Source organism: Dermacentor albipictus, chromosome 8, assembly GCF_038994185.2.
Source record: "Dermacentor albipictus isolate Rhodes 1998 colony chromosome 8, USDA_Dalb.pri_finalv2, whole genome shotgun sequence".
Lineage (NCBI taxonomy): Eukaryota > Metazoa > Arthropoda > Arachnida > Ixodida > Ixodidae > Dermacentor > Dermacentor albipictus.
Window position 1 is genome coordinate 94068135 of NC_091828.1, and position 143852 is coordinate 94211986.

Genomic DNA, 143852 nt, shown 5'->3' on the forward strand with positions numbered 1-143852 from the left:
GCTCTCCCAGGGCTCTACTGTGACATGCTTTACTGACACCGAACCTCTTTCGCTGGTACCGCTTCACACCGAATCACCACCTTTGTCTACCACAACTGATTATCACACTGCTGCCGCTGCTTTAACGGCCGCGATAAATCCCGATTTGACCACTGCGCAGAAAGAAGACCTTCTGGCACTCCTGCACAAACACAGAGCCTTATTTGACGTCCACTCCAAGCTTCTGGGGCGCACTTCTGCCGCAGTACATCGCATCGAAACCGAAGGCAGTTCGGTTGTACGCCGCCGCCCGTATCGCGTGTCTTCCGCAGAACGGAAAATCATTGCGGATAACGTTGATGACATGCTCAAAAGAGACATCATTCGGCCATCCTCCAGTTCTTGGTCGTCTCCTGTCGTGCTGGTTCGCAAGAAAGACGGCTCCGTACGATTCTGCGTCGATTATCGAGCCCTTAATAAGATCGCGCGCAAAGACGTATATCCGATGCCAAGAACTGACGATGCCATTGACTCCCTCCAGGGTGCGGAATATTTCTCTAGTCTAGACCTCCGATCCGGATACTGGCAAATCCCCATGCACGAAGCGGACAAGGACAAGACAGCCTTTGCAACGCCAGACGAACTTTACGAGTTCAACGTCATGCCGTTCGGTTTATGTAATGCCCCTGCAACATTTGAACGCATGATCGACACAGTTTTACGTGGCCTTAAGTGGAAGACCTGTCTGTGCTATTTAGATGACATCGTTATTTTTTCTACAACTTTTAGTCAGCACCTTGAGCGCTTGGACGAAGTTTTCACTTGCATTTCCAACGCTGGCCTCCAACTCAACACAAAGAAATGCCATTTTGCCAGAAAGAACATCAAAGTATTGGGCCATCTTATCAGCAAAGATGGCATTCGACCAGATCCCGAAAAGGTTGCTGCCGTGCATCGCTTCCCTCGCCCTGAAAATCAAAAGCAATTAAGAAGTTTCTTAGGCCTGGCATCCTACTTCCGCCGCTTCATCAGTCATTTTGCAGCAATGGCGTCGCCGCTACACAAGTTGCTCACGTCGGGCACTGCTTTCCCTTGGACAGATGAATGCGAACTTTCTTTCCAAGCCCTCAAGCAGGCATTAACCAGCGACCCTGTCCTCTGTCACTTCGATGACAACGCACCAACTTGCTTGCACACCGACGCTAGTGGCCATGGGATCGGTGCTGTACTTTTACAGCGGGATACCACCTCACGAGAGAGAGTTGTTGCCTATGCCAGTCGCGCACTAACACCTGCCGAAATGAATTACTCGATCACAGAACAGGAATGTCTCGCAGTAGTTTGGGCGATCCAAAAATTTCGACCATATCTTTACGGACGCAATTTCACGGTCATAACCGACCACCACGCCTTATGCTGGTTGTCGTCAATCAAAAATTTGTCCGGACGACTTGGTCGCTGGGTGGTACGCTTACAAGAGTACGACTTTGACGTTGTCTACAAGTCTGGGAAAAAGCATCAAGATGCCGACGCTCTCTCTCGCTGCCCGCTGCCATTATTAGCTTCGAGTACACCTCTTCATTGCTCGCCACTTGATGATGAGACTAACGCCCGTATGCAGAAATGCAACTTAAGTTGAAGCCCATGCTTGACTTGATCCGAGTGACGCCTATCGGGAACGCGCCGAAGGAAACGCAGTGAGCGTCTTTGGGCACGTTAACGCCAGGCGTCATCTAAATCAAGTCAAGCATGTGCTTCGACTTAAGTTGCATTTCTGCATACGGGGGTAAGTCGTCACTCCCGTTATTACCGTTATTACCTCTCACGGTTACTGATACGTTATCTTCCAATCGCCTCTCTCACCTCGCCTCGTGTCAACGTTCTGACCCCTACTGCGTCAGCATCATCCAACGCCTGTGCGGAACTACATCTGCACCAAATGCCAGATTACGTCGACAACTGCGACTATTTAAGCTTGACAACGATGTGCTGTACCGCTACATATACAACTCCGACGGACACAGCTGGGTACCTATTCTTCCACGCTCGATGCGCACACAAGTCCTTGAAGCCTTGCACGACGACCCATCTGCTGGCCATTTGGGATTCCACAAAACATACCACCGCGTTAGGAGCCGCTTCTTTTGGCCAGGCATGTCTACCTTTGTGGCCAAGTACGTCGCTTCTTGCGTTCAGTGTCAACGGCGGAAACGACCGACTTCGCCTCCTGCTGGGCTTTTACAGCCCATCCCATGTCCCGAGACACCGTTTGCCATCGTTGGGATAGACCTAGTCGGCCCTTTGCCCATAACGCCAGCGGGTCATCGATGGGTCGTGACAGCTGTTGACCAGCTCACACGTTACGCAGAGACCGCTCCTCTACGCTCTAGTTCAGCTTCCGACGTCGCCACCTTCTTTCTAGATGCCATTGTGCTGCGCCATGGTGCCCCTCGTGTACTGTTAAGCGACCGCGGCAAGACTTTCATGTCAACAATGCTCGCAGAAGTACTCGGAGCTTGTGGCACAGTTCATAAGACGACATCCGCATATCACCCACAAACAAATGGCTTAACCGAGCGATTTCATCGCACACTAATAGATATGATATCGATGTATATCGGGCCAAACCACGACAATTGGGACAAACTTTTACCTTTCGTGACTTTTGCTCACAACACCGCTATCCAACGAACTACGGGATACTCACCTTTCTACCTAGTTTTCGGCCGTTCACCGACATTCACCATCGACGCCGCTTTCTTCAATGCTCCAACTAACACCTCAGACAGTACACCCGAACAGTTCGTTTCGAGACTTGAGGAATGCCGTCAACGTGCTCGTTTCAACACAGAAGTCAGTCAGCTAGATCGCAAGCAACGTTACGACATCTCTCGTCACGACGTCTCCTTTCGTCCCGGAGAGGAAGTGCTTCTTTGGACGCCTATTCGTGCACCCGGTTTGTGCGAGAAGTTTGAATCCCGCTTTCTTGGACCCTATATTATTAACGAACAAACATCCCCCGTGAACTATCGCGTTACTCCCGTACACTTTTCTTCCGACCATCGTTGTCGCGGTTCGGAGATCGTTCACGTTTCGCGCCTAAAACGATTCGTTCGGCGTTCCCCTCCTGGCTAAGTCGCGGCCTGGCTGGCCGCTTGCGCGTGCGGGGAAATTAGTGTGAGCATTATTCATACGCTTCATATTCTCACCTGTACATACTCATCATCACCGTTTTGGGGCCTGGTGGTGGGGCTCTGTCTCGTGAGAATAAAGAAGAGACTGGCTGCCTAAACCTCGTCTCACAATATATATATATATATATATATATATATATATATATATATATATATATATATATATATATATATATATATATATATATATATATATATATATATATATATACAGTGCCCAGGCACCGCGTATTTAACGCGCTAGAGCTGTTTTTCGCACCAGTACCCAGTGCCTCCCAGTACGCCGCGCCTGCCCAGCATCCAGCGCGCGGCACTGGGCCCATAATCCGGCGCTGCACTGAACAGTGGATACTGGGTTTTGCAATAGGCATACCTGCTTATGTGCCAAAGCTCTCAACGTGTAGGCAGTCTTAAATATTACTGGTGAATAAATGACCAACCATTAGTATTTAGACTCTGGTACCCCATTAAATTTGCTGTAGAAACGTACCCACCTACTAGCAGGCACTGGATATCAGACACACCTTCAAGTGCCACTTCATTATGTGCCTTTTCACTGCAGGGATTCGAAAAGTAACCTTCTGTGGGAGTGTAGTGAAAGTTTTTCTCTCACAGGATTGACATAGCTACAATATGGGTAATAATGCAAAACACAGTAAAGGCCCTTACCGTATGGTAAATAACGACATTAATTCCTCTTGCATCCTGCTTCACATAAGCAGTAGTAGATGAAATATCTTTACTTAGTTGTGTAACCTCTTTTATGTTCAGAAACAGCAACCAAAGCAGTGCATTATCCTGAAAATGTGAGCTGGTTTTTTATGACAGTTCTGTGAAAGCAGTGTGGTGCATGAGTTTGAATGGGATCGAATAAAAAGCTTTTCCGCTTTCAGGGCGATTCGTGCAGACGGGAGCAGAGCACCTGGTCATTATATCATTCCGATGACACTGCGATGAACCAACTGTGAGATGCGCTGCGCACGTTGTGTTGTTGCTCCGCAGCTAGCGCGCACGCGAACAGCGAACGCCAAGATCAGCCGGATTCGCTTTGAATTTGACTGGCGATAACTTGTGTCAATCCAGTTCGCTGCAGCGGCGGCGTCGGGAAATACAAAAATTGGCCCGAGCATCTGCTTCTCCGCAATACACGGTTGCTTGACTACCACGTGATGACGCTCTGCCAATAGGGGTGCTAGCGGCGTGATAAAACAGACGCGCAACTCTGCTACCTGCGGTAGCATATACAGTAACTCTAGGTTCCGACGCTACACCCTCATCCTCGCGCTCCCTTCGCTATTGCCTTTTCATTGGCTGCTGCGCTTCGCGCTCGCTTTGCTACGCTCCATTTGCTGCGCTCGGACGAGGTGCGACGCCGCCACGCTCGCCGCAGGAAGGGAGGCCCGAGCTGCGCTTTAAGGAAGGTCAACACCATTCCACCCTGCGAAGGTGGATGACTTGCGGACCTGTGAGAAACGTTCGCAATCACCGCTTTTGGTCGCTCTTAAAGCACTATCGGCCACACACACAACTGAAGCCAAGCGTTTTGTCCGCGAAGTCTCAGCGGAATCGCGCATCTGCACCACTCAAGGATCAGCCTTCTGAACATATCTCTGCCGTTGCGCCGCGTTCGCTTCGCGATCGAGGGGGCTTTTCGCTTGAGCCCTCCGCCCTCGCCGGCGGTCCCGAAGCTGGCCCTCGTGCGCAGCTTGTTCTTCGGCAGTACGCCCTATCACGCGGCCTCCGCTTACCAGCGCACGTAACATACTGCATACTTGATTCAGCAGATGGCTTGTTAGCGACCACCCGTCACACCAAATGATCGATGCGCGCTACAGCCATTGGCGCTCACTCGGCGCAGCCAAACCGAGCAGCTGGCTATAAGTCAGGAGCTGGGGGTAGCTGTCAAAGCCGCATCATGCTCACGCTTTGCCGCATCTCGAGAACGTTACCAATCGCCATCAAATCGTTCTCGAACCACAGTTAATCGCACACCGCACGAATGAATCCGGAATGTCCGTCCAGAAAGACCCTCTAAAATTTCGCATACGCACCCTTGTGCTCATCCAATTTGCTGACGTGGTACCTGCATCGCTTCGCCGCAATCTCCGATTCGCGGCACCCGCCTTCCCGTCGAGCCCGCCGCTTACGGGCAGATCCTCGGGCACTATCTTCGCTGCTACTCGCCGCCCGTTTCCTAGCTTTTATATTCCAAAGCCAAGCCTTACTGGGAGTTTTGAGGCACGGACATCGAAGTAGTAGTAAGGCTGGCGGAATGGGTGGCACCCCCATAGATCCCAACCTGCCTTACTGGTTTGCTCCGCCTCCTCATAGAGGGCGGCGTTATGTAGGATAGTTTAGAGTTACCGTAGTGTTGGGCGGTTTCTTAGCTTTATTCTTGCTACGCCAGGTGTCAGCCCATGCCTTACTGGTTTGCTTTGTCTCCTCATAGAGGGTGCGCCCACATGATATCAACTAAAGCCCCTCAATCTCCCAAAGTAGCGCCATTCACTTCTCTCCTCCTCCGCTCGGCGCGGCCTCGACGGTGGCGCCGCCGGCAGTGGGCCTGCCGTAGCAGACGACGGCTAACACGCTACGGGAGGAAATCCGCGGAAAAGTTCGTTCGAGTCCTGCGGAGCAGTTTTTTCAATCTAGATCTTGCTTTGTCAGTCGGTAACTGGCCTTAAGAATGTCGTGTCGGATTTGCGGAAGAAATAGAGAAAAGCACCATTATTCAAGGCGTATTTAAGGCGTAAAGCGCGCGCACGTTGAAAGTTCGTGTTGCTGAAACACGACACAAGCACGCGGTGTGCTCAGACACGCGAGTAATTACCAGAGTTTCAGGTTTTGACAGCGCGAAAGTATGTGCACGTGGTTTCGTAGGTTAATTTACGTACCTGCAGGATGCTTTTGTTCGGCCGGCGCGTGAGAGATTCCGACTGTCTGCGGTCAGCAATGCCTGGCAGCAGGGCCGTTTCTGTTCCGCGCCTTTTACAGATGTACGTAGCTCATGCACAGGTTGTGGTGGCCATGAGCAACGTTTTCACACATAGGCGGTATAGATAATTTTAACAACTTACCAGCATATGAAATCGTTATTTATTTATTACAGTGCAAATGGTTAGAATTTGATAGAAAAGAAAGAAGGAACTTGATGGGACAACTGGAAAGAGGTTCAGAAAATAATTATCCCCCTCCCTCATTGGCACCAGCAACACTTTTGTTGAAGTGCTAATTTTATCTCTGTATACTACGTGCGTCTGTATTCTTTTACGTTGTAAGTTTTCACAAGGAAGCAGTGTTGCGTTAACTGGAACAGTCAAGGCACACAAGACAGAAGAAAAGTTGATTCTTGGGTTTTACATCCCAACACCACGATCTCATAAGGCACGCCATAATGGGGGCTCTGGATTAATTTTTTTTGCAGCTGGGGTTCTTTAACGCACCCCCAATGCACTGGACACGGGCCCGTTTTGACACGGGCGTCAAAAGAAGAGGTTGGAGGAGCCGTGTCACTTAACAAAGCCGCGCGTTCTTTGCCACTTGCTCGAAGTCAGCCCGCCCGATCTTGTGAATCCACACTTTTCTTCGTTTTGCGTTGCGCCCGGCGGATGGTAAAACAAAAAGCTTTTTGCCGTCACTGGGTCTGTTGTGGCAACCGTAGGCGCAGCAGCACGGCATCGCAATTAAGCACTCGGCCCTAACACATTGTATAAAACTACCGAGCTCCTTCAAACCGCCTGCCGTACTTCGTCGCGGAGGCCCAAGAATGGGGGTCGCAGGCCCAAGATTGGGGGTCGCAGCGCGCTGGAAAGAAAAGATATACAAAAGCGCGGCGCCTGCTCTGCGCCGGAAAGAAAAAAATATACAAAAGCGCGGGGCCCGCTTTCACGTGACACAGATTGGCCAATGGGGGAGCGGAGGAGGCTGGGGCGACAGGAGGAGTGGAGGAGGAAGCGCCTGGGTGAGCGGGGTGGCGGAAAGATCTAAGAATGGCGCTACTTTTGGAAAATTGAGGGGCTTTAATATCAACAGCGGCAGAGCTTGCTGCCCTGCGTGCTGCTGTCAAATACCTCCTGCAAGAGACACCTCAGAAATTCTTGCGACCCTAAGGCAGCACTTCAGGACTTACGAGGATCATAGGACTCATGAGCAGTTGACATATCAAATAAGATCACCATCAAGCTATCGCTAAAGGACATGAAAATATATTTCAGTGGCTATCTGGACGTACCGGCATTGCTGGCGATGACCTCGGCGACGAAGCCACCCGGTCTGCCCATCTGGAAGCCCGACCAGTTCCATTTCCCTTATCCAGAACTGACGCTGCAAGAAAGCTTCATATCATGGCTAAAGCTACAACATACAAATACTGGTCTTCTCCCAACCTCCCAAAGTGCCATCTTCATAGGCTGGATCCATCCTTAAAGCTACAAGTGCCACCAAAAGTGTCCCGCTGAGGAGACAGTATTGTGGCGCCACTGGCTCGGGGTGGCATTTACAAACGACTACTCTTCCCACATTGGAACGGGGGATATGTCCATGTGCGACTCTTGTGGAATCACAGAAACGATTGAACATATCCTATGTATCTGTCCCCAAAACGACATCGAGCATGAAGCTCTCCAGACAGCACTGAACCACCTGGACTCTATACCATTTTCGGTAATGAACATTCTTACACCATGGCCGTGACACAGAAAGTTATGAAAGCGCTGTTGGAATACCTCAATTCGACAGGTTTTGTGAACCATGTGTAGACTCGGTGCGAACATTCACCTGTGCGCGAAAATGTGCTCTTTTCATCCCCATAACCCTTCCCCATTCACCTGTGCGCGAAAATGTGCTCTTTTCATCCCCATAACCCTTCCCCAGTGCAGGGTAGCAAACCAGATGTGCGCCTGATTAACCTCCCTACCTTACATTCGTCTCTCTCTCATAGAGGGTGCAGGAGTTTTGAGGCGTGGACATTGAAAAACAAGCAAGGCTGGAGGAATAGGTGGCCAAGGTAGCAACTCCATGGGTCCCAACCTAGCTCCCTCCACAGCCTGGCATCCCCCTTCCCCTATCTCTAATAAAGTTGTTTCCTCTTCCTCCTCCTGAAAAAGGTATGGGAGGCATATACAGCTCCACTGTAACAATCTGATGCGGCTCACTGGGCATGCCAGACGCTGGCACAAACAGCCCGATTTTCGCAGTTCTGTCGCCGAGATCATTGAGACCGGTCAAAATAAGGTGGTCGTCGGCAAGGAGCCTTTCGGCTACGACAAAACACCTCAATTCAACTCCATGAATGAGAAACATGCGAGCGCAGCACCAAGCTAGTCACACTACCCAAGAAAAAGAGCCGCTGTAAACCTGGATGTTGCAGCCATCGTTATCTGGGCAGTGTTGCCAGCACAAGTAACGGATTCTGGACTTGCCAATAATGGCTGCCATTGCCGGACAGCTAACAAGGGTGTTTGGACCAGTCCACTTCTTCCTGTTACCGAGTGTTTTTCATTGATGCGATTTAATCATTGAATTCTGCGGTTTTACGTGCCAAAACCACAATTCGATTATGAGGCACGCCGTAGTGGGGGGCTTCCGGAAGAAGCCAATAATTGCCTGCTCACGCCGAGCCTTTGGCTATCCTGCTTATTGACATCGTAGCTGTTCGGTCTTCGTAATTTTGGTTAGCTTTGTTAGCCTCGAACCACGCGAAACAAGGTCAGACCACATGTACGCTTGGCAGCATGAGCTTACTCCTGGCCCCTCCTGGCTAAACGCTTTGACAGACATTGATTCGTATTGAGCTATTCACAGCGCTTCAAAATAGCTAATATCTGCCATCCAGCTGGTGTAAGATACCCAGTATGCCCTGAGCCTGGTGCCTGGTGCCAGCTTGCACCAAGTAGCAAGGGCATACTGGAGCAGAGGAGCGAGTGAGCACAATCCAGCCCTGTTGTGCGCAAAGCAAACGCACTACAGTTGCACGTAGCTGCAGTGTGCTATGTAGCACTGATACTGTGGCCGTCATGACGAGCCCGCTCACTAACCACACTTCAGCTCGCCGAGAGAACCGGATTCGGTGCCTTTTAGCCACCAAAATTGGAAAATAGTGGCGTCTATGTGAACATACAAAATCAAATTTGAAGTGTGCACCCCAGTGACATTCAATAGGAGGAGCTATGTGGGCGCACCCTGCTCTACTGTAGCCTACACAGTGCAAGGCATTGAAGGAGTGGGAGCATTGTGAAGGGGATCACAGGCAGTCTTTGATTACAAATAACTCCCCTACTGCTGAACACGAAGTACTTTTCGCAACAATGTACTTCTGAAATAGTCTAACTCAACTACATATGGGTTCCTTAATTTCGATAAAAAGTGTTTCAGGACCCCTTTAACTTAGTCACAACACCGCAAGAGGTCGACAGTTAACCAAAAACCAGAGGGAAAGAAAGCAGCGGAAATATAATAAACCAGACACACACATGTAAACAGTGGCAAGCTGTAATGTGCAGTGTTAAGCTTTACAATAGCATCAGGTGACAAAGAACCATCGACCCTTAGTCCATACAGGAAAGATAAGTTTATTAGCAAGATGCTCTTCACTGTGCAAACATACATAGAAACTTATAATTTCACCTATCAAGCTCTGCAGGAGTGAATGATGTGCACCAGGTAAGACGCCTGCAGGAATAATGCAAAAGCGAAATCTGTCCTATGCACAGGCGAAAATTTTAAAAAAAAACAGCAGAAGCAAGATGTGCCAAGTGGAGGCTTGAATTGCAAGACGCACTGATGAATCAAAAGCTAACTACAGAGCCAAGTGACACCGAGAAGCAAGCCACGCTCCTAGGTAAAAAAAAAAAAGAGGGAGAAAGGTGATGCACACACCATGTTGTTGAGTTAAGAGTGTGTCCTCAAACTTCTAAAAATAATCGAGATCCTGGTCAAAACAGTGATAATCTTGTACTAAAACCTTTTTAGCAGTACCAATGGGAGAATGCTTCTGCAAAATTCTGCAATCACTTCTGCGAGATTCCTTGCAACACTGCGCAAGGAACACCATTGTTGTAGACACTGACTCAGCAGGTGCCGGGTCAAGCTAAGCCTTGAAAACGTGATTGTATCCCTGAAGTTAAACTGAAAATGCCGTTCCGAGTTCAGCAAAAAGCAAGTGTGTAGCACCTTCCAGCCTCCTAGCGATGAGAAAGCTTAATGTATTCATTCCCATTCAGTCGCATAAATAATCAAGTACAGCCACAAAAGCATCTTCACTGCTCACAATAGTCGCAGCTGCACGAGCAAGAGCTACAAAAAACAGACGTGAGGAAGGACACTTTAACAGTAAGTGCTCAATCCAATAGTGCAGCTTGCAAAAATGCATACGGCAACTCGCCAATCAGCTGTGTATTGCAAATGGGCCGAAACCAGAAAGCAGTTGCCGAAACCTTTATTTTATCCCCCTTGACTTGGAAACTAAATTGGACACCCACCGAGAAATATTGAAACATATTTGAGAAAAAAAAAACTAGAAGTTCGGAAAAAGGAGCTAACACTGCACAAGCTAGGCAATCTGTAGTGGCATCACTCAATTCATTGTTCACTACTGCACAACTGCCAGAAGTGTTCAGAAGGTGCCAGTGCTCATGTGCTGCCAAGGAAACCGATTCAGCAAGCTCGCCGGCACCTCTTCAATGAAACAGCCCGGGAGGTGCTGGCTGTACCATTCACTAGGCCTAATTGCTCAGTGGGTGCCACGGAGGAAGGAAACTAAGGAGAGGCCCTACCCCCTCCGCGCGCTAGGAGAAAAGTGTGGCGGAAATGACGTATAGGTTCTCATTTCTTTTGCTGCTTTTTTATTTTTTTTGCTGCATGGCCACGCCTTTTGGGCCACAATGGCGGCGTTGTTCAGATTTTTTGAGCGCTCACACGTGTTGCTCTGGTAGGTTTCCTGCCGTGGCAAAGGCGCCGTGGGGGCGGGTTTGCGTTAGTCACCATGTCTTGTTGCGCTGTGTTACCTGCACTACCTGCACCATGCTCTGCCGGATGTTGCGCGTGCGCGCGCGCTCCGCGCGCGAAACCACGCGCAGCGCGGCGTGGTTTCGCGAACGATGTAAACAAGAGAGGAGGGTGGCACAAAAGGCGGAGCATCGCCATGAGCAACGCCAATTTCCGGCTTCACTTTTGCTTCACAAAGAGTGACGTCAGGGCCTCTCCTTAGTTTCCTTCCTCCGTGGTGGGTGCACATATTCTGCTCATTAGGTGCAGCTTGCATTTCCACTTGGTTTCTAGTGAAGTCTCGACATTTCCTGAACAAGTGATACGACCTGGATTGCATGGCAGCACGCAACACCAGCGACGAAACAAGTGTCGGCGTCAATTCTAATATTTATGACAATTTCACGAGTTCAAGGCAAAAAGTCACCATCCAGGTTCAGGAAACTGGGCTCAATAATGCTCAAATGAAAGCAATGTCAAGAGGAACTGCGAACAATTATTCACTCTATGTAACTGAAATACACGACAGCTGTCGTCAGGCGGTGCATGCGGGAACTGAAGCACAAAGAATAGCCATCCCAAAGCAATCGCCAGTACCATCTATCACATTTCCTACCACCATGCATCACCTACCTGACCTGGGTTTCCAAACTCCCCAGTACCACCACGTTTTCCCCAAATACGGCCGAAACCCATTATACTGAAGTAGATCTAGGCATGAAAATATTCACAAGCATATATTCATTGCACGCTAATATCTGGGAGATATGCATTATGACTACTAATAGTTTTTCATTATAGTGAAGTTAAGTGTGGTTGAATTGGCATCCCCAAATCTAAACACTGCCACTTCTCAAGGCAAAAAGGCAGTTTAAAGAAGGAGGTTAATGGACCAGCCATTAATTAAAATTCTATTCACAAGAAAGAGTGCAATGACCACAAGCTATATTGAAACTTGTTTCACACATTCAAGCCCTCTGATCACATTCACATACTTCCACAATTGGGAGGCTTCCTGGGTTTGGCAGAAAAAATTGCTCGGATTCCATCATTCCTGAAGCCCCACCACCAGCTTCCCTAATAAAGCGAGATCCTGTGAAAAGCAAGGCTCCTTTTTCCTGCTTCCTTTGCCACCTTAAACTTTTTCAGGACTGCCAAGTTACGAGAGAATTCCAGGTTTTTCCTTACTATAGCACACATGCTGCGCTTACGAACAGAGTATGATAGCAAACGCGATCAAAAGCTCAAATTTTGAAAGTCCTTCAACGCAAGAAATACACTGGCACTTTGCAGAACATCCCGCTCATTCATTCGCTTCTCCAAATGTCTAAAGATCGTTACGTGCAAAGGCACAAAATCACAGAAATTGCAGTATTTTCAAACAATCTTTAAAAAGCACTGGACTTTTACAACCAAATCGCCACCAAGACGGCAAACTCAACCTGGTCCAAGTCACACAGATGTGAAACAGAGGCTTGCAGCGATGCCAAGCCTAAGCATCAGCTCTATCAAACACGACAAGACCAATCAACAATCTTCGTAACTATTTTTTTGGTGCAGTCACCAAATTGTGGACAAAAACACTATTTGTAGCGAAAGGCCGCTAAGTCATGCAGACGACTAGCTCAGAATTCTGTCGTTATCGCTTTGATTGTATCTAGATATCTTTGTTACCCTTTCTTTTAAGCTACAGCTTTGACTTACTTCCTGCGGAGACGGATGAAATCGGAATGTGGAACAAACATGAAAACAGCACCCTCGTATCAATCTCAAGATTGTGCTTTGCCTAGAAAAGCTGCTTTGACACACCCAGCAGTGACAAATAAAGGCACATATATCGCCCTTGGGATGAAATACGAAGCTTTGAACTAGACAAATTCTCAGGAAGAATCTCGCCAGAAATATTTTGCTGGGAAAAAAGAAAAAGCCACTAAAAAGTTGCCATTAACGGAGGCAAAGTTGCATTTATGGTGACAGACTCACTAAACTTGGCGACTTTCTCGCCCAGTCACCAACTCTGCAAACCAGAACAAAGTGAACAGGACATGGGATATCACTGTTTCCAGAACATGAAATGCCATTCTGCCTTTAATGCATTTTTCCATCTAGTTCACTCTCCTCAAAAGAAATGTGTTTTCTTGAGCCAGAATGCCGTAAAACCCACAATACGGGTTAAACGACTGCTTTTATCGAATGGCATCCTACCTCTGACACATGCACACTCATTGGCTGAATTCCCTTCTAGCAACGATTGGTACAACAGCGACATACACACAGCTGCAAAAGTTTACGAGACACACAAGTGCCAAGATATGAATTTCTGTTCTGTTGAAGCATGGCACTTCCAATTCAACAGATGAACAAGTCGAAATAAGCTGCTACAGATTTCATCCATGTCAATGTGCCGATGTTTCTTGGGAATTCTTATTTTTCGCATGTCCTGTCCTGGGAAAAAATGTCGCCAACAGTAGCACCAGAAACAATCTGAAAGGGGAAAACCCGAAATGAATGCCGTAAATAGCCGTTTTGTTTTCAATGAAATAAAGCACGAAGACAGGTTCTTCAATCGGAGAGTTCATTAGCATGTCTTTTAGCTATTTGGGGGTCACAACCCTGCAAATTATCACTTGCATACCAATCCAGCGTACCCCCCTTTGCCCCCCCCCCCTCCCCTGACACTGGTGGACACCATGGGTAAATCGCTTGCTTTTAGTAAAAGCCTGCATTCCAGTAATGCCCCGATAGCAATGAGAAGTGCAGCGATTGACAGGACAAGCTCTTGCAATGCAATCTATGCAAATGCTTGCAATTTAGAAACTACTGCCTACCAACTTTCATTTTAGTAGTCTTATTTACATTGATGGCAGCCATTGCTCGAACAGTTCTTTTCTGCAATGATAAAGCACCTCAGCCTCCATTCCCCCCTAAAAAGATAGGCTGGACCTCTTCGTCGATGTGAACAAAGGTGTTTGCAAGACCCCCGCAAACAGAACGCACGTGAAGCACTACAGACAACACCACAATACTGCGTGATGGCCAGTGACACACAATCCTAATGACAGTTGAAAACAATTCAGCACATGGGTGGCAACTACATTCCCCAGTTTTAAAAAAATAATAATGAAAATAAAGGTCTCAAGACTTGGAGCCTGCCAATGGTTCAACCTGCATTTCCAGGTCTCGCAACAGAAACACACACTTCCGACGGCTCTTCGCCCGAGCTGGCCTGCGTAGCAAAGGTAGTCCCGCTCGCGACTAGCATTTTATTTTTACTTTTGCTTGAGAGGAGCACCTCCGTTTCAAACTGCGATGCGCGGCCACACATGCGCACAAACCAGCCTATATGTACAAAAGATGCGTGGGAGATGATGACGAGAGGTCGGGGCCATCATAACCGCTTCAGCGTGCGCCGCTTCTCCTTGGCCAGCTTGACTGCTTTGCTCTGCGGCGAGTTGCCCTTGTGCTTGGCGGGCCGCGCGTGGATCTCCGTCATCATCTTCGCCCTCCTGCAGTAGTCGTCGTACCTGCAACACGTGCGAACACGCATATCATGGAAGCAAACTGTCTTTGTAGTGCAGCAGAACATGAATGACTAAGTGTACTCCCACAGGGAAAGAAAATCACGGTCCCAATCTCATTCTCACAGGTGTCCAAGTACTTTATAGTGAAGGTGTCCAAGCAGGTGTTCAAGCACTTGTATAGTGAAGTAAAGAAACATAGTACTTATTCTATAGTAGTAAACATAGTGCTTATTCTTATTCTAGTACTTGTATAGTGAAGTAAAGAAACATAGAAACATAGTACATAGCAAAGAAACAAACTTCACTTATTCGCATAATGCTCGCACTTCTTTTCGCAGAAAAGTGATTCGAAGTTGGGGGTGTGTCATAAATACAATAGAAAATTTTTCAGAGAGAATGTTATAAGTAATAAACAAACTGTAGTGGCTTCACACTTGGGGTTCTCACATTAGCCATCGTAAGCTCAAATGCAACGTTAGTTCCAAAGGACACTTACCACATGTACAAAATTCTAAAGTGCCCTCGAGTCTAACACGCAACCAATTTTCATGGACTTAAAGGGTCCCTTGAAATACTTTTTGAACAGTCAGGAAATCTGTCCGATCTGTTATAGAGGCTGCAGTGAACGTGCCAGCCAAATGTTACTGCACTACATGCAGCAGACAATTTACGTTATGCCAAACACGGCAAAAACAGCACTCGCTCTCGCTTGTGCAATGTCGTTGCCCGGCGTCGTCACAAGCAGCTCGACCTACCAGCGCTGTTGGCCGATTTTGTGATTGCAATAGCACTCTCAGTTATACATAATTGACAATTTTGAGCTAAATAAACTAAACATCTGCACGTCTGCGATCTAAAAACACAAATATCATTTCATCTTTGCATTGTCGGTCTACGCATGACAACTGTGCAAAGCTGCGCCTGCTGCATGGGGCCTCCACGACAACAGCAGCATGCAGCATGGTGAAGTCTACCATAGCTGTCACAACAAGCCCTTTTGCCATGACAACACTTCTGGCCGGGGCGTTGCCCTCTTGGCTTCTCCACTGCGTAGCGTAGAAGAAAAGAGAAAGCCCGGCATTGGTCCAATAACTCCACTCATAAGTTCAGGATTGGAAAAATTTTTGCAGCACGAGATTTGCAAGGCAACATGTGTTATAGTACAGCCATTCTATGATTAGATAGAAAAATGTTTCAGGGTCCCTTCAAAGTAAAAAAATAGGAGGGCACATGAAATTTGAGCACAAGTTCAACGTGAGGAGCTGCCAAGGCAGTTTAGTAGCAGACACTAGCAGAGACACTGGATTGGATCGTGGTGACAGTGCGAGTGTCAGGACTTGACAGATAGAGCTCAGCTGTCATGCACTATCAGCATCGCCGGATGGTACAAGCAGGTGACCATTGCTGCAGGAATTTTCAAAGGTGTTCAAGGTTACTTGAGGGAAAAAAAAATTGCAATATCTGACTGGCAATGTTTGGGGTGCAAGCATTATGCAAGTAAATACTGTATAAAAAAGTAAAAAAATACACTCATTCATTATATCGGGAACAATATAAATAGCTGCGTCACTGAAACAACAAGACAAAGAAAAAAGGGCACAAGGACTAGGACAATTCATGCCATTCAATAGCTACCCTGAACTCTAGCTCGGTGCACTTGTCCTAAAAGTACCGTCCAGCAGTGCTTGAAAAAATGTCATGGATAGTTGCAGAATGACAGCACACCAAGCTACAGCTATAGAAAAGACGCAGATGTATAACATGCCTCCCAACCTGTGAAGATCAAAATTCCTAAAAAGAATTTTGCAGACACTATAGGGGGGAGGGGAGGGGGGGCAGGAGTATGCATTCTTTCTTCAAGTTTGCTCCGACGACCCACACGTTGTGGAATACACACATACATTTAGATGCAGCACACAAACAGCGGCAAACTTGGAACAGGACAGTGGCAAGCAAGTTACCGTATTTACTCGCATAATGATCGCACTCGCGTAATGATCGCACCCCTAAAATTTGTCGTCAAAATTCGATTTTTTTTTATTTCCAGCGTAATGATCGCACCCCGAACTTGCCGCAGCGATATGTCGTGTGCTAAGTCTAGCGAATAATGATCGCGCTTACCACCTGTCGAATGCTACGCGAACGACTCTTCAGGACAAGCCAAGCGGCCTGCACGCACTAAACATTCTTAAGTAGATGCCTCATTTCATTACTTTCATCACTTTTCGCACTTCCATAACAAAATGAGGTACAACCAAACTTGCCTTTATTATGGGTTGGCTTAATAATGGCTGATGTCAACAAAAACAATAAAGGCGCATTTCGATTCTTTTCATCTGCTTTTGCACTCGTGAGCACGCAACAAATCGCCCGCTGCAATGATAGTAGCCACGTTTACTCTGATACGTTAAAAGTGTACCCTATTCATACGCCGACGCTTGTAACACAGCTAAGATATTCGCCTACCCTTAGCGGAAAGTAGTGAAGACAGATGCCGCAGTTTCCGCAGCATGCCCGTCATGTGTTTCTGTCACTGGCAGCTAAGCACGCCCACCTATTTCTGTCCCCTCAAAGTGGACATGGCTACGTTATTGCCGCAAACTTGCCGATATTAACGATATTATTCATCGCTAATACGGAAGAAACTGTTTCAATGCACGTAATGTACTCACGAGAAGAAAAAAAAAATCGCGTTCGGCGCGTTCGGCTCGCTCCGCTAGCCGCCATTTTTGTTTTGGTGTCCCGCACCCGCAATCTCGCATCCCGCAGCAAACGCGGACGAAAAAAAAAAAATTTTTTTTTTCCCGGGAAATTTAACCCGCGTAATGATCGCACCCCTGAATTTGCTTCAATTTTTCTGACAAAAAAAGTGCGATCATTATGCGAGTAAATACGGTATTTTGTTTTAAGTGACAGTGACTCTTTCAGCGACTTTGCTGTAGCCACTTAGGCTTGCAACTCGTCCAAAGCAGCTGCCCTGCCTGCATATAGCAACTTTTTCTGCAACAAAGGAGGCAGCAAAGGTTCCATTACGCTTTTTTGCACATTTGTTTTTACTAATAATCCGCCACCCCATTCTTCAACACTTCTTCGTAGCACGCGTAAAGTTGTAGAACAAGCCCAAATTGATAAAAATTACGAAAAATTGAGGCGAGTTGGAAGGTATGTATATATTGATTTTTCCTAGTCCTGACAAAGTCACTATAGTGAGGTTCTATTGCATAAGCTAACGCACACATGACAGGCCAGGCAGACATGGCGAATTGGTCCGAGGTGAGAATTAGCTGTGTATCCCGTATAATTCTCACCACTGCCCTCGCGTGCATACAGTCGCCGACCGATTTTCCGGACTCCAAAAATTCGGGCATGCCCGATAATTCGGTCAGCTTTGCGGCACCGCCATTCTCCCTATAGACCACAATGTATAACAACTGCCGAAAGTTCGGACACCATGCAACCTCTCGTCGGATTTTTCGGACACTCCTTGAGCCAACTCGGTCGAGAGCACCATGCACCGACTCTGACCGGTGCATGGTTCGACTTGCTGAACACCATTTTTGTTTTGAACGGAGCTACCTTGCTGCCCCACGAAGTGTCGCTACTGGAAATCCCCGCTCATCATCATCATTTCTGCCTGGTTCAATAGAGTGGCTCTGCAGCAGTTCCGGTTTCAGCTTAGTAAGCCATGTCAAGACAATCCAGCAGCTGATTTGTTTCTTCGCGCACAACTCTGCGAGCAGGCCGTGTTTTTTCGTTTGTGTGACTGGTGTCAGCACGGTGGTGTTTGCTTTGATTGCTGTGTCGAGGTTTCGGTGATCCAACGCAGCGTATGGAAACATCGCGTCAAGTCTCTGATGGCGCCGACAGTGCCCGCGCAGACTGCGCTGCGGAATGCCGGCAAGCGATGCCGGGAGGCCTAAGATTTGTCGCCTTCCGATGTGCTCCCTACCGACGCAGACAATGTTCTGCCGAGACCTGCGCAGTGGTTGCATTGCGATTCCAGACACCGTCTCATTGACAGTTTCACAGGTGGTGACACTGCAGTACTGACATGCGCAGAACTCGACGACGGCAAGATCATTCGTCAGGTTTCTGCTGCACCGCCGGACGATGACCGAGTCGGAAGATGACGCACCATGTGCTACACTGCCGTCGCATGCGGAGCGTGTACAAGCAGTGACTGTGCTTTCAGCCGCCTATAGTGACCATACAACCCTCTCCGAGATTCAGGCTTATCTGATTGCGCATAAACGGAAAAGTAACAGTAACCGTCATTAGGTCTTTGTTTGGTAGCATACTCGTGGATACAATCGCTCTCCGTGCCATCTGTGGCAACAAACACGTGCACGACTATAAAGCTTCAAAGCTTCTCACAGCAATGCCTCCAGACACCATGCGTTGAAAATCAAAAAGCAGACAAGCTTCTGTCTTTCTTTTCCAAATTTCAAGTCAGGGTTTCTGTTCTCACATGAATGCGGACCATACTTCAGCGTATAAGGCACTTCTTACCTGAGAAGTATACAGATCTTTCTTCTTTTTCTTTGGTTTACAAATGTCACTTCATTCTACGACTTTACAAATGTTGCGTCAAACTTACAAAAAACCTAAATTCTGTTTGCAAGCGCTTTGAAAGCTACCAAAAGGCAGGAAAGGTGCCGTCAAGCAAATTTATTTGGGCAAGGTCCCCAAGCAGGCAGGTGAAATCAGCAGCAGGAGCAGAGTTGCTGATAAGGTCACTGATCTGAAAACACTGTCGGCCTTTCCTGCTCCAAGTTTGCTGCTATGTGCTCCGAGTAAAGATAAATCATAGTTAACAAAGCACGTATGTATCCAACAAAATTACTGAAGAGTAAACAACGAACAATAACATTCAATGCTACACACACACACACACACACAGCTCCTCCGGACTAAAGGATGCCCCCACCTCTCCAGCAGCATGCGTCCGGCCTCCTCGTTGAGTGCAGACTCGGGGTTGGGCGCAATGAGCAGGCACTTGATGGTGAGCAGGATCTGCTGCAGGCCCAGGTCGGGCTTCCAGTCCTTCTTGAGCGTGTTGACGCAGATCTCGCCCGACGGAACAGCCACGTTGGGGTGGAAGATGCGAGTGGTGAAGAAGCCCCGGGGAGGGGACGCCGGAAAGTCCTTGGGCAGCACCTGTGCACCACAGGGAAGACATCCCATGGGAAGGTCAAGCGAGTTCAGAGTGACGAACTGGAAGAGAGGAACATGTAGCTCCCTTGCGCTGTGGGATCGAGTGTGCTGGCACAGTAACCTGTGTGTATCTAGCAACCTCCCCACACAACCTGAGCTGTTGCCATTTTTTACTGCGTTTCCATTACCTCAGCAACAGGCCTTGATAACAGGGCAGTTAGCCATTCATACTGAAGCAACTACAGTGGAGAGAACAACAAAGAACAGAATCCCCCCGTTATTCCCCAAACACTCCCCAACAGGGCAGCAACTCCCCTGCTATTCATTCTATATCGTTTTCTGCACTATAGTTGGTTCATTATGTCTGTTACCTTCCCTTTCTTTGTACTGTCACCAACCCCAGAATTCGGTAACGCCCAATTATTTGGACACCTCTGCAGGATGCCACTGCCCCCATATACTCCAAAAATGCTGGACAGCGCACAGCACACCGTCTGATAATTCAGACTCGGCTTGCTCTTTGCATTATAGCACCCACAATACGCATATTAAGAGTGAGTTTAGAATAGGCCTGATAGTAACCTAGCCACTCTAAGAACACTGCACATATTTCTTAAACTAAAGCACTCACTTATTCACAATGCACAACACTGCACATGCTTGCACACGTCCTCACTTTTCTTTTCCTCTGCCAATGTTTTCAATGACGTAAAGAATATTGTTATGAAAAGGTATCTGGTTTGTAAAATTTTCTCTACTAACTACTGTACTTTCTTGTTTTACTTATTTCAGCTATTTCAGTTTTGGGATTTTACAGTATAGAAAAGCAGCTGCCGTAGAAGTGTTTTTCCTTAATAACAATCGGTAGGGACCCTTTAACAAATTTGTTGGGTCCCAAAAGTGTGTACTTTGCAATTGCACATGTTACGAACATTAATCTTTCAAACTTTAAAAACTTTCAACCTCGTGCTGATTTAGCCACCAAATTGACCGAATAGCCCGTCCCTGGCACTGCGCCAGGCTTCAGTGTTTTCACCATCAGTGTTGAATCACGCAAAATATTACAAAAGTTACTGTATCCTCGAAAGTGGTCACTCAAGAATGCCACCCCAGGTCCCAGGCAGGTGTATGTGTGTGCAGCAAAGCACTGATAAGTTCTTATGGCCATTTGTAAAAGCTTCTCCTTTTGGGCGAATCAGATATTTCGGATTCCCGATTATACGGACATTTCATCAGTTGTTCCCGTTGAGTCCAAATTATCAGACAGCAAGTGTGTTAGCCCTAAGAGTCATCCTTCGAAATTTCAAACATTTCAGTACGTCTGAAAGTTTACTTAAAGCTTATGGAAATGATTAGGGCCCCAGCAACTACTCAGCCTAAATAAATGCATCCTTGCATACAGTGCATCTTCCCACTCCAAAAGCCCAGCTTGTTTTGAGAAAATCGAACACGTCAAATGGGCCGAGCACAGTACCAGACGCAGCTTGAAGACGCCTCCTGTGTACGGCGTGCCTTGGGGACCCTCGATGGTGGCCTCGATGTCTGTGACGTCCTCCTCGTTGACAAAGACCCGGATGCCCTCTGGTGGTTGACGAACCAGCTCGCAGAGTTCCCGAGACACCTGCCGCAGCACTTGCGGCGGCAGGTTTTCAACGTTGGAGCTCTGCACGACGCAGGACAGCCCCAGCTCAATATCCTGTCGTTTCTCAACCCTTTCCTCGCTTCTTTCTTGTAGACAAATCAAACTAAAACAATTAACTGAAAAACGTACTATCGTTTTTGCCGTGTCTTCTATGTGTGCACACACACTGTACTTTAGCCTCAATTCTAAACCAACACCCCCAAAACTCGAAAGGTCAGAATTATTTTTTTAATCTTGCCTTGAATGTAAGTGAAATTTTAAAAAAAAATAAAGCGTTCCACTGCAAAAAGAACAAAAGTTTTTATGGATTTCGGCTTTTGACTCAAGCATGTGCAATGTAAGCTCGTCTTCATAGACATCACAGCCCCCTCTGCCACCGATTTCTTTTCACAGTGCATTGCGCTCACTTGCATCAAGCACGTTCTGGGATACGGCACATTTATAAAGCTCGCATTGCCAGCTTGGCTGGAATCCCCCCCCCCCCATCCCATGCCACAGATATGCAATTCACTGCCTGACTAAGCGAAGTAGCCGTGTCGAAGTAGACGGGCGTCTAGACTTGCTGCGAGCACTGCCTCGAATTTTCGCAACCTCCATCACCTTCGCCTGTGTGATCTCTGCCATTGTGGACCTTCCCACTTCTTTCCTTTTGTGTCCTAGTAAAATCAGCACCATCATTTCCCACATAATGGTATCCAGTGGTCAGCAGTCTCTGGTTGTTACAGACAAACTGCATCCTTAAATTCAATCTGCTCTCGATTTAAATATTTTTTTTATGTGTGCTCACATTCCAGTAAATAAAGTATTATACAAATTTGATGAAAGGGATAGTTTGTACCACAGTGCTCGCTATAATACCACCCTTTTTTTTTGCATTTATATGCTGCTATGTTACGATCAATGAACATGCAACTTTTGGTACATGTTGGAAGCATGCATTGAGCTTATGTTCAACCATGCTTCACTCGTGGGCTTCGAAATTCCCTAGCAACGGAGCCAACCACTGACTGTGCAACCAATGATGTGTACTTGCAATTTTCAGACTAACACGACTCTCTCAATAGGGTCCAATAGAATATCAATAGGGTCGTTCCCTTTTGGGTAAAACCTGACAATCCCACATTTTTGCGACCCAAACAAAATTTATGAAAATCTGGTTAGGCCTAATTTCTCCCTGAAGTTTGTCCTTCCGTAAAGGATATTATCAAATGCAGGTGTTACACATCCAACCACTGCTGCCTATCTTTTGTGAGCAAGTGGTCAATATACATCATTATTATAGTCATTGTGTGGATATGGTATTTTAAATCCCGTTTTTTTGCGTAACACACAAGCGAAAACCAGCATATTAAATATATATAATATATTAAGCGCCTGCCGACTTTAAGTGAGCAAACTTTTTACTTGTTCAGCAGCCACATCTGCACGTGTATGATGATGGTACATTGCACCGCATTTCCCACACTTCGCATCCATGCAGATGGCAGTAACGCACTATAAAGTGAAATAACGCAGCACTGACATGGCTCTGCATCCTGAACAGTAGCTATGATGTTGAGAGGATGTTTACCTAAATGTGTTACATTCAAAGGAGGATGGCAGATTAGTCTAGTAATTCTGTTAATTTTGTTGAAAGAACAAATCACAGGAATTGGTAACACAGGACAAGAGGAAAGGGTTTGTTCAAAAAAGAAAAAAAGTCCACCACAGTTCCTGTGAACCAGGTCCACGCACAGTGTACTTTATGTACTTTACTCATTTGTTAAAAAAGTGCAGAGAACAAGGAAGGATCAGCAAACCCATTTCTGTTTGTTGTTTTTCTTAATGAGGTTTCTTTCAAATGCCTTAGTAATGTCTGACAACAAGGGTTTGAGGAAACGGATTCATCACATTATTTGCAAGCAGCTATCCTTGCTATTACACATTCTTGCTAGTGATCTTACTAGTTGAAATAAAACGTATGTGTTCAAAAGGAGACCACTGCTTGTGTTCATTTATTATAAATGTTACTAGAAATATCCCTAGCTTATGGCAGCCAGTCAACTCCCAATCTCCCCCCGGTTGCTGCGACAAACAAAAAAACCCGATTTCTCATGTTTTCCTCTAAAAATATTTCAATATCCATGAAACTCGATAATAAAGAACCCTTTATATAAATAAGGACTAAACCATTCTTTGATTAATCAATGGCTTAAATAAACCTACTCCAGAAAAAGTCATAGTTTCTAGAATAGTTTCGTGACCCATGCAATCTAGAAGTTCTCCATGAAAATGGCAAAAGTTGATGAGACACTAGAGAGAAACAACCAACTTAGACTGATTGGTGCACTTGCAAAAAAAGAAAGAACGTAAAGAACATTAAGTTCACTTAATATGTTGATTATCAGAAGAGAAAATGAAGTCCAAACTTTTTTATTTCCAACCAAGCTTCCGGTGCCAGTAAGTCTATTTGATGTCATGAATTTTATGTAATTCTTGTATTCGGGCAGCTGCGGCAATGAAAAAGTTTGAGGGTGCCAAGTTCTATCTTTGGGTCCTTTAATATATGACGCAGTTGCAGGGAGAAACTGGTTGTGGGCTTCACCCCAAGCCATCCACGGCTTCGTTTGGCATTTGTACCAACAGCACTCGTCATATGCAAAACATAGGTGCACATTTTATTTGCTTTACATCACGCGCGTGATACTAGATCCGTAGAATACGTAGCATCAGTCTGTCTTCTCTCAACTTGCTTTCACAAAAAATTTGAGGTGCCCAACTTCTTTCTCACCCCTTATTCCTTTTCTAAACCAACAAATGACACTGTCTGTCGTGCATTGTTGGCCGAAGAAATTTCTCCGGAAAATTCGTACTCAATACCATAACTCAGCAAGCAAAAAATTTTGTTCTGGTATGTTGCCTGTAGGCAACACTCGTCAATGAAGGGTTAAAGTGCTACCATAGACGCCGAAAAATACTAAAGCTTGGTGGAAAATACTTCAACGAAAATTATTTTCAACAAAGGCTTACATCGCTTAATTTTTAAAAATTGGCTGCAGAGACACTTTGAAAAGGCACGCTGCTCTATATTCATAGCACAAATAATCTGTGTCACAGAAGAACAGAAAAATTCACAATATTTATTTGTAAAATATTTCATGTGAAGACAACCTTTTTACTTGTAACACTCCTGCCAGTAGGTCCAAATGAGCGAGCAGATCTAAAACAACAGGCTCTGAGATTTGCTCGACAACCATATTTGCGATCCGTTGAGATCAGTTCTGCTCTTAATAGCACGCGAACAAAAAATGACAAAATATTTGGCTTCAATGCTAGAATCGTAAGCCACCTCTAGAAATTGTGCATTTTTTCCCATAAAATCTTAAAAGCCAGAGGTATGCATAACAACATGAGAATTTCATACCTTCTTACTTCCTTGAAAGAACATCAATTATGGAATATTTACTGCTCTTTACTGGGCATTAAATACTGGAATGAACTACCATAGGCTTGCTAGACCACACCAACATTCAAGAAAGGTGTCAAATATTTGCTAACCACGTACACTACTAGCCGCAGATGCACTCTTATGAGCATGTATTGAGAGAACACATATTTTACTTTTCAACCGTTCTTTTTTTTTGTATATGCACAAGTTTTTCATGTTAAGCTCACATAATTTATCTTTCCTTGTTTTTTGTTTTCCTTTCTAGAAACTTTAGTTTTTGTTTGTGTCGTATACACACTTGTATTACTCTCACAATTCGTACATTGTAGACATTTATTGTTCCTAATTACTTGCTGAGTTAACCTTGCCTGTTTTGTTGACAATGCTATATTGCCAATAAAGCATTCATTACTACATTGTCAATTACTCATAGGAGGTCCCCCTGACCGTTCAGTAACCCCAGAACCTCATCCTGTACCAGATAAGGTGGAAGCTTGGGCGAGTTGGTGATTCAATATCGACATGATTGCACAGCGCAAAAGACAAGGACTGAAGGAAGCGCCTGTGTTGTGTTCTTCCTTCAGTCCTCGTCTTTTGCACTGTGCAAACATGTCGATCCTGTACTTAAAGCTGAACAAAGAAAATGAAATATGACAGGAAGCATCGTCCCACCACTTTCATGTAACTTCAATGGAGTCTACAAAGCCTCAAAATAAAATTGCATCTCTCTCTGGCACATTTATTTATCACTGTCCCATCGCAATTCGTGACTGAAGAAAATGTCCTGAACACCGTGGTAAGGTTATCAACAATAATGAGTATAAAATCTTACAAAAAAAAAACTTTTTACTCATCCGACTAGACCAGTGAGGCAACAAGTACTGCACTTCTTCAACGAAGTTATGTACAAGATTATTTTTACTATATAAAGTTAAGGAAAGAAGAACACAGGCAAACACAAGCTCTACGCACAAGACATTAACCACATGGTAACAGCGTCTTCCAGACACACACACCCTGGTAATGGACACACAACGACTGTGCTCCATCTTTCTAAATTTTCAAGCATTGCATTTTTTGAATGCAGCGAAGCAATTGACATCTGCGCACATGTGCACTCAGCACGGACTGTTGCATTTGCAACGCAATATCTTCTTGAAAATCATCAATTTACAAAGTCACTCTGCCATAATGTTAAGGCAAATCCATGCACTTTTTAATCATTGCCACAGACACTAGCGCCACAGTTAACCCTAACAATTTTTTTGTAAGGAACTCGTTTAATACCGGTGTCACACGACCACTTCCGATCGCTATCAAGCCCTCTCCGAATCGAAATTTTCGGCCACGATTGACTCCCTCGCGCAGCTTGCGCAAAGAAACCAATCGCAACCGATAAATTCAATCCAGATCGGGCTTGATCGCGATCGGAAGTGCGCCGTGTGACACCCGTATGATTCATCACTATCCAGGCAGGGACCACTTTACAACCAGGACTTCTGCAGCGCTAAATCGCTGTGTCATTCGCCGTCTGTTATCCACGCGCCTGGAACACGCTACAAACAACACAGCGAGTAAGAGAACTCATGATGAAACTTCACGCTCTATTTGAGCATTACCCACACACACTTAACGAAGGGAGCAGCGTTTCAAAGCACCCGCGGCCGGGGCTCTGAGACGTCTGTAGAACAGAGTGGACGTAGATCATGCAAAACACGAACGCCGCAACAATGCTGCCTGTCTCATCGCGTTTTCCGAAGCATTCGTCCGGACGCAGCGAAGCGAACGATGCGGTTCGCTTGGTTGCGTTACGAACGCAGCGCGCCAAGCGCTATCCAACGACTGGTGTCCGTTAAATAGAGCAGATGAATTCGCAACGCTAACGTTTTGAAAGACAGCACGAGAAGCGACTCCTGCGTACTCAATTCAACTGATAACCAGCAGTAAATCAAACGCTACGCGGGCGGAATAGAAGCGCACGAGTCGGCCTGATAACTATACCTGTGGATCGTTCACGAAACGCGTACGGTCTTGCCTGTCGTGAAAATAAGCACCGCAAAATGTAGATATCCTTAAGCAAAAGCCAGCCGATCTTTTTCTTTTTTTTTCGCCATTGTTAATGTAGGCAAACGATGCACGCGAAAACTAAACCAGCAAACGATACCAATCGAGAGGCATATACGAGGAAATGAATGAGTTCCTGCGGGCGCGAAGTGAAGAAAATCCAGCAACGGCACAAGACGTTGCACAGGCGCTTCTCTAACAACGAAGCGTAGGCGTGCGGGAACTGTTGCATTGCGACACTGACGTTCGTGACACCGTCTTGTACTACAAAGTAAACAAACAGTTCAAAACAAAACATCCACGCACGCGAGACTGAACCAACATCAACCAACCGAATTCATGGCTCTCAGTAGGATTCGGAGCTGCGCAAACTGCAGCCGCGGTGCGTCTAACGACGACGTCCGGCTTATTCTTAAAAGCTCGTTACACCAAAACAAACTACAGTGCATTTGCGGTCGATTCTGCAACCTCTAATTCACTCCCGACAGACGGAGAGGCCGCGAATTTGCAACTTTGACACACTGTTTATGTCGCTCATTAAGCCTAATCATAACCACAACACCATTCGCATGGGTCTACTGACTTTTGCGCTCGAATTATTGCACCGCATGAGCTAAGAAGCAGCTTCTACTTACGCTGGACATGGCGAAAAGGTGTCACCAACTCGGGTATCCGCCTATTTGTCGCAGTGGCAATAGGGCCAAGCCACAGGCCAAGCGAGCAGCAACGCTCACAGCGTCGGACGCACCGCCTAGCACGGCTGCTGCGGCGGGGAAAAAAAACGTTGGCTAACCGAAGACACGAAGCCAAGTGGCCCAAGTTTGAATCGGACCAATCGGGGATGCCAGTGAACGCACTCCGGAACCAGGTGCCTCCAAGGGCGCATTGAGCAGGCGAGCGCGCAAATTGAAAACAGAGTTACAGGTGAATGGCCCCGTTTGCAGCTTTTGTAAGGATCCGTTTCATTATTTTCTTATCACGCGTCGCCCCAAGTGACCAATCCTAGCGATAATGGCACCGTGCGAGCCATATCAGAGCCAGTGACGAAAAAATTACCGTGGCTGCAGGGTCGACAACGCAATAGCATGAAGAATGTGTTTGTGTGTGTGTGTGTTCCAGGCAAATTATCGGGAACGAATATGCGCACCGAGGCCTGGCACCGATATGTGCAGCCGTCGCAAGCCGCTTTGGTTCTTGGCTATGAGTAAACTAATTTTAGTACGTGCACGCACGTACTCGAGGCGCGTGAGCGCACATCTGTGCCGCCCACGAGTAACAGGTGTCCAGAGACGCGATATACGAGCAGTGCGTTTGGTTGTAAAACGACCAAAACCGCACAGGAATGCTTGAGCAGTGTTCGCGTCCATGCGCGGCCGTGAAAACAAGGAAGCCAAGTAACTTGGCTCTGCAGCGAAGCTTGCGGAGCCACGGCGGCGTTCTGCCTTCTCCGCTGCTTCATGGCACAAGCATTGCGAGCTCAAACACTTCACTTTTTTATTAGGAGTGTGAAAGTGGGGAAAAAATGTGTGTAAGCCGGTAGCGACGAGGTTAATGGCAGACACGGAAGAGGAGAGCTTAGAAGAGCGTTTATAGTGACCCTGACAGTGGCCTCACGGTGGCCGGTGGTCAGTTGCACTTCGCTCCCCAAATAAGCAGGACGTGTGTCCAGTGAGCTCCTGGGCAACACTTTGCGATCCGGTATCTCAAAAGAGGTGCAACGTCCGCGTATTGCTAGCGCATTTCTGTCGCAGTCGCCATTAAATCGCCACTGAATTTTTCCTTCCTCGTTTTGTGAATAACCCTTCTCAAACTCATGTTAAACTTGTGTTGCCTAATCCGTTCCCCCCCCCCCTTTTTTTTTTGCTGCTTGCTTTTTAGTCCCCCCCCCCCTTCAGTATTTAAGTTTGGGTGCACTTCTGCGGATTACCCCAGTGTGGCGATACCCCTCGTGGGAATTGGCCATGCCCCGAACCAACAACTCTTGCTTGCGTTTCCTTTCTTGAAAACGCTGCGCTCGCTACTTTCCTGTCGAGAATGGTCTGTCATGCTGATAACGCGCATGTCATTTGTGACTTGGAAGGGTAGGAAGTACCGGGCTCGCAGCGTCAAAGAAAGGAAATGCGGACAAGACAGATGACTATTGTTGTGTGGCAAGGTTCGATCGAACGGGTGCAATTTTGTTTAACAGTGCAAGCGTAATATAAAAAAAAATTGCCAGTGGCTTTGCTCGGCTATGCTAGGATATACGTAGCGAAAGCTAAGGCATAGCATGGTTAGCCTTTGTTAATCTTGATTGCAAGTACAGGTTATTCTGGTTGTTTAGCTATGTTGCCGCGTTTAGCCAGTCGTTCGGCGCGCTGTTCGTCTGTTTCCTGGGCGATTCGTTTCCTCTTCATCTCGTTCCGTTGTCGATTCCAGGTCTCTTGCTACTTATAATTGTCGCCGTCCAAACTGCCGCCTCAACTGTGGTTGCGGCGCACGCGAGCTCTCCTTTTCAATCCTCCGACATGTTATCGGGCATGCGACGCAGCTGGCGAAGCGAGCGGAGGCGAGCGCAACGACGAGGAACGCGGTGTGACGTCATACCAAACGGCGGCGGCGCAATACCTGCGACTCGGTGCTACTAGTGGCGCATGCGCAGAGTAGCGACTAGGGAGTGAGCGAGAAATATCCGCGGCGAGGCGCGCGTTGTGACGTCATGTGCCTCCTCGGAGCACCGACCGCCACGGCGAAATCGCAAGTTCGCGGCCAGTAAAGCTTTCGGTCTAAAAATTACAAACGAAGAGAGATCCTTCCTAGAACAGAGGCGACAGCTCCTTGAATGGCTACAGCATACACCGAAGGAAGATGTACTGCCTGCAGGCTTGTCGCATGCATGTCAAGTGCTACTCGTGCACAAGACCCGTACCGGTATTGTGCTTACATAAGGATGTACTTGCATGCTAGCATGCAACTAAGGCAAGAAGAGTCCTTCCGGGCAACATGGCGGAAGAACTACCATCCATATAAACAAACAAGCTGCTCGGCGTGCAAGACGGCAGCTGCACCAATCTTCCTGCATTTTCTATGCATGGGACCGCCCGAAGTATGCAGCCCTCCGACAAAAGCACCGGGTGGCCTTCGAGGAGTGGATCTGACCCTCTGCGGAGGCCAACAGTGCCCCGCGAGTGCCGTTTGCCTTTGATGCGGAATCGAGAATTCTCCGCTTGGTGTAACCATGCGGGGAAGCATTCCTTGGTGGCTGGCCTTGTCCCCACCGATTCCCCAACTCCAGCACCCTTAATGCTACCGAGGGATAACTGCATAGCTTGAGCATGGCATCAGGCGCCCTTCTGGACATTTGCATTATAAGTGAGGGAAGTTGTTCACTGCGTAGTTACTGGCTTTATGTGAATTGCAAATTTTTTTACAATAAGAAGAGGTTGATACTATTAATACATAAAAGTGATGAAACAGAGAAGCGCTAGCTGACGACTGCCAACAGAAGGGGGAACACCGCCTGCCAGCTCTATGGGAACAAGAATTGAGAGTGAACAGGAGAAAGATTGAGACGGTGGGGCACAGTGAGTGCAGAATAAAAAAAACGGGGTGGTAAGCAACACAACAAATGGCATGCATGTGCATTGTACACTTATAGGGCAGAACTTAATGGTGCACAAAGTGGCACAAGAGAGAGCTAAATGTTATTAGGCCATAATCGGGAGTGAAAATGTGTTGGTTCCAAAAACTATAGAAGGTCTCTTTTGTGCTCGACTACATTTGGTTGCCATCGCCAGCGCGAAATATGTCGTCCGTTGTAGCACATGGCAAGCACAGTGAGTGGTAGTCTCTGCAAAGTACAGTGCAATAGGAGGTCAAGAAATGCCACACGACACACTCGTAGAAAAACCCGTAATGTTGAAACTTTTATTTACAAGAAAGGCCTCCAGTCATGGCGGTAGAATAAATGGGACGGAGGCACCAGTGTCATCGTGCACCGCAAAGTCGCGAGGAAAGCCCAACGTTCTGCAGAAGCGCGCTCAAGGCAGTGCTTATACAAGGCTAGGCAGGCACCGGGCGGCTTGCTTTGGGGGTCAAATGCAAAGTAAAAGCTTGTTCGTTGCCATTCAGCATCCCCGCTCTAAATGCCACTTCCACAAGAGCCAACAATGGGGCATCGAGCAGAGGACTACCATGAAATTGCACAGCTCCGCAAACTTGTAGCGGCGACCACTTTCTCTGCAACACCATTTCTCAAGAAGTTCTTGCATACACGCATGTTCACACACAATAATTGTGTACTAGGTTGTAAACACGTAATGCCATCAAAAAGTTGGGACATTTTTTTTAAAAACCCTGCATAGAACACAATTTTTCTTTTAAAAAAATTTTCCATTTCGTCCTAAAAACTGTACAAGAAAAAAAAGAGAAAAGGTTGGAAGCCTCTAAACAGGCATTGTCGATGGAGTCCGAAACAGAAATGGAGTCCGAAACAGAAATGGCACAGCACAAACAAGCCAAGCAAGCAAGTGAAAGTTTGTACGTGTCTACACTTTCCAAGACTTGGGACTGGCAAGGACAATGCATAGCTTTGTCATCCATTTCCTCTGGAGAAGAGTCAAAACCGATGCAGAGAACATGCAAAAAGGCACCAGAGTGCTGCGTGTCCACAACCACATTGGCATTCTCTGTTAATAGCTGCACAGAATTAAAAAAGCCTACAAACAAACAAGAGCTTGTCTGGAACCACAAGGAACCGCGCCAATATGCATTCGAGCGGTAAAAAAAAAATTTTTACCACATCTTGCCTTTGCACGTTATACGGTAAAACACACAATGAAACAGAGCCAAAACGAGTAATAAAGGCATTAATTAAGGTACTAACATTACACTGAAATGTGATAGCCTACTCGTAAACGTCAATTTGCTCTACGCTCACTGAAGCGCTCAACTAACACAAAGCAGTAACAGAGGACTCAATCTGCCCTTATTATACAAGCGTAGTAGTCAAGGTAGGACCTGTTACTTTGATAACCGTTTATAAAAACACTGACACAAAAAGCAAAAATGCAGAGGAAGGGGGGGGGGGGGGGGGAGGCATGATAGTACACTGTTTTACACTTTCAGAAGTACAGGTATGACTTACGGCAGAAACTGCACAAATTAAGCAATCTCAGTAAGGAATGAAATGAGGCATCTCTTGAAGTGTTAATGTGTTTACAATCCTGTCTCTTGAAAGAAAAGAAGAGGAGAAAAGGAATGAAGAAATGCCATCAAGTTTTTACAGAAAGGCACATGGAAATTAGCACGGCAAGGCAGCTTTAAAGTATAGTGCTCGCGGAGTGAAATGCGTCAACTTATGGCTACCTAACGTGCATACTTTCACTTGTAGTGTCTGCAGTTAGTGAGACGTTGGGCCGACTTTGACTCGTACGCTTAATTCAGAGTCTGCATTACCTATGGCATCCAGATTCGAAGCGAGATAACATGGGTACCCCCTCTAATAATTAGTACTTTATATTAGCAAGTGTTTCCCCATCGCGTTTTGTTCCATGGCGCTGTACGTCGCCGCTCGCCCAGATTTCAGGAACAAAGTAGATACATTGAAAGAGGGACTTCATTGCTATGCAAATTGCCAGACGCAGCATCAAGCTCGTGCCGTAGTTTGAACTGTGTATTGAACACTTTAACAGAAATGTGCAGTTTGTTGCTGTACTAACATGGCAAGGAAACTGTCACTACGATGCTGCACAAACTGAAAATCTGACACTTTTTCAATAAAGAACCCCCCCGCCCCAGGAAAACAAAAGAAAACAGATGCAGCAATCGACACAAAGCACCTCAGTTAAGGTTGCTGAAACTTTTAAAGGCCATGAGGTCCTACCTTCAGAACTATACATCCTTTTACAATCTGCTAATGTTTGTGTATAGCGCTGATAACACACTTGGCCCGTCAACAGGTAACAATCGATGCAATGCGCCCCTAATTTCAACCAGATTCATGCAGCAATGACAGGGCGAGCGATTGACCATGGAGTGAGTTAATCTGAAACTTGCTTTAGAACAACTATAGAATTATGAATTCTTCAATCCGGAGCAAACAAAAGCATAGTCCAAGTTGATCCGAAAGAAATTTTTGAATTGATTAGCAAGCAAAGAAGTAACATCAAGCCTAAGCTGCAGCAGCCTCCCCATTTTACCAACCCACATAATGCCAGTAAATTTATTCACGAAGTTCATCATAGTCAAATTTCATATAATTCAAGGTCATAGGCCCTTCAGAAGTGTCGACGTATTACCAGCGCCTGCAACCTGCTCTTTACGATACCCCATTTATGCCTCAACACCGAATGCCAGCACCGCTGGTTGGCTCCACTACTTGTTGCAGCAATGAACAACAGGCAGCTCTATTCCAATACGCATCAATTACCATCACCTATTACTATCCCACTGAGGCATAGGAGGGAGGTATAAGGCTACTAGTGACAGCTGGTGGGGCACTTGTTCAACTAGCTCTTACGGTAATACGAAGTAGTTATCTACTTCCAATGGTTAGGTACAGTCCTTCACGATAACCTCAACGCAACCCTACTTCACTACCCTCCACCAGGAGGCACAGCAGCATACTTCGGTAGGACACGTCAAAAGATCGTGCAGTTCCAAACTGCACAGCTCACTGATGCAGTACACTAACAACAATGCGTGCCCCTTTGGGTCACAACCCTTTGACGACGACACCAGCCACAGCTGGCCAACAAACAAGGCACGCAAAAACAACAGCACGTACTGGATGCAGCCCGCAATTAGTACCCTGCAACCCTTCCTACGTTTTCTGGCCACCTCAAAGTGCAACAGGACAGCGGCGTAGCTTAACAAGATTTAAAAAAAAAATGCTTCTTAGTCTCTTTTTGGCAACATCACCTACAGCGAAAAACGAAAACCCACACTCAACCACCTACAACTAACAGACGGTTAGGTCACACACACAAAACTTACAACTGTCCTCAGGTGACCAAAAGACCACTAGCAGACATGCATGTAATCACACACCCACACATAATCAGTCATGTGATGACGCAACAGCAAAAGCACAACCATGATAAGTGATAAAAGAAAAGAAAGTCTGAAGTCCTCTGGAAGCACTGTTTCATTTGGCATGGTGTCCTCACGTCACGAACGCGAGAAAATTTTTGTGACCAAGTTCACCGACACGGCCACGGAGAGAGGAACAAGAGTTTGATGCATAAATAGAAAAGAACGCCACAGTCCGTAGTCAGTCTCTCAGTTTACAGGTCAGTTCGAAGCAGAGAACTTCTCCTCAAGCCATCAGTTCCTGCTTCTAAAATAATTCCATTGAAATACTAAAACAGCACGTCCTCAACACTCAAGCAAGTTGAATTAAAAGAATAAAAGCATAGATGCCATAGCATTTGAAAATTAGGCTAATTATTTACCAGTTTGGCACTAAGGTAGCATAAATTTACCAAAATTTTGAATAGCTACCTTATAAATAGTGGCCATTTGAAATCTCTAAATATTTAATTTTATGGCAGAATAAGTATGGTTATTGGAGCTTACGTGAAGAAAGCACTTTTTCAAGGCCGCTCAGAATGTCCACCGCTAACCCGACGTGATCAGAAAGGCGTTACCATTTCTGCAACTGCTTCTTTAAATATTAATTATGCTTTCTGGAGGCATTGCTGCTGTAAAAGAGGCATAGGCATTATCCCGAGAGTTTGCAAGTTACTCTGTCACGATGTCTTGCAGTCATCTAACCGAGGATATTTCCTCCTCTGGCTGCGTGCCAACTTATCACTTTGATTTTCTTTAATTACGTCATTTTGTTTTGCCAGCTAGAATTGCCACGTTTGCATAGCTAAAGCAACACGTTTTCTTACATTTGACACACAGAAAAATAACCTGCCTTTCACATATTAATGAAATTTTCTTAAACGCATCTCCGTTATTTGTCCAACAATATTTTGAACATTACTGCTAGACTGCCTAGAATAACTGGCTACTTGAACAGCTGCAGCGGCAATTGTTCTCGGCAACATACCTAGAAGGAGGCTCAGGAGAAAGAACAATGTCAGCTAAAATATGGTACTGCTACACTTTTTCATCGGTTTTCATTCCCTCGACAGAACAGGCTCAATCATTAGCGCAAGAGAAAATGTCAGTCAGACATCTCCTTGCCAAATTTCACGCCCGAATCGGCACCGGCAAACAAACAGCCGCCCAAGAGCAGAAGCCGTCAGAAATCTACAATGTTAACAGGTATATGGTGTCAACCCCCTGCCTCTTGGTTTTGCCTTCCTTTTTTGGCTAACCAACCTTCTGCTTATGGCAAGTTTAATTGCCATTCCAGTCTTGCCACTCACCAAACCTGGCTAACCTTGATAATATTCCCCTTTCCTGTCTTTTCCATAGAGTTTCCAACAAAATAAATTACAGGGAATCCTGGCACCAGTCTTTATGGGAAACCTGCAAGCACAACAGTTTGGCCGGCAGAATGATGATCGGTACACATGGATTTGCCAAAACTTGATCTTTCAGGCCTCGAACAGCTTGGCAACTTTGCAAATTGCTTGTTTTTGAGAAAACACCGCGCTACAAGTGCAACAATCAGCAACGATAATTAGTCTCATTGCCTACTGCATATATAAAACTAAGGTTGCATAAGAATTCAGGCCAATAAAGCTCAGTAAACAGAGCCACTAGGATGGTTTTCTGCTGAAAGCACGAGGATCAGACAAATCCCAGTACAACCATAATTCGCGTGGAAGATGACTGATTGCAACGCCAATTCCCCCTAGTTAGTCTAGAGGAAACTACACTCCCTCACGACGCGGCAGGCACATGTACGACAGAACGCACAAAGAAATTGCAACAGGCTTCACAAGTGCTGAAGCAGTGGCAACTGTGATGGCGGTAGCTTGAAGTGAGCTGGGCGGTACTAGGAGCCAAGTTGTTGAAAAACTTCTACTTCCGTCTCAACACACGCGCACGCACACACACACACACGTAAAACACACCCGCCGAGCACAACGAGAAAAATGAAGTTGCGCCGTCTCAGTGAAGCAGACGGGGTATCATCGTTCGTCAAACGCACTGTCCAATCATATTTCAAAGAAAAAGCAGCTTCACTCAGAGAAGAGCTGTCGGTGGGAGATGGTTAAGCATTCGATGTCTTGAGGGGTTGGTGGGGGTCGCTATTTTGCCCAGTTTGTGAAACATCACAATTATAGCAGAAAATAAATTTTTTAAACGCACACACCTATAATGGGAGGCTTAGTCTTCCTTCTTCCAACAAACTGCCACTTCTAACACTGGACGTCACACAGCAGCTCAGAGGGCATTCGCTCTTCGCACCGGCTTCCCCAGCACAGAAGCTGGTTGCTTTTCGACGACACTAACAACACAAGCACGGCGCACACCAGGCCGATTACCAAAATAAGGGAAGGCACACAGTTTTTTTTTTCATTCACAACGTGTAAGCGACCCTGGTTGTGTCCACTAGAAGGTCAGGGGTGAACACACAGCCGGTGTAGTGGAACCTTGCACAGTAATGGCACCATAATGACGACGATGACCATCACAAGTCAGCACTAAAGAGAGCACGGTGAAACCGTTGGATTGTCACACATTTCACATGGATTTGGCAGCAGCAGCAGTATAACTTGCACAAACAAGGTTGGACGACGCTCTTGAGATCTCGTACAACGTTGTCGGAGGCACGAGGGACCGAGACGATGCGACAACAGTGGCGGCCATCTTTGTTCAGTCAATCGGCTCGACCATGGCGAAGATCTTGCCCTCCCAGAGCGGCAGGACTTCGTTGTCGTCTGAAATCTCCTCAGACACCACGTCGGTTCCAAACTCCTGGCAGGAACGCCGGAAGAAGTACCTGAAGAAGTGAAGGAGGAAAAACAGCCACGAAACGTTGCACTCGTGAAAGAACAACTGTGACAGCTGGCACAGCAAAGCTGCTTAGTGAGAAGTCTGGCATTGCTGTCAATGGGTACCTTGACTACCAAGTTCCCGTAACGTTCGCAACCTGCTAGTGAGTAGTAAGAATCAACTTGGAAAGCGATTACCGTATTTACTTGTGTAAGGCCCTCGCTTTTTTTTTTTTCAGATTCCTTTCTTTTTCGTGGGGTATGGGCCTTACGCGAGGCTGCCCTATGGCTGCCCACCTAAGCCTGAACTGTGCTCAATGCCATGCAGAATAATGCGACCCCTGGTGGTCGAACAGGAACATTCTTTAAGCTATTGTCCTCGTGTGTACCACTGCCCTTGTCATTTGATGGTCTCGCTGAATTCACTGGCTCCCTCTCGAGGCTTGTTGTCATAAGTGCTGTCTGTCCATTACTGTGTTGAGATTTCTGTTCCCCCTTAAAAGCTAAATAACTATGTGACAAACCGGCACACCAAGCGTTTTATGTGCAATTTTCTTTTCACAGCGATACAGAAAAAGCGCAATGCAGCTGAACGACAAGCTGTAGCATAGCCGAAGGCACTTTGGATCTGTGGCAAATGATCTGGCGATGATAATGCCCGTGTCGGCAGAACAATAACTGGTGCCATCTAGTAGCGGCTTGCAGAAAGTAACCAGCATGTGACATGGCCCCCGAGACTGGAACAGGGCACGACGCACCTCATCTTGAATGGCATACCCACGGGTATGCACATGACACACTTTTTCAAATTTTCGTGCTCCCAAGTGGGGGGTACAAACCGCACACAAGTAAATAAGGTATGTCCCTGTGCTTTCTTTGGGTCTGAGAAGGTTAAGCTGCACCATCATGAAAATGCCAAGACATGAGTGATTTGGCTTGCTTCATATGCGGCTTGGCCTAAAACTTGGTCACAACACTAATAAAGACAAGTGTCTGTAGAAAGGAGCTGCCCAAATGTCGCACAAGATTGGGCTGGCCTCCCTGAATAGAGCCGCTGCTGCCATTCCCCACCATGTTTTCCTTCTACAATGCAGTGAAAAAGCATGTGACAATTGGCTGTGGTACGCAACAATTGGGCACATGTTACGAGAGAATTAATGGGCAAACACAATTGCCTGCTGCACTGTCATACCCACCAGCAGCTGTCTTCAACTGTAACACGACCGTCACCTACTCTGGCCGACCGATCGCCGACAACTCTGACCAAATGTCACCGACTTTCATGGCCCGACTCCCGTGCTCACGTCTTCTGGTCACGGTCACTTGCTCACCTGTAGTTTCCCTTCTTGCTGATGAGAGACTTGAACTGGCGAAGCGTGATGTCTCGGCCGGCGAGCTTTGTGCGGTAGGGCACCGTCTCCCCGGAGTAGCAGTAGCCGATCACAGTCATCTCGGTGGAGGGCGAGGATGGGGCCTGGACCTGCACAGGGGCAGGGCACAACCCGCCACCTGGAGCTGCCTGGGGACCGGCCCCAGCGACAAGTCCTTGCTGCCCGCCTGGTGGAGGCCCACGCGCCGTTGTCTTTGGCCACTTTCTGCGAGAAATAAAAAAAAAAGAAAGTGGTATGCAGCAAACAGCAAGACCTGCTGTGAACGCAGAAGTGTCAGCCTTTTCTGTCACAAATTATGACTGAACCTTCTTAAAGCTTCACGTTCCGCACAAAATCCAAGTGAGATACGATCCAATTGCGCCCCACGTGCCGTATGCTTTCGTTTCAAGTGAAAGCGGGCAAGGGTGAATGGAGAAGGATAGTTAGTTAAATGGGGTTTAATGGCGCAAAAGCGGCTGAGGCTATGCTGCGCCAAACACGAGGTGTTTTAAAATACAGTTTATAAAGTCAAAGACTGTGTTAATAATCTATATTTTATGTAAAAATCCAGTGTCGTCTAAAAATTTACGGACGTCACAAAATGGGACTAGTGGATCATCGCCCAAAATTAGAGCAGGGTGTAACGGTATGTGTTGTTCATATAATTTTTTCAAGAGTGCTCGTCTGTGTGTTTCAATCTGCGTACATGTGAGTAATATGTGCATAACTGTTAGTGGCTGTTGACATTCGCATGTTGGTGTGTCTTCTTTCCTAAGTAGGTAATTGTGTGTGATGTGTGTGTGCCCGATGCGTAGTCGGCACAAAACTACTTCGATGAACCGCTCCTGATGATAGCATGACTTCCACTCCCCAACTATGGGTTTCGTGAGATGTAGCTTGTTGTCAGAACAACGGTCCCATTCGCGTTGCCATTTTACCGTTAAGGCTTTTCTAATTGCGCGGATGCTATCTTTGTATGGGAGTGTTGTGTTTGTAATGTCTTCGTGTGCTGCCATCAATGCATATGTATCAGCTGCTTCGTTACCCGGTATCCCAACATGGCTTGGGACCCAGCAGAAACGAATTGACCTCCCGTATTCATTAAAAGCCACCATGTTTAAAATGTCTCCAATCAGGGGTTCACATTCAGATTTCAGATGTAGTGCCTTCAGTGTGCTTAAAGAATCTGTGTATATGACTGCATTTGTGTGTTTATCAGCGATAATTGTTTTCACAACAACCCATATGGCGAAAACTTCGGCCGTGAAAACAGAGGCGTATTGTGGCAATCGAATACTTTTTTCCCAATTTTCCGTTATGACCCCCACACCCACGTGTTCTTTCGTTTTGGAGCCGTCGGTGTAATATTGCACGTTATTTTTATATTTCTCCTGAAGTTCACGGAATTCTTGTGTAATGTGTTCGCGTGGGGTGTCTTTCTTCTTTAAATGTGTCAATGTCCAGTCACATAACGGTTCAAAATCGCACCATGGGGGCAAACGCTGTGGCTTTCTGGCAACCTCGAGGACTTCGCAAGGAATGTCATAATCCCGGACATATTCCTCATATCGCAGGACAAGCGGTTTGATCATGTTCGGTTTATTTGTATAGTGTAGGCGTGAGTTGCATTGTGTGAGGATGTTGTAGCATATGTGTTGTGGTGATGACTGAATTCTTAGTACGTAGGAAAAAGTGAGGAATGCTCTGCGGTGCTGTAAGGAGGGTTCATTACACTCGACGTATAAACTTGGAATAGGTGAAGTTCGGTAGGCACCACTTGCCAGTCGCAGTCCAAGGTTATGTACCGAGTCAAGTTGTTGGATGTAGGACTGTCTGGCTGAGCCGTAAACCACGGAGCCGTAGTCTAAAAGGCTACGCACAAGAGACCGGTAGACACGTAAAAGGCATGTTCGGTCGGAACCCCAGTGCTTATGAGACAGAATTTTAAGGATATTTAGAGCTTTATTTGCTTTAATCTTCAGTGCTTTTATGTGAGTTAGGAAGTTAAGTTTGGTGTCAAAGGTTACTCCTAAAAACTTATGGTCTTGTTTCACCGGCAGTATGGTGTCGTTCAATTTTAGGACTGGATCGCTATGTAGCCCTCGTTTCTGAGAGAACAAAACAGTAACTGTTTTCTGTGTGGAGAAACGGAAACCATTTTTGTTAGCCCATTGTGTAAGTTTATTAATTGTTATCTGGAGCTGCCTCTCACAGGTTAGCAAATTTGAGGCACGGCAAGCCACTTGGAGATCGTCTACGTATAAGGAGTGCATAAGAGACGACGGTATGATCTTATTAACTGTATTCATTTTTACTATAAAAAGTGTCGTGCTGAGAACACAGCCTTGTGGAACACCATTTTCCTGTTTAAAAGTATGAGATAGTACTGAGCCCAGACGTACCTGAAATGTTCTATTACTCATAAAATCAGCTAGGCAGTTCAGCATTTTACCCCGGATGCCGAGGTCAGCCAGGTCTTTTAAAATTCCATATCTCCATGTGGTGTCGTAGGCTTTTTCTAAATCGAAGAAAACTGTTAGACAGTGTTGTTTGTGTAAAAATGCATATCGAATTTCATTTTCTAGACGGACAAGATGGTCAGTGGTTGAACAACCCTTTTTATATCCACACTGATGGGGGTCAATGAGGTTTCTTGATTCTAAAATAAATGAAAGTCTTATGTTGATGATGCTTTCATATGATTTTGCCAAACAGCTCGTGAGGGCAATGGGTCTGTAGCTGCTTGTGGATGTTGGAGATTTACCGGCTTTTAGAAACGGAACTACTATTGCTTTTTTCCACTCCTCGGGCATTATGCCAGATTCCCAGATTAAGTTAAAAAATTTAAGCAGAGCTTCTAGAGATGCCTGAGACAGATGAGCCAGCATGGCGTAGTGAATGCGGTCGTGACCTGGCGCTGTGTTTTTCCCTGCAGAAAGAACTCTGTTTATTTCTTGTTGTGTGAGGGGGGAATTGTATGGTTCATTTGATGCACCAGTTGTGGGCAGCTTCTGTTTTTCAGCAGACTGTTTGTATTGTAAAAATTCCTTTGTATAATTCCCTGAACTGGATACATCACGAAAATGTTCTCCAAGTATATCTGCCTGTTCTTGTATTGTTGTTTGTGTGCCTGGACTTGTAAGTAACGGTATTGTGTAAGATGAGTACTGTCCTATAAATTTCCTCACCTGGTCCCACATTTGTTTCGATGTTACCGTACTATTAATTGAGGAGATGTATCTTTGCCATGATGATTTTTCAGCATGTCTTCGAATGAAACGTGATTTGGCTTTGGCTCGTTTAAAGTTTACCAGGTTGCTATAGGTGGGGTACCTCCGTAGGATTCCCCAGGCCTTATTTTGTTCTTTTTTAGCGTCGGTACACTCCTTCGTCCACCAGGGGTTTAGCTTTTTGTGCACTATGCCCGATGTCAGGGGTATGGCCTTTTCTGCCGCACAGATTATAACCTCGGTGATTTTTTGATTAAGCTCGTCAATACTAAGCCCTGGCGAAAAGACAGTTTCCACTTTCGCGTTTTCCATAAAAACCTGCCAGTCAGCGAGCTGTATTTTCCATCGGCGTGGTCTTGTTACTAATGTTTGTGGTGATGGTAGGAGTTTGATGAGAGCGGGTAAGTGATCGCTACCATATGAGGTGTCGAGAGCTTCCCATTTAAAATCGGTAAAAAGAGAGGGCGAACAAAGAGCTAAATCTAAACAACTAAATGTGCGGGAAGTCGGTGAGAAGTAAGTTGGCGCACCTGAATTTAAAAGGCAGATATCATTGGATAAGATAAAATCTTCAACCAGCTGTCCTCTGGTCAGTTTTGACGCTGCCCCAAAGAGTACAATGAGCATTAAAATCCCCTACTAAAACAAATGGTTCCGGTAATTGTTCTGTTAAATTTTCTAACTGTTTAGTAGTGAAGTGGGTGTGAGGTGGAATATACAGTGAGCAAACGGTGATGGTTTTGTAAGATAGAATGGTGACAGCTACGGCTTCTAAAGGTGTATTTAATTGGACATTTCGGGTAGGAGTGCCGCCCTGCACGACTATAGCCACTCCGCCTGACAAACGGGTGGAACATTCGCGGTCCCTTCGGACAACGGTGAAACCTTTGAGAATTTGACTATTTTTTGGACCGAGATTTGTTTCCTGAAGACATACGGCAACTGGTGAAAAGATGTTGATGATATCTTTGATGTCACCTAGATTGTGCATGAGACCTCTACAATTCCAATGAATAATAAAAGCCATTTTAAAATTGAAAGGTAAGAATTGGCACTATGGAATGAATAAGAGGTGAGATGTTAGGTGACATGGAATTTAAAAGGCTTATACAAATGAGCGATAACCATTAGGTTATCGCTTTCTTATTCTGAGTGGTTATGGGGATCTTGTCCCTCTTACCGCGCTCAAGAGAGCGCTTGTCTTTTGGTGTCAATGACACCGGGGTTTTTGCACCGACCTCCATCGCTCTCTCTGAGGCGCTGGAGGATCGAGAGTTAGGCGCCGAGACACGTGTCTCGGGCCTTGGGGTTCGCTTGATCTTAGGGCCCTGCGGGACTGGTGTCTGCAGGGCGTTTGAAGAGGATGGAGCAGCGTCGGCTGCTTCCACCACGGGGGCGGGAGGGGTCACTGCGGGACCACTGCGCGTGGGCTCGGAGGACTCCTGAAGCCTCTGTGACGCTGCACCCATCTGCGTCACATCGGCGTAACTTCTTCGCGGAAGGTACGACAGCCGCTTTCTGGCTTCATAGAAAGAGATTTTTTCTTTGACTGTTAGAGCAATTACTTCTTTTTCTTTCTTCCAGCAAGGGCAGGACCGCGAATAAGCGGGATGATCTCCCTTGCAGTTGACACAAAGTGGCGAAGAGGTGCAATTGTCAGTTTGGTGATCGTTCGAGCTGCATTTAGCACAAGTCGTTCATCCTCGACATGCATGTGAAGCATGTCCAAACCTTTGGCATTTGAAACATCGTCTGGGGTTCGGAATATATGGTCTAACATTTACCTTTACATAACCTGCATCCAGCGAGGTAGGCATTACACTCGTTCCGAAGGTAAGTATTACATGTTTTGTGGGGATTTCTTGGTCGTTCCTGCGGATGACAATTCTTTGGACCTTGGTAACATTTTGTTCCTGGAAACCTTCCAGCAGTTCTTCGTCGCTTAAGCCAATAAAATCTTCCTCTGATATTACACCCCTGCTTGTATTTAATGTTCTGTGCGGTGAAATTGTCACTGTTGCGTTACCAATACTGGTAAGTTCTGTGAGCTTTTGCGCTTGGTCTTTGTCATTGAGTTCTAGGAGGAGATCCCCGCTAGACATTTTTGAGGCTTTGTATGTAGGTCCGATTTTTTCTTTTAGACACTTGGCCACTAGGAATGGAGAGAGCTTTCTCACTGGTACGTTGTTTTCACTGTGCAGTACATAGAACTTAGGAAATGATGGAGCGTTGCTCCGAAAAGAGAACTGAAACGTTGCTTCGGTGCGGCATCTCTTAAGACGCCGATCATAGAGAATAGAGGCTTGCGCTGCCATGAGAAAAATGTGTATGTTCGGCAACAGCGCCGACCGCCCACCATGGAGCCCAACGAGGGGACGCGGCAGAGCTTGTGTACAAGTCTGTACGACGCCAGTCGTATGCCGTCGCTATAACCAAATATGGTGTACCCAAGGTAGGATAGCCACACAAGGTTAACCCTAGCCGCCGTGGAGAAAGGAAGTAAATGGAAGAGAGAAGAGGACAGGAAAGATCAGAAAGTGAGAGATAAAGACTAAGATTTGGGGAGAAAGAGACAGGAAGAGACGACTGCCGATTTCCCCCGGGTGGGTCAGTCCGGGGGTGCCGTCTACGTGAAGCAGAGGCCAAAGAGGTGTGTTGCCTCCGCCGGGGGGCCTTAAAGGTCCGAACACCCGGCATCGGCTCAACCCCCAGGATCCCCCTTTCCCCGGACACGGCTAAGCCGCGCACAGCTACACGCGGGAGGGTCTAACCCTCGTGTGCTCGGGTCCGTGGTGTCGCAACACACCAAACGCCTGCTGACGCAGACGCCCCTGCGGGGAATGGAGAAGGATGGTGGCTTGATGAGCACAGTCTTCTCGTGGGACCAACGGAAAAGGGGGAAGGTAGTGTGCTTGTAGCAACATGATGAAGCACAGGCAGAGAGGGGAGACAGACAGACACTTACCCGACATTATGGGCACGCAATGTGAGGAACATGGTAAAAAAGGCAAAAGAGCAGAGCTTGACAAAGGCCCACATTCCCTCTGTTAATGGGGGTGGGGGAGCAGTTGTTAACGGGAGGGATAGGAGGGGGGGGGGGGGGGGTTAGGTTGCCACCATCTCCTTTTCTAGCGTGGCTGAGTGCATACGCAGCCCACATGCTTTGTATGCAAGGTACAGTGAAATCTCGATATAACAAACTTCAGGGAACCACGGTGAAGTGTTTCTTGTTCTGAAAGAGTATTATAGCGAAAGCCCCAAAATTTAACGCTCCGCCCATGAGCCCATAAGTTATCGCCATATGAGCTATCCACGAAAACATCGCAGCTGGCTCCTGGCACGCGCTATTGCTATTTTCCATAGATTCTGCCGGCACGCGCTGCCGAAGCACCCTATAATAAGAGTGACGTGCACAAAACAGATGCTGACGCCGAGAAAACCACCGTATAATACGGAATATAGGTCGACCCCCTTACATTGAAGCAAAGAAGTCAACATAAAAATGATAAGGCAAAAAACTTTGTTTATTTAGTGGTGCCGCCAGAGCCGTCACCTGCTCATTCGTCTGAGCTGTCTGAACTCTCGTCCGAAAACGACTGCTTTTCGCTGGCTGCGTCCCACAACATGTCATCCTCGGTGCCGTCCAAGGAGTTGCTAATGCAACGCTTCTTGAATGCCCGCACCACCAAATCGTCCGGCAGCAAGCGCCAAGCCTGCGACACCCATGTGGCCACAGTGGCGAGAGGCGGCCTGCGCAGCCGGCCGGTTGGAGTCGTCGGGTTGTCGCCGGCCATCCACTGATTATATTGTTCACGGACACGGTCTTTAAAGGGCTTGTTGAGCATGACGTCCAGTGGCTGAAGGGTCGAGGTCATGCCTCCCAGAATGACGGCGAGTTCTGTCCTCCCGTCGCGGAGTGCCTGCTTCACACCTGCTGTCAAGTGCCCGCGAAAGGCATCCAAGACGAGCATGCTCGGACACCGCAGGAGTGCGCCGGGTCGCCGATTCCAGACGGTCTTAATCCAATTGAGCATGAGGGCCGCGTCCATATAGCCCTTTTCATTCACGCGAACGACAACATCCCGCGGGAAAACCTCTTTCGGCAGCGTCTTCCTCTCGAATATTATGTACGGAGGCAGCTTTTTGCCGTCAGCAGCACACGCGAGCATCACCGTGTAGCGCGAATGCTCGTTCCCCGTAGGCTTCTTTTGCGCCGCGTTCACACACTGTGGTGGGTGACGGCATGTCGAACCACACCGGCGTTTCATCAGCGTTGCCGATCTGTCCCAACATGTAGCCATGCTGCTGCCGGAGACGGATAACATAACGCTGGAATTCGACCAGCTTGTCCTCGTATGCCTCTGTCAGCTTCTGGCAGATTGATGTGCGCCGTCGAAGTGCAAATCCCTTGCGTCGCATGAAGTGACGAACCCAATAAATGAAGCCCTTGAGTTCTTCCTTGGGCAGTCCGGATTCTCGGGCGATCTCAATAGCTTTGATGCGGATGAGTTCCGCTGTCACTGGCAAAGATCTGGCACGATGCTCGCGGACGAAGTCCGCCACCTTGTCTTCGAGCTCCGGGTGCAACGCGCGGCACCCGCGAAAGGACCGTCTTCCGCGCGTTGCAGGCAGACAGCTTGACTTTCTGTGTTCGGCAGTACCGGACGCTTTTTTCCGACACGCCGAATTGCCGCTGGGCAGACATGTTCCCATGCATTTCAGCATATTCGATTACTTTCTTCTTGAACGCCGTGGTGAACCGACGTCGAATACTCGTACTCATTTTGCGGGTTGTCGGGAAATTTAGCTACGCCAGGAACGATCGCTGCACAAAAGGGAAGATGGCGTCGGTCCAACAGCGTAGGCCGCGTCGGTCACCAAGGAGGCGATAACGATGCGGATGCCGAAAGGTCTGCACTCGTACATGTTGCCAGACGACTATTCATGTTGTGCCAAGGGCCGGTATATAAGTTGTGGGGTGACCTTTTAGTAATATTCTTTTGAAAAAACCTTGACCTATATTCCGCACTATACGGTACATTACGTGCATTGAAACAGTTTCCGCTGTATCAGCAATAAATAATATCGTTAATATCGGCAAGTTTACAGCAATAACGTAGCCATGTCCACTTTGAGGGGACAGAAACAGATGGGTGCGCTTAGCTGAAAGTGACATAGAAACATATGGCAGGCATGCTGTGCAAACTGTGGCATTTGTCTTCACTACTACCTTGATACGGCACATTTCCGCTAAGGGCGGGCGAATATCTTTGCTGTGTTACAAGCGTTGGCGTATGAATAGGGTACACTTCTAACGTATCAGTGTAAACGTGGCTACTATCGTTGCTGATCGCGATTTGTTGCATGCCCACGAGAGCAGAAGAGAAGAATCGAAAGACGCCTTCGTTGTTGTTGCTGACCACAACCATTATAAAGCCTACACATAATAAAGGCAAGTTTGGTTGCAGCTTTCTTTTTGTCATGGAAGTGCGGAAAAGTGATAAAGGGAATGAAAATGGGGCATCTGCTTAAAAATGTTTGGTGCGTGCAGACAGCTTGGTTTGTCTTGAAGAGTCGTTCGCGTAGTACTCGACAGGTGGCAAGTGCGATCACTACACGGGAAATAAACAATACGTATCGAATTTTGACAACAAAATTCAGGGGTGCGATCATTATGCGAGTAAATATGGTACATTAACTGTGCAAATTTTATTTAAATTGTTTCAAAAATAAAGAAGGTTTTTGAAGTGCCTCGTTATAGTGAATACAGCCACAGGCTTCCTTTAATGTACACAATCCCTCCCACATAACTGTGCCATAGAATCTGTGAAAGCCAATTAAGTTGCAACCACGGTATTTCTTCTTTCAATCATGCACAGTTGCGAAGAACATCTTTTAGTTATAAGCAAATCATACGCCAGTGGCTCAGTGCATGCATTACACAACCATGCTAAACAGCGCAAAACAGTCATTATCCGACACTTCTGTTTGGTGCGACATCCTCCTTGACTGAGCTCCAAGCCACGCTGGTGTGAGGAACACTGGACTGCAGCACAAACCAAACTACCCTACAGCGGCAGTACACCATAGCAACCATCGAAGAAAAGTCCAACAAAAGCACAAGAACAGCGAACGGAAAACCAACGATACTGGCTATATCCGTGTCTATGCCTACTCAGCCGACTTCCAGGATAATGATGATGATGACTATGTTGGCTTGCGCTAGGCTTTTGTATCACTTTTACTACCGAAGAAGCATCAACAGAAGGAAGCTTTCATTGTTAAATGTCGCATGGCACAGGATGGCGCAACGGTTCTGCTCTTGGTGCAATTTGGGGCAACTGGTACAAGTGTTCCAGCAGCAAAGCTGTCACCAACAGTCGGAAGCCATTCAACGGTACATATCATTAGGTGACTTCGTTAGAATGTTGGGTTTAAGTGCGAAGTCCGACAGGTCAAACTCACTTGGCTTTTGCTGCCTGCTGGCTTCCACTGTAGTTCACCTCCAGCCTCCGGCGTGCCTCGACAAGCTGCATCATTGTGTCCGGCGGCTGCTGGGTCGGCGGCAGGCCGGACTCCTGGGATCCCCAGCCGGAGCCTGGGACAGAGCCGCAGCCAGGAGCCACGCCGCATGAACGGCTTCGGGACGTGTTGACGGAGTTCTGCTTGGACCGCGACGAGGTGCCCGAGGTGGTGGACTTCTTGTGGCTCCGCGACGAGTCCTTCTCCGGATCCGGGGGTCCCAGTGGGTAGCCGGGAACCTTGTGGTTCAGGATCCAGTTGTTCACCCTGCAACACAACAGATTAAATGAACCTCACATTGCAAACCGTGTGTCACAATCATAACACATGCTGATTTGAAGTGCATTTCGGGTCAGTAAAATGGGCTTTCAAAGCAAGTTTATGAAAGCGATTGCAAACTATATTATATGAGGCTCTCAAAGTGGGCAATTCCTGTGAAAGCGGTAAGGGCTCACAGGTTCACAAATTCAAACACTACAAATGACCCCTTACCCCCCTTATCGCAGTCCTCACTGTGGACTGTGACGAAGCGGTGGTGTGCGAAGAGGTGCTTAAGTCGATCTTTGTGTTTCAAGCTTTTCTCTAGGTGAAAAAAAAATGTCAGCCAAAGCTTCATCAACCTTTACAGTAAGACATGAAGCTCCTTTTTGGGCAGCCAAGTAGATGAGATGGCACGGGCAACTAACCTCTATCAAACCTGGTTGAGCCTCTCTCAATACAGTAGACACACTGTTTTTCTTGCCGATCATGACATGGGTATTGTCCGAACACATAGCCAACAGGTTTCCAATAGGCGAATTTTGAGACTTCATCTCGTCCTGAACCAGATTTGCAATCTCGTGACCCGTCACTTCCCCTTGCATTGTCCCAAGGCAAAGAAGGCGGCTTTCAAATCTACTCGTTTCTTTAACGAAATATGTCACAACAATAGGGTAAAGCTGCCTATCCCTATTGTTACTGCAATCCACAGCGATCAAAAATGCTTGCTGTTTTAGGGCATCCAACAAAGGAGCCTACGTGCTGGCGGCTGTTTCCAGAACAATTGACCCCCGCCCAAGACCACCGCCCGAGTAGCTCAAATGCAACGCCAAACCTCGAGGTCGCCTTCGAGCGAAACTGCCAATTTTTTTTTTCCCTTGCTGCTACAAAATGTTCCACCACGTAAAAATGATGCCACACCAACTCGCACCAGCCGTAGGTTCCAACTCACCGCTCCGTCGCCCCCTGATTCACTGGCGGCTGCTCGCACACGGCGCTGGCCCCACTGTCCACACCGCTGTCTGACGGCTGCGGCCCACTCCGAAAGGTCCTCCTGGAGCCAGCATTCCCGCCAGACGTGGCACAGCCTCCCTGGGCCCTCCTCCGGCTGCCGTGGACGGCGTCGTCGTCGGGCGAATAGTCGCGGACTGCGCCACTGTCGCTGGAGCAGGCGTCCCGTTCCTGCGCGGCGGCGGCGAGAAGACGGGAGACCGATTGGAGAAAACCAACAACAGGAAAGTAAGGAAGAGAAATTTGAATACAACCCATCTATCAACCACTGCCAATGTTAATGGGAGAGCATTGGAACGAAAACCTGCCTGAAGGCTGTTCTGGAATGACTCACTCCTTTACTGCATCTTTCGTTCCATCCAATTTTAAGAAAAACACTGGTGGTACAATGCCTGCGAAGTATGTAGGCGCACTAGTGCAACTCGCGTCGACCCTCTGGCCAGGAGTGCGGCACCCACAAGGAGATGGGTGACAGAGCGCTTGGTTTGAAATTGCAGCTGGTTTTTGCAGCCCATAGCAGCATGACACTTTAAAGACACGATCGTTGGCGTGCATTGCATGCACTAAGCTTGTCAGCTCAAAATGGCCAGACCTGGTGAGGAGGGCCCTTTCTGCGCATGCCAGGCACACGAACCTTCTTGTGCCAGTGCTGGTGTCCCAGGACTGCATACGGTGACGCCATGGCCGGCCCAAAGCGGTGCCTCGGAGAAGGCGCACGTGGGGGTGTGTGCGAGAGGGGCGAGTCGAAGACGCGCGACACGTGCTCGTCCAGGATGCTCTGCGAGCTGACCTCCTCTGGTGGTATGCCCAGCAGACGCTCACAGAAGCCCGGGTTGTTGGCAGCTCCGGGTCCCGAGGTCGCACCGGAGCCAGGAACCGGAGCACCTCCGCCGGACTGCGGCGCAATGTCGAAATGGCTGACGTTAGAAAACCAGAACACCTAATGACATTGGGCTAGTTAGTAAAGACTGGCACTGAAACCATCCAAAGTGTAACAGTAAGCAAAGCTATTTTAGTCCAACGGCAAAACTTTGTTACCACGAACACCGGATTATCGAACTTTTCAGATTAACGAACTTTGCCAAAATCCCCTGCTGACTGCATATAGTTTCTAGGTAAAAGTATTTCATTACTATGAACTTCATTATACCAAAGCTTTCAGAACAATGATCGCTATCCAGTTTCCGTGTCATCTTAACGTCTCAGAACTACAAACTAATACAGTCGCCGACCGATTTTCCGGACTCCGAAAATTCGGACGTGCCCGATTATTCGGTCAGCTTCGCGGCACCGCCGTTCTCCCCATAGACCATAATGTATAACAACTGCCGAAAGTTCGGACACCTTGCAACCTCTCGTCTGATTTTTCGGACACTCCTTGAGCCAACTCGGTCGAGAGCACCATGCACCGACTCTGACTGGTGCATGGTTCGACTTGCTGAACGCCATTTTTGTTTTGAACGGAGCTTCCTTGCTGCCCCACGAAGTGGCGCTACTGGAAATCCCTGCTCATCATCATCGTTTCTGCCTGGTTCGATAGAGTGGCTCTGCAGCAGTTCCGGTTTCAGCTTAGTAAGCCATATCAAGACAATCCAGCAGCTGATTTGTTTCTTCGCGCACGACGCTGCGAGCAGCCGCGTTTTTTCGCGTGTGTGACTGGTGTCGGCACGGGGGTGTTTGCTTTGTGTGCTGTGTCGAGGTTTCGGTGATCCAACGTGGCATACGGAAACATCGCGTCAAGTGTCTAGTGGCGCCGACAGTGCCCGCGCAGACTGCGCTGCGGAATGCCGGCAAGCTGGTGCCGGGAGGCCTAAGATTTGTCGCCTTCCGATGTGCTCCCTACCGACGCGGAAAATGTTCTGCCGAGACTTGCGCAGTGGTTGCATTGCGATTCGGGACACCGTCTCATTGACAGTTTCACAGGTGCTGACACTGCTGTACTGACATGCGCAGAACTCGACGACGGCGAGATCATTCGTCAGGTTTCTGCTGCACCGCCGGACGATGACAGAGTCAAAAGTTGACGCACCATGTGCTACGCTGCCGTCGCATGCGGAGCGTGTACAAGCAGTGACTGTGCTTTCAGCCGCCTATAGTGACCGTACGACCCTCTCCGAGGTTCAGGCTTATCTGATTGCGCGTAAACGGAACAGCGTGCAACGGCGCATTCGCGATTTCTTCAAGCCTACTGCCGAGCCCGAATAAGTGCGTGGAAATAAAGGATTTCACTTTTTTTTTTTCAAAATCTGCTTTATCGGACACCTGTTTATTCGGACATTTCCGCAGTCCCCGTGAGGTCCGAATAAACGGTCGGCGACTGTATTCAGAATTCTAGAGATACATGGATTTCCATGTATCCTTTATGGCAGCTAGAACAGAAAGTTAGCAGACGACAAGGTGCAGAAAGCGGATGCCACGGCACATGGGTTCGGAAAACCCGAGACGGCACTGGAGGAAAGAAACGCTGGGACAGGACTTTTTGTTTAGTTCTTTCTTTTATTGCGGAGGCAACAACACATCAGGTTTTGTACGCATGCTCCGCCCAGACACAAGCAATGCCTAGCAACGAAGGCACATCTCTTCCTCCTTACTGCACACGCCTATTCTTTCTTTGGCGTTTTTTTCAGCGACTGAACCAGGTACGAGCGCGGTGAATTGTAAACCTTCGTGCTTGAGGGATTGCTACACGGTTGCACTTTCCAGTGGGTCATTTACAGGGGCTTGCATTTTGGAATAGTTCAGGTTTCCACATCGAGCCGGTGTCCACGGCAAGGAATGTGAAAAACAAACACACAAACAAACAAACAAAAAGAAGCATTAGGCGACATGGTGCTGGTTATTTGTCAGTGGTTTTCTCTGTGTGAGCGTCTCTTTAGCCACACCACTCTATATACGTTGCTGTAGTGGAATCTGCAAAACATAGCAACAGCGCGGGCGCTGTTGCTATTTGTTGTGCTGTTGCAACAGCGAGGGTTTTCCTGGATAGCTCATAAGGTGACCACTGATAAACTAATGGGTTGATGAGTGAAATGGTTCATTTTGGGGCTTTCGCAACATCAACCTTTCATTACAGTCTACGCTCGTTGCAACGGAGCCGCGTACAACATACTTTAGGATATAACAGACCATTTTTCAACCCTTGTTTACAAGTGTGCCTATTTTATTAATGCAATGATGTTCACTTTTAACAGACTGCGCTGCAATAGACTATCGGCTACAGTGGACGAAATTAGCGTCAATTTTTGTCGAAATCGGGCATATAAAACAGACTTTTGCCATGTCTACATGAGCGGGCAACTGACTTGCGAGGGTCAGCCGACGATCGCAGCTCAAAATCTTGCGCGCAAGGGAGTGAGGAAAGCGGGGTGGAAACGTGCCGCCTCTCGCACGCAAGGCAAGAGGGGGGCTCTACTCTGGTCGCTGTTGTTAACGGCGCTGCCGCATGGGCGCCGTATCTTGAAAGTGATCTGCGATGTGGACAAAGTGCACCCAGTGCCGGTAGCTTCGCATGTCCTGTGTTTTTGACGCTTAATTCGTGTTGAAGTGAAAGACAGCACGAAGGTCAATTCGCTCGCTGCCGCTGCCGCGCTTATCTTAATTTGTTATCGCAATTGATACTTTGCCTTTCGGGCGAGACTGCGACTTTTTTCTTTGTTTTTTTACTCTGGACGTTGGTCACTCACTCTTTGTGATAAAGTTGTTAGATATCACGACGAAAGTTTCGGAAATGAGGCGTCTCGGATATTACGAACTTCGGATAAAACGGACATTTTAGTCAGATTATCAGGGTCCGTTGTAATGAGAGTAGACTGTATAGCGAACAATTTGCGGTGGCACCCTGAAGTTTGTTATACAGAGATTTAAACGTATATGCTGTGCTTGTCTCTGCATCCTTTCCGATCTAGTTGAAGCATTATCATTGCATGGCTGCACCTTGCAATTCCATACCTGGCAATCCGAACATTAAACTTACTTGAATTCTTAATTTTTCCTTTTTACCAAAAGGAAGGAGGCAGCCACACAAAGCTTACTAGAGTAGCTTGACAAGGTGGTTTTTCCCCCAAAATGACAGCAACGGACGGTTGACAGAGCAACAGGACAATACACAGTAAAGGATGCCCGGACGAGCATTTAGTAAAATATACCATGTACTACACAATTAGGCAATTAAAGAAAGACCTAGTCCGCAGCTTTGCAGCACTTTGCAGCACTACTGCAATGCGCCTCCTCCCATGATTTAACGCCAGTAATACATGCACATGATTGATCTTAACTTAAACACGACTAAGCACTGCTCCGTAACTGTTGTCACTTCGTGTCAAAACAAGGGGGCAAACTCATCCTACGTGGTATCAAAACCTGTAGCTCTCCGGTCCACTAGATGCACGAGTCAAAAACAACTTTTGTGATGGTGTAGTACATCTTAGCAACAAGGCAACAACACGGCTGCTGGAAAAAAAGGGTGGGTGGGGGGGAGAGGCCACTGAGCGATGGTCGTCCAAGTCAAGCGATAGGTTCGTCAGTGTAAAACTAATGCTATATCCAGTCGTGCGTGATGCAAACAAGTAATGACACGAAGGCAACAAAATCGAGACAGCGTGGCAACCACGGTACGACTACAGAGATGACGGTGCGACAAGATGGAACGACAGCATGACAACGATGATGATAGCACCATGGCAACATTGGAGTTTCTGCGCATGACATAATTTCAAGCACGTTATAAGCTGCCGTGATGTTACAGAGACACCCAGATACCAACCCCAGAAAGTGTTTAGTGCAGTAAAAAATAAATAAGAACCAGTGGACAATAGAACTGACGTCACAGATCAAAGGCTAGTTCATGACAAAACCTACAGTGGCACATCTCAATGACTGCACCACCTGTGTAGTTCCCGCAGCATGAAGTTGGGTATAGATTTAGAACAGGCTGCCGACAATGAGAGTAACGAAACTTGCGAGAGCAAGCATGCATTTGGTTGCCATCGGCAGCCAGGGCTGTTCACTGTGGTGACTCACCGAGGCAGAGGCCACCCCAGCACCGACCATGGGGGGTCCCCGAGGTGGTGCCGACGGGAAGTCCTCGGCCTGCGCCCGGTGGAAGCGCTCCAGCCTTTCACCGCAGTCCAGCTGCTTCTTCACCACGTGCAGCTTCTCGATGATGGAGGTGGCAAACTTCTCCGGGTTCTTCTCTGCCAGGCTGTACGGGTGCTCCATCTGTGTCCGCTGCAACGTCAACAGGGGGAGAGAAAAATGTAAGTGGAACAGTTTGTACAAGAAAGCCGCTACACCTGGTCAAACCCAGAAACAGAGCTGCTCGGTGGTAAATATCGACGAGGTAATGGCTCATGGTGAAAGCAAGAGAGCCACAATGCAAATTCGCACGCGATCCGCTGATGCTGCATACGGCAGTTCACGACACACGGTATGTATGAACAAGCGAGCGGTACATGGGCTCCACCCAAAACCAGTGCTTGTAATACTTTGCAACATTGCAAAGAAAGTTGAAACAAACGTCCTTGCACAGGCCTTCTGTTTTACACAAACAATGCCAATAGACACATGTCTATGTGAGCATGAAATTTGCCGCAACGCCGTCTGCATTGTTAGGTATGTTGACGGGGCCCGATGGTTGGGAGGTGGTAGGCTTAGCTAGCTGGCTGTTGGACGTGCAGCTGGCCTGGTGTGTGATGCGGCTGCAGCTCGTAACAAAGCAATTCTATTTTTCAGCATAATTAATGTCCGAACATTGTGTTGCGTTTAAATAAATGTGCAAGTAGTTTTCTTGGTGTCGGCTGCGGAGAGCACACATGCTAGGCGAGTGAGGCAAGCCAGCTCGCAGGGATGATCGCAGTGCTGCCTACCTGCGAGAATCCCGTTACATCGTAGCTCTCGATTACGACAACGATTTCGTATTGGGTACTGCGCATCATAATAGGCGCACTTTTCAACATCACCTAATTAGATATTTCTAGGAGTGTGTCAATGTACGAATATATCGAATAACAAAGTGAATGGTAGCTGCATTTAGATGAATTTGACAGAAGCACACTGTATCAACAAATAAGCGTTTTAAACTTTGAAACAAGATGTCGGCCATCACGTGTTTCCAGCGTGATCGCTTCCGGCGCTTGGTTGTTGCCGCCAAATATGGTGTCGCCCATGCAAGTGTAATGTGGTGTTACCTTACGCAATTTTAGTGCAAAGCAATTGCATTTCAGCACATTTTGGAGCCTGCATGCCTTGCACGAGTAGGTAATGCACGGGGTTACATTCCAGCAAATTTCGTTGATGCAGGATTGTAGTACAGCGACCTTTCTTTGTCATGAGGCACGAAATGCATTGACTCCTATGGGCGTTTGCCGGGGATACAAAAATATTTCGGTTGTCACGGTTTTCGACTGTGTCACGAATGTGTTTTCAATCTTGTGCTGCCTCATCTTTGAACAGCTTAAAAGCTTTTTCGAGATAATAATTTGTTTTTCTTTTCATAAAACGTGACACGACATGACACGTGAAATCGCAGAGGGAGCCCAAGTTCTTAAGCTTTACACAGGAAGTTCGGGAGAGTTTCCAAGTGCATCAACTGTAACTCAACGACAGGAACGCCCGTGTTCCCTCTAATAAACTTGAGTTGGGAACCCCACAAAGTATTACGAACAGTTCGAGTCAGAGAAGTCTGCAAAGAATTTGGTGCCAGGCAGGGGCAGGGCCGACCGACTCACCGGGATGATGACGTGCTCGCCCAGCGAGTCCCTGTTGACGTTGGCGTTCTTGCGGACCGACATGCGATGAGTGGCACGCTGAAACAGGCTCTCCTTGGCCGCGGAGGCAGAGCAAGGTGCAGCCGGAGGCACGCTGTCCACTTCGGTGGCCGCGTCGTCTGTGTAGGCGCCCGACGACAGGCTGTGCAGCTCGCTGTCCTGAGCCGAGGGCGGCACGAAGGAGGAGTTGTTGACGTGGTACGGGTGCGGCACGCCCAGGGAAGAGCTGCCTCCTCCGCTTGCCTTGGGTCTGCTGTAATGCGCGCAGTGCAAGAGCCACCGATTAGGCATACGCCAACTCAATTCCCCATCTGGTCTCGAAACAAGTCACGTCTTCGGGTGTCGACAGACAGAACAACAAAAGGACTAAAAAAAAAAAATTAAAAATTTTTTAAAATTGTGCACTGAAACTGACTCGCAGACTTGGGAAATCGGTGCACGTGTAAGATGCGCGCGTGTGTGTGTGTGCCTTGTCATTCCGTCGAGCCGCTAATAAATTTTTTTTATCGAATGCGCCCTTGAGTATGCTCTTTTTTTTCCTGTCACGCGATATGGGGGGGTCAACTTACATTCGAGTCACCTTACAATCGTGTAAATATGGTAACTGCCGCTGCCGCAAAATGCTGTCGCCTGTCACGACAGTGACTGCCTCGTTGGACATCTCTTCGACGTGCAAGGCAGCATTATGTGCACTGAGAAACTCCTCCACCGAAGCATCACCACCCGTTTCATTGTTGGTAGCGACGTTCTCTCAGAGCTCGGCGAAGTCAGCAGCCTCTGCCGTATTGGTTTCGCTATTATGGGGGGGGGGGGGGGGGCGGTTGCCCTGGCGCACAAAGCCTGCCTTTCCGAAACAGTTGCTTAAACTCTTCTTGCATGGATCGGCATGGCCACTAGTTTTGAATTTCACGATCACGGCGCTCCTGGTTTTCAGTCGTCAAGATCGTCGACTGTGCGAGCTCATGTTTCTTTCAAGTCTTCCAAAATTTGCAGCTTCATCTCAAGCGACACAGCCTTGCACTTCGTCAGAGCAATCTTCTACAAACACGACTGTCTGCTGTTTCTGTGCTGCTTCTGAGCTTCCCGAGAGAGCAATTGTATCAAGGATTGGCACCACTTTGCTTTGCACTCCTTTTTCTCTCTCTCTTCTCGGGACCCACGTGCAGCATGATGCGGATGCGAAGCAGCTGGCGCCACCTTTCAGCGTACCGCACCGACTTGCAACGTTCTCCGTGGTTTTCGCAATCGACACGCAGGCGAGACACGCCGCGCGGTAATGTCGGCAGATAGTCAAATCTTGTTAATTCAAACACACTTAACTCGAACTTTCGATTTACTTGAACTGGCGCTATTGTCCAGTCAAAGCTATGTGTATTCGAATAGGTGAAAAGGCCCAGTAACTCGAACACGCAAACATTTGCAACGGTTAATTCGAACACAGTGTGCTCGGACAGTGCTCTCAGCAGCACGATAAATCCTGCGGAGTCACCTCTGATTAGCATTCCTCTGACCCCGCTATAGAGGGAAAGCTTAGGAGAGGCTTCTTAATGTCGTGCGCGAAGAAAAAAAAAAAGAAGCAGTGGTGGAAATTTATGTGCAGGCATGTGCAGGCCCGTATCACCGATTACTTCTGTTCGTGTCGCGGCACCACCAACGTACCCCCATAGAGTCAATGTTTATCTGAAATTTAGGACACAAAAATCCTTCGCCGTCCGACTTTCTGGACTTTTTGCCATGACCACAGGTCCGACACGGCATCAATCAAAGCCACCACCACTGCCATATTGATTTTCGTGCCACCTCGATCCGGCGCTCTCGCATGCACATCCGCTGGCAGCCATAGCCATATCACGGCAATGCTAGGCCTAGCTACTTCGATGTTTGCTCCCAAGCTTCTTGCTGTTTGGTGCCGTGTTTTTCATTGAAAAAATTCGCCACTGTCAGCAATGGCACCAACTCCGCCTTTGTAACCCTCGCCAGTGTCTTCGGAGCACAGAAAGCATGAAGCGTTGCATAATGCTGGTTTCTGAAAGTCACCTTCGCCCCAATACAGCAGTCTTACATGGCGAAGCATACCAAAAGTTCGAAGGGGCAACTGTCACGGGACATGGTATGTTTCCTTTTATTATGCCCGCGTGAACCCAACGCTTTCTACCATAGTACGAGCAACGATGTGCCTAATAACTGACTGCAATTTATAAATACGTGTGGATAAATCTTCTGGAACATCCCACTTATGTGTTAGCTCAAAGCACATGCGCCAGTGCAGTTAATTCTTCCATTCAATTAGCTTCCTTTAATTCAAACTTCTTTGAATTCGAACAAGTTTTCGGGCCCCTTCGAGTTCGAATTATCAAGACTCGACTGCACGAACTCCCGTAGGCAAGCTTTTCACAAACACAAATGTGAAGCTCCGACTGCATGGAGAATGCCGCCCAAAAGGCAAAATTTTGATCACTGTATCCGACATGCAGTCATAAAATGTCTTTATACAGTGGACTCTAAAACGGAACCTCAAGTGACCAGAGAAATTGGTTCCAATTATCAGCAGTTCCATTTACCGAGAGACAAAGCTGAACACAATTCCACGAATACAAAATCATCAAACCATGAGTACGGTGTTCCATTTAAGAGGCAGATCCGTTTAAAGCGATTTTCACTTATTGAGATTCCAATGCATATGGGTCTTATCCTTATAGCCCCATTGCATAAGTCGATACGCTCAAGTCGATGCATTGTTATTACAAATCTATATCGTTACTGCACTGTAATCAAGCCTGTATGAACTCTCGGTCGCCGACTGTAATATGCACAGCATCGGGACTGGCCGAAATTTTCTTTTATGCCAGTTTGCTTGAAATTCAGCGTAACAGGGACTCACACTGCTGACGTGGCGTCCGACGCCATGCGGGCCACCATTCGCGGAATCTGCTCGCCGTACCGGTACAGCTTCCACACGTTCCGCCGGGTCAGCGGGGCAGGGGACGCCTCCATTGCCAGCTCTTCGTCCTCCTTGACGGTGGGCAGGATCTCGAGACCCATGGGCGGCATCACAGGCGGCAGCGAGCCGTCTTCCTCGCCCGACGGTGGCCCCGATTCCGCAGCGACCGCCGCCGCAGCAGCCGCACCAGAGGCATTCGCCGCTGCTGTGCTCGGTTCTTCGCTGCTCCCACCGCAGTGCTGCGTAGTTAAGAAAAGTTCAAGACAAATGAGCACTTCACTTTCTTTTTATTTAACAAGTTCAGTGTGGCGGCGTTTTTTTTTTTTTTTGTAGTTTCGATTCCTGTGCTTCGTGACCCAACTGATATTTCCATGGTGCATCGTGCCCCCACCAGTAAGTCACCAAGGTGGTGCTCTCCAGTGAAACTTCCTCGAGGTGCAGAGAGTTGGCACCCCGACGAGTCGGATCAGAAACAGCAAGGAAAGCTCCGTAGAGCCATAGAGGGGGAACAACTGCCTCGACCCACCGATGGCCAACACCGCAGTCAATGTATTAAAAACAAACGAACAAATAAGTAAATTCCCTTTTCAGATGCTACATGCACAATTGTGCATGCCAAGGTAGTGCATCAAAAGCAAATCATTTTCTGAGATATCTGTGAGCCAAAACAATGATCTGGTTATGAAGCATGCCACAGTGGAGGACTCTGGATTAATTTAGACCGTGTGGGGTTCTTTTAACCTGCACCTAAATCAAAGTACACAAGCGATTTTGCCATTGAAATGCAGACGGGATCGCATTCACGGCCACAAGGTCGGTAGGGCACGGCCATAGCCACACACTGCCGCAGTGGTTTGCGTCAAAAACAACAGCACTGATGTAAATGATGGTATTCAAAAAGTGGAATTCATCTTGAAACTTTCCTCACTGAACCTAAGCGCTGAAAGCTGAATAATGTGTACAAGTGTTTTAGGAAACGAGTTGGAAGGGTAGTTGAGGTGGACTGGGTGCTTTGGCTCTCAAAGTCTGTATCTTGTCATGCAGTGGCGGGGTTCACTTCTTTCGACGTTTTGCATCAGGCATATATTTCAAGTGGCTGGGTAGGTGCTTTCCAAGTATGCTAGACAAAAGATAGTTAAATGTTCTCGTGTCTGATATTCCTGTCAGACAGAGCAGAACGATGAGCATCAGAACTGCTAGCAAGAAGAGCACGGCCAGGTTGTATTTATTATGGACTGTTGTAGAGCTGGCTAGACAAGTTTTGCGCTTTGTCCCGAGTTCGTTATGAAAACAAAGCTTTCCTTGCAAACCCTCCTGGAATTTACTGACTGTGCCTATGGATCTGTTGCTGTATTTCCGGATTTAGCGGCTTGGCTTGGCCTTTCCTGTGGTTTCGGTGCGGTCAATGCAACTACAAGATCAACTAGCCTTCGCTACTTTTGGTTTCCAGGAGATGCCGGTGGCACGGCTGATGACCGCGCCGGCGATGTGTTTGCCTGATTCGAACGAGCACCCAATTATCGCGGGCTTAAAGTAAGAATGTGAATGTGCACCCGATTTTAAAATGCTAACTGTACAATTGCTACTGCAGTTGAAAACCGAGACTTTCTGAAAACCCACCTGTCCGTCGTCTCCCCGAGACGCCGTGCCCTCAGACGGTGTCGCCGCCGCTTCTGCCGTGGCGGTCGCGAGAGCGTGGCACTTCTCAACGCGCTCGACGTAGAGGTCCGACTGGAGGAACTTGGGGTAGGCCGACCGCTGCAGGAACTGCTCAAACTCTCGCTGCGCCTGGTCAAACAGTGACACGTCCACAATGCCCTCCTTGACGTGCTCGGTGATCTTGGCCCGGAGCGGAGGCGACACCTCCACCACGCTGTTGCGGATGTAGTGCCGGTAGATGCTCTTCATGTACTGCGTTCCGCACGGGAGCGGGGGGGGGGGGGGGCAAGGCAAATGCCACAAAGTGAGCCAGGCTATCGCGCAGAGGCAACACTGGCGGGGGGGGGGTTGCCTAAGCGTCTGAGAGGTATTTTTGTGCGTTGTTTCTCTTTGGCCATTCAGTTTGTGTGCAGAAACTAAATACAGTTGCCGAATGACATTTTCGGACAAGGCATTCAAGGGGCCCATTCAGCATTCGTAAAACTGGCCACCGACTCGCTCGGCACGAGCAACTTGTCATGGCACACTCGGGCACGCGTGAAGGCTTAGATTGTCAGAAGGAAGCCAACAACTAAACAGGCACGCGCCGCACTCACCTGCAGCTGGACAGACGGCTCGGGGCAGGACCGGAGGCCGTTGCAGGCAAACCAAAAGTAAAGGCCGAGCCTGTGGGCACCTTCCTGCTCGAGGAACTGCTCGAACAGGCGCAGGCCCTCGAGGTCAACCAGCAGGCTGCGCAGGTCGCTCGCCCACCGCAGCGGGCCCTCGGACTCCGTCGCGGGCGTGGATCCCGACGCCGCTTGGCTGCCGCTGTTTTCCGACAGCGTAGAAAGCGATCCGCAGCTGGAACCATGGGTGACCGAGGAACAGCCCATCTCCCCAGGAAATCCCTGCAAAAGAAAGGGAGCGTGCAGGACGACGTCAGGGTGGAACGGACACATTGCCGCCGGTGTCATTTGCATGCTTTCTCGGGCGTCACGGGTACTAATGCGATGCCTCGGCCACAGTACGCACGCTCACCTTTCCGGGGTCCCATGGCGGCCGCGGCGAGCACTCGCGGTGGTGCCGGCTGTCTGCGCCATCTGCGGGGTGGCGACCTCCGGGGTCGCCATCCTCCATCCTTCCTCAGGCAGGTGCCCCGCTCCGCCGGTGCCCTCCTCCCCGCCACCTCTGGAGAAAGTCCGTCGGCCCCATGGTGCAGACCTGCACCAAGGTGATTGGCATAATGTTGCACTCGTTCCAGCCAACTGGCGGGATTTGACATCCCGATACGAAGCAGAGGCTACGAGAGATCCCATAGCGGAAGACTTCAGATTAACTTATACAACATAATATATGCTATTTCTTACTTACAAGGCAACACGGGTAGTGCGGTCGGAGAAATCTTTCACTCGGCATGTTCCATAACGAACTGGCCCTTTGATATGGAATCTACAGAATATCTTTCTGATATGTTAGAAAATAGCATTTTAAGTTGAAGTTACACGTACTCACACATTGTTTATAAGCCTCGGGCTTCCAGTACGTATTGCTCTGTTTTGATGGGTAATGCAGACGCTGCATGTGGAAACTGTGCAAAGAGTGCAATCATGCAAACATGTTACTCTGGCAATCGTCTCAAGCTTAACAAGTTCAGATACAAGTTTGTTGCAGTGTGAAAGGATGTAGACGAGATACACGGGCGCTATCAGATGTACTCCGTCTTTTACATGGCACTTTCTTCACATACTGCGACTACACCTACAATGCCAACCTTGCGCCGAATTGGGAGCCAAATCACTGGGAGAGGTCTCTGTCTTGCAGTGAACGTAATGCAGGATGATGAGTGTTTTTGTCTTTACTGAACCTTTGAGACAAGGCACAAGTTAGCCAGTGCAGTGCTTCCCAAAGCCACGTGTTAGGAGCAGACATGCTGTCAAACAGATGGCGTTCAGTCTGACAACAGGCCTTTGCAAGTTACCCTAAATATGAAGTGCGAGATGACAGATGAACAAGTTGACTCCATAGTCTGCCCCTCAATTATAGCGTAGTGCTACTATGCTTTTCAGAACCCTTTGGACCACAAAGGGGTTAAGAACAGGGCTGTCATACTCAAGTTATACACAAGGCCCCATAACTTCCAGGACTGCTATAGAGATTTCAGAGCGGAGGGCAGTTCCTGTCTGTTCCTGGAGGGTTTAGCTCTTAAAATACTCGATGTGAATGCAAAATAAATGCTGCTACCAAACTGCTGAACCAACTTTAACCAAGTTTGTAGCACTGCTGTCTCAACCTCCGGCATCTTCAACTGCCTTTTCCCAATCCATGGCACCCGTTTAGCTACTCCGAAAAGCACCATGGTAAGTTGGGTGGGTGATGAGACGCATACATCACATGACCTGCTCAGCTCCACATCATCCTCTTAATCCCAGCTATAACATCAAAATCAAATCAGACCAAACTAGGGAGAAGCAACGCACAAGCGATGAGGGGCACCATTCAGGATTAACCTCAACGACTACTTGGGATTATTTATTTCCAAGCCAAATTTTACCTTTTTTTTTAATGTAATCATAATTTCCCAAATATTTTTTTGTCTGATACGTTGTGAGTAGCTTTCGTTATTGCAATAACAGCAATTCATTTGGTATTTTCTGTTGCCTGTTTCCTCAATTTTTTTTCCATGTTCTTGAGTTGCAGATAGACGTGGCCACAAAAACAGTCCGCATGAAGCTTGACATTTCTTGCAATAAAGTCCAGCGTGCTCATGTTCCTCCATTTTGAGGCATCATTCCTGATGCTGCGAGAAAAAAAAATTGCAGGGAAGTCGGCGGCAAAGTGCTCCCGTCAAGCCACATCCATGCAAGAGAGGCCACTTGAACATGAGGGCACTAGCGTTTTTTGCGTACCGCACCCATCACAATGTGGCCTTTGCATTCGGGAATCAAACCCACAACCAAGTTCTCGGCAGCACAGAGCCACAGGCAATGTGGCGGCAATCAGAATATTGGCTACCTATCTAATCCACACTGCCCTTTTACTGGGCCATTACACTATGCCCATTCCAATGTCTCATGACTCAGTCTCACCAACTCTACGAACGACAAATTCCCCAAGAGGTTTAAGACACTGGTATTGCAAGCGAAATAAGCTTGAAAGCCGTCACTTGTATCCACAGTCCCAGATTAAAGGTGAGGTAGCATATATGCAGACAGTTGAAAACGGTTAGAAAACCAATCAAAGGAGAAAAAAAAAAGTGCTTCTCCTTTTTGCATACTGCCAGAACTGTGTGCCTTATTGTTCAATACCAACGGGACCGAAATTTCTGAGCATGGCTCCTATCTTGACCCACTCAGGAACTAATAACAGAAAACTTTCTTTAGACACATCCAGTGCATCCTCAGAACAAAAACTAGAGAGCAGAATAAATCTTGAAAGTCTATCATCACTTTCTCTTGCGCTGATATATGACTGTTGTACAGAAAATTCTCACTGAAGCGCCCGCCGCTGCTCCTCAATTTCAATTGCCCATGCCAAAACGTACAAGTTGACATGATTCCTAGGTGACCTCACTCTGAGCCAGTGCTGACGTCACATGAGAGGTACCGTAGTCGAAAGGCTATGCTGAACATCTGCTTACCAAACATTTGTTTTCGCTTGTTCTTGTAATAACAAGCACTTCACTAGTTCTGTATAACTGTGGACACAGTAGACGCAGCTCATGATGAATGAGTGCAGATTCAACTAAAATCCTCAACATATCCGAGTCCCTTGACCCTTCACGAAATTGCCTATTTGCAATGCAGCAAAAAAAGCAACAGCAAGAGCAAGTGCTCGCAACAAGCTTTGAAATGCTTTCTTATAAGGCAAGAAGTGAAATCTGGAGGTCATCTGATGCATTGAGAAGAAAGCTAAATCCTAGTGACTGATGGTAGGCGACCTTTAAGCATCCAAACTCTGTCAAACAAACTTGTTTCTCAAACTTTCAAAACAATAGAAATGTCAAGGTTACACTATACTTGCACCCCCTCCTCACTTTTTCCTAGTGAAGATAAAGCTTTACGAGACCTTGGAGACAAACCAGCGGGAAGATGCAGAGTTGCCTTGTTGCACCATGAGCTCCGCTACTCGTTCTATTTTATGCCCACTACAGGACGAAGGCATCTCCCAGAGATCTCCAATTACACCCGTCTTATGCTAGCTGAACGCATCTTATGCCCGTGAATTTCACAGTATGTAGGTCTCTGCCGCCCGTAACTGCACTACCCTTCCCCTTGGCACCCATTCTTTGACTAATAAAGTGGGGTTGTGCGAATAGTGATTTTTGAGACCGAATTGAATAGTGCCAGGAGCTAATCGAATTGAACACTTTTAGAATAGTTTTCGAATAATGTATACTTGTTATCAAAATTAATATATAATGATGTTCGCATTCCAGTTTTCTTAAGGTTAGCAAGTTTATGTCATCACATAGTATGCTGTGATGTGTTCTTTATGAAGAGCACAAATGCAGCAAGCAAGTAGTTTCTTCATATGCACAGGGCTCTTCAGAGAGTGCAAATGATCCCTCTACAGACTGTAAAGCATGGCTACCTAAGTGTCTAGCCTTCTCCACTACACAGGTTCTCAACATTTTATTTCTGTACTAAGCCCGCAGGAGTGAAAATTTAACATACTTTTGCTCCAATTTTGTGTATTTGGGCACTGCTGACGTTTAGAAATATTCAAAAAGAATACGAAAAATATTCACATTTACAAATAGATTCCAAGACCGAATCGAATAGGACACTATTCAATTCATATATTTGCACGCCCCTACTAATAACCCACCACTTATCTCCTTCACATATTGCATGACCCGGACAACTCCATTCCCTCTTGATTTCGACTAAAACATCAGCTACCCCATTCCCTCCCCACACCGCTGTCTATCTGTTAGCATTCATCCCATTGCTCATTGCATTACCAATAGATTCACCTCAAGATTAATTTTATAACATACATTTGCAATATTATCGCTAGCAAAGAACATCAAGGACCACCCACTACAAACAGAGAAGAGTCAAAGGATAGATTTTTTTGTTGGTCACTACTGCACGTGGTGACAGACAATGATAAGAAAGCATAGCGGGAAGGTAATTGCTGTTGAATTGAAACACAGAAATAATCGGGTAATGGGAAATGAAAGTGGATGCGAATATAAGTTGACGCAGGCGAAGCCGGACCCGCATCCTCGAAAGTATAATCACAACACCCGACCCCGAAAAAAAGTTCACACAGCGGCCTGTTTAGACAGGAAACCAACTAGCCCGAACCCAATCAGGAATACAAACAAGCCCGTACCCAAACCCTGCTTAGGCAGGAATCCTGGTTAAGCTTGCGACCTTACCTGACAGCTCGGGTCCGAATGACACAATTTCGATCGAATCGCACCTACTCAAGCCCGTATGCGGACTCGACACACTCTCCCGCACGCGCCCGTCGCACCAATCTGAATAAGGTATTCGACGCGATGACGCAAGCTTCCCTTTCCCAGCGATCGCACCGCCACCAGCCGGCAAAAAAAAGAGGCGCTGCTAAGCGCGCACGTTCGGCCCTACGACACAATGTTACACGCCAGGGCGAAATTTCTTTTCTCTATGAGGGCGATCACTCCAGCAGTACCAAACCCCAGACGACGACGTTGAAGTATACACAACTCAAAAACGCATGAAAGCGAGGGCCGTTTTTCAAAAGGGGTGCGAAACGGTAAACGGAGGCGACGTACTCCGTTTGCGAGATGGAGAAAGGGCATCGCAATAAAGCCCGTTTTGTTCACAATTGTAATTGATTTTCAACTTCGTAAACTGCTAGCGGGTTACGCGGTTTATCGATTATTTTCTTTCACACACCTTTTTTTTTCGCGGCGCGTCAAACCTTCGGCTTGTCACCGTGGCATGGTGAATTACGAGGCTTAATTGCGCGCAATATATTCAGCGTTTACCATTTAAACTTGCTAAAGCTACAATGAGGACGTTAAGCTATTCAAGTCAATGCAGTACACAAAAGGCTGAACGCCTGCAGCTGCAGGATGGCTTCCGAAACAGCTGTTAAATGAGGGCGAACGAAGGTAGGACCTGTTAAACCGTTACCATAAGTTATGACAGCGCCTCGTTATGGACATTTCGCTCGTTAAATTTGCGTCTACAGCGCCAAGAGTCTCCCCGAACCGAGACAGACCACCGTAAACCACAGTACGGCCGAGAAGGAGCGATCACGTTTTATTATTCACCGAAGACCGCGGTACCGCCGCGCCGTCACTACGAAGGCATCATCGGAACCCCCAGCGACGTGTCGTTCGTTACTCAAAATTCGATTTTATCGCGGGATCGCGCCCGCGCAGACGACAAGGACCACCCACGCAGTTTTCCGCGTCGTCTGCTACGCGCGACATGGCCTCGGGCACCTTCTTACCATTTCATCTGCCACACTAAGCGAAATCCGACGAATGGCTTTTGTGCACTGTCAACGCACCGCAACAGCTATTCCAAGGTGCGCACATGTTCCATAAACCGGGTCACCGTTCGGGAATTTTATAACTGCACACTGGGGCAAGAGGAGCGATTGCGATGGCAAATTGGGGGGGATGGGGCGGGGGTAGCAAGAATCGACGAGCGCTGGAATTTTGATCTCGTTACGGAGTGCCCTGGGGACGTGGAGTTCGCGGTTTTTGTCGATGGGCTGCCACGAGCGGGCCGCGGTTTGGGAGTGAAGGACTCTCGAATGTATCGTCCCCGAGGCTCGGAACACTAACCATTGTTAGCCGCGCACTCAATCCGTTTTGAACGAACGCTCCTCAGGCGAGCACGCATTGTTTCGAGTGCTTACGGCTCTCGTTCGATAGAAACCGCTTACACGGCTGTATTAAGCGAAACGACCCTTCAAGCACGGGCTCAAGCTTTTTTTTTTTGTAGACGGGGTTGTTTTGCCCTGTAAAATTTGCGTGTTTCCTTAGTAGTACGCTTGACTGGTTTCACAAAATCGGGCAAGGGTCGCGAGACCGGGATTAAGGCTCCAGCTGCAGAAGGCAGCGTTTTTATCTCCAGCCACTATCAACAACAACAGAAAAAAAGACAGTTTTGCTACAGCGTGCTCGAGGTATTCTTGGCAGACTCAGCGGCGAATCGCGAGGGGTTTAAAAGGAAAAGTAAAAATGAGGAATAAGGTGAGCGGAGGCTGAAAACGTCACAACCGAATGTTGAGCGCGCATTAAGTTTACCGTATGGCGCTTCGGGTGGGATGCAGCAGTTGAAGTCGGTTAAAATTATCTGAATGTAATAGGTAAACTCACGAACAAAACGACAGAGTCGGGCTAAGCACATGCAGATAAGGCAATGAACTACCCCGCAGAAGATCACGTTACTACGGCAAAGTGTAAACAGACGTGCAATGTTGTTTGTTGCATCACGCCAACATTTGCACCACCAGGCACAAAAGTTCAATAACACCCACAATACATAGTCCGCTTGACCACCCACATTCCCCCACTGCTGTACCTCAGGTGCAGATGACGGCCAGATATACGTTTTTTTTTTTGTTTTAAACTGCGCAAACTTCATACACGTGTATCGTTTAGTTAGCAGGGCGATCAAGTGTAGCGCGAATGAAGAAAAAAAAAAAAACTGTGGCAGGAAAGCCAGGACTCCTCCAAGCACGTCGCTGAGGCTAGCACCTTCGCGGGCGAAGCGTCCAACAAAAGCACGAACAAATGCGAGCCCCGCGAAGACCCACAGAAGTTGCCAGCAGCCGTTACGCGACTGTTTACCGAATAAAGCTACGGAAGAAACGGCGAATAGACAACGCAATAGGCCTAGCCGCGGTTCTGAAGTTGTTACAAGCAACACACGGCTCACTCGCTCAAGTGCCGCTGGCCAACTTTTGCTTTCGACTTTTACTTCGAGCAGCGACGCAAGAAAGTTTTCGGCAGCCCAGAGCGTAGGAAACAAAAAGTCCGTACGAACTACTTGCTCGCCTCGAAACTGCAGCGAAAGTTCGCGAGGTGAAAGTGTTTCCATACGCTCCGAGCTTGACACCGTGCAATCCTTCGCTGGAGGAATCTCCACACTCACCGGTGTTCAGTCGCTCGAGCCCTAGACGTCTCGAAAAGAAAAAAAAGAAGTAAAGGTGCCGAAAACGAGGGCTAGGCCTAGAGCTTGCGGACGCCAATGCGGGTACGGTGGGCCGTGACGATCCGAACTCGGTGTGTCCTCGTCGTGGGAAAACACCACCGATGGCCGGGAACACGCGACGACTACGATCACCAAACTTCAACAATAAATTCCGCACTGCGATTTCCGTCCCCCACCATCGCCGCACATGTCCACGGCGGCCATACTCCAACACCGCCAACGTCACGAGAAAAACGCCCAATGGCGACGCTCCGTTGTTAAACGTCACCGTTCCCATCGACCAATGGCAAACTTTTTAGGGAACAAATATCGCCGGTATGTGTGGTTCAAAATTTCTTAATGAGCGGCGTTCGCCCGCGGATTTGTTTTCTCCAGTCTGATGCAACCGAAATTTACTCGATTGCTTGGCCTAAAAGTGCGTAGAATAAAAATAAAAGGTAGGCAATTTGAATTCGAGTGCGCCTGAACTGTCTGCGGCGGTGGTAGTAGGGAATTATGAACACGCCACAAGAATAGGTTCTTTACTTAAACGCGCTACGGGCTTGGGATCTCGCTTCTCAGAACCACGTGTCCAGCATTTTCAAAGAGGCCGACAGCCCGCTAAGTGGCCCCAAACACGCACCACAATCTCGACGTTCCTCGACCCTCCTTTTCATTTCATTATTTATTTTGTAAGTTTGCCGTCGGCCGGCTTGACAAAGAAATCTTTCCTGCTTCAGTAGCACGTGGTTTGGTGGAAGCGTGAAAAAGGGCGCACGTGCTCAACGAGCGTCAAAAATTGAGCAGCCGAGGCAAGAAAGACCTCTGCTGGCTGGCGAATCTGATTACGATTAAAGCCCTGCCCCTACAGCAACGAACTCGCTTGGTGCCGACGAAGGCGCCTAAGCGACCGACCCTCTCCACATTTTTATTCTTTTCTAGTTGGGTTTGTTGACTGCCTGCGGGGAGGGGCGGCTGTGCTTTGAAGATCAAAGGCAAGACGCCGCCACCGCTTCGCACGCCCCGCGGTCCAAAGAGACCAACGTTGCCAACGTGTAGAAATCAAAAATACGAAAAATCGCCACCGCTCTTAGTGACGCCTGGTGGCGACAAATGTTGCTTCTGGCATCGCCTTCGCTACTTCGGCTACTTCAACATATTTATTTTATTTTACGTGAAGCCCTGCCGTAGCGAAGTTTTATGCTCACAGTGCAGCATACTTGAGAAACATCCCACTCAACACTCGAATTCAGTGTTTATCTGGGTGTGAGAAAGTGGGGGTGCGTTAAATTTGCGGCAGTGAAATCTAACGTAAATGACGCCTAAAACGCCATGGCACCAGATTAACGTAAATAACCTACGCCTAGAGTATGTAAATTATTACTGACACATCAGAACGTGCAGTCTCTTTCGAAAACTGCTACTGGTCAGTACTAATCTAGTAGCAGACGACAAGGATGCACTTTTCCGCCCGTTTGTTTATTTTGTCTCTTCTATCGATATGTGATAACAGTTGATAATGCTCCAACGAACTACTAGAGCAGTGCTTAGCTGGTATGGGCAGCAAAGTTCTTTTTTTTTTAACTTGTTATCAACGAGTATGATCCGGTTGTTTGGCTTTGCGTTGGCTCGAACTCGGTGATTTCCGCCACCCGCGTTCGTCCGCACGTAAAGTGCGTAAACGTCATGGCTGTTTCTCGGATTACCGTGGAACTTTTCTACGATGTCATCTCGCCTTACTCCTACCTCGCATTCGAAACCTTACTGCGCTACAGGGCACCGTGGAACCTGGACTTGAAGCTCAAGCCTTTCTTCCTGGGCGGTGTGATGAAGGAGTCGAACAACAGACCGCCGGCACTCGTGCCAAACAAGGCCGCCTACATGGCGGAGGACGTGCGTCGGCTGTCCGACTACTTTGGCGTGCCGATCAAGCCGCCCGACTTCTTCCTCGATTTCATAATGACCAAGTCGACGATCAAGCCGCAACGCTTCCTCGTAGCGCTTGACATGAAGTACCCGCAGCATCTCGAGGAGGCGTCGCGAGGATTTTGGAAGCGATTCTACCAGGACAACAAGGACATTGCCGAGGAAGAGAGCGTCGCGGAGGTCGGTCGCGCCGCGGGCATGGACGACAACGCGCTTAAGGACGCCCTCGCCATGATCAAGGAGGACAAAGTCAAGCAGGTGCTCGTGGAGAACACGAAGCAGGCAGTCGACGGGTACGGCGCGTTCGGCGCGCCCACCATCGTGGCGCACGTCGGGGGCAAGCCCGAGGTGTTTTTCGGCAGCGACAGATTCGAAGTGATGGCTCACGTCATGGGAAAGAAGTGGCTCGGCCCAAAACCTGCCGAAGCAGCCAAGCTGTGATACGCGTGCGCGGGGTTTCAGCACTTTCAGGCAGCGAGGTGGCCACGATGGGCCAGTCGGGCGTTCTGCGCATGCCCGGTGCCTACCGGCAGTGAGCATGCCCACAGGCTTGCCTAGAAACTCGGTGCACGGCCACTTTCGATCGCGATCTTGTTTGATCGGGATCCAGACGATCGCAATCGGGCTTCTTTTCTTGATCGCGATCATAGGCCCACGACACTTAGCCCTGAAAGTTGCAGACGATAAATAGCCTTACCTATACAATGGCAATTGAAATATTTTTATTGAAAAAAGAAGTTTTATATTACAATTTTATACAAGTTTGATATGTGCTTTGGACCTGCTAATGACAACTGGTGTTCTTGAGCTCGCCCAAACTGAATCCGCATTATCGGACCATGTAGCAGCAATCATAGTTGATTGCAATTTAGAAACTCTATCTGGATCTGGTCTGATCGCGATCAAATGGGACTGCAGGACGCCAGTATTAGATGAAAAGTTTTTGGTGATTAATCTGTGAGTTTGCAATTGTAGCTTGAGTATACAACACACAAAGTATACTATATAGTATACTATAAAAGGAATAAGTATAATTATAGTATACTATAAAAGGAATAAACTGAAACTGAGAGCAAGGCTGGATGACACATGGCAATATTGAATTGTATTTTGAGTACCGCCACAAAGTAATACCAGTGATAAACATAGGCCATGTTGCTGTCACTAAGGCTAGCTACCAGGCTTATAGAAATATGTTTTATGGAACTTTTAATAGCACTGAGATAAGGTGATGCAGAAAGAACAGCTTGTTCATGTGTAAACACACCCACAGCATCAGGAATATTATAAAGCAACATTGCAGGCATGTGTGAATCGTGTCTTATATAGGTCAACTTAATATTGCACTACATCGTCAACGAGCGGTAATGTTCGGGAAATACTGCTTACAGACTGCCAACTTTATTGCATTACTCGGCCCTGTGAAACTCGTGTAGTGGTATATCAGTGTGTCTATTTTTTTACCCATGTTGACGTGTATATGAATTTTAATAAAAAAATTTCTGCTCTGCTGAGAAAATTTGCAGTGGCTTGTGCGAGAACACCTCACGCCAAATCTGGCTGCACTGACGATAACGACGGACATATTTCGGCACGTCTGGTGCCAACACATACATGTTTGCAACAACTCTTTTCTACAGCACCTCGGGAAAACATTGCCAGATTACAAGTCATCACCAAATTTAATTGTTGCCTTGGCAAACCATGCCACTAAATGTGGATAACAACAGTAGTCAACTCAGGCAATTAGTTTTTGACCTTTAAAAAAATTATGAGGAAAGGTATCTTAGTTTCAGCAAGCCCAGGTTAAATTGCAAGCATAACTAGCAAACCATTCTATTCCTCGTAACATACTGTTTCATCATAGTACACATTTTTCAAAAGAAGCAACAAACCTTTTTGGTTTTGTACAGTGTAAGAGACTGCCAAAGCTGCACGAGTGAAGGTTTCGAAACGTCTTGAGTTAGTTTCGAATATACAAACCTGAGAGTAAAACTGCAATGTGTTGGCAAAGAAGTAGTAAGGCCAATTAAATATTTTTTAGATGTTACGTCATTGGGAGACCGAACCATTAAACATGCATTAAATTTTATGGAACTCGAAAAAAATTTGCATCAACATGGACAAAGCCAGAACTATGCAGTTAGATGAAGTAATGTCACTGGTGCGTGATTTAGGACTGAAAATTTTGACCAGAAAGAACCTTTATTTCAGTTGGCCACTTTTTTTTCTCAGTCATATGGCTTTTTATTTCAGACATAACGCTTTGCTTGTCTGTGTAAAAGTGCTCGTTTTTATCAAGTTCACTAAGCTCAACCAAATCGCTGAATCTGGATGATAATTCCAATAGCTGTCACCCGAGGCACTTTGTTCTCGATGTTTAAAAACTATTTACTGCGGTACCATTCCAAATCAGCTAGATGGCTGCATTGACAATTTACTCATAAGCCTTTAGTGCAATCCAATAAAGACAAGGATAACCATTGACGATAACCACAGATATCATATTTCGACACGTCTGATGCCAAGACAGGTGAAATCTTGCGACAGTGATTGCCAGAGGACAGACACTGCCCCAGGATGTCGCTTTCATTCGCATTTATTGGATAAGTCAGCGGAAACGCCACCCAATGCTCCAACGACACGATACCATATTTTTGTGCTGTAGCTCTAGGGATTGCGTATACAGTAGGCTTCCATTAATTCGACTCCGGTCAATTCGATCTGGCCGAATATCCTGCCCAGTGCCCATGCATTTCTTTGGGCCCAAGCTTTCATTATTTAGATCCTAAAATTGACCTTCGACGAACATTCGAACTTGACCAGTCAGTATACACAAACCAGACTTCTATGGTGACCCCAACAGCGGTCCCTTGAGTGGTAGCGTCGGTCTAAATGGAATTTATGAGACAGGCAATGCATTGAACACACAAAAATATCTACCGCTGGAAACGCCTATTTTTGACCTGCCTTAGGAATACTTTTGAGCCATAACTGTAGATCACCCCCCACACCATTGTCTGATTACACTATTTACCCGGTTATACCACGCACTTTTTTTTTTATTGAGTTAGAAATTGCCTGCGCAGTGCAATCGGATCAATAAACCACAAAATCGCCTTTGTATGCTTTACTGCATCGAATAATTTGCGGCAAAGCTGACTTTAAGAACAGTGCGACAAAGCAGATTTTTAAGAAACTGGTCGCCACATTCAACACACATTACACCCTTGCACATTTCTCTTGCTAAATAAATGGGTGCGCATCAGATTTATACTTTGTTTAGGAGCTTTAACGTCATTTCTATGGTAGTTTTTCACTTTACACACATAGGAAGCAGGTGCACATTTGATTCGGAGGCATGTTTGAATCTGGACTGCCAAATGAATCAGAGATGTGTGGCTTTTTTTTTTTAGATCTTAATTTGACCAGTTTCGTCGGTCCCGCCAGGGCCAAATTAACGGAAGTCGACAGTACTTCATACATGTTCGTAGCAGGCTGCACTATGAAAGCTATAGGTGGACTTCTCTTGCATCTAGTATTCGTGAACAAAAAATAGTGTCGCATACGAAAGAAATAGAGTTGAACCTAGTAAGGAAGTCGCATTAGCCACGAAAATATTCAGTCTATCCAATATTCATTATAAGCATGTATTTGTTAATTGCTAAGGTAATATCGGCAAGAAAATGTGAAATTCACTTCGTTATATGCAATATTTATATCCAGGTTCATTACATGTATTGAAGTTAAACTGTATGGGTAGTGTGTACTAGAACCTTTTTCCTCAGTGATGCGACTGCGCTGGTCCGCCCAGATTTGCCAGGTCTGCCTAGCATCTGGCGTCTGACCAGATATGTGTGGTTTGTTGCATATGTGCGGTTGAAATGTGCAGTCTGTGGTTTGCTAGACTCGTATAGTTAGCGACGACAACACCGCCACTGTGAACAGCACTTCGCGTGATAAGGTGCAGGATGCATGGGTTGACACCCTGCTCGCACGTTCACTACATTATAGGCATGCATCACGCAAGTCAATGCTACATTAAAGGGCCAGACTACCAATTTTTGTGGTACCCACTTTCCTCAGTGCAAGAGAAAGCATACCAGCAGGGTCATTCAATACTTTTCATTGAGTCATGAAACGTCTCCTAAAGTTTCACATAGGGACAGAAGGTGGCACCAGAGGCGCCGGCGTAAGTAGAAGGTGAGCAATCTGTCGCACCAGATGGTTGAGCTGCGCGATCACGCAGTTCTACTACTAGAGAAGGCACCTGTCCCACATTTACTTCAGCATGTTTGTAGAGTTAACATGCAACAGGTACTTTTGGCAAAATAATTTAATGTGCCATGCATTTGTGATTAAACTATCCACGACATCATTTTACGATTGAACGAAATTAGTTTATTGGTTGAGTCTGTTATCACTGGTTTAGGCTGCTTAGAGTTTAGCTAATGCCGTTGGGTGTTAGTTTGATAATTAGTTTATTAATTTAATGACAATTTAGTAAGCAGTATAAGTTTAGTAAGCAGTTGGTTAGCTTTGTTTGAAATGCAGGTCTTTTTATGCACAATTACATTAAAGTGTGACGTGAATTTGCTCTGTAGTCGGTACCTAACGATGGAGTAGTCCAAGTGCACTATTTGAATTATGTATTAAGACGCTGTTGCAAACGCAATTGAACCTGGAAATGAAACAAGGCGTTGTAGTTTAGGAATTGTTCACGTCTTTTCTGAACACTGTACAGAAGCAGGGCGGCAATTTGCACGAAGCGTCTACAATATTTGCAAGCTGGCACAGGCAGTCGACTTTTGTACAACAGCAAGCGTACACACAGACAGCTGTGGTGTCCGTTCCGTGTCTACTCCAGCCTACCTTCGACTTGTGCCAGCTCTGAGGTACATCCACTGTGGACGGCATATGAAGCTCTCCCGTAGCGTTATGCGGTAGTTTCGCAACCAGATGAAAAGTTTTGAAGGACCATAATAACCGATCAATGTGTCCAACGATGCAGTGGCAGCACAGAAACCTCAGCGAAACATTTAGAACCCTTCATCCAAAGTTGCAATCATGATCATTAAGTCGTATGCTGGAAACGTTGAAAACAATGACGCTCTAGTGCAATAGCGATTGCTCGTCAGTATTGGTGGGAAACGATAGGATATGCCAGTAGTGCTGGCATCCATTCACAGCAGAATTAGTCTATGGCATATTGTATCTCATTTTGCATCACAGAACTCTGGGTAGTCGCTCACACGCGTGCAAAAGCACTCATGTGCACCGCAATGGCCGCCACAGCTTTACCGTTCCACTCGTCACATTAAAGGCAGAGCTGCTGGTTGGCGTGCATTTATTAGCTCATAATATGCACAGCATATAGCTCGAACGCTTATATAATATAAATGCTGAAAATTTAAACAGCAAGTATAGTGCAACATACCAACTTGCATGTATTAATGTGATCGCATCCATCTCTTGTCACTCTTTCACCACCAGTTCATGCCACATACCTTTCTTTGCAACTTTGTGTGCCAATTATATTTCATACTTCCATTGCAAACAGCATACTCATTTTATCACTACAAATCAGTCTTTTCATTTCCACCATCTTGCGACATGTTCTAGGGGGTTATTCGTCTCTCCAGTCTCGTAAATTCGTGCCGCAAAACACGATGCGTTCATTAGGTGGAAGGCATCGCAGATCCAATTCCATTGACAACCAAACATGTAGGGCGACAACTGACTGCAGCCATTGGCGTGCTCACAACCAAAAAGTTGCATGTTGCACACCGGAAGCACGAAGGTGCAAAAATAAGTAATTTGATGTAGTTTCAAGGCCACAAGTTGTACTTGTAATAAATGACGTAGTTATTCTGTAGAAACTTCTGAAGATAAAAAAGAAGCGCTCTGCAAAACTTGCATTCTGCGACTGCACAACCAGCAGATGCCACAGAGTTGCCTGCTAAGCATGAAACGGAGTACATAGAGTGAAAGTATTTAAAATCAAGCTAGAATATAACTTGGTGCCTGATTTCCCTATTGCAATTTTTTTCAAACATCTGCCGGTGCTTGCGTTTCAACATGCATAAGCAGCCAAACAGAATCCCCGACAAGTCTCGCTAGCAAGCAACTTGTATTTCCAAACCAAGCACAGCCGCACCGCTATACAGACGATTCCTGCACAAAGCAGCATCAGGTTCCTCACCCAATTTCCTTGTGTCAAACTCTCATTCCTGATGATTTTCTGTGAGCACACGTGTCAACAGCCACCTGCAACCTCTCAACCTCCAGAACAAGAGAAGGTGATGATTGGATCCAAAATCGGTAAACCATGTTTTATTTGCACCACAATCCATGCCTTGAATCCACGCCAAGGAGAGAAGTGAAGATGGGATCCAATGAGTCACTTTGGCTGCGTAGTCTTCCGCAGGAGTCGGCAACACCCCCGCAGGCAGCTTGAAACCATAACCCAGCACCCACCTTTTTTTTCCCCTCCATTTAAATACAGCCCGCAAGTTTCTCCGCGCCTCGCCTTTTCGTTTTCCTACATTGGCAACCATACGTCACCAGTACATACAACACATGCGAACTATTGAAAAGATAACGAAAACCATGCAAACAGCACTGGTTTCAGCGGGTAGGCGGTCTGCAAGTACTACGGCAGCCACTGTACATTTCCTGGCGTGCTCCGATGCACTGAACGCTGGTTTTGTAAGGAAGAGCTCGAATCATCGCTGGAAATCACTCGTGCGACGTGAAACGATGAAACAAAGCTGCATGACAGAGTTGCCCAAACATAAGCATTCATGGTTACTTTAACCAAGATGAAGTGCATTTGTCTGATCGCAAATGTGCAAAGATCCAACGTCGCAAGGCAATAAAGGAAGCTGGCGGTGGGAGACACATATGCTGTCGATGCTGCTACAATGAAGACGTTCTAGCCGAAGCGTCGCTCTGCGTGCCCTTTCCGATTCGTTCCTGCATAATTATACTTCCGGTAGGCAGTTACCGAACACTGGCATTGACAAGCACGCATGTGCAACTTTGAAACCTGCCTCCTTTCCCCATACTTCAACACGCACTCATCATTAAAGGAAAAAGAAATGTATATAACGAGTAATAACAACAATGATAAATCGTCCACACGCTTGCAAGAAGGGAGACAGAGGAACACTTTTTTTCTTTTTTGCTAAGACTGTACACAAGATGTCGTACGACCACCCCCGACACGACCCTTTATGAGCCACCAACGTCCCTTTCATTCACTCAGTGAGAAGAACAAAAAAAAAAGTGCAAAGTGACTTTCAAGACGCTCGGCTTGGGGCAAGAGACTCAATGAAGCAAGCATTTGAAAGCCTACAAAACAAAGCCACCGCACATCATTGCACATTTTACAGCCAAGGGCGGGGCTTGCAGATGGCGGCGTGAGAGTTCGGCCCTGCTCCACCTTCGCCGGGTCACGAGTCGTCGTGAGTGCTCAGAGACAACAGACTAGTAGTAATAACCGCTTGGGGGAAAAAAGGGGGGGGGGGGGCGAAGAAGAAAAATGACGAGCCTCCCTTGATGCTGCAGTGTCGGTTCTGCGGCATGCACATACAGTTGGTCACAAAAGTTTACAGGACACAGAATTGCCAAAGGAGGAAAAAAAATGAATTACCGCGAAGGCTAGCCATGTAGCCTACAATTCATGGTTCCAGCGAGTAGTATACATAACAGCCTTTACGACCTACGCGATGTTCCATTATATTAGAAGTGCCAGGCCTTAACGAAGCGAAAATTCGCATTTGTCCTGGCACTGCTTTCCCGTAAGCTTTTGTGGCCCAATGTACTTCCTCCAAACACTGGCAGTCTGCCCTCTTGGAAGGGCACTCTCGCCACACTAGTTGGTCTCCACTTTGCAGTCGTTCGCAAGCGGGGTGACAAGGAGTTGCCGCTCCAAGCAGCCATCCGCAAACCCCGTCCGACAAGTTTCCAGTTTTAAAAGGAAGCTGTTTACACAGGGTGGAGAAATAAGAAAACAGAAAAGACTTGAGTCGGGAAGCACAGGGCCGGTGTGAATTTCAGTCCATATGAGACAAAAAGAGCGAGAGAAAAAAAAAAGAACGGGTGAGTTACGACATCAGACGGGAAAAAAGAAAGGAAAACAGTATCAACAGAGGATGTATCCAAGGAACTGCCGAGCACAACCAATGGCTGCCGAAGGGGGTGACTGCAGAAAGTGTCCACGGCAACCAAGTTGTCTGTACGCTCGCTCCTCCTCCTTCAAAGGTGGGAAGGGCGGTTTGCGGCGGCACTTTGGACAGCCGGGAGCCTGGCTTGCTTCTAGGCGGGCAGTTTCAGTGCCTTTCCCTTGATAACTGCAACACAGAGGAAAGAGGTGGAAAACATCTACATGAATGTACAACTGGACACGCTTAAGTCAAATTTGGGGCTTTCAGCGGCTGCACACACATTTGCTGCCAGTACGTTTATCGACGCCGGAGCTAGGTGGGGGAGACGCACGCTTGGGTCTCTCCTACCTAGCTCCGGCGCCGAGAAACGTGGGCACACGTGCAAAAGCGAACAAGACGACGGGCGCGTTCGTAGTGGTCAGTTCTTTGGCGGGTCACGTAAACTCAGTGACATCGGGTGCACTCAAAGGTTATCCACCTCGACTGACAGGAATCTTCAAATCTGGCATTGTGCGATGGAAATCGTTTTATGCTAAGCTACTGGGGGACACAATCGTCCATATGCTGGGCACCATTGTGACCCTCTAGATGCTGTGTGTTAGCCCAAGAGAGAGAAAAAAAAAACAAATAAACAGCGGGGAATTTGGTGACTGCGCTCCTTTAATAGTGTGTACATATTCCACGAAAGTTATTCTGAACGAAAACATCTTGCAACGAATCGTAAGAGCTGAAACAACGAAGTATATAACATGAACTGAATATGGAAATCTGCGTATGTTTAGCACTCTAATGGCAGCTCAGTCATTCGCCTCTATGCTACGGTTCCTCTTGTGTTTCTGCCCCCCCATTAACAATACAATTAAGAGGAAGCTTTAGCTCGGGGGCTCCTATCTAAATACACGGTAAAGGAAAAACAGTTTTTCTCGGCAACCACTGCACCAAATTCGATAAGGTTTGCTACATTTAATAGAAAGACGTTAGAATCTGGTGACTGTTTCTTGCAAATTTTTTTATTTAGGCTGTCAACTTCTTTATAAAAGTTGCCGAAAATTTCAGAAAACGAAGCCATCAAGTTTAGACCTCTGTAACTCGGCAATCAAAAAGGGTATAGCAATTCTGTGAATTCCATCTACCAGCACACCTAAAGTGGACAAATTTGATGTATTATACACGGTGCTCACATATACCACTAATATGCGAGCAGGACTTTCACAGAACCCTTGTAAGCAATGTAACGAATTCACATAAGCTATAAACTGATATATCACTTTTGTCCGCTGTGGATGCTCTAATGGATGCAGTTTACAGAACTGCGATAGCTCCTTTTGGTACAGAGCTAGGTATTGGTAAACGTCATGCATCTAATTGTTTTTTTTTTTTCAAACTGACCAATTTTTGAACATTCCTAAAAAGAAATGCAGACCCTAAATAAAAATTACACTTCCAGCAGTCACTACAATTTAACTTTTTCTCTCAAACGCAACAGATTTAGTTAAAATCGGCCTAGTGGTTACTTCGGAAAAGCGTTTCTGCGTTTTACATGTATTTGAGTAGGTGACATCGGAGTTGGGCCTGAGTTAAAGCTTCCTCTTAACACGTAGGCATTACTTGAAGCTGTAAGTCCTGCCCCATTAGCTCGAAGCTGTAAAGACAGGAAAACATCTTTAGATAAGAGAAATCACCAAAAATATAAGCCGACTGGCCGCACATAGACTTCATGGAGCCTTTCCAAAGATGCCGCCAGTGACATCTTCTGGCACTTTTGCGTGCATCGGCACTGTGCCAAGTCAGTGTGCTTGGCACAGAGTCAAGACAATTGATCCTAATGCAATATTTGAAGCCAGATCCATCCGAGCACAACCGCTTCCAGGCACCTACAAGATCTGACGCTGTTACTTTCTGCATGCTAATGAATTCAAGATAAATCAGCTTATCAAGCCACGCTCTCGCTGAAATGCTGTGGGCTTGCATGCTCCAGAGTAGGCATCCAGAGTCCGGCACAAAAGCTTTTCGAGATAAGAGGTGAACAACACATGGGTTGACAGCACGGTCACAAAGAGAGAGAGAGAGAGAGAGAAAGAGGAAAAAATTCAATATGAGCGATATTTCGAGATATCAGATTTTCTTTTAGCGAGGGCTTACTGTACATATTCTTTTGGTAGACAGTGCTTTGAGTAATCCCGTTTTCCTTTGTGCTTTGGCCTCATTAACTAGAGCGTCTCAAAATAATTAACACTTTTTAACTCTCAATGTTTCCAATCCATTTCAAGTTCCTGAGCGGTGGTTATGATGTTACCTTGTTACTATCCATGTCTACAGTGCGGCAGAGCGTAGGCTTCGAGATGACATAGTTTTCGTAACCACTAGAGGTTCAATGTGAGCACCAAGAAAGGTGCAAACGAAGACAAATTTGATTTTATTTATTTCATCACAAAGCATGAAAGTAAGAGAGCCAAGCAGTCCATTAAGCAATCCCAGCCACATCATGCGACCTTGCTGCAAAATTTGAGAAACAACAAGGCAACTTTCACAGAGAACTGTAGGTCACTGTAGCAGTGCAGAAGCTTTGCTTCCATAGCCTTGCTTACATAGTCACCAATAAGGTTGTCCATTAGCATAGCTACAATTTCTGTTTTAGCGAAGACAGTAGATAAGAGATGTGAAATGATGATGATAGGAGTTTATTGGTGCACGGGCAAGGAGTGGCCAAGGAGTGCCAAGGCTACAAGAAACTGCCATTGCTAAACAAATAATGATCATCGAGAAGGGGATGAAACACGGCAGTACAGAGGCCTAAAAAATATTCTCTGGAAAGTGCTTAAATATATTCTCAATAATACTGGGCAATGATGCACGACATATGCTGTAGAAGAGATGTGAAAGACCGCCAATCCAAGATGGCTGAAGCCCCGTGCACCCACCTCTCGTGACATACAGGTAGAAGAAGTCGCAGTAGAGGACAGTCTGCACCAGTCCCGCCACAATGGCGATGAGGTCATAGAAGTTCTCAGTGTAGTAGCGGTAGACCCAGTTGAGCAGGTACAGGGCCCGGTAGGAGCCCAGGCAGAACAGGTAGTGTGAGGTGATGGTCTCGGCCTCGCCCGTCTTGGAGACCAGGAACAGCTGCGGCAGGATGGCCACCGCCTCAAGGTAGATGGACAGTGTCCACAGCACCTGTGGCGTGGCGCGCAGACGATGACCGCCACGGCAAGGCGGGCCATGGCAGAGCAGGGGGCAAACTCGTCAGGTTGGCGTCATGCGCACATGCTCGCAACACATGTTTGCCAGCCGTCAATGTTTGCAGCAACCATGCACAAGCCCGCATCGTCAAAATTTGCTCTGCAGGAGGTGCTATTTCGAACACACCAACTACAGACTACAGACCACAAACCGTGCAAATTTAGGCCTAGAATAAAGAGTGCTGGGCAGAGTGAAAGGATTTCAGCGATGGCCAGTCAGGCGCGGGATCTATTGTCTTGGTTCCCTCCTCTTTTCGTTGCAAGAGAAAATAAACAGAATTCTGGCAAGACCTATTGCAAGTCGTCTGCTGCTCAGCCATGCCCTTGCAGAGTTTCTAGAAAGGGATACAGTCAAGCCCACTTATAACAATATTCAAATGAAACTTGCCAAGGTTGACGACTGGGCGTGTTGGTATAGCATATTGGAGGTTCGAATGCGCAACAGTTTGACGATACACACAGAAGAGACACAAGCGCTCTGTGGTGTGTGTCTCTTCTGTGTGTATCGTCAAACTGTTGCGCATTCGAACCTCCAATATTCAAATGCCATGAAAATTCCATCGTTATGACCGATAATTGTTAAAACCAGGTTGCATGAAAAAATCAAAATAGGGAGATGGCAGAGCTGATCTTAGCAAACTATAATAGTGGGGAGGCCAGAGCCCCTCCCCACCACCTTTCTCCATCACGCTGCTGATTGTGCTAACTCATTTAACTGCTTCCTGGATGCTCCGATCACGTGTAACGAGCAGCGGCTGTCGGTGTTAAAGAATGGCACTGCTATAACTGCAAGGAGGGGTCACGGGTGGCAAGCGATATCCGATCACCGCCGAGGCAGCGCTTTGGTGGGCCCAAAAGAAGGCCTTTTAAACTATGCGAGGAGGTTGCTGCAACAGCCTGTCAGCTTGAGAGATATAGACGAAACGCTGAGGTGAGATCGCTACAAGCGTCTCGCCACGTACGCCGCACTGCATTGCATGAGAAAACCCTATGTTCGTCAGCCTTGCCGACATCCTTCTCCAAGGTATCCAGGTGCTCCACATAGTGCAACGGAAGGTTCCTTGCGAAAACAAAGCTCCAGAGGGACTGAATCATTTGCCGGGCCTCCTGAGAGGTCAACGTTGAGGCAGCCTGCCCTACTGCGGCATCGCTGCCGTCGTTGCCGTTGCTATCCAATGCAAGCACGTTCACGACGATCGCCTCATCGGTTAGAAGCACTTAGTTTGCAAACCTATAGCCCTGCGCTTTCTTTTCACAGGCAACGTTGTGCATTGCCGATTATCACCGGGCGGGTCAGTCATCTGTTTCGGCAGCGAGTCAAAAGAGGCTGAGAAAGCACGTGGCCAGGAATGATTTTTACGCAACCAACAAATACGAACACGGGCGATTACGCTGTTTGCAGAGCTGCGGTGAATGAGGAGCCAGCGAGCAAGATGTGAGCAGCGTAGGTGGCGCAGTCCATATTGTTTCAGAGGGTAGTGTGCCGTAGAGATATAGACGCAGCCCATTCATGTTCGGAGGGGTGAAAGGGCAACGGGAGAGAGGCGCGCGGAGAAAGCTGGAAAATGAGCGCACGGCAGCTGTTCAAGTAGCGGGCCATCATGCAGCAGCTCGAATTTCTTTTTTTTTTCTCTTCAAGAAATTCGTATTTCACTACCTTTTGGCTCGGACACCAAGCAGACTTCATCGCTATAACCAATAATGCGGCATCAGAGCATTGTAGTATGCAGGTTATTTCACCATGCAAAACATGCAGAAGTCGAGGATGCAGCAGCTTCTCATTGTTACAACCGATATATTGTTAAAACCGGTAGCGTTATAAGTGGGTTCGACTGTAGTGGCTTCTGCTGTACACATGCGTATTCACTCTATCAAGGTACCACACTGTGGACATGTCATACTGCCAAACTATATTTAAAAAAAAAGGCAAGTTTCTACTCTGTTTACCCTCATAATAGCCACAAATGAGCTCAGCTTGTTCATGGCTTTTTGGTAAAGTATGCGAAGCAAGAGTTGTCATCACCACCTGCTGTAGCACGTCGAACAGGTGTTTCGTTCAAACAGATGCTTTAACGGGACCCGCACTGCAACAGATGAAGTTCCATGTGGGGATACACAAGTCTGCCTGCTAGACCGCCTGCTAGAGACCCACCACAGGTAGTGAGCTGTGTATGTTCATGTACAGCTCAGACATTACAGGTAATCAGCCAGGGGGCATCTACAGTGCACACACAAATTACAACACGTGCACACATCGCAAAATGTGCCCAATGGACAATGCTCGAAGTCAGCACATAAGGAGCCAATACGTTTGCAGGCTTGTTAGGAAACTGCAAATTGCAGGCACATACAGTGTAAGCAGATGAAGATAGAGCAAGGAATGAAATGGGACAGATCAAGATAGCGCTCCGTCTTGGCTCGTTCGTTGCTTTGTCATCATCTCCTAGTGCTGCACGTACTGGTAACACGAGATAGCTCTCGGCCGAACAGAGTCCAAGTTCTGCGATGTATGAATAAAACTCCTTTTTTCATTTTTTTTTTCAACCTACATGGCAAGTTGAGCTTGTTCCCGACAACTCCTTCTGGAAAGCCAGGCAAGCGCTGAACCCGTTCACGCCGCTTAAAAAGGCCACGGCACCACAATGTGACAACTGAAGTCTAGATTCTTGGTGCACAATAAGTTCCTTCAAGTAAGCCAACAACAGCACAAGTAGAAGCTCGGGAAACAGCCTTTTTTAAGAACACCCGGACACATGCGACAGACTGCACCCGATCCTGGTGCATCCACTTGCACTAGACCAGCCGGAATGCATACTGATTGCAGTAAGACGCACATGCAGCATGCAGACAAATGCCCAGGACAAGAACCCAACCAACACTGCAGTAAAAGCCAAGCATGACAACCAGTGATTCTCAGTTATCACCAGCTTGTAAGCGGTTTTACGGTCAGTCACGATGTTCTCCACAAACCCAAACCCATCAATCTTATTTAGATCTTCAAGGCCAATAAAAGAAATTAACGCAAGAAAGCTGTCCCATATTGTTCAGATGGCAAAACACAAGATTACAATACATTCAGACATAAATTGAGGAACAATTCAATCAAGGAAATTGCAATTCATTAAGAAATGCACAGGCTTTAGTCTCTTGTGCCAGACACCAGGGTGTTAAACTACATACTAACAACATTCACATTCCACTGCTTGATCTTTTATTGACCCCACGCATCCTGCAACGCGAGCAAAAGCAGTCAAAGTACAGGTTGGCCAGCACTCTCGGCCAAACAGACAACATTAATTTCACAGTTTGCAGGTAGAGAACCGGCCCGGACCCGTGGCCTAGCAAATGCACCGGATGCCCGACCACGCGGCGGAAAGGAAAAAAATCCCCGGCCTGTACTACTGCCAACCAGATGGAACTGCATGTCACACCCATGAGCCCAAGCCCTCCAAACCAGTTTTCAATGCGCACAGCCAAGAGAATTCTTTTGACCGCAGCACATTTATACCAGGAGCAGGCAGAACCCGGCGGCCATGCTAACGGAAAGGTGAGAGGATGCAAGGGCCACAGGATACAAGCTGTAGCAGGAGAGCACTGCGGCGACCTCTACAGGTGCAATCATGAACCCCAATCACCCAATACAGCTGAAATCTCAACATGTACGGACTGTCCTCGGGGAGCAGGGCCGCGGTCGACACAGAGACGGGAAGAAAGAAGCGCGAAGTTGGAGCGTTGCGCCTCATGTGCACGCTTCTCTTCCTGGCCACTTTGTCCACAGACCTGCTTTTCGAGGGCAAATGCAAGATGACTCGATCAACCTTTAACTTGTGCCTACAGAACAGCCCGGCAGGCTTTCCGACATTGGCCAGCTGCAGTTCTATTCAATGTAAAGGTGCTGCTCCTAAGGGATTCTCCTTGACGCGGCCACATCATTCGCCCGATACTTTCTTCGCGCCACAGTTTTGAGAGTTCACAAGTGCAAGTTTGACACACCGCCTTAATGCTTCTTAACATTATGCCTGTCCCTTTTTGTTCCATCACTCATTGTGCTGTGCTATCTTGCTCACTATAAACATTCTTTATTATCCCCTGTTTCCACACTGTTTACTCTAGACATCCATTCTTAATGCAAGTTATCCCAGAATGTGGCGTTCACTTGCACCCGTTTGCTTGACAGATCAGTCAGCTAATTATCGCCGGTGAAGTAATGCCAACAAGCTCTCTGGCGTGCCTCAGCCTCTCTCTTGCTAAAGCTGGCGCTCCTGCAGCACAAATGGCCCAAGAAGAACCGATCAAAAAAAGAAAACGAGAAGAACAGTGAGTCCCACCACCGCTCCTGCCACCTAGTGTGCAACCACCCGCCCAGGGCCCAATTTGTGAGGCCGTGCCAAGAACAACAGCTCCATCCTCTACCTCCAAGGGATCCCTGAACACCAGGGTGGCGTGGGAGAACACCACTTGGAAAAACCCACGCTCTTGGCCGCCGGGTAGTGTCTGTGTCGGCAGAAAGGAGGGCCACCCCCAAGTTCAGAACGTAGCCAGACACACAGAGTATAGCAGTCGGGGTCGTGGTTGGGGGCGCAGCACAGCATGTCAGGACATGAGAAGAGAGCACATAGGCGCAGTGCTTAGAAAAAAATAAAGCCTCACACCAGCGTTGGCAACTTAGCAAGAGAGAGACGCTAAATTTATCAAGTTCGTAGTCCCCCTGAATTTTTTTTTTTTCGGTACTGCCGCCTTTTCAAGCACCACAATGGCCGCCAACAAATGACACTGCTAAATTCCTCAAGGAACATTGGCTAAGTTCAATGCCTCACAGCACCCACTTGCAACACTAGAGGAGGAGGAGAAGGAGGAAGAAAATAAGAGGGAGAGACAGGTAGGTTGGCCAGTGTATATACCGGCTTGCTACCCTGTGCTGGAGAAAGGGGTAAAGGGAATAAAAGGTGATAGGAGGAGAGACGAGAAAAAAATATACAGACAGGAAAAAGAAGATAAAAACGTTAATGTGATGTAATAGGCTACACCTCTTAGATTCGGTCATGCACTCTGCATGCTCCCAAGCATACCTGCCAATCCTCCTGAATTATTCATAAAGTTTACGAATTTGTGCTCATTTTACAACTTCATGAATGTTGCATCGTTTTATGAAAACTTATTTCTGTTCATGAATAAGATTAGCTTGTCGATCTCCTAACTTTTCGTTGGAAGTTTTCTGCTGGTGGAAAGATGCAGGGGGGGGGGGGGGAGCAACTGCTTCAAGCAAGTTCTCAAGACAGGCGTCATTGGCAACCACAAATTCGCTTGCAAAGTAACTCATATAAATATAATGTGTGGCTTGTCGGTCTACGCTGTTTGTGTGCTGTGCTTAATAAAACTAAAAGGCTGTTAATGAAGTGCGTATGTATCAAGGCTAAACCCCATGAGCGCGATCTTGTGCGCGACGGGCGACGGCTTCGAGCGAAGGATCAGGCCGTCGCGTGAACAGATCGCTCGTTTTTGTCGCGCGAACACTCGGTTCTGCAAATCTAGAATTCGTCGCTCGTCGCCCGGAAGTGCCATGAGCGACTAGCCAATAGCGCAAAGCCAGAACTGGATGTACATAACTCAAGTACTTCCGATTGTCGCACGGAACGAGCAAACGATTGAATTTTTACACTTGCAAGGATAAGAACCTACTCCAAGACTTTCAAAAATATTTTATGCTGCTTTTTACAGTAAAACAGATCAACTTAAGTTAATAAAGCACACGTCACGCTAGTTTCGGCACCCATATTGCTGCCCTCACAACGGCAACACTGGGGAGATGTCGCTCGAAGTCATCGCTCGCATGGGGTACAACGTGTAGGCGACAAGCGATCACGACAGCCATCTCCATCGTGTCGCTTGTCGCATGCAAGATCGCTTGCATGGGGTTTATACTTCACTCAAAAGGGTGTGCACAGAGCAAGGTTAAAAACGCAACCCTGCCACCCCCGCCCCCTTCTCAGTGTCGCGTTCAGCAATTTCACGAATATTAATGTCCGCAGGTTGGCAGGTATGCCTGAAGTAGCGGAGCAATACATTTAAAGCCTTCTGTGTGAACACATACCAAAGAGCTTATATTAGTGAGCCACACTGGTGCACCTAATGCTGCTTTTCTAGGAAAAGGCGTATTTTGACATTTGTTGCCATTCTAGGAAGTAGGGGGTTGTTTTGCTTTTTTCCATTCCGTCCTTTTACTTGCCAATGCAGGCGGTGACAACCTGTGCATAGTTAAAATAAAATTATAAGGAGGGCATCTAGGAACAACTAAAACATTCTGATAAATTCTAAGTAATGACTAATTTCAATAAAGATCATCATCACCACGACAGGGACATTTTTCTGAAAATGAACCGTTAAGGGATAAATAAGCTGCGAGCACAGCAATGTCTGCTGTGTTCGGCACTTCTGCAAGTATCGCGATGACCAGATCAAAGACATAATGGTATAGCTGACAAAAGAGTACAATGTGGTTGTCTTGGCAATGCTCTTTCTATGAAAATGGTGCACTAAGGAAAGCAGTTTGTTACTTGTTTAATCATTTACATATAAAAATGGCACTAATGGATTAATGAGCATTGTAGCATTCAGCTTAACCAAATATGACAGGACTTATTTATCCATTTTCAGTATTCGCTGTAACCTAACTTCAATTTAACTGACACTTATGCCAATCAACATGTCTGTAAACTGTACTGTAGCTCTCGTGCAAGCTTTGCTTAGTGTGGATCTTTTTGCAATTCGTGGAAATATTCAGCCAATTATAGCAGACTTCTGGAATTGCTCCGACGGAATCTTTGCATGAAACATAATGGCAATGCTATATGAACCCCCATGACCTTAAAGCATTAGCGAAAATGGTTCAGGTGCACTGGAAGTGACGAGTCACTGTACGAGCTTACCTCTAGTGGGGTGAACTCGTGGTTGACGAGTAGCGCAAGCAGAACGACGGGCACCAGGAGGAACTCGATGCGGAACGTGTCGTGGTTGCGGTCATTGGTGGCCTTGAACTTGACGTACATGAGGTACAGCGTGCCGTACGAGGTGGCCAGGAACACCACCTTCATGACGCTGTTGTACGGCGACACAAACGTCGTGAACAGGTCCAGGTAACGTGCCGTGTAAGTGATGGAGAACAGAATCTGGCTCTTGCCGGAGATGCCTGAGGAACAAGAGGAAGCAGAAGCCACATCGTTACACGGGCTAGTTGACTGCCAAATTCTTCGTCGATGTCACAAGCGTCGCGACGAGAAGTCGCCGACACGATAACAAATGCAGCACCCCTCCCCCCGCAGTCTTTGCTGTGTCTGCATCCTCTCTTTTTGTCCCCTTTATTCACTGGTAACATGAATAAAAAATACGGGCACCAAGTGAGTCTTAATATTTAATTGGAAAGGACTAGGGGTGAAAACAGTACATAATAGGAGAAGGGCATGATGAGACTGATTAAGCATGCACCAATAAGATTGCTCTATACTGCTGTTGACATGCCACTCTAAGTAGAAACTGCACAGTTTGTCTGGTGTTATTTTTCATGAATGTTATGCCTGTTCCACATGGAGTGAACTCGTGCTGCTTTAACAGAGGCTGGAGTTTCTGCACATCCAGACTTCACATTGCTGTTTCATAAGCACCAACTGCGGTGACTGCAACTTATACGTTTCTGAGCCCCCAGTGGAAGATACTCTTGGCGCAAGCTTTAAAAAAAGGAAAACTAGTTTTTCAAGCCTGAACTCATCACTTTATTAACACATAACAGAAAAGCAGGTGGGCCACTGTGATGTGCCTGACGATTTTCACGGTTATCAGTTGCGCGCCCACACCACAAATGCAACTTGGCAGGGTTGTTCAGAATCTCGTGACATTAAAGGAACACCGACGCAAAAATTTTGCATCTTGCTAATGGCCCAGTTATCATGGCAGAAACCTTGTTTGCCCCAGTGCCCGTCATTTAATTATTTTGAGCCCTGTTTATGGCAATCAGTGCAAGTTACGGTTCCGGAAAGCAACGAAACAGGACGGCAGGTTTGTAAACACAGCTGGCAACGTGATCACACAAACCTGTGACACGAATGTCAGCGCGATGCCCTCGCCACCCTGGTCCTTAAGTCATTGCCCGGTGGCGGCAATTTTTTGCAGACCGAAATCTGCCACCATACTAAGACACGGCCAACAGCTTTTAGGCACAGACACCTTCAAGTCAACTGCCTTTCTCACGTCGCAGCCCAGCTAGAACTGCTTCGCTTCCAGCAGCTGCTAATAGGCAGCGCCACATGCCTATGCTAGCGCTGCCTTGGCAACAGCTGGCTTCCCCATAGATGAGGGCAAACTTGAATTTTCTTGAAGACCAGGCAAGTAGAGCGCCATGTGTTATGATGAACTACCTGGGCAATAAGATGCTACCTTTCTGCAAATTTTAAGCAAAATAAAGCGGAGGTAAGCATAAACTCAATTATTTTTTTTTGTAAGCTCAAGACAAAGAGAGCAAGTGCAGATGCTCTTCAGCGGTGTTCACTCCTTGCGTGCGGCGGTGTGCACGAATTCAGCTGGAAATCGGGAAATCCCTTATGTGATACCCTGTGCCACGGGGTCCTTAAGGAATAAAAATGAAATCAACTCCTCCCCACTTCTGCCATTCAAGGCCATTGCGGAGAAACCTACGCATGACTATACCCAAACCGGAATGCTCTGGGCAAAAGCCGACAATGCAGTACGCACCCGACATTGTGCTTTAGTCACATTTCGTGCACGGTCAGTGCAGCCCAGTAAACGCAGATAGTACGGGAAATCTCAACGGGCACGCCAAAAACCATTGCAGCGACACGGAGGGCATGCGACTAGAATCAAGAATCAAGAATCAAGAAGTCTTTATTGAGTAACACAAACAAAATGTATACACAGATATTCGGACCGATAGCCAATGAGGCTAGTAAGCGGTCCAATACAAAATAACATATAGGACAGCAATCACAAACACATTGAAGAAAAACTAACTTTGTAGCCTTGCTTCCATTCCCAAAAAATGTTTCTTGCATGTCAGTTTGAAATTCCTAGCTTGCTTTACTTCAATTGGCAACGAGTTCCAAATTTTCGCTCCTGTAAATTCTATTCGTCTTTCTCCGTACGCATTATGGCAAATAGGAAGGTTAAAATTGCCATTGCTGGCTTGTCTAGTGTTGCGGACGGGAATACTGAATGCACCAAGAGATAAGGGGTAGTTGGTATTTATAATATTATTAATACAACAAAATATACAGACTACAACTACAAAATACAACAGACTACAACTAAATACCGAGAAAGACTGGGAGTGCAGCAATGAAGGGCTAGGTCATGGGATGAGCAAGAGCACACACCAAGAAGCGTGGCAGCCAACACAAAGTCATGACATAGTGCTGCTTCTTTTATGCTGTGGGATGTTTACAAACTCTCCTTGTTGATGTCAGTGTCGCGAGGTGCTGCACTTTGTGGTTTTGATGAGTTCGCACACTTTTAGGGGGCTACTTATCTATGTTTGTTTGCATGTATGTTCATATCTAACTGTATGCCCGCCTACCTCGGTCATTGGGCAGATCGTGGTTGCTGAGCTGAGGTAACGTGGTTCCAGGCCAACCACGGCACCAACTTGGGTCAGTGAGTATTTGGCAATTTGCATGTAAGTACCGCTCGTGAACACCGACTTTGAGTACTGGGTACATGCCACTCAGTCTGTGCTGGTCTTTATGAGCCTCTTCTATGCCAACTTGGATCGCTGGATATGTGCCAGAAGGTGTGTGCCTCTCTTCAATGAACGCCTTTGATGCCAACTAAGGTAAGTATGTGTGTGCTACTGAGAATGTGCCACTGTACAATGACAAAAAAAAAAAAACTAATAACAGCTTCCCTTAAACTTATCTGATGCTGAGCGGTATTGAACCCACGTCACAAATGTCAGCCAAGGACAGCAACCCGACACATTAGCAGGCTGCGCCACAAATGCACTGGGTGTGGGCCGTGTTTTAATGAATGCTTTTCGCGCCACTGCTTTAGCCAGCTGCGCCATGAATACAATGGACATGTGCCGCTCTTCAATGACCCTCTTGCCAACTTCGGTGACGGAGTATGTGCCACTGAGCGTGCGGCAAGCGAGGGAACGATTATCAGCCTCCACAGTCCACGCATGGTCTTCTCGGCAGTGCCACTAGATTGGCAGCAATTAATTAATAATTTATCTGGAAATTCAGATCCACAAGGTATTAATATTATTTAAAGAAAAGAAATAATAGCTAAGTAAAAGAGTGCTTTTAACAAAAGAACTTATAAAGAAATATAAATCTCAAAGGGAAATATCTAAAAAATAGTGAATATGCTTTAAAGGCTATGCAGGAAAATATAAAAGAAGATGTTGATTTGTATTGCCTGACATTATTCTAGGGGTTGCTTTACTATTAATGTTTTCAACCTTACAACATTTAATCGGCTGACCACATGAACGCGGTACAACTACTGTTGTGATAGCTCATGTAACTATGTGTATACAAAAAAATATGCTAAACAAAGTAGAATGCTCACACATACAAATATTTCATTATATAAACCAAGCAGAGGATATTTATTCATAAGTTTCTTTATAATAACTGCATAAGGGGACTTGTTTTAAACATATGAAAAAATATTCTAATAAATTTCTGAGCAATATCAAAAATAACTTTCTCGCCTTTATATACATTATCATTTTGAAAAGCTATAGCTTTTTTATAAAGCTCTAAATGCTTATCATCAACATCATAAACAATTTTTATAGAACTTCCTTGCCGCAGTGTGCCCAGAAGGAAGCACAAGAGAGAAGTACGTTTCCCGTATGACGCATTTCTCAGTGTTCGCATGCACCGACAGTGCTAGACGACCCCGAGTGTTCCTAGGTAGGTGTGAAACAGAAATCATTTCCTGCTGGAGTACACACATCATGTACAACTCGTTTTGATGGCGGCAATATGCTGTGTCATTGATTGAGTCAATGCTAACACATTACCATCAACAGACATCGTGAGGTGGGTTCAGTCGAAATTTTTTTTTCATGCACGTACTTTAAGACTGATTTCAATTACGTGTTACGGTGTGTTTGCCGTCTATATTTTGTAGATGCTGTGTGTGTGTGTACAGAAATTGATCTCACAAGTTATCTCGATCTCGAAATTGTGTTGGCACTCCTTTAAGAAACTGCACGCTTGAAGGAGCTGACAGTACATCTGCCACACCTGTGACTTCACATCTAGAAAATCGTACTATAGGAAACAGGCTCCAAGACAGCAGCTAAGCAATGTCCGTAATTTTAGGCAGCAAGCATAAGTCCAAATATCTCAAACATATGGCGCTTGTGCCCATTGACCACTTTACTCCTACTTTACCGAGCTGCAGAAAATTCTAGCAAACTTAGGTGCTCTGCGCAGTTGCATGCACTGCCTATTTTGTGTGTTTTATGCAGATAGCAACCACACTTCCAAGGTTGAAAGTGTTAGGCGCACTGCCCTATCACTGCACGACAGCCTGTACCACCTTCAGCACCCTCGTTCCTTGTGCATTAGCGAAAAGAAGCATAAACAGGCCATGGTTCTACAAGGTATGACTTCAACGTTTTTCTCAAAGTTTTGTAGACTGCTCCGTTACAAAAAGCATCCGCAACAAAATGCTCTTTTCTGAATTCAGGCGTAAAGAGTACAGCGAAAACACGACCAAGACTGCTCTACTGCTCTCCACAAATGAACTTGAAGTCCCTGTGAGCTATATATGCATTTTTCATATTTTTGCTTATCTTAGACCTGGTGAATTCCTTTTCAAGGAAAAATACAGTTTCCTTTTCGCAATGTAACAACAAATAGCCCTTTCAAATTAAAAGACCAAAGACAGGCCAAGACCGAGCAAGATTCCACACAGCAGCACCAATTTGTGAAGATAATGTGCCATTACATGACAAATGATTAGGTACCATCTAAGAAACCGTTATTTGTGGCTCAGATGCCAAGTGTAAGAAAAACCCATGCCACTACTACACATCAAGAAACAAGCATAAAAAGTGCAATATCTGTGGTCACAGAACTCAGATAAGAGTCATCCCAGCAAAGAAAAAAACGCATCATTAGCTGAGGTGGCCGCAATCTTTTGTGGTAAAAAATTTCACAAAAGGAGACTAGCCACATCAGTCATCTTAAAATTCCCCGAACCATATTTATAAACTACAGCCTCTTTGTGAAGGAACGTAGCGAGGTGGAATTATGTAGTTGCAACATTATCCACCAGTTTTACGAAAAGTATTATGACAGCATTTTGACCTTACCATTGGTATCACCTAGGTATCAACTTCATTTGCCATTCGCTTTTCATGAACTCTCCCACAAATTGTATCCTATCCTTTATAAACAAGGCGTAAAATCAGTAAGCTTGTAAAGGTATGTGCCTTTTTTAAAACTACAGGAAGCACATAAAATCAGCCTTGCATAAAAACTACGCAGACCGGCGAAAAAAAAAAAAAGAAGGCTACACTCGCAGATGTCGAACAATAGGACTGTGACACACGCGCGGCCTAAGCGCATCTGCCAGACCCCGCCGGCCAACAGAAGTAAGCGTAGCAACATGGAAAGGTTGATGCAGCTGTGTCACATGACCTGGCTCTCACAAGAGGGTGCTGGGAGAACGACACCCATGCTCATCAATCAAGAGGAACATTAGCTAGCTCGTGCTCTAAGGTGGCATGTTACTCTCTTCCAGCAGTTTGTTTACCGGAACAACACGACTCATTGGCAAAGGATGTCACAATTGAAGACTGCACTGATCAAGGTTTCTTTCTTGCTGCGTGCGAGTCTTCACTAGGTCACTTCCCTCGTTATGTGTGTGTACTATTTTCCAGCTGCATAAACTGAACACAACTGTGCATTCTTAAGATGTGTGCCTGTATAGTGGTGCTTTATTACTGCAGGATGATGCTGCTGCAAAAGGTAGCATGGCTACTCGGGCATTTGCTTGCATGCTTAGCCGTGACCTCAAGACAATGCGTAACTTTTGTTGAACATGAATTACCTTTAATAAGGTATATTTATTACGGTAATCGCACCCTGACATCCTTGCACCAATCTTTCATCATATTTTAGCGGATTCAGTTAGTAGCACACGCCTACAATTTTGAGGACCAAAACATACTAAAAATTCAAGTAAGGGGCAATCAGAATTTAACAGTAAGCACTTTAGCTACAGCAACGGCAGGGTGCTAAATACTTTGTTCATTTAGGACCCTGGCCCCCCAACGGTGACTGCCACGATAATTATGTGTTAAAAAAAAGGGGGGGGAATGCCAGGACCCATCTTGCTAAGGATGGTAATCAAAGTATGGCAATTTAAGATGGTAACAGTACTATTGTTATTTATTGTTGCTTTAATGGATGGTGCGGTCAATGGAATGCTCGTGATGCCATTTTTGTAGCTTAGAAATGGTAATGAATGGTACATTAACTGGAACTGGGTAGTAGTGGTGCTGACCTTGTAGCTTCCAGAATGGTGACATATAGAAAATTAACCAGGACTGAATGGTAGTGGCAGCATTCTTGTACGTCAGAATGGTAAGGGAGGGCACATTGAGAAAAAGAAAATACAGGATGGTAGAGTAGTGTGTTAACTGAAAATGGTGCGGGATGGTAATGGTCTTGGCCAGCTGCCATGATCTCTGCCAACACAGGGACCTGCTAGGTATTGATGGTGTCACTTACTGAAATTTCCCCGCCTGAATTACTCAATGTGCAGACAAAATGTCGTAATTTCATTATGTAACTACATTGCATGTTGGGTTTCTAAACTTCATTTGCCACAGTTCGTGCGAAACAGAGGGCTTGCATTGACAATGAAAACTTGCTCTGTTAATGTAATAAACTGCATCATTATCACTTGAGCCTGCTGCCATTTAAAACTGCTTCTCCCATCCTATGCCACTTCAAGTTCCTGAAATAGTCTTCTGATGCACTATCAAACACATTTCTATGCTTAAGAGTTCCCAGATAGCGAAACTTCAAGGCATGCAAATTATGTAAAAGGCTAATGCTCAAATCGAACACCTGGAGAGAGAATTTTTCGCCAGTTTAGTAATGAGGGAATTGGGAAGGAAGGAATGGAGGAAGAAGATGCACCAAACTCCAATATTCTTGTTGATTTAGTGAAAAGCCTGTACAGCAAAGGAAAAAAAAAAAAAAACACTGCCGTGCTTGACATCATGTCAAGCATTCCTGAAATCTATGCGAAATGACGAGTGGGCCAACTGTACTGAATCATGTTCAACTTCTTTCTCAAATCGTGCGCACTTGATCCCAATGTGGACCTTACCAAAGCCTGCATGTTTTTGCTACTGCGTTTCAATCATTGCCAAATGAAAGATGGTAAACGGTTTATCTATTTCCAAGCTTTCCATACCCGGTTGTGTTTCCCATTGTAATGACTATCACGAAGTGGCAGGATACAACACTAATTTTTACAATGTTTACCCATTACATTTCAGCCATCAATTCCATTTCATACATGAAGATACCCACAATACATCACCGCCATGTTAGCATGAATAAGCACGGCATAGCGATAGCAGTTGGTCCGAGGTGTCGACCTGTTACCTTCGTCACTTTCTTTTTTCCACGGTCGAATTAGCAGAGGTCTCTTACAGCAAACGAAAGCTACTTGTTGCCTAAATGTGTCACACAACCACTACTGCAATGAGAAAGCATTTAATTACAATCCAGCGCGACCTAATGTAGACCTCTAAACATGCTGCCCCATACTGTTCTGCCCGCTGCTGGTGCCACGTGAAAGGCTTTCGCTCGTGCGTGTGTGTGCTCAACACTTCTCCACGTGAGCGCACTAATAGGAGTCGACGGAAACTCAATATACTAGCAACTGAGGGATTCACGTTTACCGCCTTCGAGCTTCCAAATGCACGGACTATGTTTTTACATTGTCATCCGGTGCACAACTGAGCGGTCACCGAAACCGTTTTGGCAGCGATTATAATGAGTTAGCTCCGCGTTCTCAAGCTTTATCTGTCGTCTCCATCATCGCAGTCACGGACGTTATCAGTTCGATCCGCTCTCCGCGGACTGATATGCCGCGCCGTATCCATCTCGCTTAACAGCGACGAGTGGTAAAGGCTGGAGCATCCCGGGAGATATCGTCCGGAGTTCGATCAAGGTGGATGATTACGGAGCGCGTCATTCAAAGGTCCCGTGAGAAAGCTAAAGAAGCCTGCTATCGTGTCGGGCTGTTTACGAAATTTAATTTCGTGTGCTCAAAGAAAGGGGGGAGGGGGGGGGGGGCGACCACGCACGAGGACGACTGCCTATAGATTTCGCACAATGGCCAGCGATGGTATGGCAGCTCGGGTACTTGCTCGAGAGCTGAATCTCCGTCAGGGCACTGCTTTAAATGAGAAAAAATAAATGACCGAACACGCACTGCAGCTGAGGGGCGGATGGAACGAACTTTGACAAAAGGAGCTAGCGATAAAGATTTATGGCCGTCCCATCAAGTCTCGGCGCGTATAGAAACACTCCATCACGCCCGCGCACTGAACGATACGATCCAGCAGTGGTGTCGGCAGTTTTGCAAGAGGCGCAGACGGTGTCGCCCGAGTTGTGGCCGCATCTGCTTGTCCGCTTATGCTTAAAGGGCTTGGAATGCAATGACGAACTGCACTGCATGGTCCCTACAAACATTTCCAACTGCGACCAACACTCGTCTTCGACCACGGCGTTGGTAAAGGCGACGAACGCACCAAACGGGTGGCTCTCTTCTAAATGCGCAATCTGGAGCCGTCACACAGTAGCGTGGCGAAAAAGGATTTCGGGATGCAATGGTGCAGTCACGCTTATGCTGACGACGATATGCTCAACGCGACAGCCGCACGCCTTTTGAGCGCGCTGTGACTGCCTCGGCGAGTGACGCTTACCTGAACACGACCGCGTCCTCCATATCTTGAGCAAGAGGATGATTATGGCCAGGAGATGGGATAAGTCACCCACTAAGCGAAATATATTCATCTTCTCACGTTTTACGACCACAAACGCGTCCCTCACAGCCGGCAAATATGGCGGCGCTGCAACTGACGTGGCTTGGCAACACGCCCTTAAGAGGGCGCTGGATTAACGCACGTTTCGCGTCTCATTTGCCGGCTTTCGGCAATTAACCGCAGTGAACGAAGCCCTCTTGAAACCTGCGAGACACCGGTAATGCTTTCGAATACTTCATGAAAGTCAACTCTTCAGTTACTACTCTAGTGCGGCTTTCATAAAACGATTATGACTATTTAATCGGTCGACCAATCAGCGCTCGAGCGACATCGTCTGCATGAAACTTGGGCTCGTTGGTTTAGCTGCTGCGGCGACGACGAGCGACTGATTCTTCGTTCAACGATTATCAAAGTAAATTCGTTAACAAAACTCAGGAGCAATTTACTTATGCTGAGGCGCCCAGCTGTATTCGCAGTACTAAGCTACAAGAGCAAAGAACGAAACAAGACGCGCAAGCCGTCAACTGTAGGAAGTGATTCGCTTCCTGTACCACGACCACGTGATCACAACCCGCCGCAGGTTGTGACGTCACGGCGCGACGTTAGGTCACGTGCCGTGTGGCCAGTGTGCGATGCGTGCGAAGATTCCCATCACGAATCTTTTTACGCCTGTGAATGAGTAACCTTGAGTTTTCCAGAAAGCAACTTGCCTCGGGCAGTTGCGTAACAACTACAGTGCAGTGGAAAGAGGGCACGAGCGTAGTGTCCAGTGGCCGTAGAGTCAAGCTTCAGCGGTAAGCGCGGGTATTTGTTTAGGCGGGCATCCAGGAAATGTAGCCGACCGCATCTTATCAAGACCTACATGTGACCGACGAAGTACAGCGTTCTGCAAGCATGGGGCGACGGCCTTTCTTGTAACTGGACGTCAAGTTGACATGCGACAGGCCTGAGGTTTGTGCCGCAGTTGGCAGGTTCCTGCCTCCGGGCTTTGCTAGTTCCAGAGGTGCTCGGTTTGCTACGATAACCCGCTCCATTCCTCTTCGTTCCGGGTCACAGATTCCCCGATTTGATAACTGAACAGGTGTGCACAGATACTATTACACCACATCTGAAACCAAACATGTACTTTTAAAAACGGGGTCGCCAAGTGTCAAGGTTCAGCGATCACGTTTACTCCCCTTGTAGTAGCTACACTGGATAAACGCATTTCACGTTGAGCTTACTTTCGGTTTTGCGTTACCGCGTACTGCTTGTTCGTACTGTTTATTCGAAGGTCTTTCGTCTGCCCCGTTTGATCTTGGTGACTCGCGTTCTCATTCTCATCGCGCGAGAGTATTCTAGTTAGAAGACGCGGAAGTACGGGATTCGGAGATGGATATCTTGGCTTGCACCGCTAATAGTCCGCGTCGTTCCGCACAGAAAGAAATGAGAGAGAGAGAGAGAGTGGAAGACTGGCGGGCGGGCATTATTGTTCAGTAATCTCGGATACTTGACTGCACTTGACTGCGATTGCAGGATGACGAATCCTTTAAGCGCTCAAACGTACGCGAGAACAATTGAGAGGCTGCTGTTATCAGCTAGCTCTTAACTACAGTTCGTGCGCATTCTGTATGCGCAACCAATAGCTAGCATACGCACCCTCAAGTGAGTTTTATCAAATAATAAGTTCCATATTCGCAACTGCAAAACGAAAATGTTGCCAGGTTTTTGTTGTTGCTAGGAATATTTGGCTAAATTTCTCATTGCTGGTTGACGGTCAGCTGATTAGGTGTGCCTTCGTTATTTGATAAGTTAAGATAGCTCTTATTTAAGTGTGGAAAACCAGCGCTGCATGTGTCCACAATAAAGCACTGATTGGTAACCAGCGCTCTTAATTTTGCACTGTGAAATTTGCCAGAATGGGTTTCATACAAATGTGTTCAATCATTGTTGGTCGTGTATAGCAGCTTAGAACTTTTTGTGGCAGACAGAAATTTAGAAATCTAAAGCTTGCTACATGTTTGGTATTGCTTTGGCTCTCTTAATTAACGACTAACTTCAGTTCCGCCCTCAAATTGCATCACACTTGATGAAAACCTACATTTTCGCTCAAAAGCTCTGCTCGCAAAACCATGCTGTGCCTACCCTTCAAGCACCTGCAGTGCAAAATATAATTCTGAAGAGGCGCCTGCTGAAATATTGAAGTTGAGAAGTTCGTCTCTGCCAAGCGAACATGTTTCGTCATCATCATCAGCCTATTTTATGTCCACTGTAGGACGAAGGCGTCTCACTGCAATTTACCCATGTCCTGCACCAACTGATTCCAGCTTGTGGTGCCTGCAAATTTCCTAATTTCATCACCCCACCTAGTTTTCTGCAGTCCTCAACTGCGCTCCCCTTTTGACACCCATTCTGTAACTCTAATAGTATACCAGTTATCCATCCTATGAATTACATGGGCTGCCCAGTTCCATTTTTTTCTCTTAATGTCAATTAGAATATCTGCTATCCCTGTTTGCTCTCTGATCCACACCACTCTCTTCCCATCTACCGTTGCGCCTAGAATTTTTTGTTCCATCGCTCTTTGCCCGGTCCTCAGCTTGTTCTCGAGTTTCTTTGTCAACCTACCAGTTTCTGCCCCATATGTTACCACCGGTGGAATGCATTGATTGTACACCTTCCTTTTCAGTGATAGTGGTAAGCTCCCAGTCAGGACCTGGCAATGCCTGCCGCATGCACTCCAGCCATTTTTTATTCTTCTGTACATTTCTATTTTTTGGTTGGTGCCAATTCTCTTCAAGTTGGGCCAGCGGTGTCATTTCCTTCAAATGGTTTTTGCCAACCATAGCCGACTTGTACAGGTGGGCTTTTACCAAATTACTGCCGCACCTGCATGCATACACTGGAGAGTGAACTCCCAGAACACGGTAATGATGTGGTTTCAGCTGCTCACATCAGCAAACAGCTTTTTGCCTTTAAATTTGTACAAGCTCGGTTCTTTCCTGGACAAAATCTTTTTTTTTTCTTTTTACTTTTGATGAGCATGCCTTGTCCACTATGCCTTGAAGCTGTAAGGAGAGCTTTTCACAAGCTGAGTGCGTAGATGAGTTCTAGCACAATTTTCGTTCAGTAATGTTGGCTGCTAAGGGGTTAACTGCAGCATGTTTGCTTTCTGTTATGTTCTTATAGTAAAATAGTGTCAGCAGTACTTCTGTTTAGAAGCAGTTTGCAAGTTTGTGCTGCATAGGCAGACATCAAACGTGCGTGCAGTGCATGACATCAGTCAGCCTTATAGCCTCGGCACATGTGCACATTTTATGACCGTTTAATACTAATGACAGAAATCTGCAAACACCATTGGGCCCTATTGAACAGCAGTGTTTTGGATTTGTTGTAGTTCAACATTTTGTCTTAGTAGTTTGGTGCCACTGGTATTGCTCTTCTTAGTATATGGCTTTTCTAATGTCATATAACTAACATTACAAAAAGCTGCTCTCTGGTCTGTGCATTCTAGTTTGTGCTATGTTTTGCTTTTTGCTTTTTTATATGTATTTCTGCATGTTTATGGCAAATTGAAGCTATTTTACCTGTGCAGGAAGCGAAGTTAAAGGTTAAACAACAGCTTCCGTAATGTTATAGAAAATTGCTGGAGTTGCTCCTTAGGCTCTGCAAAATTCTCAAATCACAACATTTCTGAAATCAAGGGGCTGCGAAATAATAGCATTACAGCCATTTTGGCTTTAAGTTAGTTCTAGCCTGTCCATAGACATATTGCACTTTAGTTGTATCTGAACACCGAAGACATGGACAGCAGCACCAAAAACATGGAAGACATCTTGTGGTACTTTCCTCAGCCACAAAGCACTACAAACATTTTAGTGTTGGATGCTATTCTCATCGAAGGAGGAGACAAGAGCCTTTTTACGTGAATGATGAGGATGTTACTGACTTTGTTAATGTCATGAGTCAAGGACTAAAAGTTGTAGAGAAGAAAGAAAACAACATGACATGGAGGAAGGAGAAAAGAGTAAATGCATATGAAATAACGTAGCAAATGAGCAAAGACCACATAGAGTTGGGCATACTATTCAGTGGAAAATGTGTCAAAGGAGTTATGAAAGAAACTGTGCAATGACACGTGGGGAGGAGAGACAAAAGGACTGCAGTCTGGGCCAGCCTAGTGGTTTGGTGATGCAGTTGGCAGCGCTCCGGTGAACTACCCAGCTCCTGCGGCTACGCTCCATGGGCTGAGCGGACACAGCTGGAAGCATTGGCAGCCACTACCTGAATTTGCCTCAGTTTTAAGGTCCAAAATCCTGCGGCTACGCTATGTGGCTCCATTGGGAAAGTCTGAGCGGTCCAGACCAATTGACCTGACCTCGTTGCCACCTTCAGGCCAGGCCTGTCGAAACCAACAACACCGTGTTACTCGAAACGTCAAGTTGTGCCGTGCCGACGTCTGAATCAGTGGCGCCTGTTTAGTGCTAGGGCTATGACGAACTCATGTATACAATGGAACTTTTGTATTCTGGTTCCTCCTTTCATTGCTCACTTGTTATTTATAGGGTTTGTGTAGTGTTTTGGGGTTTTATTCTTAGTTGTATTTAGGTGGGTTTGCTGTATTGACTTATGTTTTGGGTCTTGTTCTGACATAAAGTCTTTTCATTATCCAAAAAGGTTCCTACATCACGCATTCCATCTAGAGACTATGGCAGTTAATAACCTTCATAACATTAGCTAAGTAACACATAGCCTGTCACTGTAAACATTCCATGCATCCTAATTGACCTTAGCATAGCAAGCTGAGACCTTTTAGCCCAGGTCTCGGCTAACAGTAATCTGTTGAAGTGGTCCTCTGTAAAGTGCTGTCCAGATGCTTTGTAAATGAACACTCTCACTCACATTTAGTGGGAGTGTCCTGGGGTTCCGCTTCACCATCCTGGAGTTTGAAATCTGTGTGCTGCTGCCTGTCTTCGTTTTCACCTAGTTTTGCTCTTCCTGCTGCGCACATTTGCACTTATCATGTCTTGTGTTGCAGGAGCGCCCTCTTCTCGGCCGCTATGACAGCCGGTGCCACCTGGAATGAGCCAGAGAGGAGGAACCCGCAGAGGGTGCACGGTGGTGCGTAGATGTTTGCCCGGTTGCCCCAGCGGCGCTTGCACTTGGCACTGGTGTGCCTTGGTGTCGTCGTGATCCTGTTCCTTACGCAAGAGGTCATGCGCCGCTATCACGAGTACCAGAAGTTCTACCGCTTCCAAGATTATGCCTCGCGGGTGAGCGAGTGAATCTTGAATTTACATGCAAACTGTGCATACCGTTGTCAGTGACAGGTTACCAATTCACCAGCAAAAGTACCTCGAAAGGAGTGGTGTGCAAACATGCACACTTGCATCTTGGGTGCTTGACTGATCCATTGTGAGGTAAAAACTGTGATATTCTTGTGTTGCTGTTGGGCTAGAAAGGCCGTGCTTGTGCACAGTGGTCGCCAGCTGGACACGTAAGTCGCACAGTCTTCAGCGCGGTTTGCTGAACCTAGTAGCTGTGCTCTTTATTTGCTTTGCAGTGTGGCACTTGAATGCTTGAGCCAAGACTGTGGACTTGTGTACCTATAGAGAAGATGCTCATTTAAAATAAAGTGGCGGCTAGGCACATTGTGCTGGCAGGAAGAGCACAAGAGTGCTCTTCCTGCCTAACTAACTAACTAACTAATTACTAACTAACTACTAACTTTTGAAAACGTTTCCACACGTATTGATCTTGTCTTCTGAGAAAATTCGTTCCCCTAATGTTGGTAGAAGCATTCGTTTTCTTTGTCCTAGCTGCATTGAATGATGGCATGGCACCACTTCTGTGTCTTCATGACATTAAGCTGTGCTGCTTAGATATGCATGTGCCAGGCAATTATCGCTGCCTCATTGTCTTCTCGAAATGTTCAATCAACCAGTGACAGGCTTCATGTGCCATCTTCACGGTGTAAGAATAGGCTAGGTGTGCGAACGGCAGCTGCTAAACGTGGAGCGGCAGTGTCCCAACACTGGTGCATGTTTTGGTCACTCTCCAACAGATGGCGTGACGATGTCACGCGCTTGCGTCAGCTATGTTAGCGCCGCTCGTTCCTATCTCAACAGGGCTCGGCGTTTTTTTTTCTGGTATCAGGCGTGCACATGTGAGTGTGATGGGCAGGAAATGTTTTGTTCCCCGCTGTAGAATGGGTTACAAAGGCTGTACAGAGAAATTGTCTCTCTTTTCTCCACCCAAAGACGAAGAACGCTTGAACCTTTGGCTATCCCAAGGAAAGATCGAGTTCTTCAGCCGAATGATCACGTCTGCGAAAAGCACTTCGAGCCTCATCTGCCGTGAAGGGTTATTGGAAGAAAGCGCACTTCATCATCAGCCGGAAAGCAGCCTTGGGTGCAAAAGGGAGGCCTTTTGCACCCTAGGCGAAGTCTTTTTCAGTTGCTTCATGCAACGGAGATGGAATTCCACAAGCATGCGGCTCTCAGAAATGCCTATGAATTAACATTGGACAACATGCTTGATAAGTACAAGTTTCAGTTCCGCTGTGCCGATCTTAAAGAACTTATGGCTGGCGTGCTACACAGTTATGTAGCCATGAGAATGAGGCAGTTCTGCAAGCAACAGAAATCTGGGGCAAAAAATAAGTCGCAGGAGCTGCGAAAGCTATCGCTTCAGTAGGTGAAAACTCTGTGTTTAATTTGCTGAATTAAATGATGGGCGTCATGAACTTACGGGTGTGGGTGAAATGTGTGCCAGTGTCCAGTTTGCATATGGAACATTAACACTTTTAGAAATAATTCAGTTTGTGGCATGCTCTCTGTACATGTCAAGTAAATGTCAATCTGCACAAAACTTTACTGCTTTTGCGTCCCTGGTTTTTAGATGACAGTCGTCCATATGATTAGAGAGTTTTAGAATTGGGGGCGCAAGGCACTGGGCCCCCAAGCCGCGTTGCGTCGGTTGCTCTTGGGTCTAGGTGAGCAGCAGAGTTTGAGGATTGGGTCGAACGCAGACAGCGTTGGGTTAAGCGCTCGGGACGCCGCAGTGTGGAAAATAGAAAGGTGCTTGAAAGCAAAAAAAATGATCCTCTTTTCATACAAGGGAAAACGAATAGAATGCATTTTTGAGCAAAAAGAGAGAACTATAAAATGTAAGAAACGTAATCACCGAGTTCGTACCGGTTAGTGTTACGACTTAGGTGTGCAATTATAAGCCAAGCAAAGCCAATCGAAGCCAAGTGCCTTTAGTTGGTGTTTTGTTGTGACGCACTGCGAAGCTGAGAGTTCACCCGCGTAAAATGGCAAAAATCAGTCGACGTTCAGCAAGTTTGCTCTGCGACCATCTGCTGTACGCTGATTTGAGTTGGGCTGACATCGAAGACCTCTTTCTACCGTTGCCAGAAGCGACTTCACGACGACATGGCCGGCGGCAGTATACGTCTCGCAAAGGATGGCTCGACGTCGGAAGTATTGAAGATGACGTCTTTCGGAGAATGTTCCGTTTTGAGAAGGCAAATATTGATGAATTGTTATCTGCTCTCTTAATTCCCAATACGATTGAGAGCATTCAGGGAGTACAAGTATCCGGTAAAGAAGCTCTCCTGATTGCCCTCCGGCGACTCGCATATCCTAATAGGTGGAGCGATTTAGAAGACGTTTTCGGACGACATACCTCCGTGATGTCCAGCATAGTTGCCTCTGTCTTCGGCCACATTGAGACGACCTTCGGTCACCTCCTGTCCTTGACAAATCATCGTTGGCTGAACCTTGCCAACATCGCTCTGTTTTCTCAGGTACGTACACGCTGTTGCATTAAGGTTAAAACACGTATGTTATTACGATTAGGTTAGCGACTTTAGCCGTCGTAGGATACTGTAAAAACAATGTTTCTAACCTTAGCTATTTGGTAAATTCGCTATGAAAGATTTTGACAGACTGCCGTTAAAATGGAAGTGTACAGACGGCTTTTTACCTCGTTTCCTCTGACAAATATGTCACACGAGATAGGAAAGTCACCTATGGTGTATGTACTTTCTTGTTATGCATTTGCCAGTACAAGCAGTTGTGACGCGCCTGTTGCCCTAGTTGTTGAAATCTTTTTAGTAGAGCAATATTGCAATAAATACTGCTGCAGCAATAATCTTCATTCTGAATTGCAGGCTGTGCATGATCGAGGTGCGCCTTTGACTAATTGCTGGGGTTTCGTCGATGGAACTGCCCGACCGATCTGCCGACCAACGTACAACCAGCGAATGTACTTCTCCGGGCACAAACGGGTGCATGTTGTCAAATATCAGGCCATTATGTGTGCCAACGGCATCGTCTGCGACCTTGCCGGCCCATATTTAGGCCACAGGCATGATGCAGGTAAATCAAAGGCCCCTCATTTCTTCGTTCCCAGCTGCATTGTTCACACACTTGCGATATGATCGCCCAGAAAGATTATTACACACGTGCATTGAGTGCAGTTTCTGCAAAGCACACTTTAAGCATAACTGTTTTTGACATGCGACTCCATAAATAATAATTCGACTTTCATATTAAGGCGGTGCCTCAGTAAGAACACATAACTAGCAAATGCACTGCTCCTAAATCTAACCTTCGTTTTGAAACAGCAAGGTGCAACATTCTGTGGCTCATTATGTTAATTCCTAATTGGTTCTCTTTTGCAGGAATACTTCGGGAAAGCGGACTGTATGAGAAGCTTCTCCAGTTGATGCAAGGCAATACATTCACCATATACGGTGATCCTGCATACCCCCTCCGCCCTCTGCTCATGCGGCCATATGCTGGTGCACGTCTGAATGAACAGCAGCAAGAATTCAATACTGCCATGAGCACTGTAAGGCAGTCAGTAGAATGGGGATTCGGCAAGACGATCAGTCTGTTTGCCTTCTTGGACTACAAAAAAAATCAGAAAGTCTTTCTCCAGAATGTGCCACAAATGTACAAAGTAGCAACGATTTTAACCAACTGCCACACTTGCCTTCATGGCAACCAAGTGGCAATGTTCTTTCACCTTCGTCCTCCTCCTCTGAAAGAATACCTTGTCTTACATAACAGCTGAGAGAGAAAAGCAATAAATGAACTTTGGCTCATGTGGACTACACAGTTGTAGTGTAACCAAAATGCAATTAGGTTGCTGGAGCAGGAAGCTTTCCAAATGTACAATATTCACAAATAAACATCTTTTCTGTGAAGAACCAAAAGATTTATTTTCCTTTTTGACTCAGCACTTCTTTCAAAACGTCAAGCAGAGCATTTTGTTGGGTCCTAAACATGTTTCTTTCTGCTTCACGTTCCCTTTGTAACGCAGCACGTTCTTCTTGTTGAACCCTCCTTTCTTCAGCACGGTCTTCTACTTGCGCTCTCCACTCAGCAATATGTTGCTGTAGTTTTTCCTGCTCGTGAAGCAGTTTCCTCTCTTCCAGCTCCAGGCGCCGCTCTTCTAGTGCGGCATCTCTTGCTTTCGTCGACTGTTCATACCGCAGCCTTCGCTCAAAAAAGGCAAGATTTCCTTCGGAAGGAGTATTGGCAGCTGTAATTGAAAGCACACAATTGTTACATATCCCTCTTCGAACACCTCATAACAAGTATAAGACGCCCTAAAGTGTGTAAACTTAAGTAATCAAGTTCCCTGTAACGTTCACCCTTCGACATTAAAATTTACCTGCACAATATCGTGGAGCCCAATATCCCGCATGGAGTCATAAAAGCGGAACTGTGTGTTATAAGTGCACTCATGGACTACTTTTCAAGATATGTGTGGGCTAATTATGAACACATGACCAAATGACTGTTTGCTGCAGCATCAAATTATTCTGAATAACATCATAAAGGTAACCTGTGAGGCATTAAATTATGAGGGGAAAAGGCTAACACTGATGTGCATAAGGCAGCACAGATATTCAGTGCAGAATGCTCCACACAGAGGAGAAAATTGAGTCGCCTGCCTCTTTTCCTTTGCTGGGTGCTGCTCCTGGCGTGCATAAAATTGCTGGGCTGGGCGTTCGATGGTGGAACTGCGACCCTCCTTCCTCCTTGCGTCAAACAGCCTGTGTCGGGATTGGACTGTGGTCCAGGCGACTCAGTGCCATTTGGGAGGCTGACAGCTGGAGGTTGCGGCTCGCTGTCTTGCGGTAGTGGAGAGGTGGTGTCTCTTTGTGGGCTGCTAGGGTAAGTGTATAATACTACACTTGGAGTACTTGGAGGTGTCACATCGACATAATTGCCACTATATATACTATTTAGAATCTGTGACGCCTCCGTGGGCTGGAAATCTTCCATGCCTGCAAAGAGAGCGAAAGTATGATTAGCATTTCACATTGGTTTATTATTCATGTAGTCATAACTCCATAACCTTTTAATCGTTTAAGGTAAATCGTACTGGATGCAGTAGCTAAACAAACGTTTATTATATACAAACTGATAATTTGCAGGATACATGCTGCTGCTTAACAAAATGCTACAACATGCGATTAGGTACAAGCATATTACAGCATCACACTTCTCATTTCATCTTCATTATTTGATTGAAAAACATGCATTACCGTCCTCTTCTGCAGCTTGGGTATAATGAGCTGCTGCTGCCGTATCTCTTGTTTGGCCTGCAGCCAATCTCTCACAATTCGCAGCTCTGCGGTCAGTTGGAGTCCCAGGTGGTACGTCAGGCTGCGTTCGAGCAACTACCTTTTTTAAGGTGGTTCCTCTAATAACATATCCAAATTCTTTAGCAAGAGCTAAAATTTCTGTCAGAAGCTGCTCCTTTTCGGCATACTGCTCCTCGGTTCCAGACCTGCAATAACAGATAGTTAGCTACCTATTATTTCTGTACGTCAGATACTTTCTTTAGACTTGTTTCACTATTGTGTTAGCCCTTTGGGAGAGAGAGAGAGAGAATTTAATTGAAAGAAGGCAGAGAGGTCGGCCTGAGCCAAGGTGCTCTAGCCTGCTACTCTGCACAGGGGGAGGGGGAACGGGGACATAAAGATGTGATGAGGGATGATGGTGACATAGCAAGAGGGATGCGCAAAAGCGAAGGCAAGTGCCACACTCTGATGATAAACATTCACAAATGTCATTCACAAAGCCACAAGCAGGCTTCTCATCAAGTTTGTAGTCAAGAATTTGAGTGAACATAAAAATAGAGGCGTTAGGACGAAGCTGGTGTGGGCCTCCCCTGCGTGAAGAGCACAAGCGCCAAACAAAATATTTATAGCATATAAAGAGCTGCGATAAGCGGCTCTAGCACGGCGAGCACTTGTAGGGCACTTTTAGCGGCTGGAGTCTCGTCACTGACGTAATATATGGCGCTGCGAACAAGTCTCAAATGGTCGATGCCGTTATTTACGGCAGTATCTGGATGTTTCAAACACGTGCCAATTTTTCAACTCTTTTTCTAACCCTTGGTAGTACCCTGTAGGGATGCAATAAATATTTTTCTGACGCCGTCGGCCTTGTGTTTCATTTCCCGGCGCGTCGACTACCGCTCATGTATCCGGCGTACGCGGACGCGCGGCGATTAGCGTCCAATTCGTCTCACGGGCGGTTTTCCTTTGTTGCGCTGGCAAAAGCCGATATCTTACTGGTTTCTAATCCGTTAGAAACCATAGTGCCGTGATTACAGCTGTTCAGAGGTGGGCGCCAGCATATACAAGTTCCCTCGCCGCGGGTAGCTACACGTGGCAGGGGAAGCGGATTCGCGTTACTCTCGCAAGATTACGGAGGCAGCATATCGAAGGCAAGTAAACATTACATAAGGGCAAGCAAAGCACACAGCTAACCTGCGCCTACTGCAAGCGGAAGAAGTTGTGCAGTAAAAATGTACTTACTTTTTCAGATTCGCAGTATCTTTGTGCAAGAACTGTGCCATGAGCAACTCGCAGCGGTTGCGTATCGACCGCAGCGTAAAGGTCTTGCCTGTGGCCTCTGCAAGATTTTTCGCCACCTGCGGCCACAACCTGGCGTCTTGAAACGGATTCGTTCCCACTACTTCTCGCAATATGCAGAGGTCATCGTCGGTAGTGAAGTGCGAGCGCGCGTACGACGTCCTCGGAACAGCAGTCATGCTTGGCGCCTGAGAGACAACTGCTTTGGATGGCTGCGGCTCGTTCGGCTCTTTGGGCTATCTCGCGATATCTCGTCGCCCGCGAGGGCGGCCCAAGACGGCTTGGGGGCCCACGCTAGCTTTCGATTCTTGGGTCTTGGGTTAACGCGAACGCAAGAACGCAAGACTGGCTTGGGTTCTGCGCATGCGCACTTGTGGCGCGCAATTTTCTTGGGTCCCCAAGCCGCTTGGGCCCCCAATTCTAAAACTCTCTATTGACTCACGCGGAGCAAATGCCGACAAACCAAGGCTATAGTCCATCCTGTATGCCAACATCACAGCAACCTCTACCAGAACATTCAACTTCGGTTATTATAAAGTGCAGCTTTCGAACAGCCACATTGGAAGGTTGTTTTGCAGCGCATTACAATTTAACTGCGAGCGTATATAGGTTACAGTACACATAAAACTGGTTTTTGCGCGGAGATTTTGGCATCTCATTATGGTAAGTTCGGTGGGTGGGTTAGGTATCGTAGCCACTAATATTTGACACAGTTCGCTGCGGTATCAAGAAGCCTGATCAGTATTACCTACTACCGTTGTGCTGGACTCATCGTGCCATGCTCTTATACCGGCATGGATGAGCGCGTGCACTACATAGCTCTTGGAGCACGCTTAATCTCGTGAAACGTATGCTTCGGTCATCGCAAACAAGTTTCTGTCTCAAGCAGGAATAACATACGCATCTGGTTTAACGTAAGAAGCGAATTTGAACGTTTTATTGACGCTTTTCACATTCGTAATGACTCCTGCCCTGCTTCTCTGGTTCAAAACCAGGGCCCCTGTGTCTGTGGCGCCATCTGCCGAGGGCGACGCGATGCATGCACAAGCTTTTTCCGCCTGGACAGCCTTCGTTCAGCCACCTAGCCTATTCTTACACCGTGGCCATCTTCTAACCTGTGCACGTGTATCCCATCATCAATGTGTCGTATTAAGCCTGACCAGTCAATGAATTCACTGACAAAGCCTTTAGTGTTCCTGACCTGTGATCTTAAGACTTGCCTCATGCCTAAGCATAGCTGTGAAACAGAAAGGTACACAAGCATCGCAGCACCAGCAGACCAAACGCACACACAATTGCTGAGAATGACAAGGCTGGTTCATTGAAGTCAGCTTCAGTACTTCGTTCTGGTGACTGTACTTGGCGACATACTAAGGATTCAACGCAAGCTCCAGCCACAGAACCACACCGCCCGGTTACCAAGGGACACCGATAGTGGAAGTTCACCTCCGCCACAATGTCACAGAAATTGGCCGGCGTGACATCTACACAATGTTTCTGAATTGTGCAGCAATGTATTTGCCATTGTATTCTTAGGTTGTCATGGACCAGAGATGATTAATGAGGGTGTCGTCAGATATTTCGCTTAAGCATTTATAGTGGTGCACATTTTCTTAGCGACCTCAACATTTCAAATCAAAGTGACAAATGTGAGTTGACAGCATTTCCATTTGTAGGCATTAAGAGGGGCTGAAGGAACTCGGGCAATGTCATGGTGTGGTACCGAGCACCTTTATTTGGCCGTGACCACGCACAACAGCAAGCTAATGAAGCGGCGTCCTCATTCCAACATGGCAGCAAACATAACTGCTTCTTCGGCACTCACCCCTCTCCATGTTCTGCTCAAGTGCAGATGCTCTGAGGATGCATCACAACAACAATGCCACAGAGCGTTGGGATTACACTGTAATTGATGAGCCCCCAGTAGTATAACATGCATGCTAAGCCCAGTAACAAAAGGAAAATATTGTGATGAGGATATGTCAACACCCAAACAGATTACTAGCATAGTGTGGGGAAGATCCCAGCACAAGTAGTTTACAAACACAGGCATTGCTGTGTCCACATGCTCACGATTTCTTCTTGTGTACACATCTTCTTTGCACTGCACCGTAGCTGTCATTCTGCAACTTAGAAACCTGTTTCACATGCAGGTTGAAGGCTTGAGGAAAGAGATGTCAATGCTCGAGGCCAGTGCCGGGCAGCTGGAAAACCGGACGGCCAGTGTCAAGCTCGATTTGCTCATTGGCCGCAAGCGGCCCCGCTACAAGGACACCTCAAGACTGGCCATTCACTAGCAGCCACGGCTCAAAGTGGTGCGGGTGAAATGTAATGTGCGCATGGTAGCACAAAGAGCATGGAACAAGAGGCATGACACAAGTAGCAAGTTCAACATGCACATGTTCATCTCATGTCTGCTGCTCGATCTTCCCATGCCACAATGCCAATCCTTGGAGCGTCAACAACAAGCTGTGAACATTCTGAAATGTAGGATTGGACAAGCCTGTGGTCCAGCATTGCTTACTGTTTTTTTTTAGGCATTTGTTTGCCATTGTGAATTTAGCTTTAAACGTGCAATTCTACAGCCAAGGAGTTGGACAAACGTGCAGTGTAGAATGTCAGCACCAGGTCTCTGAGAATTTCTAAGTCAAACATTAACAAATATTACCCATGCTTTTGTTTCGTTTGTAATGTTTCTTGTTTGATTCATCGCTGTTTACTTGTCATTTACATGAGCTCTTAGTTGCCTCAGAGGCATGCTCAACCACTCCGCAAGGAGCAGTGTTCAGCTAACCATAACTTCACAAACGGGCAGGTTAAGCCTGCAGAGCTGTTACATCGCAGCACAAGTTTTTCAATTGCACAAGCCATTGGTATATTTGCTACCTTTGCTTCTTGTGCGATAGTGTCGTTAAAGCTTATGAAAACAAGTTTGTGAACAATTTAGCAGTTGCCAAGGTGCCTGTGCCCGAGAGGTCTGCGCACAAGGCCACCCTTAGCCATGCCAGAACAAATGTAAGCTTGAAACAAAAGTTTTTCATGGTGCAAACTTAGCAGCAACAACAGCAGCTGTTATAAACTCTCTTGCAAGATGATGTGTGTTCCTGTGCTGATTTCGGAAACACCAACGCCAATGCCTTACACTAAGGGTAGATCAGATTTATTACATGTAGTAGCAAACATGTAATGGGAACTTCAGCCAGTGCTTGGCAAATCGTGGCTTTCTTGCTGTGTAGACGTTGAAGACATGTGAAACTAAACCGAGAGCCCTTTGGCTGCCACACTGAGCTCAGTTTCAAGTTTACTGAAACATGGTCAATGTCTCCTTTGTGTGAGGTGTTTAAGATAAGAAGTGGACTTGCAATAATTCAAATGGAGAATATTCGAAGTTCTGGTTGTTCAAGCAGATCAAAAAAATTTTGGCCATGTCTTTGGTGAATTGTATAGCGAGGTCACACTTTTTGGATTCATAATGCATTGCAACTTTGGCAAAGAAGGCTGATAGGAGAGCATTCATGAGGCATGAATAGTCTAAATGTACCTTTTGTATCGCAGAATGTTTGCAGCTTTGTTTACAGGCGTGTTTATGGGCACCGCTACAAGATGGCACCACTGAGATGGCGGTGTCTTTTGGACAGCATTTTTGACAGTTAAAACTTTGATAATTCAAAGCGAAAATTGACAGTCTCTAGGAACATGAATTCCGCCAGTTGACTGTGTCGTGTCTTTTTTTTTTTTTCAATGTCATTGACGAGTGTCCGTTCTCTCCTTGCCAATGTTGCACAAGCAGGTCTTATGCATTCTTCTCGCTCCTGGTGTGCTGTCGAATATCCGCACAGTTGCATGACTTCGGCTCATTTTGTCTTTGTAACACTACCAGCGTGGCATTATCACTCAAGAGCAGTGTTGTCACTCACAATCTGCCCTGTATAGTTGGTCTATGTGCTATTTATAATGCCAGCGAATTAAGGTTTACCATATTTACAACCTGCATCAGGTGATGGTATGCTGATTGATGTGGCAGTTGTGTACGTTGTGTACGTTGGATGGCCTGTCATAGTTTATCGCAGCAAGTTGTATGTGGCCTTTTTTCCGCAGTTTGAAACATTCCATCACTAATGTTAAGAACTCTGCTAGACTGTTGAGCCGTTGAAAGATGAGTTGGAGATTAGCAGTTCATTCTGAAGGCAAGTTTCATATTGCGCATTGCAGCTCGCATGTAAAGTCGGGGTTGACAATTAACAGGCTTTTGTTTGTCACCTTTTCTGTTGGTTGGGTGGCAGAGATAAAATATCCGTGTTGTGGGAAGATAGCTTCTGTTCTGTAAATTGGTTGTGGTGTCAATTGTGAATCACCCGGTGTTTCTGGAAAAATCCCAAATATAGTGTAAACAAATAGCACTTCTCTATGGTTGGCATTCAGTAACACTGTTCTGTATGTTTTCATATTGTCATTGATGGCTTTTGTATACTATGGCGAGACATGAATAGGGATAGAAACCGCTGCCACTGTTGAATGTTCAAGTGTTGTCAGTGCTATGACAGATAGTTGGTCTTCTTGCAAAAGAAAGACAAATGTAGAAATGAAACAACTGAGTGTGAAGTTTTTGTTGCAGCTATGCTCTGGATATGGTACACTGTTGTTCCAGTTCACAATATTGTAAAACAAGTTATGTGCAATAGCTTACTTGTAAGCTTACTTGTAAGAGATGGAACTTAGTGCAAAGTTGTGTCAGGACCCTTGAATTTGTTTGTTGGTCACCGTCCATATGAAAGTATAGTGCACAGATGTATGTGGATGCAGCTCAATAAGGTATTTGTAAATTAATCTTAAGGAAGATGCAAAATGAGGAGCACATTTCGTTGATGACCACAAATGGTGGTACAATTACTTCAATTCAGTGTCAGTGTTTCAGTTTATTTGTCGTGCGTAGTGACTGTTGCGGCAACAGCACATCTTGAGCACTCGTCAAATCTTTTAGAAACATGTCTGTTATGGTGGATATATCTTCTCCTGTAGTTGGCAAAGCCTCTTGTAATTTGCTGTTAAAGGTGTCATGAAGTTTGTGTGTGCCATTGACCCTAGTAGATTGGCATGTATAGTTGAACACGGATCTTTAAATCCCAAAGCACAGTATAATTTATGCTTTCTCTTGTGACTGATAACTGGTCGGATAATTGAAAAGCCAGAAGCTTCAGCATTGGATTGAGGGTACTGAGTTGCATAGCTTTCATGGAAGTTTCGTGAGGAGTTGAAAAGTATCGAAGGACTCCACTTGTATTAAATGTCATGCTAACTGTTTATCTAATAGCTTCAAGCCAACTTCTGTGCTGGTGTCTTGTGGTAGCATCTGTGGATCTTAAGAACAACGCAAAGTACCATTCTGTTGCTGTGTGCAATTCAGGCTGAAATACTAGCTTTCAGGCAAAGAATTCTTCAGACTAAGATTCGAGATTATCGATAAACTGTATTTTATGCCATCGGTCTGACTACTAGCTTATGACTGTGGTTGTTAGTAAATCTTAATGGGCACTTTTCACCCATTTCAAAGTGAAACTGAACCTCTCACTTTATGCACCAGGCTGTTTGCTCTGAGATGGAACAAGCAATTATGTGACCGCTCTTAGCAACCCAAGTTTGAAATGGCCCACAGAGTAACTTTTCCATCACATTACATGGTTTTATGGATCACATTTTTTTCTTATATTGTAGGATAAATAAATGTCCAACTGTACTGGATAGAGTACTAATTAGGTCTTTTCCACCAGAGTAGATGTTCATGTGCTGTCACACTGGAATGAAGTGCAAACATAAAACAAACAAGGAGGCAAAGTTCCCTTTTCACATCTGCCGCTGCGTATGAAGCTGGGGAGGTTCATTTACGGAGGCTTACTTGAGGCCAGACTGTTCTTGGCACCCGGCTATGCCAGGATCACATATCTTACAAGTAATCAGGCAATCGAAGCGTTTCTTTTTATTTCTTTATTGCACTTCATTCGACGCGGTGGTACTTTATTCTAATTCCTCACAGCATCCTGCAGGAAAGTTGGTGTTGAAACCATCTTGGTTGAAAGTTGCATGCTGGTGAGACAGCTCGGAAATTGTCTGTTAAAGCATGCAGTTCCTGGCACGAAGTGTCAAGAATTTATAATGAAGGCGCACTCCTGGTCATTGCAGTGTCAGCCGATCCAGACTTTCAGCCCGTAGGCACTAGTACTTGTGCTCTGAAGTCGCATGCCTGTCGAAAAAAAAAAGAAAGCTGGCACTGTGGATGGTAGTGCAATGAAGCAGGCTTACAAATCGTGAAGCATTTGCATTCGGATACGTTAGGTGTCGACCTGTTGTGATAAATAATAGAGAGACCACACAATGTAACCTTTCAATGTAACCGTTGTTTATCCAGCAAAGTAGGCGCTCCACGAAAGGCCGTCTACAGGGTCGTAACAGCGCTGGCATTTCTAAATTTACTTGCTCACCTGATAATATTTATACTGCAAAGAAATGTACTTCAAATACCTTGTGCAAGCCTAAACTAATCAAGTATGATGCTGTCAGAAATAGTAATGAGGCACTTTTCCGGGTTGCACTTAACACTTAATGTTTTCTTCTAGATGGTAATGGACTTGTGTACACGTGAAGTTGTCAAAAAAAAATAGCATACCTTGCCTGAACGAGTCACGGGAAGCAATTTTCTTCCAAACATTCTAAGCCAGTAAAAGCCACCACTACCATTGCTTTAGATAGATTTTATACACTGTCTCCGTAATGAGGCAGTTATCGCTGGCCAAACTTTATGCAGATGGTTGTTTGTGCTTCCATGTGCTGAAATACTTGTGCACAATGTCACGCTCCGTGTCACGGTATTTGCATGTTGTGTCCTCAACATGCGGTGCATTTCAGCGTAAAATCTGCCAGCACTTGCATTGGGGCCAAACGTTGTGGGCTTGCGTGTGCCTCTGCTCACAGGATGCATCTTCTCTCTCTCAACCCCCCCTCCGACAATTTGCAATGTATAACCTCCATGAAAAAAAATTAGTGTGCCACTGACGCAAGCATGCTAAAGCATGTTCTTGGCGTCCAAAATTTTTCTGCATTTTCACATTTTCGGAAAAGCCCCTGGCGTCATGTTTCTCTGATGTTGTGCGATGTCGGCTGTCCACCACTGGCTGCTTCGTTACTCGTAAAGCATTGTGTATGTTTGTCTGTTGCGTGTGCTTTGAGGTTACTATTTTTGTAGAGTTGAAAGACGACGCAGGCTGTTCCAAGAAGGAAGTCTTGTTTAGGAGATGTATACATGCACAGGTTGCACTGAAAGGTTGTGGAAATAAAGCCACTTATTTCTATATTCGTCTCACTGGGCTTCGTGGTTGCTCGCTGATCTTATGCACTCCAGTTTCATTGTATTCGCAAAATAGTAATGCCCTAGGAAAGAGTACGAGTGTCTGTGATGTCATGCTGGGCAGCGTAGTGCTTAAAGTGTGCATTGAAATCATTCTCATGAGCAGAAGAGAGATGCACAGATTAGAATTAGGTATAGAGGGAGTCGAAGGCCTGCACGCATGACTTGGTAAATTTCAAAATCGAGGGATATTGGCATATTCATTGCTAAAATGAGCCAGTACAAGTCTAATTAAAGTGGAGGTGCAAGAAATAGGTGCCTTGAACTTCTGAACGAAATGTGCAAGAATAATACCTATCTAACTGTTTTGCATTAAAGGACTTGTGGATCTTGGCAGTCTAATTTTTCTCATGTAGTCCCACTTTTAGCAATTATTTCCAGTTGCCGAGAATTTGGCTCAGGAGCGATAATTCCTGCTGGCAAAGGTTCATAGTGGTGGAAATTTGAATTTGTGTGGTGCCAAAAGAATATGGCTACAAGATTTTTGACTAAATTTTGATAACTTTTGATAGCGTACAAGTGTGCTGATGCACCCTTGTTCCAGTTGCATAATTGAAGACTGCCAGTGCTCAATAACAAAAAAGAGAAATTCTGTGACTAGTATCAGTTTCAGGATGGCTGTCCCCAAACTTGCAGCAAAACGCATTAGTGTCGAGTCAGCGAAGTCGACGTGCCTTGAGCACTGACTAGCTCCAATTATGCACTAGCGCTTGTGCAGTAAAGTTACTATACGTAACTGGCAAGTTTATTAGTGAAATGTCTTGGCAATTACTAGAGTCCACATCTCTGCTATGAATTTAGTAAAACATTGTAATTGAAACATTGTAATCCATTTCAAATTCTATGTCATGGATTCAGATATGTGTGGGACACGCATCTCTTCCCGGCACAGGACCCCGTAGTACAATTTCTGTGTACTCGAAGTGCGTAGTCGTGGTACTACCTTGCAGGTTGGAACTCTCAGAAAATGTTTGCACCCTCTGGGGCCTATCTTGTTCTTAAACAATAATCGTCATCTATCTCAAGTGCATGCCTTTCTTGAACACTGCGCACCCGCTACTATGGGCGTAATCAGCGTGGTGTCTAACGTATTTGGCAGGAAAGCAGCGAGCACAGAACCTTTTTCAAGAAATGAAAACTCAAGCAAAAGAAATGTCGATTATTGTCGACCGATAACATACGTCCCGAAGGGTATAGACATTTTTTCAAGCGACGAAAACATGCATCTTTCGGGAGTAAAGAGAACTCCAAAAATGGAGTCAGGTACAGAATAAGTACTCTAAAAATATCGCTTATTTTGTCAAACAGTAGAGAGCTTTAATTTAGAGAAGCACACCCAAGGGTTGGAAGGGAGAGGGGGGAGGCAAACTCCATGATAAGCCTAGCTCTGCGCTCTTTTGTGCTCGCTTTGCGTTCTTTTGTACGCCCGGCGGTTTGCGTCCTCCAAACGCCTGGGCACCGTGATCCAAAACTCTCTATAAAGTGAAGCTAATCTGTCTTGCTTGCGTTTCCGTTCTCGAAAACCCAGGCTCGCCACTTCCTTTTCAACATCGAATGCAAACATACGCATGTCACGCCCATAGCACATCCGCCGTTCTTGACCCAGTGGAATTGTACCGGGCAGTGCAGTCCCGATTTACAGTCCGGACAGTACAGTCCCAGCACACGTTTTAAGAGTCCGAATCAACACAGTGTTACAAATGGCAGCCGGACCACCTGGAGACGGATCAACGCGTCGGAGTACATAGTTTCGGAATCGTTCGCGCGTTTCAGTTTTTACGCCGACATTACGCACCGCGTCGGAACAATGCGCTCGCGGCCGGCTCCGTTCGAATACGTATATAATGTGTTCTACATTACGAGCGCATAAAGGGGCAACGAACCCTCCGCGAACCGATTTCCACTTTCTTTCTCCGCACGGAATATTGGCGGCGAGGAGTTACGGAGTCGCCCTCTATTGGAAGCGCCTCGCTGGCGTAGTATGAGGGATCACGTGGCGCGCTCCTCATAGGTTTTGCTGTCAGCGCTCACTGAAAACACCACGCGCGAGCTCTCCCGGACATTTCTGTAAGTACTTCCGAAACGAGAGAAGTTTCTTACTGTCTAAATAATAATCTTTGGCAAACTGAAAGCACACAATCGTTTACAGCCGCGATCTCTTTACCGAATACGTACAGTGAACGCCACTGCGCGCGGTCGCCGCGATGGAGTCTCCCGAACCGGCTTCTAGCGTGAAAGGTAGGTAAACGCTGAAAGCAAACTATGTGAAATATGTTCTTATAGCGTTTGTATAACTAAATGGAGCGTAATAGAACGAAGCCTCAATGCAGCGATCGCGCAGATTCGCCGCGACCGACTGCGCGTCTGCATGCTTGTCCGCGCACTAGACAGTTTTAGTATAGCGTACGCTATTCCATTGCGGACGCTAAAAAATAGCGGGTCGTCACTGCGCATGCGCCGTACGCTATACGAAATAGCGGGCATAGCGGGCGTACGCAACGCAAACGAGATAGCGTTAGCGTTTTTGCGGGGTTTGCAGAGTTTGCGGGAAACATGGCGGCGATCCCGGCTGCCCGCTTCGAATCGAATTTGGCGTTGCTTTTGTAAAATGCACTTCGTTCGTAGCAAATGACTGTGTAAGCGGCTTTCGCTTAGTCTCAGGCCGCTTCGACACCAGAGTATTATGGATAACATCGTGGTGTTTTCGAGATCGCTTCTCATTTCCAACAAGCCGAAGCCTAACGAAAGAAACGTTTGAGATGGTAGCGCCACCTATCGCTACAGGCGCGAAATAGCCGCAACGACGGAATATGGCCTCAGAGATCCGAAGATATGGTCGGCCAACTAAAATTGTGGAAAACGTGCGCCGCTTAGCGTACGCTATTTTATAGCGTATAGCGTACGCTATAGTTGCGTACGCTAAACTAAAACTGTCTACTGTTTCGCTTTCTCCGCGCGCGCGTTTTCGCACCGTGCCATGAGCTTAAGGCCGCAGAATATGAGCATTTGACAGTATACAAGCAACCATTGTTGCGTGGGCGCTGTCAAAGCTGTTCAAAAATAATTTCATTGTAGAGACTTGACGCCTACGGGACTGTGATGTGCCGTCGCGACGATTCAATCTTTTTTTTCTTCTAAATTCTTTGACCTTTCAATACTATTTCTCGAGTTGCGTCACACTGTATGTTTATCGGCGTTCTCAGCGCGCAATTTCCCGCTGCTCCTTTTTTGTAATCCAGTGCATTAATTCATAACACAAACATGACCATATGCCATGCTTTCTTTAAATGTGCTTCTTACCGCTGCCTTTCCACTCCACTGAACTTGCCAGTATCTATAATATCACACGTTCATAGACTAAACCGTCATGACATTAGTCGGGCAGCGGACTCGCGCGAGCGTCTCAGTGCGCGTTTTCAGAACGTCGCGGACCGGGCGCCGTAGCAGAAATCTTCCTCGCGTCTTGGCTTGCTGCATACCCGAGTTGTAGCCGATGACTGTTTACCGGTTTAATGTTTCGCGAGCCAAGCTTCACCCAGCTTGTCCTGCGGCTACGTGCGAATAAGGCTGACACCGGCCTCCGTTACGTGCGTCCGGCCCTGCGGCACCGAGCAGTAGCCTACCATGTCGTGCGCCTTCAAAGGCAGCCACTACCTATTGTAGTGCTTTCAAGCGTTGTAAAGGAGACACTCGAAGCGGGAAAATTTCGCCACTAAATGAAAACCGCAGCGTACGAGGGAGTTTAAGCTCGTTTTCAGCTCGCTTCGGCGCGCCCGAAGCAGCCGACGCGGCCGCTATGTCCACGTGATCCCTCCTAGCACGTCACGTCGACGGTGGCGCCAGCTTTTCCAGTGGTGGAGCTCGAGGCCAATACATCGAAGCATTTACAGTCCGGACAGTACAGTCCCAGCACACGTTTAAGAGTCCGAGTCAACCCAGTGTTACAAATGGCAGCCGGACCACCTGGAGACGGATCAACGCGTCGGAGTACATAGTTTCGGAATCGTTCGCGCGCTTCAGTTTTTACGCCGACATTACGCACCGCGTCGGAACAATGCGCTCGCGGCCGCCTCCGTTCGTATATATGTATAATGCGTTCTACATAACGAGCGCATAAAGGGGCAACGAACCCTCCGCGAACCGATTTCCACTTTCTTTCTCCGCACGGAATATACATCGAAGCATTGACAGTCCGGACAGTAGTCCCAGCACACGTTTAAGAGTCCGAGTCAACCCAGTGTTAAAAATGGCAGCCGGACTACCTGGAGACGGATCAACGCGTCGGAGTACATAGTTTCGGAATCGTTCGCGCGCTTCACTTTTTGCGCCGACATTACGCACCGCGTCGGAACAATGCGCTCGCGTCCGCCTCCGTTCGTATATACATATATAATGCGTTCTACATAACGAGCGCATAAAGGCGCAACGAACCCTCCGCGAACCGATTTCCACTTTCTTTCTCCGCGCGGAATATACATCGAAGCATTTACAGTCCGGACAGTATAGTCCCAGCACACGTTTAAGAGTCCGAGTCAACCCAGTGTTACAAATGGCAGCCGGACCACCTGGAGACCGATCAACGCGTCGGAGTACATAGTTTCGGAATCGTTCGCGCGCTTCACTTTTTACGCCGCCATTACGCACCGCGTCGGAACAATGCGCTCGCGGCCGCCTCCGTTCGTATATATATATATATATATATATATATATATATATATATATATATATATATATATATATATATATATATATATATATATATATATAAATGTGGTGTTACAAATGGCAGCCGGACCACCTGGAGACGGATCAACGCGTCGCAGTCTATAGTTTCGGAATCGTTCGCGCGCTTCACTTTTTACGGTGACATTACGCACCGCGTCGGAACAATGCGCTCGCGTCCGCCTCCGTTCGCACATATATAATGCGCTATATAACTAGCGCATAAAGGCGCAACGAACCCTCCGCGAACCGATTTCCACTTTCTTTTCCCCGCGCGGAACATACATCGAAGCAGGAATGCGGGGGCGACGCGATCGCACATCGATCCGGACGCGAACACGCGGAGGAAAAAGAAACGACGCGGCCTGCCGGACAATGAAACGTCGGCCCCTACACACACATCGCGGCGGGAACGCGGTTGCAGTGCGAGCATTGTGTCGGGCGCCGTGTCCGACGACGCGCCGCAGCGATCGGACGGAGCGCGCACGACTCGTCGGCACCATCGACGCAAGACACAAAGGCGCCGTTGCGCCAAGCTTTCTTCTATACAACGGGGCGTCGCGTTAAGCCTGCCCGGCGAGCTGCCCCCCCCCCCCCCCTCCCGGCCTACGTGCGTTTTCTCCGCGCCTCCGGCTTTCGAATGCATCATGTAACCGCACAAAAACAAGGGACAAAGAGAGAGAGAGAGAGAAAGCAAGGACAGGAAAGGCAGGGAGGTCAACCAGAAGAGTATCCGGTTTGCTACCCTACACTGGGGGTGGGGGAAAGGGGAATAGAAAGAAGAAGAAAGGGAGAGAGTAAGCAGTGAGTACGTGTGGGAGGGACACTATGCACAGGGACACTATAAACGGTCTCTTAAACCGGTGTACCTCAAGTATTGCAGTAATGCACGATTCGCTTTTCGTGCCAGTGACGGGTGTGGCCACGGTCCGAGTATCTTTGACTCGGTGAAAGGTCGTGAGTCTAGTCGGTGCAAAGTTTCCTGCAGAGAGAGGCGTTGTACATCGTAGCGGGGGCAGGTACACAATAGGTGCTCGATGGTCTCCTCGCACCCACAGAAAGGGACAAAGAAGGAACACACGGGACAGGCGCGGTTTTTGTGCGGTTTACATGATGCGTTCCAATAACGACCACCAACTAGCCCGCTTATCCCTGTTAAATATCCTCCGGCTTTAGGTGGCGTCATAGAGGTGGCGCCACCGCGGAGATCGCTCGCTCCAACACAGCGAGCACGCAGTGCAACACGCAGGAGGAGGATTGTACACGAAGTGCGTGCACCGTCACGTGACGTCTGGGACGCTGCTTCTCGATGATCGATCCTGCTTGCGTTAGAGGGACACTAAAGCGAAACAATAAATCAGTTTAGACTAATAAAGCACTGTTTGAGAACTCTGCAGGCAGTCGCTTCAGAATAATAGTTTGATTATCAGATGAAGAAATGAGGGTCGAAGCGTCGGTATTTGAATTTCGCGCCGAAACCCCGACGCCGGTACGTCAGTGTGACGTCAGGGATACCAAAGTATGTTCTCGCATTTGGGCCGCCTCGGCTGAGTAGAGGTTCTCGAAACTTGCCATGTTTAATGTTTGGTTCCTTCAGAACACAGTGTAGTCAATCTGTACCGCTATATACTTAAGTAGGCCCTACGAGATACAAATCAAAATCCATGACGTCACAGCGACCAGGTGCGGGAGCTTCGAGGAGGCGTCGCCACCCGTGTTTCGTTCTTTCGCTTTTTCTGGCTTGCAAAGCGTCTTATTCTGGTTCATCATCATCAGTCTGGTTACGCCCACTGCAGGGCAAAGGCCTCTCTCATTTTTCTCCAACAACCCCGGTCATGTACTAATTGTGGCCATGCCGTCCCTGCAAACTTCTTAATCTCATCCGCCCACCTAACTTTCTGCCGCCCCCTGCTACGCTTCCCTTCCCTTGGAATCCAGTCCGTAACCCTTAATGACCATCGGTTATCTTCCCTCCTCATTACATATCCTGCCCATGCCCATTTCTTTTTCTTGATTTCAACTAAGATGTCATTAACTCGCGTTTGTTCCCTCACCCAATCTGGTTATCCCAATCCCAATCTTATTCTGGTTAGAGTGGTGTTTTTAGTGTCGTAAAAAGGTAATTTACTGGTGCAGAAGAAATCATTTTTCTGTTTAGTGTCCGTTTAACCCGAACGTGTACCCGCCGTGGTTGCTCAGTGGCTGTGGTGTTGGGCTGCTGAGCACGAGGTCGCAGGATCGAATACCGGCCAGGGCGGCCGAAGTTCGATGGGAGGCGGAAACACCCGTGTACTTAGATTCAAGTGCGCGTTAGAGAACCCCAGTTGGTCGAAATTTCCGGATTCCGCCACTACGGCGTGGCTCATAATCAGAAAGTGGTTTTGGCACGTAAAACCCCGTAATTGAGTTTTTTTTAAATTTAACCCGAACGTGGCACCGCCGCGATGTGATGCCAGTGCACCATGTATTATCGCGCATGTATACACATTGTTTTGCTTTTTTTTTTGTGACGGTGACATGTATTTCGCCGAATTATTGTGTCGCTGTTAATCGAAGCTGTCGCTCGAGGGGCGGGACCGGGACGCGCTGTCACGTTTGTTGTTGCATTGCGCGGCTTCTCGACCTGCTGGTATACCTCAAGATGGCGGCCGCGATGACTCCATACGCTAGCCACCTATCGCAAAAAGTCCCGTAAGAGTCATCTCCAACAATATCGTACCAACATACGTGGGTCCCACAAGAAAACCCGTATGTTCCCCTAAATCGTATGAGGATACATGCTGTACGTTCCCGTGACATATGAAAACACGTGTTTTTTTAAAGGCATATATGGGATTATTCAATATGGGGCTCGCGGATTTTCTTTATTCTTTCGACAGAGCTATATTGGCAGCTCTTAAACGCACATGAGGCAACTGGTACAATACACTGCATATTGCCTTCAAACCTTTCAAAATTAACTCTGATGTGTTTACGTGAACCGTGAAATGGTTTACACCATTTGCCACGGATATGGTGTCAGATGCGTGCGGAGCTGTATATGTAAGTGCTTAAATTACATATCCTTGCTGTCAGCTAAAGAGAAAATTGACACTGTAGTTGATATAGAACAACAGAACGCTGAGCTAGTTGGTAAGGATCCATAATGCAACATGTGTACTTGTGATATAGACTTTCGTGTTATCACAGACGCCGAAATGCGCTCATTAGGTGCGTTGCGCGCACCGCGACATGACGTGACAATCCGCGATGCAGAATCACCATGACAACCAACCGCACGACGTCACACGCGAAGCGGTTTTCACCGTGAGTAACGTGAAGAAATGATTGCTTTGTCTACATACATGGGGATTCTGTTTACGACATCCAACCGCAGTGCTTAACTAAATAAGAAAAAAGGGGGGCGGGGGTTCAGGTTCGTAATCCCAACGTTTAACAAACTGTAATAAAAAATGAAGAATGACATGAAAAGTGACTATGCCCTGCAGAGCTGTCTCCGCGGGTGTCGAGAGGATATAATTCGCCGCCACCTTGTTATGCATATGAAGCGAAACCCGCGCTTATAACGAAGTGAATAGTATGCAAGAGAAAAGTGTATAACAGCTGTGTCTTACCAGTACTCACGTACGGGGCAGAAACGTGGAGGTTTACGAAAAGGGTTCTACTTAAATTGAGGACGACGCAACGAGCTGTGGAGAGAAGAATGATGGGTATAACGTTAAGGGAATAAGAAGAGAGCAGATTGGGTGAAGGAACAAACGTGAGTTAATGACATCTTAGTTGAAACCAAGAAAAAGAAATGGGCATGGGCAGGGCAAGTAATGTGGGGAGAAGACAACCGATGGTCATTAAGGGTTACGGACTGCATTCCGAGAGAAGGGAAGCATAGGAGGGGGCGGCAGAAAGTTAGGTGGGCGGATGAGATCAAGAAGTTTGCCGGGACAACATGGCCACAATTAGCACATGACCGGGGTAGGTGGAGAAGTATGGGAGAACTCTTCCGTTTTTCAAATTTCACCACTCGGCCACTGACGCACAGTTCCCCCATTGTCTTCCATGCAGCGAGAAGCATATAGCGTAAAGGAGAAGGGGGGGGGGGGGGCGTCAATTTGAGGGGTTCCAACAGCCACTAGCTGCCGCGCTCTCTGGACGCTTGCAATGGCGCGCCTTGTCGTGAGCAGTCGATTTCGTTGCGTGCGACCTGGCGTCTGGGCCATTTTCATTTTTCATTCTTGCGCAAGCCAATTCCTGTCGGTCCGTGTCGCTCGCAGTTCCTCGCCGGAAGGCCCGACTGCATGCAGCAACATTAGAGAGCTTTAGATCAGGGGACCCAAGCGGCTTGCGTATACGCAAGAACTAGGGGCCACTCAACAGAGCGAGCGAGCGCCTCCATTGGAGGTATAATAGGGAAAATTAAATTATGGGGTTTTACGTGCCAAAACCACTTTCTGATTATGAGGCACGCCGTAGTGGAGGACTCCGGAAATTTCGACCACCTGGGGTTCTTTAACGTGCACCTAAATCTAAGTACACGGGCGTTTTCGCATTTCGCCCCCATCGAAATGCGGCCGCCGTGGCCGGGATTCCATCCCGCGACCTCGTGCTCAGCAGCCTAACGCCATAGCCACTGAGCAACCACGGCGGGTTATAATAGGGAGTTTTAGGGGACGCAAGCGGCTTGCGTACGCAAGAACTAGGGGCGACGGTACTGCGCATGCCCAGACTGAGACGTATGGTGTCTGCGCATGCGCAGTACAGTGGCCCCTAGTTCTCGCGTATACGCAAGCCCGCTTGCATCTCCTAATCTAAAACTCTCTACTATATCTCCAATGGAGGCGCGCGCTCGCTCTGTTGAGTGGCCCCTATCTCTTGCGTACGCAAGCCGCTTGCGCCCCCTAAAACTCCCTATTATATTTCCAATGGAGGCGCGCTCTCGCTCTGTTGAGTGGCCCCTAGTTCTTGCGCATGCAAGCCGCTTGCGTCCCCTGAAACTCCCTATTACATCTCCAACAGAGGCGCTTGGGTGCTCTGTTGAGTGGCCCCTAGTTCTTGCGTAGGCAAGCCGCTTGCGTCCCCTAAAACTCCCTATTACATCTCCAATGGAGGCGCTTGTTTACTCTGTTGAGTGGCCCCTATAGTTCTTGCGTACGCAAGCCGCTTGCGTCCCCTTAAACTCCCTATTATATCTCCTATGGAGGCGCGCGCTCGCTCTAGCTGTTGAGTGACCACCGCCTTTCCTATAAACCGAATGCGGAAGGCCGACTGCATGGACTCTGCGACAACCTGCGAACTCAGTACAGGCCCCGCCCGTATCGCAGCACGCCTATCTTCTTTGCCCTTGGCGCTAGAAGACAGACTGATTAACCTCCCTGCCTTTCCTCTTCATCTCTCTCTCTCTCTCTCTCTCTCTCTCTCTCTCTCACTGGTCCCTCAACCTCAACGGGTGATGGGCACGCTGTTATAAGGCATACTACACGTGAAATTAATTGAATTAATTGAATTATATCTGTTTTCAATGCACTGGGCACTGTGGCCGTCTAAAACAAATCGCAGTACGACTCCGGGCCTTGATTCACTAGTGCGCGTATTAAATTTCTTGCATAAAGTTAAACACCAGATATACGAGGCCTGTCTCAAATGTTGGCGCATTTACTTAAAAAAAATTAGTAGATTCGATTCAAATTGTTCATTTATCCTTGAAGACACAATGCGTCCAACACTGCTTGGACCCGTAGCCACAGGCTACTCGTGGGTCTAAAAATACAAAGCACAATAATGCAGACACTTCATTGTGAGTAAAATACCGACATAAGACAGCGGGGATACCGCCTTGGCGGCAGCAGGCAATCTAGTGATGACAAGCTGTCGCTGCGAATTCGTTTAGTGACGAACATTAAACTGCACGTTACACTGAAGTTCGCGAGTTCATGGCTGGTTGGCGCATGCGTAGCACTTCTCCCGTGGCCGACCGGCCGTGTCGCTGGCCGGGCGCCCAAGACGCACTGCGAAGCGGCAATTCTTGTATTACGTACGCCCCAGTGAGACGGGGCCAACCAATTACGGCCAAAAAAATAATAATAATATTTGGGGTTTTACGTGCCAAAACCACTTTCTGATTATGAGGCACGCCGTAGTGGAGGACTCCTGAAATTTTGACCACCTGGGGTTCTTTAACGTGCACCTAAATCTAACCACACGGGTGTTTTCGCATTTCGCCCCCATCGAAATGCGGCCGCCGTGGCCGGGATTCGATCCCGCGACCTCGTGCTCAGCAGCCCAACACCATAGCCACTGAGCAACCACGGCGGGTGGCCAAAAAAAAAAGTAAACGTTTCTCCATTACACTCTCCGTTTCGGCCACTATGATCATGTTTGCACGGAAGTTCAGGTGGTCGACTAAGCAAAAAGCGTCGTGCTCATTATAAAGGCGTGAGCCTTTAGGGGCTCGTGAGTGTCCGTGCGCAGTCCGTGGTGGACGCAGGAAAGCGGTGATCACCGGCGAGGGGAGCAAGGAGAGGAGGCGCCACGCCAGCAGCGCTGTGCGAGTGGGCGCGTGCGAGAACGTGGACATGCGCGTGGGGGTGCGCGCGCATCGGCGACAAACCTCGCAGCCATATGGCTGTGATTGCATCACATGCTCGCAGCCAAGGCGGCGTCCGTTCGCAGAACAGTTCAGACAACAACTACAGAGGCAGTCGTAGATAGGCTTTCGCCTATCGCAGTTTAGCTCAGCAAAGTGCCCATAGATTTTTTTTTACGTAAGGGCGCATGTTGAGGCGTATGAGAGGCAAGATTCCCCAGCAAAAAGTCCCCGCGTTGCTTCCTTGGGGACATTTTTTGGTCGTGCAAAAGCGAGAAAGGAGCTCTCGTTTAGGACCCGCTGAAGTGCTGTAATGGTTAGAAAGAAAGAAAGAAAGAAAGAAAGAAAGAAAGAAAGAAAGGAAGAAAGAAAGAAAGAAAGAAAGAAAGAAAGAAAGAAAGAGAGAAAGTGAAACTGACAGTCGCTTAGGTGTCCTTACGTGATTTTGAATGCGAAAGCTTATAACTTCTCTAATTAGTTGGTTAAGTTCATGATGCGCGACGTCATACGATGTCACGTGACCTTCACAACTCAGCCATTTATCCGCCTTAATCCATCTTCCTCTTATCTGTACCAACCTTAATCCACTTTTATCCACCTTGCTCTATTTTGTACCAACCTTAATTCACATCAGTCCCCGTTAATCTACCGTGCTGTAATTTGTACGAACCTTTTTCTTTTTTTATTGAAATGAAAATAAAAGAAAAAGACGTACGTATAGTCACTTTATAATGGTGACGACTACTCCTTTTCGCATAGTGGAAGCAACAATATAAAATATATATGTACGAAAAGGAATAGAAACCACATCATAGGGTCAGCAATTAACAGCACGCAGCCCCATACACCCATGAACATAACAATATGAAAGTCAAATGCAAGTTGCACCAGAATGAGTTTGTAAACAAGGTCGCAAACACACACAAGCGGCCGTGGTGTAGACTGCGATGAGCATATAAACAGATGAGGAATTACACAAAGTTAAAATAATGCACCCACAGAATACAGAAAAGTATAACACGTAACACACAAAAACTAATAGTTACAAATAATAGAAGCACCTTATAGTAACATCGTGTGACTATTCAGTGCAATATCCCGTACTTGATAAGGATGCCTGTCTCTTCATAAAAATTTTCAAGTGCGTTCAACGCTTTTCGCTGTGCTACTTTCGATCGCCATGGGCCCAGTAATTTTGCGAGTAAGAAAGGCCGATGAGGTGGATCAACCTTAGTGCACCTCAATCCACTTTAATTCATGTTCATTAACTTTTCTTAACGTTGACTTACTTCACTCCACCTTAAGGCACCTTACCCTAACTTGTTCTAATGTTAATTATGTACTCGTATTACTATAACAAGACGCTGATGACGTCACCGATGATGATCATTTCTGGTAGCCACTCGTTGCCTACACAAAGCCGGCTTTCCTGCCTCATGGGACATATAATGTGTTCACGTTAAGGAACCAAACATTTGCGACGAGGGTCTGTCCGCATCGCCCAAGTAGGTTATAGACTTAGCATCGGCATTTAAGTACAACCGGTGATATGTAACGGCAATTATACTCCACCTCACAAGCTGGTTGCAAGCACTGTGGAAGCTACACGAATTCTTAGCCAATAGGAAGGCAGAATGACCCCTCGAGATGTGCTCACCCGAGACGCGTCGTCTGCTCAGCGTCTGTTTGCCATACTGCCGCTTGCTCCATGGTTGGTGTATTGACGTAAAAAATATTTTGACGCCGTAAACATAACTTGCGTTTACATGAATTCCACAGCATGGTTTCGCCTTACCTGTACGGTTTCTTTGCAGTTACCTTGCAGTCTACTTAACGAGTAGCACGGACGAATTCCTTTACAAATGTTCACATGCGCCACAGCGTCTGTTCGGCGTCGACTTGGCGTTTCCTCGCTACCGTCATCACGTACCATGCTAGAGCGGAGTAGTAAATTAATGCTGCAGTGAACAATTAGGCCTTTATAGCCTTCCGCATCGTTAACGCATAACAAACGCTAATGCTGTGGCGCATCTGTTATTTAACTAGAAATTAAACGAGTTTAACGGATCGGTGGCGTGTCAGTAGTCCTAGCAGCTTGAAAACAAACAGCCAATATCAATAACTACGACAAAACGTGCCTAAAGATTTGACCTCATCTTGATAGAGAGGAGTCTGACGACGGATTTCGCCGCTTGTTTCTTGCTGACAGGGCGGAGAGCCAGCAACAAGTTCGGATCGAGGCGGGTGGTCGGCGCTGTATGTTGCCACGGTTAGGGTGGCCATTCCGGTTACCGGCGGTAACTGTCACCGTAATTCTCGGTATACAACGCGCATGCGCAAAGCTCATGTCACGTTATCGCTGTGCCATATCATGCAGCGAGGAAAAATTAAGCTCTCTAGTTTAGCCACTAAACAGCCAGTTACGCACCGAACTATGTACCACTACGCTGTGTACGCCTCAGTGCTGCGGAAGGGGAACTTTATTGAACTTATAACACATAAGCACAACTACAACGTGCTTAGAGAAAAAAAAAAGTTTTTTTTTCAACAAAAGACTATACGAACGCTGAGTTACAATCACGGCACAATTCCACCAGGACGATAACATATACCAGAAACGCCAGTTCGACAAGAACAAGAGTTGAGTTGGGTTACGGAGCCAAAAGAAAGGTCGACAAAGGTCACGCATTTTATGTCTGCATGTCATCTCAAGCAAACCTCGCCCTCCTGCTGCCTTTCTTAACGATATTTTTCCAACTTTCAGAATGAGTCATAACCTTGCGAATAAAGAAAAATATGCTGAAGCACTTAGCGTGAAAGAGTAAATCCTTTACCCCAATATAACTGAACGCTTACCAAATTTTTCTGGAAGCTTAGATTTGGAGCCAAAATCATGATCTTTCGTATTCATGACGGGGAGACTGTGGTCGGACGCCACCCCCACACATAGTGGGTTCGTGCCATTGTTGAATGTATCATCACCGTCGTCACCATCATAAGCAAATCCTCTTCTTCAGCAGCAGGGGACAGACGCGTTCAGGTACGTGTTCTTTCCTCAAGTACAGGTGCTTATCTACTAGGCCATTGGCCGTTTCGCACGCTGAACGCGCTAATTCTTGTCAGACCGGAGAAACAGAGCAACGCGAATTGTGCTTGGTCGGTACTTTGGAACGCCGAAGCGTTGAGCAGGCCTGTGGCTAGGCCTAACAGTTCGGAGTGGACGCCGAATCTTTTTCTTTTTCTTACATCGAAGCTGCGTACCTCTAGCGTCCAAGTAAATGCTCGTGTCGTTGTAAGCAGAAATCTCCCCATACGTGGCCCGATGCTGGAGATAGTGCAATTCCGGGCCGACCCGCGGCGGAGGTGCAGTTCGCCTTTAGAGGGAGCACACATAGATAGCTTCGCTGGTCATCCTTCTTCGCACCGAGGGCACTGAGTTTATTTTCCTTTCAACTGTCGCCGCTTTCTCGCTTACGAAAGCTCTGCTGTAGGTACTGAAGACGAATTAATTATTGCAGAAGCATTAGCTATCAACCTAAGCTCGAGATAAAAATTGACAGTCACTTTAGCATACGCCAAAGAGGATGAAGGCGACAGCCTGCGTGTTCAAGAGACATTCGTCAGATTACTTGACATTCTCATTCGAACACGTTAATTTGTTACTGCTTATTACTTGTTTTCTCCCACCAAGGGTGGTGGATTCGACTGCCTTAATTGAGGTTACCTTAATTATATGTCTTAGTTAGCTTCGCCCTAATTAACGACAAGTGTAGTTGGTTCGAGTGCCTTAATTAACCCTGCCTTAATTAACACGATGACGACGGTGAACCGCGCACCTGGAAAATCGTTCCATGAGCGTTTGCAGTGTAAAATATTTATACGCTTAAAAAAAGGGTATAAAATGTGTCTATCACTTAGGTTGTATATAATACACTTTTAGGGTGTATGTCATAGACACATTTACACCCTTTTCACATTTCAGGTTGTAAATAATCATACAGTGTATTACGTAATGCATACGATGCCGCTGAGGTCACGTGATTTTTGCTGCCATTCTTGTTGACGGACAACTATACGACGGTCACTTTTCCCGTTGATGCGACACATAAGGCTTTCGCCCTAACACGTCCCTTTGGACGTGTTAGGGCGAAACATACGTTTTTCTTGCTTCGTGTTGTCGACAAATTCGACTTCGCCCTGCCATCTGCTAGCCGCCTGGTTAGCTCAGATGGTAGAGCGGCTGCCCCGGAAAGGCGGTGGTCCCGGGTTCGAGTCCCGGACCAGGACGAATTTTTCTTCAACTATGAGGCTTCTCTTTCGAGGAACCCGTATGGGTTTCCTTTGCAGCAATTGCTACGAACGGGTGGATGTCTGATTTTCTCTTTATTCACGTCCCTTTGGAGTGTTCCTTTAAGCCGAGTGTATTTTGCATGCAACGTTATCACAAGTCTCGGTTACGCTGAGGTTTATGTCACTGTCTCCCTCGCCTCTTCCAGTTCGCAGCCATGTCACGTGCGAGAGCAGCGTTGGTGCCCTTGCTTGCTTTTGGCGCGTCATGCCTGTATCTCTACGCGAACGTAGTGGAACAGGACGGCACCTGCCGATACAAGAGGCCACCTCGCTTGCGATCCTGAGCGACACCTCCACGACTCGATACGAACGACACCACGAACGACACCGATGGTAAGCCGATCGCCAGTACTTGGCACAACTGGCATTTCTCGGTAAATGCTCTGCTATATACCTGGATTCATATCAGTCCACAAAGGAAGCTTCATCTGGGGGGTGGAGGAAAAGGGGGGGTGGGGGGGTGCTCCTGACATCTGCATACATGGAAAGGGTGAAATGTTTTTTTTCTCGGCAACCACGGGGATGATGATGAAAACATTTTATTTAAAGAAACAAAAGAAAGGGAGAGGGGAGTTAGGAGAAGGGTGGTCGGATTCCTATTCCGGAATTCCGTTGGCTAAGGCCGCCGCCCTAGCTCTTTCCACGAGGGCTCGCTGGTCCTTGAGGGTTGAGCTGGACAGGGCTGCCTCCCATCCTTCCCACGTTGGCTGTTTTATAGTTTCTAAGGCACTATTAGCCTGGCAGGCCCATACCATATGGTACAGATCTGCTTTCTGCCCGCAGAATTTACATTCGGCCGAAAAAGATTGTGGCTCAATAGCATGTAGCTTCACTGGATTATTAAATGACAGGGTTTGTAACCTTCGTATATGGCATTCTTCTGATTTGTCTAATCCCTTAGCTGGGTCCGGGTATTTTCGTCGCGATAAGCGCAAGTGTTGTAATACGTCTGCATAAGTTATTAATGGCACTGGGAAGTCCGAGTCATTGGGGAGGGAGGAGGAGGGACCCCGGGGGAGAAAAGCTCGGGCGGCAGCGTGTGCACGCTCGTTTCCCTCTACACCCTCATGACCTGGCACCCAGATCAGCTCTTTGCGCGAAGCGAAGACCCCAGATTGTTTGAGGATCCTGCAAGCTAGCGGTGCAATTCGGCCCCGCGTGTAATTTCTATATGCAGTTTGCGAGTCTGTAATGACGTATTCGGAACTAGGATGCGAAGCCGCCATGGCGATCGCCGCCTCTTCCAATTCTGCAATTTCCCCGTGCCGAACAGAAAGTCCATTGACCGCCTGCCCTTGATGCACCACCGATATTGTGGAGACTCCTCCCACCGGACCTGCAGCATCCACGAAGAAGGCGCCCTCTAATTTAGAATAGATCTGGTCCATCTTTTTGGCTCTTGCCCTCCTCCTTGCTTGATGATATTCTGGGTGCATGTTTTTAGGAAGGGGTAGTGTCGCGAATTTGCCCCTCCACTCTTTCGGAATGTCTTGTCTTGTTGCCGTATAGTAAGGACAGCCGATATTTAGGTCCTCTAGTACCTTACATCCTGTTTTTGTGCCTGCCAATCTGGCATATTGACTTAATAGGTGGGCCTCAATTATCTCATCTATTGTATTGTGCACCCCCAACTGCAATAAGCGCTCTGTAGATGTTTTGACCGACAGTCCTAGTGCCTTCTTATATGCTGTTCTGATCATGACATCGAAATGTTTTAAATCGCACCTCCTCATCCGAAGGTACGGAGCTACGTACACAATTCTGCTGAGTATAAAGGCTTTGACCAACCGAAGAGTGTCGTTCTCCATCATCCCTCTCGTTTTATTGGTGATCCGTGTGATCATTCGCATTACTTGCTCGCATGATGTACGGAGTTGAGTAATCATTGCTGCGTTGCCACCCTTGTTGTTAACCAATAATCCCAGGATACGCACCGTCTCCACTTCAGGGATCGCAGCGTCGTGCACCCTAATTTTGACCGGGACTTCATCTTCTCGTCTGCGCATGATTAGAAGTGCCGATTTTTCCGGAGAGCAGCGCAGTCCGCACTCCTCGGCATATTTTTGGACTGTCGAAGCAGCCTCTTGGAGCGCCTCTTCCATCTGCCCCAGACTGCCCTTCGTCACCCAGACCGTGATGTCATCTGCATAGAGGGCGTGCCGAATTCCCTCTATGCGATCGAGTTGCTCAGGCAAATTTATAAGAGCAATATTGAAGAGCAGAGGGGAGAGGACGGCTCCTTGTGGCGTACCCCTGGTGCCCATAGGGATTGGCTGGGACCTAAAATCTCCAATTTTTACATGAGCCTGTCTGTCTAGTAGGAAGTCTCTGATGTATTCAAAAGTCCTTCTTCCACACTGTGTCTTCCGCAGGTTCTCCAGGATCTTTGAGTGCTTCACATTATCGAAAGCGCCCTTGAGATCTAGGGCTAAGATGGCTCTGCTACTGCGTTTGTTGGGTGGGTCAATAACTTCCATCTTGAGCTGCAGCAGTACGTCTTGCGTGGATAGGCGCTCCCTGAAGCCAAACATGGTGTGGGGCATGTAATCGTTTTCCTCCAAATACGCTGAAAGTCTGGCATGCACTGCTTTCTCCATCAGCTTGCCGGCACATGACGTGAGCGAAATCGGACGGAGGTTGTTAATATTTACCTCTTTGCCCGGCTTAGGGATAAAGCTGACGTCTGCTGATTTCCACACCAGGGGCAGCTTGCCAGCTCTCCAGCACTCATTGATATAATCCGTCAGCTGGCCTAGCATCTTCTTGTTCATGTTGGCGAGCAAGCCGACTGTAACTTTGTCCTGTCCTGGCGTCGTACCTCTTCTCATGGTTAGTAGCGCCGCCTGTATTTCTTCTACTTCGAAGTCTCTGTCGAGTTCTGGATTATCTTTGCCTTCATACTTCAACACAGGCTCGTCATCTTTGGTCGTACAGAGGTATTTGCTCGTCAGGGCTGCCACCAGCTGTTCATCCGTACCCTCATAGCCGTGGAGGGCTCTCTTGAGGTTCCGCTGCTGCTCTCCGCTCGTCTTGCTGGGTTCGATGAGGCATCGCAGGAGGCTCCACGTAGACTTGACGCCAAGCCCGCCTCTTAATGAGTCGCACTTGATTAGCCAGTTGTTTTTGGCTAAGGTCCACGCGTATTCCTCCGCTTGTCGTGTAATTTCAGCGATCTTGATTTTAAGCTTGCGACTGTGTTTTTGCTTTTTCCACCTTCTGGTGAGGCCTCTCCTGGCCTCCCAGAGGTGGAGAAGGTGGTTGTCGACTGCCGGGACATCCTCTGAGGTGTGCAGCGTTCTCGTGACTTTCTGTCTGGCAGCTAGAAGTGACTCAGCCCTGTTAGATATGGAGCTGTTTCCTGCGATTACTTCGAGTTCCCCAAACCACTTCGAGTCGCAGCACAGCTAATTGAGGAATGCCGAAGCAGGAAAGCACATTCCAGAGGAGCGGCCGAGCAAACAAGTTTAAGGCAACAAGTTCACGTGCCAACAAGTTCGTGCGCCGCCGGGATTAGCAGGTGGGCCTCCGACAATGGAGCATGAGCAGCCCTCCCCTTCTCCTCGTTAGAAGTGCATTGCCAGTCTGCGAGGCAAGACCACAGAGAGCCGCCAGGTGTGACACCGCGACACGGGCGCCTACCATTGGCTGAAAGTGGCGTCATCGGAGCGGACTCTCCCATTGGTCAAACATGACGTGATTTACAGTGCTCGAAGGGTTTATAATAAGCCTTCCAGAGAGACCTGAGCATTCTGGGACATTCCCTGATTCCCTGAATGACCTCTCTCGAACTTCTTGCCGCGGGCCGCAGCGTCCGAGTTGCTGCCGGCCCGTAATGACTGTACGAATGTTACTTGTCGCTCACCTCTCTGTAAATAATGTAGAATAAATCCCTCCCAAGTTTGGGCTTTCATCCCGAAGTCCGTCCTTCAACCCCTACATCTGGTGGCAGCGGTGGGATCGCCTCCGAATGCATCAGCTGGTGGCAGCGCTACGGATAAACCTTCGTCAAGAGAGATCCTAAGGAACCGGGAAGAGCGAAGAAGAGAGAGCCTTCGTCGAAAGAGGTCCGAAGAAACTGGGAGTTGCGAAGAAGGAGCGAGCCTTCGACCCAGGGAGTCCGGAGGAACCGGGAGCAGCGGACGAATGAACCGGATGGCAGGGTGCTGCAACCGTAAGTGAGCGCGTGGTTTTTTTCCTTATGATTCGCCAGACTCAAAGGTTGTGTGTTCAATTTTGATAGTTCTGGGAATCGGGAGTTTGTTGCATTGTGTCTTTGCACAAATTAATTAAGGAAAACAGTTTTAACCACCTGTCGGGGCAGCTGCCATGGATCTTAGAAGGTTGACGAGGTTAGATTTGTTGTTGGTGTGCGACGATTTGGGAGTTGAGGCGGACGAACGGATGGAAACGCCAGCTATCATAAAGGCGATTAATGATAGTGGCAATGATGACAAAAGCATTGAGCTTGCTTGGGAAGTGATACAGGAGCCACGGGAGCGTGTGCGTCGTGTACGTTTGCGGGAGCGTCGTGAACTTAAGAGTGAGAGTAAGCGTGAACAACGCGAGAAGGAACGGAAGCATGAGCTTCAAGAACTTACTCTTAGGTGTCAGCGTCACGAACGTGAGATGGAACGCGAACGTGAGAATCAACGTAAGCTTGAGCGAGAGCAAAAGTATGAGAGAGAGAAGGCAGCACTGATCAAAGAGATACAGTATTGTGATCAGTTATTGGCACAGAGACAACGGCTGTCTGAGAATTCTGTAGGTAGTACAGAGCGAAAGAATGAGCAAGTGTCTAGTGGTTTTTCGCCAGAAGCCGACGAAAAGAGTAGTGCCTGTGAGATTAGCTGCAGATTCATAAGTGAAGGGAAAAGGCTAGCTGCTAACGATGCCTTAGTGGCAATAGAGGCCGTTAAAGGCCAGAGTGAGAGCGACGAGGTGCTGTGCCAACAGATGACTGTGGAGACAGCTAGGCCAGCTGCGAACAAATTGGCACAGTTACCGCGTGTGTGCGTCGCTGGTAAGGTTAGCGAGGTTGCTAGCGAGGAAAAGGGTACTGTTGACGCGACAGACGCGGGCACCCATGTAGAGCCAGATGTGCGTGCAGAAGTGAAGTGCGAGCTGAGCGGTGCAGTTAAGGGTAATTCTCAGCATTGCGAGCTGCGTAGCTCAAGAGAATACAACTGCATTGTTCAGGGATCGGTGCGGCTCTCCGCCAGTCTAGATGGCCTAGATAGGGATGATTCAGTTGTTAATCATTCGGACTGTGCGCGTGAGACAGCGATCGATACCGACGGGCTGTGTGCCGATGCACAGCGTGAGCTGGCCAATGTAGTAGAGGGCAGTTCGCAAGAGTGCGAGTTGTCTTACTCGAGTAAAGCCTGCTGCATTGTGCCAGAGTCGGTTGAGCTGTCCGCCAGTCGAGGCAGAGAGAGAGTAGATTTAAGCGAGAATCACTCAGACTGTGCGGGTAAGAGACCGATCCGGGCCGACGAAATGTGTACCGGCCAGCACGAGGCACGAGGCGACATGAAAGCGAGTGCAAAGAGAAAGCGCCGTAAAAAGAAGCGCGGTAAAGACCGAAAGTCGGTAAATAATGTAGCGCCGCCAAAAATGGCGAGAAACCCAAATGGGCAGGGCGCGAGGAGAAGAAAGGTGCGGTCGTCACTGACGACGTTGACGCATCCTAAACGTTCGAGCCACAGGTCAAAGGGGGACCGCGAAGAATGTTCTGCACGGACGCGGACAAAGGGCACGAGGCAGTTAAGCTCCTCGTCGTTCCGTAGTTCTTTTCACAGCTCAGCGTGCAGTTCGAAGAAACGCAAGGTGGCAGGACGAGACCAGGTGGGGAGTAGCGACGCGGTCAATCGAGTTCGTGTTGAAAGCGGGGCGCCAGGACGCAAACTGGCAGAAGACCGTAACGTCTTGGGGGAGCTGATAGTGAATCAGCCCTTTTGTTGTCTCTCGGCAGCCAGAGTAGCTTTGAAACTTCGCCCACCGCGGGTCAGGCTGAAAGTATGAGTCAGTCGTAAGCAATCGGGAACGGGAGGCCAAGAGCGCTTCCGTAGAAATGAAGTGTTTGTTTTTTATTTTTGAGCATCGGAAAATTTCGCGATTTGAGACTAGAGTTTCTTTCAATGTGTAAGGTTTGAGCTTTGTTTATGTTTTGGTTTGAGAAAGCTCTGAGATTTGAAAGATGCGTTTTATGTAAACATGTAGTCTCGCGAGATGCTCATTAATAAGTAGATAGGCTTTTTTTGTGTGTGTGCGAGTAACCTGAAGGTCAAGGTTATCGTCGAAAGGCCTATGGTAACGCGCGTGTGTGTTATTTAACCTTCTTTCTTTTTAAGTGTTTTTGAATTTTGTAAGGTTAAGCGCGTAGGTTTTTACTAAGTGCATGATTTGCACGGAGAAGCGTTCTTAGTTCCATTAGCGCGTGTCCTGTGTGGACGGAAGGAAGCAGACTTTATGACTGGGTTGCTCGTGTGTTGAGGGCAGCCGTATTCTGGCTTGTCTTATAAGTACGCGTGGAACGAGTTAGTAAAAGACGCATTATTTTAAGGGTTCTGCGGAGTGTGTAAGTCCCGCAAGTTTAATTGTTCGTTTATGTCACGTGTCCTGTAGGACTTTCAGGGAAGAAACGTGAGTAAGCGTAAGTGAAAAGTTTGCCTACAACGCAAGTACGCGTTTTGTTTAGTGACCACAAGGCTAGTGCGCTTGTGATTACGTACTTGTGAGGTTGACCAGATTGTTCAGTGGCACCATTACGTGCGATAAGTACGCCACTGCGATAGATTGGAAACATGCTGTTCGTGTGGTTAGGCCACTTAAGTTATGTTCGGCTGTTTTCATTTGTTGTTTGCATCGTCAACGACCTTTTTGTTTTGCAACAACAATAGTAGTCTGGTCTTGTCGGCAATCGAGGAGAAATGCATAGCTGTTTGGAGGGGTGGTTACAACTGTTTTGTCAAAATTGGGGAACTAAAAGATCAGGGTTGATTTTGACTCAGTAATAGCCTGGCGAGTCAGGGGTGAAGAGCCTGCGCTTACGCGTGGTGCAGCGCTGTGTTGTTTGGTTTGTTTGACGTATGTTCTCCAGGGCCCAGGATCCCGAGGGTTGTCAAACGAGGCTCGACCCCAGTACCCTGCAGCTTCTTTCAGCGTTCCTCATGGCCAGCGAATTGAGTTCACCGGCCATTCAGAACAACCGGGGCGAGGACGAGCTGTTAGATATGGAGCTGTTTCCTGCGATTACTTCGAGTTCCCCAAACCACTTCGAGTCGCAGCACAACTAATTGAGGAATGCCGAAGCAGGAAAGCACATTCCAGAGGAGCGGCCGAGCAAACAAGTTTAAGGCAACAAGTTCACGTGCCAACAAGTTCGTGCGCCGCCGGGATTAGCAGGTGGGCCTCCGACAATGGAGCATGAGCAGCCCTCCCCTTCTCCTCGTTAGAAGTGCATTGCCAGTCTGCGAGGCAAGACCACAGAGAGCCGCCAGGTGTGACACCGCGACACGGGCGCCTACCATTGGCTGAAAGTGGCGTCATCGGAGCGGACTCTCCCATTGGTCAAACATGACGTGATTTACAGTGCTGGAAGGGTTTATAAGAAGCCTTCCAGAGAGACCTGAGCATTCTGGGACATTCCCTGATTCCCTGAATGACCTCTCTCGAACTTCTTGCCGCGGGCCGCAGCGTCCGAGTTGCTGCCGGCCCGTAATGACTGTACGAATGTTACTTGTCGCTCACCTCTCTGTAAATAATGTAGAATAAATCCCTCCCAAGTTTGGGCTTTCATCCCGAAGTCCGTCCTTCAACCCCTACAGCCCATTGCTCATAATCCTCAATAGGCGAGTCGAGCTGAGGAACCTTGGACTCTCGAAAAAGCGACCAATTCGTAAGCCGAGCTTGTCCCCTGTGTTTACGATGCTTGTTGTGGTCTAGGCAAATTCGGAGTATATAATGATCACTGCCTAAGGTTTCGTGCGTATTTTGCCACTCGCAATTTTTAACATTTTTGACTAGCGTTAAATCTGGGCATGTGTCCCTTGAAACGCTGCTGCCTATTCTTGTAGGATGCTGCGGGTCCGTCAGAATAGTAAGAGCCATATCCGATATTGCTGCTGCCAGTTTCCTGCCTTTTACGTTTTCGTTGTTGTAACCCCAAAGAAAGCTGTGCGCGTTAAAATCCCCCACTATAACGAGAGGCGCAGTTTTTGCAGCCTGCATTGCTTTTCGAAAAATTTCGTCAAAGACTGCTGTCCTGTGTTTAGGGCGGCTGTATATGTTAAGTATGTACGCCCCTTTACTGGAACGAGTGTTAGGGAGGATACGAATAAACACATGTTCTATTTCAGCATTAAGTTCGAGGTCTATAGTTGAAGCCGTACTGTCTTTATGTACAAGTATGCAAGTCGAAGTGTTAGTTTGATGCGTACTGTACGACCTGAGTTTAACTGCGACATTAACGTCCTGTAACGCGATTACATCCGGCCTCTCATCTAGACAGTCCACATACTGTTGCAGAGATTCCCGCTTACGTTTAAAACCCCTGCAGTTCCATTGTAATATTGTTAACTTAGTTTGACGAGCCATATTGCAAACTGGAAGAGGTCAGTCCTTGTTCTTTGCTCAGGTCAAGCGCATCATCAGATGCAATCTGCCTGGTGCCCATTTTTCCTGTCAATCTGGGTGTCTTAGTGCGCGAGCATTCAGCGAATTCTTGTAACTTGCGGTCAATCCTAATCTCGTAAGCATGGAGTTTTGAGAGATGCGGCTCTAACATTTTATGAATTGTCTGCTCTGTCATTCCGTGTAAGTTCTGCTCAATTTTTTTGCTTAGCGTCTCTTCAATTCTTTCTACGCTAGCCTGTAGGCTTGGTAGTATGCGACATTCCATTTTCTCGATTTCCTCTCGCATGCGCTTTTCCATGTTTTCCATAAATGAACTGAATTTATTTGTAATTGCGTCCACATCTGCGCGTGTCGTACACTCCTCTGTCGAGGGTGCAGCCGCCAACGCTACGCTGCCGCCAGACGCTCCTCGGCCGAATTCTGACGTACGAGGGGGTGACTTAGTCGCACTTGACGGCAGCGGGGGAGGGTTGTCCTCCTCCATCGCCTGAGCTGAGGATACCTGAAGTACTCTAGAGTTTTCTGTATCGTTCGCTGCCGTCTTCTCTCTAAGTTGTTGTATTTCTAGTTTGAGCCTTTCGTTTTCAGCCCTAAGTCTCTCATTAGACAACGTGGGGGGAGGGGAGGCAACCACACTGGCCCAGCTCACCTTGTTGCTGCTCGTTTTGTTCCCGGGACTGTGGTTTGGCTCTGGCCCATCGTGCTTGTCTGCTGGACGACCGCCTCCTTTAGGGCCCCCTCGGAAGGCTCCTGCATGCGGTCGAGGCGAAGGGGTCGCCCCCTGCGTCGGAGCTTGCAGGTCGGGGGCTTCGCTCCCTCCAGCGTTCCTGGAGTGATGTTGCTGACTGGCTTTTCCACTGACGGGCTTCCGCTTGGTCCCAGTTCCAGCACCGCCTCTCCTGTACTTTTGCGTGCACTGAATTGATCCCGTGGCATGAGGGCCCCCGCAAATGAGGCAGCTGGGTTGACACTCGTGGCCCTCTTCTAGATCCGTCTCGCCGCAAGCCTGGCATCGACCGGCCTGTGGATTAGGGAAAACATCGGCGCGATGTCCGATCGTGCCGCAGCGGGGATAGGCTGGCGTCGTCTTGCGGTAGAGGCGAACCGGCACAGCTTCGCCCCAATAATAAACGTTGAAAGGCACCCTCCGGCCCTCGAACGTGATCGCTGCTACGTTGGTCTTTCCTAATTTTCGGACTCCTACTACTGGAGCCTCTGGCGAATAAATGGCTTGAGTAATATCCGCTTCAGTGGCTGTGGGGTCCACTTGAATAACACCACGGCTTGTGTTGTCCGATGACTTGAGGTAGGCTTGAACCGCTCGGGCTTGTCCTCCGAGTTGGAGCTGTCCGATCGCAAGGACCTGACGAATAAGTTGGGCGTTCTTGATGCCAATAATAATTATATTCTGGTCCCAGGCCGGCCAAATTGCGAGCGCCTGCGACGCCCGCGGAATGCCGGCAGCAGCGTACGTTGCTTCCCCGATCTGGTTGCTGCCCTTAAATTGTGCGAGGTTCAGAGTTCCCTTTGGCTTGATGATGACCACAGCGTCTTCCGCTCCGAATTTCGGCATGACTTGTGGCTTCCAGCGTTTACTTTGAGCGTGCTTGCCAAGAGCCAGAGTGTTGACGTGGCCGTCACTGCCGCCACCGTGGCTGCGTTGATGTTCGGAACGGGCGCGCGTCGAGGTTGCTCGCTCCCATTGTTCTAACTTTTTCTGGATGGTATACTCCGTAGTTTCATCAAAAACTGGCGTCTCCGCGGTCGAAAGCTCCATTTCTCGCATGCTGTCTGGGTCATAGCCCCGTACGAGAGCCATGGAGGCCGCGTCTGGTGCCGCGTCCGCGGCTACCGCGCCTACGGCGTTCGCGTGGTTGAAGAAGAGAGTCCCGTAGAACTGCCAAAAATTGGCCCACCTGGATAATAACGATGTTCACGGGTTCCTGGTGACTTCACGGATCTAGTCCAACTGGTTTCGGGCGGTGCAGAACAAATTTTTGGCGGCAGGACATCGATTCGACGGAGCCGACGTGAAATGCGTCCACTCTCCTTGACAGCTCGCAGCGCCTCCGCAACCACGGGGACAAACGTTGATGACGTTTGTTGAATTCAAGAGAAATCTTTAAGGCTCGGGTGCTCCTATCTAAGTACATGTAAATGGTGAATTCGTTTTTCTCGGCAACCACAGGGA

At 47.1% G+C, this 143852-nt stretch overlaps 5 protein-coding genes across 7 annotated transcripts; 2 read left to right on the top strand and 3 right to left on the bottom strand.

Annotated features, from left to right (window-relative positions):
* Positions 1–12267: 12267 nt before the first annotated feature.
* LOC139048855 (ubiquitin-conjugating enzyme E2 S) lies at positions 12268–27878 on the bottom strand. Its single transcript, XM_070523730.1, has 4 exons — positions 27600–27878; positions 21306–21494; positions 19605–19834; positions 12268–14680 (listed from the first exon to the last, which is right to left on the bottom strand). Exons 1-4 carry the CDS (start codon positions 27606–27608, stop codon positions 14545–14547), a joined length of 564 nt encoding a protein of 187 aa, XP_070379831.1. The 5' UTR covers positions 27609–27878; the 3' UTR covers positions 12268–14544.
* Positions 27879–30844: 2966 nt separating this feature from the next.
* Positions 30845–69236, bottom strand: LOC139048856 (axin-1-like). 2 transcript variants are annotated; one of them, XM_070523731.1, is made up of 12 exons: positions 68685–69236; positions 61618–61800; positions 61194–61487; positions 60559–60849; positions 58879–59177; positions 55959–56250; positions 54253–54459; positions 49868–50128; positions 49175–49404; positions 47908–48231; positions 38174–38437; positions 30845–36850 (listed from the first exon to the last, which is right to left on the bottom strand). In XM_070523731.1, the coding sequence occupies exons 2-12, from the start codon at positions 61714–61716 to the stop codon at positions 36724–36726; spliced, it is 2688 nt and encodes an 895-aa protein (XP_070379832.1). In that variant the 5' UTR covers positions 61717–61800; positions 68685–69236; the 3' UTR covers positions 30845–36723. The 2 variants fall into 2 exon arrangements, with proteins under 2 accessions (XP_070379832.1, XP_070379833.1); XM_070523732.1 differs by lacking the exon at positions 68685–69236 and adding an exon at positions 65966–65982.
* Positions 69237–70178: 942 nt separating this feature from the next.
* LOC139048859 (glutathione S-transferase kappa 1-like) lies at positions 70179–78240 on the top strand. The gene has a single exon (XM_070523737.1). The coding sequence runs from the start codon at positions 70410–70412 to the stop codon at positions 71088–71090; it is 681 nt and encodes a 226-aa protein (XP_070379838.1). The 5' UTR covers positions 70179–70409; the 3' UTR covers positions 71091–78240.
* On the bottom strand, positions 76961–98344 carry KdelR (ER lumen protein-retaining receptor). 2 transcript variants are annotated; one of them, XM_070523735.1, is made up of 5 exons: positions 98033–98344; positions 88983–89242; positions 86470–86550; positions 81739–81991; positions 76961–79003 (listed from the first exon to the last, which is right to left on the bottom strand). In XM_070523735.1, the coding sequence occupies exons 1-5, from the start codon at positions 98121–98123 to the stop codon at positions 78969–78971; spliced, it is 720 nt and encodes a 239-aa protein (XP_070379836.1). In that variant the 5' UTR covers positions 98124–98344; the 3' UTR covers positions 76961–78968. The 2 variants fall into 2 exon arrangements, with proteins under 2 accessions (XP_070379836.1, XP_070379837.1); XM_070523736.1 differs by lacking the exon at positions 86470–86550 and having other exon boundaries at positions 98033–98324.
* A 5015-nt stretch (positions 98345–103359) lies between these two features.
* LOC135911848 (uncharacterized) lies at positions 103360–107781 on the top strand. Its single transcript, XM_070523734.1, has 3 exons — positions 103360–105881; positions 106248–106455; positions 106761–107781. Exons 1-3 carry the CDS (start codon positions 105387–105389, stop codon positions 107153–107155), a joined length of 1098 nt encoding a protein of 365 aa, XP_070379835.1. The 5' UTR covers positions 103360–105386; the 3' UTR covers positions 107156–107781.
* Positions 107782–143852: the final 36071 nt, after the last annotated feature.

What these genes read in the sequence shown, in the direction of transcription:
- KdelR (XM_070523735.1), bottom strand. Translation starts at nt 98,123, where the DNA reads ATGAATATATTTCGCTTAGTGGGTGACTTATCCCATCTCCTGGCCATA. An exon ending in ACGAGTTCACCCCACTAGAG is followed by an intron (nt 86,551 to 88,982) that starts GTAAGCTCGTAC and finishes CTGCCGACACAG; the next exon opens with ACACTACCCGGCGGCCAAGA. An exon ending in CTACCTGTATGTCACGAGAG is followed by an intron (nt 79,004 to 81,738) that starts GTGGGTGCACGG and finishes TCTGTGTTGCAG; the next exon opens with TTATCAAGGGAAAGGCACTG.
- LOC139048855 (XM_070523730.1), bottom strand. An exon ending in GCGTCTTCAAGCTGCGTCTG is followed by an intron (nt 19,835 to 21,305) that starts GTACTGTGCTCG and finishes TGTGGTGCACAG; the next exon opens with GTGCTGCCCAAGGACTTTCC. An exon ending in GGACGCATGCTGCTGGAGAG is followed by an intron (nt 14,681 to 19,604) that starts GTGGGGGCATCC and finishes CACGTGTTGCAG; the next exon opens with GTACGACGACTACTGCAGGA.
- LOC139048856 (XM_070523731.1), bottom strand. Translation starts at nt 61,716, where the DNA reads ATGGAGGATGGCGACCCCGGAGGTCGCCACCCCGCAGATGGCGCAGAC. An exon ending in AGCCGTCTGTCCAGCTGCAG is followed by an intron (nt 60,850 to 61,193) that starts GTGAGTGCGGCG and finishes TGCGGAACGCAG; the next exon opens with TACATGAAGAGCATCTACCG. An exon ending in CTCGGGGAGACGACGGACAG is followed by an intron (nt 59,178 to 60,558) that starts GTGGGTTTTCAG and finishes TTAACTACGCAG; the next exon opens with CACTGCGGTGGGAGCAGCGA.
- LOC139048859 (XM_070523737.1), top strand. Translation starts at nt 70,410, where the DNA reads ATGGCTGTTTCTCGGATTACCGTGGAACTTTTCTACGATGTCATCTCG.
- LOC135911848 (XM_070523734.1), top strand. Translation starts at nt 105,387, where the DNA reads ATGGCAAAAATCAGTCGACGTTCAGCAAGTTTGCTCTGCGACCATCTG. An exon ending in ACATCGCTCTGTTTTCTCAG is followed by an intron (nt 105,882 to 106,247) that starts GTACGTACACGC and finishes TCTGAATTGCAG; the next exon opens with GCTGTGCATGATCGAGGTGC. An exon ending in AGGCCACAGGCATGATGCAG is followed by an intron (nt 106,456 to 106,760) that starts GTAAATCAAAGG and finishes TCTCTTTTGCAG; the next exon opens with GAATACTTCGGGAAAGCGGA.